Source organism: Ciconia boyciana, chromosome 4 (assembly GCF_034638445.1).
Source record: "Ciconia boyciana chromosome 4, ASM3463844v1, whole genome shotgun sequence".
NCBI classification, from domain to species: Eukaryota; Metazoa; Chordata; class Aves; order Ciconiiformes; family Ciconiidae; genus Ciconia; species Ciconia boyciana.
Genome location: NC_132937.1, coordinates 67,972,542 through 68,116,720, shown reverse-complemented (window position 1 = coordinate 68,116,720; position 144,179 = coordinate 67,972,542). Strand labels below are relative to the sequence as shown.

The 144,179-nt window shown below is 38.7% G+C and overlaps 2 protein-coding genes and 1 long non-coding RNA gene across 4 annotated transcripts; 2 read left to right on the top strand and 1 right to left on the bottom strand.

The window, feature by feature from the left end:
• The first annotated feature begins 62,630 nt into the window (after positions 1 to 62,630).
• LOC140650507 (long-chain fatty acid transport protein 6-like) lies at positions 62,631 to 80,190 on the top strand. The gene is made up of 10 exons (XM_072858881.1): positions 62,631 to 63,108; positions 64,030 to 64,242; positions 65,070 to 65,228; positions 66,911 to 67,035; positions 70,491 to 70,685; positions 72,108 to 72,198; positions 74,424 to 74,622; positions 75,003 to 75,100; positions 76,939 to 77,069; positions 80,014 to 80,190. Exons 1-10 carry the CDS (start codon positions 62,631 to 62,633, stop codon positions 80,188 to 80,190), a joined length of 1,866 nt encoding a protein of 621 aa, XP_072714982.1.
• A 4,945-nt stretch (positions 80,191 to 85,135) lies between these two features.
• Positions 85,136 to 103,497, bottom strand: LOC140650509 (uncharacterized). Of its 2 annotated transcripts, none has more exons than XR_012042023.1 (5): positions 103,144 to 103,497; positions 102,418 to 102,545; positions 91,196 to 91,358; positions 90,100 to 90,202; positions 85,136 to 85,951 (listed from the first exon to the last, which is right to left on the bottom strand). It is a non-coding gene; the product is annotated as an uncharacterized lncRNA (long non-coding RNA). The 2 variants fall into 2 exon arrangements; XR_012042024.1 differs by lacking the exon at positions 85,136 to 85,951 and adding an exon at positions 86,431 to 86,488.
• Positions 103,158 to 143,585, top strand: SLC27A6 (solute carrier family 27 member 6). Its single transcript, XM_072858882.1, has 10 exons — positions 103,158 to 104,196; positions 113,117 to 113,323; positions 115,543 to 115,701; positions 116,745 to 116,869; positions 127,868 to 128,062; positions 136,315 to 136,405; positions 138,206 to 138,404; positions 139,014 to 139,111; positions 141,146 to 141,276; positions 143,364 to 143,585. The coding sequence occupies exons 1-10, from the start codon at positions 103,683 to 103,685 to the stop codon at positions 143,538 to 143,540; spliced, it is 1,896 nt and encodes a 631-aa protein (XP_072714983.1). The 5' UTR covers positions 103,158 to 103,682; the 3' UTR covers positions 143,541 to 143,585.
• Positions 143,586 to 144,179: the final 594 nt, after the last annotated feature.

Sequence of the window (144,179 nt, the reverse complement as noted above, 5' to 3'; positions counted from 1 at the left end):
CTGATAATACATAATTCAACCTTTTTAAATGAGCCTGTGACATTTTGAAATTCTGTGGTAGTAATATTCCTGGGAATGGCAGTCGTCACTGTTATTAAAATGAATTAATGTATTTCAGATTCATTGGCAACCATACAGACAAGCATCTTTGGATGAGTAAGAGGAATGGCAGACAGCTACTTGGTTTATTGCTGTGGTGCTACAACACTTCTGTTTGAAAAGCAGGAGTTGAGAACTAGCCAATTAGCTGGTTTACATTAAATTTCCTCAGGCTGCTTAATTTATTTAAATATGATACTGGTGGCATACATTATGAGGATGACCAACAGTGATGTCAGAACTCCAAAGTAAGGAAGGCTTCTGTGGCAAAGAAGGGAATGAACTATATGCGGTTCATTTTTATGAAAAAGTTATGCAATTGACCTGTTTCATATCTTACCTTAAATCAACAGGGGCTCTTGTGGGATGAGATCATCAGCAAATTAACAATGAGTAATGACCATGACAAAACAAAACATTGAGAGCTGGGCTAAGAATACCAAGAGTCATTGAGAAAGCAGTGGGGACACTAGTGAATGGCAATTATTAACCTAACTCCAAAAGGACTGACAAAGTCTATCCTCCCCATTCCTGAGCCTAGGAAAAAAGGAAATCTAAAGACAAAGCAGGCAGAAGGAGGCTGAGGGCTGTTAGTGCCCTCCCAAAGAGGGAGATGTGAGAGTGGCATGCTTAAGAAAGACACAAAAACTACAGTAAACCTAGAAATGGGTGGAGAACTTGTGTTTGAACAAAACTGAAGTGTACTACAACAGGAAAAGCTGTAGTGCATAATGACAGAGATTTGTCTGTGCATGTTATTTAGCATGTGCTAACCGCTGGACTGCAGTGCAAAATCTATTCCTTGCTCTCACCTTATTAGCTAGTCAGGCTTGCACAGATACACTAGTTCATGGTACAGTGACACCAGAAATCCAATCTCTAATCACAACAGTGTTTACTATCTGTGCACAAATCACCCTGGAGTTGCATCCTGCAATACCAGTATGAGACGTGGCAACAGCGTGGGCAGCGTTTGGCTGACATTCTTCTTTGCCACTGTTAAATATCAAAGGTTGAAAACCATCTCTGAGGACAGCCATGGACAGACGGTTGGGACGAAAAGAAGGTTTTGAGCTTGAGCTTTTATGATATAAAGTCCATTTTGAGCCCAGCAGGAAAGAGGTTTGATGCACCTTGGGCAAAGGAAATACATTTAGTCCTTCACATGGTCATAGCCACCATAGGTGGCATCAATCAGAAATAAAATTGCTGATGTTTCCGAACAATGCAGTCCAAGACAGTCCTGTTTGAACCATTCAGAGACTTAGGGTGGGGCTATGATACTTGACTCCAAATAGACTGTGTTTCAGTCAAAAATTTGATTAAAAGGACTATATGGAATTGCTTTGGAGTGCACTGCACTATGCAGGCTAACAGAGCAGGAGAGAGGTGAAGCTTATGGTGGTCAAAGGAGCAACATAAGCTGCAAATTAAAGGAACTGGCTTAAGCGGAAATAAACAACACAGAGGGTGAGGGAAGAACTGGTGTACCCAAAATTATGCATGTATATAGTTACATACAAATAAACAGAGACTGTTTCACTGTCAAACTCAAGATTGTCAAACATGCCTAACTTTTAGATAACTAAACTGAGGTAAGAGCTATCCTTTGTGCTAAACAAAGAGAAATTCTAGCAAACAAACAAACCAAACCCCAAACAAGCCCTTAAGTACATTTTAAACAGCCCCACTGAAAGCCAAGAGCAACCCAAAGGGATGAAAATAACCACATTTATAAATCCTTAGAAAACTGCTTTTAAGGGAAAGTATGCATTATCTTCAACTAGTTAAGAAAAAATATCTTACTGCATGTGACTATAATTTTTGAAAATTATGATCTTTTCAATGTTAACGTGTTTATCTTGAACTACATTGTGACTGTACATTGGTAATTGTATGCTGCACCAAATTGTTTTCAGTCTTGGTCTAGTACTAGTATGCATGACATAATATAAGCATAAGCATCATTCAATTTGCTGCCGATAGGTCAACTTTTGAAAAAAAAGAAGAAATAATATATATTCTTCTGATATTCGAACAACCTGCCAAAAAGTTTCATGCTGTTTTGAGTTCTGCTGAAATTGCGTCACATTTACATCACACCTCAAAAACATTTGCAATGCTGGTAAGAAGATGAAAATCAACACGTAAAGGAATATAGATTTAAAATAAAGAAAAACCTTCTCTTTTATTGCTGTCAGTCTTGTAACTTCAATTGAAATGATTGCTGTAACAGAGATGCCAGAGGCTGCCAAAAGGAAATTCGTTTACTGATGGCAACAGTGGTGACTGTATGTTATTCATGTTTGTGATAGAAGGGATACTGATTTGATTTGCTTTGATTTACTTGGGTGCATATAAAATTTTAAATGATAAATTATTAGTTCTTTATCTGTGCTGTACACCAACGAGTAAATGTAGTAGTATTCCTGCTGATACTATAACTGATTGACGAAACCTGTAACAATTGATATTTTCTTTCCAGAGTATGAAGCATGGTGGGGTTTTACAATACGCAATTCAGTTGAGTTTTACTTTTACTTTACTTCTCCTTTTACTTAGACTTACTTTAACTTGAAAGCATCTAAACACTGCATAATTACTGTACAGTGTGGCCCAAGTAACCTGTGAATTTGTGATTGTGTAATATGCCACTAAACATATCTTTACATCCCTGAGTTGTGGATCAGATGGGATACATTCTCCTTAAGCATCCAGACAGTTTCTATTTAAAGGAAAAAGTAAACATTTAATTCTTTTCACAAGAAAGCAACTGTATGCTTTTAGTACTCGGCATTCACAGCATATGTTCTAGGCCAAGTCACAAGTCTTAAATCAAAATGCTATCTTTGGTATGAAGTGGTGGGGTTTAGTTTTAATTCTGCTTTTTTTGTGGGGTGGTTTGGGGTTTTCTTGGTAGTTCCCACAGAAATTTCTGTATATGAGAGAGTACTTTACACTGTAATTTTTTTCCAAACTACAGTCACACAAAGCAAAACAAGTGTTAATGAAATTCTGAAGGAGAAAAAGGTAGATATTTCTCATAAATATTTTCTATTTCTAGAATGCTAGAAATAAGACTGAACTATCATGGTTGGATCTCTTTTTCTTCCTAGAGATTTCCCACAGTTAGAAAAAGAAGGAGCCCTGCAGAATAATTCAGAATAATTTATACCTACACAATAATGGATTTTTTGTGGCTCTTTCTACTTTTGTTTGCAAATGGAATAGTGAATTTTCAGAAAAACAGATATTAACTGGTTATTCAGGCAATCAGATTATCAGGGAAAATATAGACAAAGGTAATAAATTCATAATGAAAAGCTGGACAAGGACACCAAGCCACATGTCTTTATTTTCATGGCTCATACAGAAGCAAGAAGTTTCTCTTCTTTCTTCCACTTCAAACCAGGAGGCAAAATCTGCTCCAGAATCAGTGCTAGAATCTTTTCAGTTCACAACTGTAGAATTAGAGCAAGGCAGGAAAGCCACATGCTCTTCAAAACAGTAAAGATTTGGGTAGAGAAAATGGGCTTCATTTGCTACTAGATGTCCCTGGAAAAGCTGAATGGCTGTTTTGTGTGAGCTCGGTGAGGAATTGAGCGAAAATCAAAATGTTTCTCTAATAGCTTTGGAGCATGCAGTTCAGCCTATTTCCTAATGTGTGTCCATGCAATGGACTTCATCTTATAGTATTGACCATGACATTATGATGCAGATAAAAACACAGAAAGATAGATAAAATGAATTTTGCTTATAATCTATAAGAATTACAGATACTATACAAGAATTACAAATCATAATAAGGAATGGAGATTATAATAAGTAAATCTATAGTCTACAAGGAGTGTAAGGCTTATAGATTACAGATAATAAATATGGCTTTTTGCACATAATATGTGCACCTGAGGTTATGCTGTCTTCTGGTTTTTGGATTGTTGGGGTTTTTTTTCCAAATAGCTGAACAGACAGCTGAACACAGATGGCTGGCTGAGAGAAATGAGAATTATCTTGCCTTCCCCTTTTTTATATCTACAATAGCCAGCAGCACAAAAAAAAAAAGCAAAAGAAAGATGCCAGATGTGTGTCCTAGCATGCTGATATGAGGAAACTTTGCAATGAATGTTGACATTTTGGCATTTAGGACATTGTTCTGACTGGGGTCTAAGTAAGTGGTGGAATGTCAACATTCTTAACTTCCTCCTAGTAAAATATTTGCTATAAAGTGTAAATAAAGACTATAGAGGTTTTTCTTCACATTAGCTTGCCAAAACATCTGGATTTGTGTTTATATTGGTTGGCATCACAGGCTTATCCTTCAAAGCAACCTGCTTTTATTTTCTATTTTCTAATGGAACCTCTCAAACATACGTTTTTCTAAGTAAGACAATACTGTTTGACTATGGGAATAATCTTAAATATAAAATGAAAAAATACTAGAATAAGGCCCAGCTGAATCTCTAGGATGCTGACATGAAAGCAGGTGAAATATGGAATGGTACGGCACATACAAAAACTGTTTACATTGTTGTCTATGGACAACTTTTTCAGCTGCAACTGCTGGACTCAGTAAATGAGAGTAGGTATCTACTTCCTTTATATCTACCATCCATATTAGTTCTCTAACCAAGACAGGCTGATGGGGAAAACACACACAAATGTCTCACACAATTCCCTGATGACACCATGTCTCCAGATCTCACAAGACCTTGGCAGTAGTTTTCAAACAGCAGCTCCTTTTTTACCCAATTAACAGTGCCCTGAAACAGCAATGAGAGTCCTCATGAAAAAGCACTTCATTACAGATAATCAGGACACCACAAACTATCAAGCTACCACCAGCAGATCAAAGCCTACCTCACTGTGAGGTTCAAAAAAACCCAAACCAGGTAATGTTCAATATGAGATCACTGTATCATGTATTACTGCATTCCAACCTTGCTAAATGTTTTGGTTTTGGAGCCACTATATGTACATTGGACCAGAATGGTTTAGCCTGACATGCTCTAGAAAGAACAAGCATAAACCACATTTTCCAGTGCACTGATATACACCTACTGCTTTGATAAACTATATCACATGGAATAAAATACAAAGCAACTTCACTGAGCTGCTGTAAATAATGTAATGAAAGGAAACAGCCATGTTTCCAGACTACTAATTTAGGGTGAATAAGGTATGACCAAGGCATTCAAGGTTTTAAGATACAAGGGCTTTTTAAAATCAATTTTATCTGTGTTATCTTTTAATGTGTCTTGCTACATCTAGTAAAATAGTGAATAAAAGTAATTATTCTCAAATTACGTTATACTAAAATTAAGGCCACTCAAAATGGAAACTCTAAAAAAGGGACGTGGTTGCAGAGAATCAAAACTAACTTTTAACAGAAGACTTAGTTTAGGAAATACTTGGAAAGATTGAAGTGCTTTGGAGAGAGAATGTAACACAAAAAGAAAGATGACAACTCTTTTAGCTGAAAGTAAACTTGTGTATGGTCATATGGAAGCTCTGCCCAACTAAAATAAATAATTCATTAATGTATGAGACTCTCTCTAACCTGAAAGACAGAGCAGAAATACCACAGGGGTTTGAAATGTTTCTACAAAGTAATGAAAGACCTGGAGTTTGTTTCTGTGATTTTTATCTAATGCCTTTTCTACTAGACAGTATGGTACAGTTTGGCTGTTAGAAAGACCAGTGACTTTGCTGAACAAAAGCAAGTCTTTCACTACCTTCGTTTTTAACAAATACGTTTTGAGAGCACCAATAAATTATTAAAATAATACAATGACAGAAATTAATATCTGGTCTTAAATATTATAGCATGCACTTAAATGCATGCTATAAATGAAATTCTTCTGTTATTTCATTTAGTGGTATGTCTACCTAATACTTGAATTTGAGACGTGAAGAAGCCACCTAACCTTGGTTCACACTAAATGTGTTCATAAGTGCTCAGAATTGTGTATTATATTTGAGTTTATAGTTAATCACAGCAGTAGAATTTTTACTCCTTGGGAAATTATGAAAAAGAGTAAGATTTTTTTAGTGGCTGTGTAGCTCCAGATGTTAGGACAGACAAATACTGAAGAGTAGACATATTTGCACTATCCACAGAATCATTTGGAAGCCATAATCTACTGCTTTATATAGATTTATATACCTCCATTTAAGAAAATGCTCATAATTTAGGCATAATTACAGTTTCTTATGCCCGTTTATTTTTCATTATGGAGTAAAACAAACCTCTCTGACTTTTCCTGGCAAAACTACATTTTGTCTCAGGCAGTTGCTGCATACTGTCAGGCAGTTTGACCCAGATGTATCCTCCGGACTGAACCAAACGTGGAGAAATCCCCTTACTTAAAGCAAGCCTTTGACTTTCAGCAGCTATGGTGCTCTAACTTCAGATCAACAAGGTGTTACTGAATTTGTAACTTTTTATCATATGAGGCTTACTTCATCAGGTATTGATTAATGTCAACATTAAAAAGGATACATTTTAAAAGTTCTGTTTCTTCTATTGCAGAAAGCAAACCCTAGCACTTGTTTCTTTTTTTGTTTTAATCTTCTAAGATGTGTTTTCAAGGAAGCAAGAAAGCAAAAAAGATTGTTGCAACTAGATCCGTACATTGACAATTATATTTCAGTGACTGTAAGAGCTTTCGGTCGAAATTCCATACACCTGATGTGTGTTTACATAGCAGGTAGCATGATTGAAAATTACTACCAGAAAGGGTCTTCCAAACCTTGCAATATTAAAAGTAATAATAGGAATGCAGTCAAAAATAATTTAGAAAAGCCAAAATTTTCTGTTATTTTCAGCCTCATCTCAAGGTACATCTGCCTCCAGAATTAGCTTAGTGAAAAGCTATCAATATATTTGTGCTTATTCTTCCTTTGTCTTTTTACATTCATTATAGCTAAACTGAACCAGGTATTTCTCCTTCATGGCTAGGCTTTATTGGCAAATAAGGATAAACAGCCCTGGAACTGTGGGAGAAGAAAGTGGTTACTGATTTTTTGTCAAAACTTTGAACCTCATAACAAGTCCATGCAATATTCAAACCAAAACAATAAAACCAATGCTGCAATTCCTCTTTGAAATAAAATTTATTGAAAAGAAAAATATGCTCTGTGAAAGATCTCTTTTTTGTAGACAATAACATTATTGGTTTATTCATTTACTGACTACAAATAGTCATCTGACTGCAGTCTTTTTTCTTTTCCATTCCCAAGATGCTTCTTATGGCATTTTAATGCACTTAATGTACATGTGTATACATTTTTGTATAAAAATTAGTAATATGCTGCTGGGGTCTGTTAGTCTGTCTGTTTATTTTACTTGTGTATATTTATATGAGAAATATTTTAGTTATTAAACTTCATGTCAATGAAAAATTAACTTCCCAGTACATTTTTATACAGTAGATCTTATATTATTGTTATAGTCAGAAAAGTGACTGTAAAAATGGTTCTGTTTATGAGTGTACCAGTTCCTGTGTGTCTTCAAGTCAGTGGGAAGCTATAGGAATGGCTCTGTAGTTAAGGAATATATTTTGCAGACTTTACTCTAGGGACACCAGCATCTATTTTCCAGCTTTCTAAAATGCTTTAGCTTGAAAGAATTCCAGCTTAGCATAAACCTGTATTTCGATTTATTAGCAGCCCTCTAGTCATCAATAAAAGACACTTCAGATTTTGGTCATCTTGATTCAAAGACAGTGAGATTCATTACATCTGTTAACTGTGTAGCAAGGGAATAGGCCCTAGAATTGTAAAGAGGCTAGGAGCTTTATTTCTTTTCCTATGGAGTAGTCAACATGGCATGTGGGAGATAGATAGGCAGTACAACACACACAAGGAGACTTTTCCCCTTTGCAGACCTTGATTTGAGGCAAAGCAATTGATAAAGAATTAAAAATAAATCAGACAAACCTCAGGCTTAGACAAATGGAAAAATGAGAGCTGATTGGACTCTTACCAAGTGCCAAAGGAAGAAAATTTCACTGCCACTCACAAGTGAATGATAGCTGACTGTTGGCCTGGGTCCTACCCAAGTATAAAGTTTCCAAGGAGTGGAGTTTGGAGACAATTATTTTTTCTCACATAAATATCTTTTTCTACCATAGCAGATAGCCAGTCTGGGCACCTACTTGAATTAAATTATTAGTTACTTACAATGGAGCATCTATTGTAGGTAAGGGTTACATTTCTGCAATTTATTATTGTGGTTTTTATATTGTCTTTGCTACTGTTCACTTTGGACTTCTTAGGAATGCCACGGATTATTTTTTTTTTCCTGCTTAATTCTTGTCTTGGTTTTTGCACATTGTTTTTTTTCTTTTATATAACTATCTCATTATATAACTGTTGGACTTCATAAGCAAAAACTTGAAATACAGCCTTTGTTTGAATGTGTGCTAGCCTTCATGCATGCGACAGGAGCGGCAATGTTTTGAAAATGATCACAAAGTGCAAGTGACATTTTTTAATGTACAAATATAGAGATATAGCTATACAAAGATATGTATGCAGTTCTTTTACTCATGGTACATTAAAATACTGTGTCAGAAATTACAGCTGAAGACCTTTTAACAGTTGCTAAGCATCCTGCCTTTTTTGGATTCACATACTGAAGGAGAGTTAGGGTCAATAATCTGGTCAGGTCAATGTCTCTTCTGGAGACCACAGCGTGGGCTGAAGTGAAATAACTGTCTCTGTACCTTGCTCTGCTTTTTGTAGCTCTACCTCACTGTCTGTCTGTCTCTCGTCTTGATGCTCGAGGTGGAACAATTTGCTCAGATTTGTTTGAATATCCTTCCTGTCTGTAGAGCAGAGATACAAAATAGGCTGAGATAGATACTGAAAAAAATCAACAGTGGCAAAATTAGAAGTGGGTGATGTTAGAACACTTGTGAACTAGAGAGACTACAGAACCACCAAAAAAAAAAAAAAAAAAAAAAGAAGGCCAGTGGGGAGAACTGCTCTTTTGATGAAAGGAAAATGTAATGGCTTACTGACTTGCTCCAGAGAGACAGGATTATTTGCTACTAAAAAGATATGAACCCAAGCCCAAAGAATGCTGCAGAAAAATGAGGAGACAGAGACATGGATGTGCACACAGGATTTATTTTAAATTATGTAGTTCTTATTTTTTGGTAGCAGTGAGTAACTTGTTTTACAGTTGTATACAAAAGCTGCATGCTTTACACATTCTTCACATGTGCTCCTAAATGTCCACAATATTGAGTACAATACTGTCATGCGGAAAAGTGCTGCTTACGCTAAGAAAAAGCATAGGGGTAAGCAGTGATCTTATAGATCAGAGCAAGCTGGTGCCACTTCTGTGATAAGGCAACAGACAGTCTGTATTCCAAATCCATGGGAGAAGAAAGTGCTTCAGCACATTTAGAGCAAGTCCACATGATCTCTGCAGACCAACCAAGTCTCTGTCTATGCTTAACGCAACTGGATACTAGCCAGCTCCCAATTGGAAACTGCTGTGAGTACAAAGCTATGCCCAAGTTAATAAGTCTTGCTGAGAGACTGACTTCAAGCTCAGAGCTGGATCACAACTGGCAGACAGAGCCAGTTTAATTCTGTCTGCAAAAGACTGAGCAGACATAGCTTTAGGGTAAAGGAAATCTGAGATTATATAAAGTCTATGGATCAGGATTTTGCACAACATAGCTCCCTAGTGGGAGCTCCAAGAAGGGGAACACTGCCCAGACTGCCATAAACCCTCTAAAGCCTGCTAAGAACAAGATAGATCCATAAAATAGCTGGTAGAGCTGAACTGGGACATCTCTAATTGGGTGCCTTCTACAGATCGATCAATCACAACTATTTCTTGGAATATATTTTCCCACTTAGGCTAGTTCTAAAATAGATATAAGAACGTATATTTAAGTTGAATCCCAGGGCCCTACATAGAGTCTTTATCATCTATATGTTTGTGTGTGCATATGCTGTCTTTTCTATTTATAAGGCTTGTTTACTAAACTATGAACATCTATTACAGTAGTATATTTTGATACAAACTACAATAAAATGACAAAAATACTGACAGAACCCATATTTTTTATTTAAATATGTTTTAACACTTGTAAAATCACTTATTAAAACTAAAACTTATTTGAAAACTAATTGCAATTATGGAAAGATGGCTGATGGTGACCCTGTCCTATAAAAAATTTTGTGCCTGATAATGAAGAGTCATACCTGCTTTGAATTTTCTTCTCAGTACATTATCTTATTTAAGACTGTATGTAAACAAAAAATTTTTCTCTGCATATGTCATGCTGAAATATGTAGCTGTCTTATAAAATGTGCCTTTTAATCACCAACCACGTCCCTTTTGAAGCATATTCAGCATGCTTGATAAACATATAATTTCAGAATTTACTATGCTGTCCACTTTCTTATAACCAACTACACCGATATTGAAATGGCAAATCAATATACTTTTCTTGTGAAGGAATCTAGTTGTTTACTAAAAGGTCAGTCTTTTTTTGAGGAAGCAACACAAGTGCTATTGAATGCCAGAAAGGGGACTATCAAGTGATGGGCTGGAGAAAGTTCCTTGAGGTCCAGAAAGGCTGAAGATAAATCTTTCTGAGCTCCACCATAGCACTGGCAACAAAAGCTGAAAGCCAACTTTACATGCAGACCACAGTACTGAGGCAAGACATGGGATAAAGAAGAAAGCAAAACTGTGTGGATCCTAAGTCTGTAGGAATTGTGTGGCTAAGATGTGTCGACAGGTGGGGGGTTTTTATTTATTTTTAATTTCTGCAATTTCTTACTGAAGCAGCAACAGATTTTATTTCTGAAATAATGAACAGAAGCATCTATTTTGAAGGCAGATTGTTTTAGCCAAGAATGAATAAAGCACAACCAATATGACTCATCCCAAACAGACAAGGGATGAGTCTAAAAAAAGATCAGTATAGCTAAAACTGATATCAGAATGTGAAAAAAAATGGCTATTCAAGAAAATGTTCAAAAAAGTCAAATGATACAACTCAGGAGCTTTAAGATCAGCGTTGAGCCTGTATTGATCAAAGTGGTAGTTTCTTCAACTTACTTTAATGACTCAACAACAATGTCATAATTTTAGTGACTTTTCCCAGGAGTGTTCACAAGCTCATAAGTAAGTGTTGAGGCTCTCTGGAAAGTTTGGAAGATTGTATTTTACAATTAGGCCTGTACAAGGCTAGGTTTTTTCAGCTTTATTAATGACCCAAAGACTCAATTTTATCATGAAGTAAAAACCCCTAAAGGTTTGGGTTGAACAAAGTTGAGATAGATTGAAAACTGGCTGAATGGCCAGGTGCAGAGGGTGGTGATGAGTGGCATAAGGTCTAGTTGGAGGCCAGTAACTAGTAGTGTACCCCAGGGATCAATACTGCATCCAGTCCTGTTCAAAATCTTCCTTAATGATCTGGACGGGGGGGCAGAGTGCACCTGCAGCAAGTTTGCAGATGACACAAAAATGGGAGGAGAGGCTGATACACCAGAGGGTCATGCTGCCATCCAGTGGGACCTCAACAGGCTAGAGAAATGGGCCAACAGGAACCTCATGAAGTTCAACATGGAGAAGTGCAAAGTCCTGCACCTGGGGAAGATCAGCCCTGTGCACACTATATGCTGGGGGCCACCTAGGTGGAAAGCAGCTTGGCAGAAAAAGGACCTGGGGGTGGACACCAAGTTGAACATGAACCAGTAATGTGCTCCTGTGGCAAAGGCAGCTATCCTGGACTGCATTAGGAGGAGTGTCACCAGCAGATCAAGGGAGGTGATCCTTCCCCTCTCCTCAGCACTCGTGAGGACACACATGGAGTACTGTGCCCAGTTCTGGGCTCCTCACTGCAAGAGAGACATAGACATACTGGAGAGAGTCCAGTGAAGAGGCACAAAGTTGATCAAGCAGCATCTCTCCTCTGAGGAAAGGGTGAGTGAGCTGGGACTGGAGCCTGGAGCAGCGAAGGCGCAAGGGAGATCTCAGCAATGTATATAAGAATTTTAAATTTTTGTTCCTAGTTGAAGCTTTCTGTCACTCTTGGTAGAGTTAAATGGAGACTCAGTGGAAGGAAAGCTTTAGCATGACCAACAAAAAGGCACTAGTATCAACACCCTGTGCTCTCTTCACAGTCTCTGCTGGCTCCTTACATAGAGTATTATGCTAGAGAAATTACGTGATCTTCACCCCCAGGTCTCTCTACACACTCATAAAATCCACTCCTGATCCATAGAGGCATCAAATGCACTCACAGTGGAAGAAATACTCAAGGTCTTAGAATTATACTTTTGAACAGGAGGCAGAATATGATTGTTGAGGGACTTTCTCTCCTCATTCAGCAGGCCTACTGCATCTTAAACGTAGAAGCCCCTTGCCTGTACTGGAGTAAGACAGGGACCAGACGCTACAAACATTCCTCCTGTGTTTCAGTGGTATTTAGCTCAGAACCACTGACGGACGCAACGTTAGTAGGTAAGAAGTACAGCTCTTTCCGATTACTACAGAAACTGGATAAAGAGGCTCCAAGAACTACCAAGGAAGCAACCTGCCAGAAAGAAACATAAAATTAAAAGGAAATATACAAAGGAAATGAAGATGGAAAAAGATAATAGACACAGGAAAGATAAATGGAAAAGAGGAACCATACACAAGTTAATTCATTTCACTTTATTTCAGGTGTTTACTGTGCAGAAGTCCACGCCTGAATTGTCTGTCTTCCCCGTACAGTCAAGGGAGAGGTGGTGATAATCCTGCCAGTGCAGGATTATCCTAGGCTGAGGTTGACTTGGCCAGTGTAGGAGTCCACTTTAGGATGAGGTGAATCACAGAAAAATTTCACTCCCAACACTGGCCACCTGTCCATGGTGAGAAATCATTACCTGTTCAGGAGCCAGCACAGGCACACCCATGAAGTCAGATGAATCCAGATGCTATTTGCTGATCCCAACGGTGTTTAGTTGCCAGAGAGAACTGCTGCAACATCAGGGGGATCTTGGCATTAGAGGGCATCTCCCTCAATGTTCTGAGACCACATACTCCTTCCTCTCTCACTTGATAAACACTTTCTGCAGACCTATGTGTATCCTGAATATAGAAGCCCCTAACGCTGACAGGCACCAAGAATTATTTTACAATTTCTGAAGAAAGAGTATGGGGGGATGGGAGAAATAAAGAATAAAACTTTGAACAATTGCAGGAGCAATATACCCAGTAGGGAAAGTAGCATTTCTGCTCTGCTTTTCCCTCCTTCCCTTCAAGATTCTGGGGCACTGCAACAGAAAGCAGAGAACAATGCAAAAAAGAAGAAACACATACATTCCACCCCAGTAGCTCTGGAATCTCACCCTGTCCATTTTCCCCAATAAGAAGTGTTGGCCTCCTCTTTTTCTTGCAAAAACACAACTTCTGAATATAAACATAATGAAAAGAGTTCATGAACATAAGCCACGGTGCAGAAAAAAAATGTTATGAAAACATGTTTCTTTTGCTGGTCCTGGTGTGGTGCCTTGTGATCCAAAATGTGATTTGTTGACTGCTGTCAGTACCTGGGAGTAGGAAGGGCAGCTATAAATAGCTAATCTATTTCTCAGGATCTCCCTGGTAATATTTCAAAATCCTTCTTAGAACTCCCAGGTTAACTCAAGCAATGACAAAGTGATCGCTATCGGGGTGACTGCAGACCGCATGAACAGCCTCTGGAAACTTCATGATGCACTGAAACACCAGGCGTGTAACTGAATTCATAGCCAGGTGTGACCTTTGCCCAAAGGCTACCAAGAATGCTGTTTCTCATTTTCCTGAAACTCTACTGAATTTCTAATACTGCTAAGTACCAACACTGATGGACGTTCCCAAATTAATTCATATGTTCTGCAAGAGAGCCTCAGCTCAGTCACCAAGATAGGAACCTATAAAATTTATGATTCAAGAGTGTGACAAATTATATGGATGGTGCCGGAATAAAACCAATTCTACAGCCCATGAACATCGAGATTTAAAAAAATGCATGAATGCCACTGAATGCCTGCTCACCTAGGCTCCACACTGTCTTTAGAGCTGCAAGTCTTCTCCTGGTACAGGTTTTTTTCACAGTGGTGCACTTTCCTCAAAAGCAGGGACTGCACTGAGTTGGCATGTTTTAGCAAACATGTTTTGCTAAAAAGTTCCTGGTCTGCTGTTTTAAGGAGGGCACGACTTCACGCTTGGCACTACTTAGCTATCAAGCTATTGAAACCCTGGACCACTTTCCATCAAATTGGAAAGCAGGGGAGAGGTCCAAAGAAAATCAGGGGCTTCCCCTAAGGAAGAGGATGTCATGGCATGCTACCTGCTGACTAGCTAATTGGCACATGGTTGACTCTGCCCAGTCACAGCATGTCTAGTGCAACAGTTGGGGAACAAGGTAGGGACTAAGGTCAGGTAAATGTGGGAGGGATGGGGTTAATGTGGAAGGACAGCATCACGTTCAGGGACATGACCACAGGAAAGCAGATTCCTGTGCTTTCAGGATATGCCCTGCTTTACTTCTGACTGGTACCTTTCGTAAAGAAGCCTGAGCCATTATTGCATACATAAAAATAGTCTTAACTCAGTAGAGCACTGGTGAAGACACTTTCTCCAAACGTGAGAGAACCATCTTCGAAAGCATCACTTTTGCAGTGCATCTTGCACCTCAGTCTGTGTTCAGAACTGCTAACATGTGCCTGCCTCAAAAATGAGCTGCAGTGCTTTAGGGGTGTTCGCCTAGGTCTGCCCTATAATGGGACAGTGCAGTTATTTCTATTTCCTACATATGCACCTGTCTGGGTTGTTTTGTTTTGTTTTGTTTTGTTTTTTAAAGTAAATTTAGAGAACTGTACAGTAACATAGAACAGAGGGGGCATTTGGAGGTCCAATTGCCCACACAGATCAGGGTCAACTTTGAAAAGATTGCTCAGAGTGTTGTCCAGGTGAGTCTTGAATGTCTCCAAGAGTGGATATTCTACACCTCCACACCACTTGTTCCAGCATTTGGGGCAGGGTGGGGGTGGGGGAAATCCCAATGTCTATATATCGATTTTATCATATTTGCATATGGTTTCTTGGATAAAACAGAGAAAAAATGAATTCATATTTGCAGGTAGAAGAAGTGGAATTTGCAGTAGAAAATACATATTTTCCTTTGTTCACAGTCAAATAGTGCAGCTTATTGGCACATGACATTTTTAGATGACTAACTGAAACCTTTTTAAGAAGTCAGGTGTGTATTTTAATCAGCAAGCACATTCCAAGTTATACTGGCCAATGCAGATAAAGTTTTTGAGAGGGATAAAACTTCATGATAAGTTGCTAGGCAATACCACTTAGGAGATATGATGAAATACTTGTAGGAACGAAGATGGTTTCATTTCTGCTTGTTCTTATGCCTTCAGGCCCTGCATGGAGGTATGCACTGCTGGAATACTGGACTTTCTCACCATGATGAACAAGACCATCAAAAATTTTTTTTTACACTGATTACAGGTGGAGAATTCAAAGTAGGTTCCAGTCAAGTGTTCCATAAACCATGTCTCCATACCATGACTGTCCTGGCAAAAATACAAGGAATCATGATCTTTTACTACTTTTGTTCATGCTGTGGGAGTTAAAGTCCTTAAGAGCATCAGGGACAGAGACATTTTTGTGAGTTAGTGATTTACAGAAGTTGCTGGTCCTAGAATGGGAGTTACATGCCAATATACCTAGATCTTGCAGAGAAGCTGTGCTTCAGTAAGCTGTGCTTCTTATTGCCAGAATTAGCTAATTCCGTGCTAACTTTGCTTTCTTTTTCTAACCAGAGGTATCCATCAAGAAAAGTTCTTTTCTACTTATCCTCATGACCAAGCTGGTAACTTTATGATTTAAAGTACATTAGACCTGATAATATATAATACGACATATAATAAGGGTATGTTTGAGGCACAATGAAGAGTCTGTTGTGATCAGGAAAGTCTTTTCACCAGCTCCAAGTCAACTGCCAAACTGTCAGATCAGAATCTCTGCAAAATTTTGTTTTGGTAACAACTTTCACTTGAGAAACTGAAATTAATACTTTGTGTCTGGAAGTCTCAAACCAAACACGCTGTGTTGCTCTGGCCTGGAAGTTCCTGTTTTGACTTCCTGGAGTAACTAGATTACCTAGGATATACCCAAATCCTCTGTGAGTAAGCCCTGAGAAAATACTGAGTTAACTTTGATCCTGGTGTCATGCCTCTAGTCCTCAGAAACATATTTTCATATTACTCCTATAAGCATTTAAACAAATGCACTAAACAAAGCATTTAAGTATATGCCTCTTAAGCAAGGCATATCATGTCAAAGGCACCTGAACTCATATTCAGCTCTGTTGAACAAGGATCAAGAACACAATGTTGAATTAGGGATGTACAGCCCTTCTTTGGCTGGCTCTCAGCAGTGAGACACATTTCACAGTCAGAGACAGGATGACCTTCCTGTCCTACAGTCAATGGCCTACCTTCTAAAGCTAGTGGGTGTATTGTCAAAACCCTTGACTGATCTCAGCTAACAGCTAATCTTTGCTGTAATAAATATGGTTGAAGCTGTGTCTTTCATGAAGTGCTGCTAGCCATTCCAAGAGTACCTGCTTGTGTTTTATTTGAAAGCAAACCAAATATTTGCGTAAAACTTACATGAAATTGAAATATGAGTTCAGTTCACCCATTGGCAGATTTAATTCATGCTGGGTAGGCGTGTTGGTTATTTTCCTCCCTGGGTCTTTTAAAGAACTTCAAAATGTAAAGAACAAGTGCTGGCTCCCGGAGTGAGGCAGAGTTCCTGTGTTGCTGATGGAAATATGCAGTAAGTGTTGACCTTAAAATATCTGAGAGTAAACTCAAATACTTCCAACTCTTCATTACAGAAATACTACAGTACTCCATTGCAATAACAGACCAAACAGTATGTCAAGCAAGTAACTACTTTCCAGTACATTACTACATTAGCATGCCATTTGGTGCAGCACAAAGGCTTCAGGTATGGAAACTATTACAGAAAGCTTCTTTTGTCTCTCTTACTGAAAAATAAGTGCATAGCACTTGACCTTTTCACCAGAGAGCAGCATTTTGTCATTCTGCACAGTATCACTGAACGTGGCACACGGCTGTAAGCACAGGAACCACAAGTGCAATATTATTCCCTCATAGGCTTCTTTTTCCCATGTGTCAGGACTTTTTTTGTCAGGCATTGAAATGTAAGTGGTTTCTCAGTGCCTTAAGGCATCCAGTGCACTTAAGGGAAAGACTGGATAAACTTTTCAAGTCAGGAACTTTAGGACATCCAAGTCAGGATGAAAAGGTGAAGCTTTTCTGTGACCATTACCTCTCTGATTTTTCAGAAACTCCAGGTTACTCTAGTGACAAAAAATGCCCCCAGCCTGGACAGCACTTTCAAGCCTGCTTAGAAAAAAACTGAGTATGTGAGAGTCCTTGAAGTTTTATCCTGATAGAGAATAAATCTGACACATTTACTACACCCTTAGAGGAATAGAAATCGAAACACTGTCAGAATTCTTTGTTGTACTCAAATCCAACAGGTTTACAAGTTCCACTGTCCAGCCCTTCAATATTTTCCTAGCTATATTTATTTATAAGAAGGTATTTAGAATTCCCTGTCAGATAGACACTGTGAGGAAACTACCTCTTAGAGAAGCTAACCTTTTCACCTTGTTTTCTCTTGATGGTCTTTTGACATACTGTCATGTAGGACTGTATATAAAAACTCACTTATTTCTTTGATAAAGGGATTCAGGAGAATAAATCCTACTTATCAATCCTGCATACATTTGCAGCTCCAATTCCAGAAAATAAATGTTCCCATGAATGCAAATACAGAAGCCCTTAACAGAATAACACAAGATGCAGTTTGTCGCTAGCTAGTATTTGGAGGGGATGTATTAATATACAAATCAAGACTTCTCAGAAAATTCCCTGCATTGTGAGATAGGTGAGAAAGGTACAATGATGAGACAAAAGAAAGTCAGTGTAAAACTGAGTTTCAAAGTAAGAATCTGTTGAAATCCACTGTAATATGAATCTGAAGGTGAAATATATGTATTAGAAAAGACTGAAGGAAGAAAAGTCTTACTAGTACTGCAAAGTTATGTCCAGAGCCTGCATGCTAAGATCAGGGGAAACCCTAACATTTTCCCATGGAACTGGGAAGTAACAGAAGTTGCCATCCTGCATGAGAATAACTATGTGAGCTTTCAAAGTTTCCCATTTAAAACTGAAAGCAATATTTCTCTAGTAAAAATAGTCAGGTCTGGAAAAATTACTGCCTTCTGCTTTCATATCCCAAATAAAAAAGAAGAAAATCAAAGCTCTTTCAAAATAGACCAGACTTGAGGTTTCCTTCCTATCAAAGAAAATGTCCCATCAGGGCAGGAAGGACTCAGTTTTTGGTCCTTCCTCTCTCAGAATTGGACAACTCAGCAGAATCTGGAGACAGGGGGACTGGCATTGTGTTACCAGAATTCTCAGCTTTGGATCAGCCTGAGGCTGAGAAGAAAGCCCTTCCAAAGAAAATTTCATCGATCCTGCTGTGTTCTTGTAAAATGAGTTGGTTTATGTGAATCAATATTTTTCACCAAAATGTTTCTAAAAAACCCCAGTCAGTTTTAACCTCCATTCAGCTTGAAGAGTCAGATTTGTGAACTGCAGTGTCCTGCAATAAATAGACATCAAGTGTGCAGTATTGCAGCAGAAAGCAAAGCAGAGCTGCTAAAGAAACGATGCAAAGAAAACCCCCCAGACTCTCCCAACGCTTTATAGAGACCGTTCATTTGCACAGTAGGGGTCAGTTTTCAGGGGTTCTCTGTCTGGTCATTATTTTCACAACATGTCTGTCACTCAGCTGATGGGATACTTCCATAGTGAATGTTTGTCGTGGTTTGCTTGTTGCGTAATGGTTCTTGGAACAGAAGTGTACCATATTGCTAGAGCAACATGCAGACTGAAACCTCTGCTTTAATTTCACTTCTTTAAAGTAGAGATAGACTTGTAAGAAAATAATCTAATTTATAACAAACGAATAGTAAGGAAGTGAAACCAAAATGTTGTGACTAATAGACCTGTCTTTGGGGTTGGCCCTGCTTTGATCAGGGAGCTGGACCAGGTAGATGACCTAAAGCCTAAAGTATTTTATGATTCTATCATAAAGTTCCAACTATGAATGATTACATTGCCCTGTTAGCATATAACTGCAGGTTTTCTGGTGTGCAATAGCAGCCTTAAAAGCTAAGTTTTCCTCAGTAAAATGCTTAAGCAGTTGCTAAAGTGCCAGCAAAATCAAAAGAGAAACATTTGCTGACGACAACGATAAGGGGAATTTTTATATTGCATAAATCAGAAACCTAGGGCTTGGGCCTAAAGCTATCCTGTTCCCTTTGTTAAACCTGAACCCTGGGCACAAACACCCACTGAATCCCACCCAGAAGTCTAAAACTTGAGCACAGGAATCTCATCTCAAGCCTGAACATGATGTGCAATAGTCCAAGTTAGGTCAAGCTTACACAATTTAAACCAACCTAGATTTAAACTGCTGCTGAAAAGGGTTGACCTATCTGTCTCCTTCCTTCTCTCTTCCCTGCACCAGCATTTGCACAGCTGATCCTGCTGATCTGTTAGGACCAGGTTAATAATTTCTTTTTTAGCTTTTCATTTTTTTTTCTTTTTTTAAAATGAGGTTAATTTTCTGCCTGATGATTTATATGATCTAGCTCAGCACATGGTATCATGAACATCCAACGCAAGGAAAATGGAAGAAGCAGAAAGGAGTGCCTAAGTCAAAGAGTTCAGATTCATCTGCTGCCCGTGTAGTCACAGCTCCAGGCTGGTGTCTTCCATGCACCCTCCCTCCACCCTTTTGTGCTACTCTTTCAGGAGCATCTGCAAGACAACAGTAACTCTTCTACCTCGCCTTCTTCACCTTCTCCTTCACAGGTTGCCAAAAATCTATTTAGGAATGAAGTAATAATAAAAAACCCACAACACCCCAGAGTTTTAGTTTCTGTGTTAGCAAGTAACCGAAAATCAGCAATAACAGGGCTTCTAAGTGAGAGTGAAAATTAGTAAGTGCTAACAAAACCTGGATTAAGGTTATTCCTCTTCCTCTCCTACCCAGACAAGGCTGGCTACATAACTTGCTGACCCTGTGAACTTCATGCTCCGTCTGCTTAGGTAGCAATTAGCTAAAGAGCAGGTGGATGAAAGAGTGATAAATAAATTGTCGATAAATAGTTTGGCCAACATACCTACAGTCTCCTGGAAAAGCCCTTCTTTTGCCCCGGTGCAATAAAAATCACAGGCAGAGGTAAAACATGTTCATGCTTCTTCATACAAATCAGTCTTCAAAACTGCCTAGGCTGTCTCAGCTTCTACAGCCCTCACCTTGCCCTTCCTCCTCTCCCAAAAGACTGGCAAGCATGACTCCCCCAGCCTGCACAGGAGCAGCCAGCAGCCCTCTAAGGGAAAAGAAGGGAAATCAGACACCAGTCCAGGTGCAGTGTTTAGCTGTGCCTGGGAAATGCTGGTTGGGAGACACAGAGGCTGCTGCACAGGCAGCATGCACATCTGTAGCCTCAGAGGTGTCAGGAGTTGCAGCATTTCCTCTGTGGGCTGGATGTGAAAGGCAGAGTCAGGGCAGGCAGAGCAGGGGGATAGGGACCTGTTTGTTAGTTTTCTGCATCTTTAAATCACCATTCACCACTCCCTTTCTTTATTACTTCTTCCCTGAACTTTGGTGATGGGGTAGGGGCAGGTGAGCAGCCTGTTCCCCTTGCTCTGCCCAAGAACTGGGCATTTCTTTGGTCCAGGGTTGCAGTAACTGCTCACAGGTCCCTACAAAGGCCACTGCAGGATGGGATGGCCTCACCTTTGCCTCAAACTGTCATCTTTGGCAAAAAAATAAAACCACCAAAGAGTGTTCTCCTCCAGAAGCCATGTGCAGAAGATACCCCAGTATCTACAGCAGTATGAAATAGTTAGTGATCATGCATTTTCATAATCTGCCCTATCAAAATTGTACTGCATCAGACTACACACCCACAAGTGCTGTTATTGTCACCCACGACTTTACAGTAGTGGTGATTAAACTGTCTGCTGGGTAAATGCAGACTGTTGTACATATATTACCAAGCACACGAGAAAGTAGTGCAGGAAGAGCATGCATGTACTGACTATCACACAATTTCTGAGAAGGCTATACAAAACCCTTAAAAAATAAAACTGTGCATTTCAATAGTCCATTCACAACAACTTTCCTTTCATAATGAAAATACCAGTGGATCAGGAACAATTGTAGCTAGGGCCTTGTTTATAGAGGCCTGATGACAGACCACGGAAGTCAAAGGGAATTTGACCTTGAAGTCCTTCATGCAAGAGCCTGCCTCTTTGCCTGACGGTCCTGTTCTGAGCACTTGTTTGCTGCTGAACCAGAAGATGCAGCCACATGATTAAACCACATGATGTCACTTACCTTCCTTTTGCTACTGCTAAAGTGGATTGAGGTGTTTGTCCATTTTCTTCCATCAGGCAAAAAAAAGAGTCACTGCACTGAGGCTGCAGAGTGTAGGCTTAAAAACCATCGTTCCTTTATTTGGCCATTAGGATTTGGCTGAGGCTTGGTGTTACTTTTGTATGGTATTAAGCGGATTATTTAATAGCACTATAAGCCTAAGGCATAGCATTAGAATAGTCTCAAAATGTCCAAGCCCTTTTTTTAAATGAAAACATGATTGGTTATTGAGAACATTAGGTCTTTTTATAACCAATGGCCCTATTGTTTACCCTATGTAGTTCATCAGGACAACTTTATGCTAATTTTTTCTCTTATTAGTAAGATGGCTCTTTCAATGCAAAACTAGTCAATTATTTATGATAAAGTCCTCCATTTCAATAGTGTTGAAGGAATATGAAGTTGCATTTCTCAGATTTGCACACAAAAAGCTGGAAACCAGAAATATACTTTTAAAATGATGGATTGCAGCCATTTGAATTTAAAACATTAGACCTCTATGATCAAATAAATCAGATCTAGGAGAAACAAAGATCATAACTGAGCACAAAATCTTTCCCCTCTCCCCCAAAAGTTTACATCTCTTTATCCTCCTGATAGTGACAATAAAGGTAGCAGGAAGAAAAATACTTCCAAAAAAATGAATATCATGTTTCTTTTTTTCCCCATGCATACAACACCTGAAATACTGGTTTAGTGCTCTGAAGACTGATTTGAAGTATTCTCCCTTTAAGTATGGCTAGGTGGCACCACTTTGCAGACTTCTTCACACTGAATGAAAATGTGACCCTAAATGGTGATTTAAAGGTATTATATTTATTATAATACAATTTTGTTCAGTTGTGTTCATCTATGATGGCTACATTTATACCTGTGTTTAAAATGTGTGTAACTTTAAAAACTCACTGAGAGAGTAAGAACCTTTTGAGGTTGAAATAAAGGAGGGGAGACGCTGGGTGACTAAGAGAGTGGGTCTATACCTTCGTTTTGACTTGAGGAAGCTGTGCTCTGTGGTTTAGGTAGAACAGGGACTCTAAATATATACCAATAATATGAGAGCTGAAAACCGTTTGGGTGGAAATCCTGAGAAAACCAAACCAGTTGTAGCATCTCTAAGCAAACTTAAAAGTATACAAACAGGGGAAGCACACAAAAGCAGATTTTAATGATATTTTTCATCATAGTCATGTCCAACATGACAAGGATCAATAATTTTGTTATTTGTTGCAAGGCAAAACCAAAATTTTATTCAACCTGAACAAAAATGAAAATGTTTTAGCCTTCCCGATAGAAATGCAAAATTCAGAAGTTGTATGTTGCTGATTACTGACCCGACTCATACTCTGTGTGCCAGAAGACATCTGCAGTCTATGATAAAGACAGAATGGTGTGAAAGCTTTCTGCATGATTCCAGTTGAAGCCTCCTTAAGCAGAAGAAGAATTCAAAGCTGGCTTCTCCAAAGCTGAGGCACTCGTAAAACCAGTGATTGAGTGGCAGTTCAGAGATGGGATACTCTCAGTTTCTGTTTTATTACTGTTCCATTTTGCACACTATGAATACGGATTAGCAATGAGCTCAGAACTCTGCAACCGCAGCTACGAGCCATCAGGCCTTGGGCATTCCTCTGGGAGAATGAAAGTCATGTAACGTGGACACCCTCAATGCAGAAGAGATCCAAATCTGGGGCTTCCCTCATTCTGTTTGCATGCACTGACTCCAGCTTAAAAATGGGGGGTGGGGGTGGTGGGGGTGGAGGTGTTTGGTTTTAGGAGAAGATTCTCTCTAATGAGTCAAACAGAGATTCCCTGACTATTGGCAGGGAAGAAGACCAGCCTGGCTGAATAGAGAGCTTTGGCTAGAACTCAGGAAAAAAGAGGAGAGTCTACAACCTTTGGAAGAAGGGGCAGGCAAGTCAAGAGGACTACAAAGGTGTAGCGAGGTTGTGCAGGGAGAAAATTAGAAGGGCCAAAGCCAAGCTAGAGCTCAATCTGACTGCTGCTGTAAAAGACAACAAAAAATACTTCTTCAAATACATTAGCAGCAAAAGGAGAGCTAAGGAGAATCTCCAGCCCCTAGTAGATGGGGAGGGAACACAGTGACCAAGGATGAGGAAAAGGCTGAGGTACTTAATGCCTTCTTTGCCTCAGTCTTTAATAGTAAGGCCAATTGTTCTCTGGGTACCCAGCCCCCTGCATCAGAAGATAAGGACGAGGACCAGAATGGAGCCCCCATAATCCAGGGGAAAATGGTTAGTGACCTGCTGCACCACTTAGACACTCACAAGTCTATGGGGCCTGATGAGATCCACCCGAGAGTACTGAAGGAACTGGCAGATGTGCTCACCAAGCCCCTTTCCATCATTTACCAGCAATCCTGGCTAACTGGGGAGGTCCCAGTTGACTGGAGACTAGCAAATGTGACACCCATCTACAAGAAAGGCTGGAAGGAGGACCCGGGGAACTACAGGCCTGTCAGCCTGACCTTGGTACCGCGGAAGCTGGTGGAGCAGATCATCTTGAGTGCCATCACACAGCATGTGGAGGATAACCAAGGGATCAAGCCCAGCCAGCATGGGTTCAAGAAAGGTAGGTCCTGCTTGACCAACGTGATCTCTTTCTACGACAAGGTGACCTGCATAATGGATGAGGGGAAGGCTGTGGATGTTGTCTATCTAGACTTCAGTAAAGCCTTTGACACAGTTTCCCACAGCATTCTCCTGGAGAAAGTGGCTGCTCATGTCTTGGACGGGTGTACTCTTCGCCGGGTAAAGAACTGGCTGGATGGCTGGGCCCAAAGAGTGGTGGTGAATGGAGTTTACTCCAGTTGGCGGACAGTCACAAGTGGTGTCCCCCAGGGCTCTGTGTTGGGCCCAGTCCTGTTTAATCTCTTTATCAATGATCTGGACGAAGGGATCAAGTGCACCCTCAGTAAGTTTGCAGAGGACACCAAGTTGTGTGGGAGTGTTGATCTGATTGAGGGAAGGAAGGCTCTACAGAGGGACCTGGACAGGTTGGATCAATGGGCTGGGGCCAATTGTATGAGGTTCAACAAGGCTCAGTGCTAGGTCCTGCACTTGGCCCACAACAACCCTATGCAACGGTACAGGCTTGGGGAAGAGTGGCTGGAAAGCTGCCTGGCGGAGAAGGACCTGGGAGTGCTGGTTGACAGTTGCCTGAATATGAGCCGGCAGTGTGCCCAGGTGGCCAAGAAGGCCAATGGCATCCTGGCTTGTATCAAAAATAGCATGGCCAGCAGGACTAGGGAAGTGATCGTGCCCCTGTACTCGGCACTAGTGAGGCCGCACCTCGAATACTGTGTTCAGTTTTGGGCCCCTCACTACAAGAGAGACATTGAGGTGCTCGAGCGTGTCCAAAGAAGGGCAACGAAGCTGGTGAAGGGTCTAGAGCAGAAGTCTTATGAGGAGTGGCTGAGGGACCTGGGGTTGTTTAGTCTGAAGTAAAGGAGGCTGAGGGGACACCTTATTGCTCTCTACAACTACCTGAAAGGAGGTTGTAGAGAGGTGGGGGTCGGTCTCTTCTCCCAGGTAACAAGTGATAGGACGAGAGGAAATGGCCGCAAGTTGTGCCAGGGGAGGTTTAGATTGGATATTAGGAAATTTTACTTCACTGAAAGGGTTATCAGGCGTTGGAACAGGCTGCCCAGGGAAGTGGTTGAGTCACCATCCCTGGAAGTATTTAAAAGACATTTGGGTGAGGTGCTTATGGACATGGTGTAGTGGTGGTCTTGGTAGTATTAGGTTTACGGTTGGACTTGATGATCTTAAAGGTCTTTTCCAACCTATACGATTCTGTGATTCTGTGATTGATCAGACTGTAAACTGTGCTTATTATTGGAAAAGTTATAAGGATAAACACAGTTTATCCCACCTCTCTCAATATTTTATTTACAACAAAGTTCGAACAAAGCTCAACCCCCTACCCCGCCCTCCCCAAGACCAGAAACACATCAGCCCTCAAACCATACCAGAGAACTGTGTCAATTCTACCAGTCTCTTCTCCTTTCTGTGCATCACCAACTCCCTGTCTCCTTGGGGCAGGACTATGTTCTTCAGTGTTTTGAGTTCCTGTAAGAATATCAGCAGAAGCCAGAATACTCAATATAAAATTTCCCTTCCCTAGGTCTTGTTAATCAGTATTTTAAGGACAAAGTGGAAGATCCTCATAGAGAAGAATGCTCCCAAGTGATTGATTAGTGCCAGAAAGCTTTCCTGGATACCCTTACTCATTCAAAGATGCTTATGATTCTCTTCACATTTGTGATACCACTTCTCTAGCTGCCTAGTTCACTCCTGGCAGGATATATTTTAGTACCCTTGGGATACTCTAAGGAGTGTGCCTCTGGGAGGTAAATAGTGTCCCAGTGCCCAGGTTTATCGGTTCACTGTTCTGCTGTGTGAAACATGTCTTGCTAGCCAGTTTAATGTGAAATCATTCTTAACGCAAGCCAAGTTAATGTAAAAATGCAAATAACACTATTCACAACATCCAGAATATCAAACATAGTTACAGAGACTTAAGTGAAGAAATGAAGGAAAAAGCACTTTTAATCCCTTTGCAGTTGAATTAAATCAGAAGTGGTCGCCTTCTCCTGCCAGTAGACTAACTTGTGATTTTTCCTAACACATAGTTTGTCAGGGAATCTCTGTTTGACTCATTAGGAAGGATCTTCTCCTTATGGAGCATTTTGGCTTTTACATCCTGTCTTGCCTTTTGAAGGCTTTTAGGGACTAAGGCGGGCTGAGGCAGACTAAATCCTTCTTCCTAAAGCTTGGTCACTTCTGCCCATTCATGAAATGAATTGACTATTCCTCTCAACTGAATCGGTTCCACTTTATTCTGAAAGTGAGTATCACTTTGTAATCTAAGTGTCCCTTTCTGCATTTGTTTGGTTAATGAACAACACTTTCATCTCAGCAAATGAAAATCCCTCCTTTTGGTAACTCACTCTCTATGTTCCCTTATGAAATGTCTTCTCTGCTAAGCCCTTTACAAACCACTCTGTGATAACAACAGATTTGGAGTGAACCTCCCCAACACCTTCCATTTAAACCTGCCGTATGCAACAGTAACTCCAAGGCTCTTCTATCTCTTGAGATCCACACTTTATTTTCCTTTATGGAGGGCTCATCCATACCATGGACAAAATACCAGTCATCATCATGGACAAAATACCAGTAATGAGGAACTCTAATGGTAACTTTCCAAAGGGTTCAAATTCAGACAGTCAAACATTAGGCAGTATTAAAATTAAACTCTCTTTGGCATCTTTCATTCATACCTCTTGTTGCCTCTGCACAACCACATGGGCTTCAATTGCTTGGTTCTATGTTATTTTTTTTCTCATGAAAGATCTGAGTTTCAGGTGCAATAGAAGATACTGTGTTTCTTTGGAAATTAAACAATTTTAGCTGTAAAAGGAGCAGTGCATTTATCTTGAAAAATGTAATCTTAATGCCCTATGGCTCACGGCTAATTGCTGTTCTTTCTCCCATATCCCCCCACCCCAATTTTGAACAGGAATAGACTTCACAGTGCACTGAGTAATTATGACGAAGCAGAGGGTTACTAAAGAGGTGATTTGAAATACTCCAGCATGTCCTTTATAAAGCTCTGTGGTGTGCCTGGGATCTTTATATTCTCACAGCTGCTGTTCAGCACATTGTGACCTACAAGGTGTTGTTGAGAATGTTGGTAGAGGTAATTTGAAAATGGAAACTAGAAATTATGATGAAGAATAGATATTTCCAGTCCATAAATTCTTGAGGATTTTTTGTCTAGTTATGTGCCATTTTCCCCAGACATAATGATAGAACTGTGTTCAATACAGATGCAGTAAACAGAAATTACACCAAAGCTGGACAGAATGAGAAGCAAAAGTCTAGAAATATTATTAGGCACCAGAAGCTGAAGGGGAAGAAAAAGCAAATTCCCCATAACAAGAATTAAATATGAAGCATGAGGGCATTAAAAAATGAATGTGATCTATCTTCTGCTACTAACCAACCTCGTCAATTCAGTACTGACATGCAGGCTGCTACTGTAAAAGCCCACAGTCAAGGAAGGGATACTCTGCACTAAAGGTAAACTTAAATAATAATAATAATAATAATAATAATAATAATAATAATAATAATAATAGTAATAATAATAATAATCATCATCATCATCATCTAAAGTTTCTGTTGAGGAGGTTTGAAGGAAGGAGTAGTGAGCAGACCTAGGCATTACTTGTTCAGCCATGAGAGAAAGTCAATTCCTTCAACAACGTACTTTGCCAGCGCTGACTCATCTGGAGCAGGGGTCAGTCATTTTGGAGTAATTAGGGCCAGTTCAGAAGAGCCCTCTTCCATTTTTGCAGTTGCTCATTGGAACTGTCAGGGGCTGAGTGTCTTGCAGAGAAGGGGATAAAATATGACAAGTGCAAGTGACGTGCTGTTGTCTGGTGACATATGCACATCAAAACCCAGAGAACTGATCTGGAGGAAAAAGCAGCGTATGCATACCTCTGACTGACCTGGATCAGAGAGATAGTTATTGTCAGGGAAAAGGGTGCCACCACACTTAGAGCTGGTGGGAGAACTTAGAGAAGGAGGCTTTTGTTAAGTGAAAATTATTAAGTGGAGGAAAGAATTATGGTTAAAAGTTTTGAATCTCCCAATAAAAAGATATTGGCATTTTCAGTGCAGCAGGACATTTTGAGAGGAAAAAGATTTCATAAAGAACCTGATTTCCTTTTCTTCTTTACAAACAGTTCGCAAGAAATATCTGCCTAACTACAAGTGAGGTCTAGTTTAACATACCTGGATATCTACCACTTCTTGATTTTCCCACTCAGGAAAACAATAGTAAGAAAAAAATGGAGCAGAGCAATCAAGTTTTACCAAATTAAACTCTTATCCCTCAGCACTTCCCTTCCCTACTCTCTCTGTTCCCTGATAACAGCACATATCTTTATGTTCTCACAGCTGCTGTTCAGGACATCCTGACCTGCAACGTCCTATTGGTAGTTTTGGTATAGATCATTTAAAAATAGAAATTAGAGGTTACGATGAAGAACAGGTATTCCCAGTCCATAAATTCTAGACGATTTTTTATATTGCCCTTTTAAAAATCCACTTATGTGTCATTTTTCCCAGACATAATGATAGAACTGTGTTCCATATAGATGCAGACCCTACCTCAGGGACTAGCCCATGCTCTCTTGAGCTGGGAGAGCAGGGCAGGCAGCAGGAAGATCTGAACAGAAGCTTTGTTTCCCCAGCACGATCCTTATGACGAGAAGTCACAAACACTACAACTCTGCTCTGTAGTTTTCCCAGGGAAGAGCTGTTTCGTCTTCTGGCTTTTTCAGTTTTCCTTTTTATCACATGGGACAGATAGTATGTATGAATGGCTTGTTTTCACTGAGCGCTATGTCACTCTCTGAAGAAAGGGCAAAGCAGAGTCCTCTGCAAAGACAATACATCATCTTCGTTTCTTCTCTTTGGTAGCAACAGGGCCTGTTCAGGGCAAGCACCACACTTCAAAATGTAGCAGTCACATGAGAGAGAAAGCCGCAGCTCCACAGCTCTGGAAACCTGCAGGTTTACCCCTGCAAAAAGGAACCAGGAATGTATTAGCCAGGACACACAGATGAGGGAAAAATGAACTCTCTTGGACCAGAGTCAGCTGCTCTACAGCTCCATGGCCTGACTCCAAACATGCAAGCAAGGGACTCTTCTAAAGATACAGTGGGCATGGAAGAGTGAGCTGGAAACAGCTTTTGTTTCTGTTCTGACTTACTCACTTGGAATTTTCTTTATTCGCAAAGTAAACTGTAAGTCACACCTCATCCGCATTTAAAGGGCATTTGGTCTTTTGGGTGAGCTCACTAGGGGAGAAGATCTAGACATACCCGCATCAAAGCTGTAGCCAACCTGAGGTTCCACCATAGTTATTTTATAACAACTGAATCCAGTTCCTCCAGGTACCCAGAGCAGAGAAGGAATTGATATCAAGTTCCTTACAGAACTTCATCAGCTCTGCTGTTGGCTTGACTAGGGAAATGATGATGCAAACATTGGTATAATTCTTTTGGCCTTCATTTTCTAAAACTCGTTTCCTCATCTAAATGAAAATATCGTTATTTACTACTTACACAGAATTCAAAGCACTCTAGAATGAAGAAAAAATGAGGGGGTTCCATTTCCGTTCCCTCTATAACTAAGTAAAATTATACTGCCCAGGCTTGGCTAAAGAGATTTTAAAATGCTCACCTTCAAATGCAAATTTTGGTCATTACCTTGCTAGATGAACTCATGCCCATGGATTTTCAAGTGTTCTTTGTCTTTCTAAACATAACCTTAAAGTCCAGCTCACAGCCACAAGCTAGAGCTACAGCAAATTCAGCAGTCCCAAACAATAATTATAGGGAATCAGTTGCCAATCATAGAATTACATAGAATTAACTGCCAATGGGAGAGGAGAGGAGAGGAGAGGAGAGGAGAGGAGAGGAGAGGAGAGGAGAGGAGAGGAGAGGAGAGGAGAGGAGAGGAGAGGAGAGGAGAGGATAGGGGAGGGGAGGGGAGGGGAGAGGAGAGAGGAGAGGAGAGAGGAGAGGAGAGGAGAGGAGAGGAGAGGAGAGGAGAGGGAGAGGAGAGGAGAGGAGAGGAGAGGAGAGGAGAGGGAGGGAGGGAGGGGAGGGGAGGGAGGGGAGGGAGAGGAGGGGAGGGGAGGGGAGAAAAAATGTTCTACAAAAAGGTTTTGTTGCCATTAGACCTTCTAGAATTCCTTGGTTTTACTAACTTTCAAGCATTTCTAAACTGCTTGTATCAGTAATGGGATAACATTAATTCTCCTCCAAATCTTACATTTACAACTCCAGTTTTAAGAGGTTTATCCATTGAGTTCTGAGCTTAGAGTATTCTGAACAGGCTTTACTAAAAGTTTGATTTAAAATAAAAGTATACAATATTCTCTAAGTATGCACTTTGTTCTGTTTGTTTGTTTCAATATAGGGTTTGTTTCAATGCATTGTGAACAAGACTTTTTTTCATGTTCTGCTGATCCTATTTGTCTTTCACGGAGATATCTGATTAAACTTTAAATAATTTATGGATAGTGCTTGTGTTCTATTACTTGAGTCCTTACCTTGGATACATTTCACATTTGAATTTACTTCTAGCCCAGAGAGAAAAGGAATGCGTGCGCTTCAGAGTTATTGTCTACTGTTTCCCGTACTCTAAAAATCTGTATTATCACTTTTATTTATTAACTATTTTTAAAAAGAGGAATTCGATGCTTCTCCATTGTTTATTTCCTCAGTTGCAAGAATCACTAAAACCTTCAGTTTATTGCTCTTCGGAAGTGCATCTTCCTGCTTTATGAGCTCTGTCCCAAACCATTCCTTTGGTCCAGAAGAAAAGGACAGATTATATTAATACCCAGCTGACAATGTGCAGATACTTCTCTGCTCTTTTCTTAATCCAACAAACAATCAGCATCTGAGTGCCACTACCAGCCACATGGAAACTAGCTAAGTCAGCATTTCTTAAAGGTCAAAGTGTTCCAAATAGCTCAAATCAAAGCTGAGGTTTTCAGTACTGTATACAGGGGTATCATTTTCAAACACAGGCATTCAGAGAGATAAATATCTCTGGATGAACTAGCAGGGACTGAGTCCTAGCACCCTGATCTGGGTGGGCATCCCTCCTGCCTGTCGGGGCAGCCAGAGAAGTGGTGGGGTGCATCCGCTCCTCAGGGAAGAGGCTCTTTTGCCTGTAAAGTCACTGGGGTGTTCAAACAGCACAACTGCATTTTCAGCTGCTCTGTGCACAGCAGCTCCTACTCGCGTTCCCAAGAGCCACCCCAGGGTGGGGTGCGTGGCACAGATCCCTCTCTTCACAGTAGTTGCTGTATCTGTACCAGGACAGCTGAACTGGATGGATAGTTTTGGAAAATGCTGGGGGCCTTTCTGGTCACACTGGTATCACAAGGCATTTGTCTACCATCCCCACTGGGAGAAGAGCCAAGGAACTGAAGAAGCTGAAGCTGTAGGAACTGAAGATTTTGATAGTTCAGCATACCAAGTGCAATCTTATCACTGCCATCTCTTTTTTATGTTTTTAGTTCATATTGCCTAAGAAAAAAACCCCCTTTAAACAAAGACATTTACAAATTGCCCTATGAGCTTAAATAGTTCCCCCAATAATATCTTCTTGTATATTACTTGAAGTGGAGCATTTATGCCACTGGCATCAGCTATTAATTACTCGCTTGCCCTGTGGTAGTGCATCAAGGAATCGGAGCCACCACTGACTCATTGTGTTTGGCTTCGTTCAAACCTGACTGCAACTACCGTGCCTGCCCCAATGACTGTACAGGCCAAATCATGAGGCTTTTCCCATTGACTTCAGTGATCTTTGCAACAGATCTTCAGGGTTCTTTTCTGATAAAATAGGATTTTATCAGTGCAGGGCAAGGTCCTGATTAACCAAAATGACTGGAGAGAGTAACAGGAATAAGGGTTCAATTGATCTGAACATTAGATCCCCACCATGCATGTCAAAGGGCTATTCTGCACACTTTCGATCATTGCTTTATATACAGTTACTATTGACTACTGCAGCAGTGGCAAACTGAGCCTGTCAAAACCAGGGCTAGTACCACAAGGTACTAAACATTCTGCAGACACAAAGGGCTGCCCCACACTACAGACTTGCAGTCTGAACAAGGTAGGGTCACACAGTTTGAGAAAGCTTTCCAATGAGGCAGCCAAAATGCTCAAGATTTTAATACTGATCCTGGACTGAGACCATAGTAACTAGCAAATTAGCCAGCAGAGGCTGACTTGTAATAATTCATCCTCACTGGTCAACCTACAGGGAACAGATCAAACTACTGTAGGTTGGTTTTGGGAAAAAAAAAAAAATGCCAAGATCCATTTGATTGTTTGCACACACTAAGAGTCAGTTAAAAAAACAGTCATGTGAAGGCAGCACAGATTTCAGCCGGGCTAAGGGATGGGTGCTTAGTTCACTCCATGGGGAAAAAGAATGGGAGGGTGATCAGGAACCCTCAGTCAAAAAAAGTAGAAAGTCCTTGTAATAGAGAAAAGCTGGAGGAGTTAAGTCAGAGATCAGATATGCTGAAGCCAAGAAATAAAGCTGTAGTCACAGAAATAGGTTAGAAAGGGAGCTAATCAATGCAAAGAGCAGAGACACAATTAAAAAAAAATGGTTCAAGTGTGACAGTTTTTCAAATGGAGTTTCAAGAAAACCTTAAAGAAATTAAGGCCCCAAACCCAGAACTTTGCTGAAAATAACTAGTTTTATAGAAAAATTTTAAGATAACAGAACACATCAGATGGGATAAGCCAGGTCAGGGAAAGCTTGAGAAAGGTTATCAAATTAAAAGCAAGAATCAAAAGGCAAAAAATTGAGGAGAGGATTGCGAACCAATAACCAGAGCCATGTGCTCTGGAATGACCTTCTGGAGCTGCTGTAAGAAAGCCTTGATCTCTGTGCCCCACAGGTCATATTACCGGATACACAGCTAAACCCTGAGTGCCCTTACCAAAAGCAGTACAAAGAGTCAGCAGTGTCATGGCGGGAGCTTCTCTTCTGGGCACTTGATCTGAGCCAAAAATCTTTTCTTTGTTCACATTAAGCTAGCCGTAACCTCAGATGCAACCTGGCCCATCACTAATTCACATTCAGCGCACAAGGGACTGCACAAGACCATTACTTAAGCAGTAGTGTGATCTTCTCTGGGGAGAAAATCATGCTGAGGAACAAAACTTGACCAAAAACTTGCACCCAGCCATATGCAAAGGGGAAACCAAATAAGAGAATTTGAGGCATGGAGCATGGGAGGTAAGGCAGCAATGTCATTTCAGACCATTAGTCTGCAAGGACGGAGGTCAGGCACTGAACTGTTTTCTCTTTCCAAAGGTGAAAATGCCTGAAAAGTTGATTAACTGATAAAGAGCTAAGAGAAAGAAAAGCCAGGAAATGAAAAGTGCAAAAGGTTCGTGTTGGGAGTAGCTGATTCTGGCAGTTTGACGGAGGCAAGGCTGCCATGGTTTCATGCCCCAGGTCCAACCAGTAGCGAGGCTCAACATGCATTCCCAGCAGGTGCACACATAGAAACACACCCGTATAGTACATAGGTACATGCACATACGGCCAGATGCACAGTTCAACACAGAGGGAAAACAGAGAAAACAGGCAGACTGAGGAATGGGGGCAGGCTCTCAGAGGGATTGTGTAGGAGCATCCCTTCATATATGGGGGAAAAAGCACAGCCTCAGTAAAGATGCTTTGCATGGTAGCAATTTAGGAGTCAAAACCAAGTTAGTTACAGTCCCCTCAGACACTTGCAAATCATGATCAAAGCTACAAGTAACTAATTTCTGAGTGAAACCAACGTTTCCTATGGATTTTACCTCACAAATTAAAAACCTGAATCTTTTGAGGATTTTGGGGTACAGGTTGTAAACATTTGATGGAAGGTCACTGTGTTTGTTGACGGCACTCCTGGCCAAGCTGAAGTGGTACTTGCCTATTTATAGCATGCACACACACACAGACACACACGAAGAAATCCTATCAATCTGTACAGCGCAACTTTCATCTCATTCTTCAGTCATCCTGAATATTTTTGGTTACAGAGAACAGAAACAGTTTGCAAACTAATTCACTCATTGACTTGTTTCTCCCATTCAAAATGTTGCAATCTTTTGGAAATCGTAGAGCACACAAAGCCTCAACCCTTATTTCAGAACTCAGTGCACTGCATATATTCTGGGCTGTACTTTGGTTGTGTTGGGTGGCTTTTTCTTTTTTTTTTTAAATTGCAGTCCCAGAAAATGTATGCTCATTTAGTGCAATATTTACTCATCTGTTAAATAAAACACGAGCTGATACCTTACTGGTTGCTGTAAGCACTTCATTAAACACACTGGTAGTCATATTTAATATAGGATAAAAATGTTTATTAAGGGACCACGTCAGTCAGCATCTATTTGCTCAAATTTTGCAATTCCCACACGTCGAGCTGTGCAAACAATTTTCAGTTCACTGGTCAGACATAAAAATGAAGCATAGAATTTTGAGGGCTCTAACAAAGTTTCTTATAAACACATTCTGGAAAAGTTTTAATTGAAGGAAGGAAAAATCAATTTCAAAATGCAATGCTGAAATACCAATTCAAAATGTACTTGTGAATGTTTCATTCATTGAAATGGATTAGTTATACACACAAAAAATGGCAACACTACTTTTGTTAAATTCAATAAACTAATATTTTTCCTTTTGCCCTAAGACAGTCATCCAGCTGGAGTCACACAACTCTAACAAGGATGCCTCTAGAGTCATTCTTGCTCCTTCAGGCCATAGAGTTAACTACCCAAGTGCTCTGACTCTTTGAGTAACCCAGGAAAGCATGTCAAATGTCCTTCTCTGCATTTTGAAGAAATCCTTCTGCTGCAAGCTACAGCCCTCTAACTCTGTGGGGAATTGGTGGGTATTCATAGGTGTGTCAGCACTGTAGCCAAAGCAGAGGCCTGTGTCATGTACAAATTATAAATGTGCTAATCAGGATAAAATTTATATTAGCTTGCCTTGAACCTGAACACAGGTGTTCTAAAATGTTATAGCAATAGCACGTAAGTTTTTTGTAGCACTGTCAGCCAAGCACAATTTTAAATAAGGGTGTGAGCCATGTGATCATCCAAAAGGCAAAGGTGTGTGAAGTTGCACATAGGAGGCATGCAAGTAACAAAAGTGGTGAAAGAAAGGGCAAGAGAAGCACGAGGGCATGCAAAGAGGCAGGGCATCCTCCCAAATACAGAAGAAGGATGAGTGTCAAGACAAAAGAAATCAAAAGAAGCAACACAGCAAGCAAAAGGAGCAACACATCCTCCCCCACCTCACCCCGCCCTACCATTTTTGGAAAGAGAGGGCAATAGTGTAAAAACTGGCGTGAGAAGGAGAACCTGAGAAGAAAAAAAGCACATCCAGTTTGGTTTTGATTTTTCTCACTAAGGATCTCTCCAGCCTGGTCGCCATGACCTCAGGACAAGGAACCACCAGGGACTCTGGCCATATGGACTCACTATATGGCATCAGTTCCATGGTACTGTATACCCACAGCTAATTTAGAATATGACTGTGTAAGACTAATAGATATAGAACATGATCGTATCATACAAAAGTCTGAGACTTTTGTATAAGTACCGGTATTGAGTCATGTTGTGTAAGAACTGCCCAAGTTTGTTGTTAATGGATGAACTCAATGCGGTTTAAAACTGGCCAGATTTGCCAGTCTTCTAAACACGGCCATCCAATCAATCCCTAATTCCCTGACATATATAAATGCATACAGGTGACATAGATATAGGTAGATGTAAAGGTGTAGGCATAGGTGTAGGCATAGGCGCAGGCATAAGTGTGGATGTAGGCATAGATATATACACATATAGTCTGTTGCAACAGTATGCATAGGAACAAGTATTTTAGAGCAGGTGTAGGATCTCCCAGGAAAGGAACAAAGTCCCTATTGACTTACAGAAAAATCAGATAATACTGAATTTAAGCCAGACAGAATGAAGAGGGTAACCCCTTACTATTATTAGGACATTATTAGTAATTTGTTTTGTATGGAAAACCACCGCCTAATTAAAAAATCTACTTCAAAGTCATGATGCTTTTCTGACATGTCAATTGATTTGATTTGATTATTTCATACCAGAGCTTTCAAGCTACTTCACAAAAACGAAAAACAGCTACTGATTCCAAGAGCAAGAAAAAAAGCAAAACAGCTACTCTACCATACAGGGACAGTGTTGGAAACAATAGGCTCATGGTCTTTCCCTATGTTTTTATTCCTGCTGCTGAGACCAAACTGGCATTGATATTTTCCTTACCAAAAAATTAAAGCACAAAGAGCTGTATGAAAAGGAGAGGATTACCAAGGTCTAAAGGAAAGAGAAATGCAAAAATGAGGAGAGAGTTTCTTGAAAAGCTGTGAAATGAGGAAAATGACAAGTGGAATATGAAGCAGAGTTTGTGGCAGTACTCTTAGCTGAGGTGTTTAAAGAAACTTTGCACAGGAAAAGCACAGCTGGCAAAGGGGGGTAGCAAACCTCCACCAATGGCCATACCCAGAAAAGGACACTTCCCCTCCAAGTACAGCAGTTGCCCCTGTGGCCAGGAGGCCCAGCACCATGGCAAACCCCTCTGCGCCGAGTGTAAGCACAGGGGAATTTTCTTGAAAAGTATCCAGAAGATATGCAAGCAAAAAGGTGAAGCTGTGGCATAAGCCCTAAGACATTGAACATCTCCTGTGAGTCCATAGTCCAACACAGTTTCTCCACTGTTTCCACAGTTCATGTTATTTAAAATAGCTGCTTATGGCTTCATTTTTGTTTGCTAAGTCCTCACAAACTCAATTTGAATCGTTACCTGTACTCCCAATTTACCGAGGTGTAACTTGAGTAGAATTTGTCCATATGTACCTTAGACTTCCCACAGATTTAAAACAAAGCAAACAAAAAATCCATGTGATAATGTAAGTTTAAGCAAGCACCCAGTAATCAAGAGGACATGGTTAATTTAACTAAAATAGTTGGGCTGCAGCTAAAGTCGACCTGCAGTAATGCAACTGCAGCATCCCTGCCTGTGGCTGGGAACAAAATCAATTTTAAAGTTTGTTTAAATTAAAAGCTAACATAACTCCAGCCTCATTGTCTGTACTCCTCCACCTTCATGCTATTCTTAGTTTCTAGCCTCCCATCCTCCATTCTTTTGCTTTCTGGGATTTGATACCCCCTAGCATCCTACACAAAATGCTACTTCTGCATTGGGAACCCTCTTCCAACAGCCAGCTGCCTGAGGAAACCCTAATTTTCTTCCCAGTCTCACTCTCCTCCGGCTTTTATCCAGCAATCCAGTCCCCAAGGCTCCCTTTTTCTCCAGCAAGTACCTCCGCCCCTTCTAAAGTCACACAGGGAACAAACCTCCCTTCTGCCACAAGCCTTGCCTGCTTTGGCACTGTGTCTTCTAACTGCAGGCTCCAGGCGCCAGTCCTGAATCCAAAGATTGTCAATACTGTTTTTCCATAGACACTTACAAGACAGAAGTAGAAAGCATGCAATCCAACAGCCATTTTTGTAATATCATCCTTTCAGAATTAAGACAGTTTGAAATTAAACTAACTGGAGCTCGACTTGTCATTCAAACCAGCTGTTGAGGAACTGTCTTCTTTCACTGAGATGCATCTCTGCCATGGATCAGAACAAAGGTACGTATGCTACCAAGCTAAGTCTGAAGCTCTTGAGCCTCTTAGACAAATTCACTCTCATGAGAAGAGTTTCAACACAAGCTATATACATCAGAGTCTCATTGCCATCTACAAAGTTAAATGTGTGTGTTCTGGAGCTTGCCTTCCAAAGAGACTTAAGTTTTACTTCTTTGTGTATATGTAATTAAGCATTTTTTTAAGTCAAGGCACAATATAATGGGTCAGCTTCTTCAGCTGCTAATGAACTGTTTACAAGGTCAGAAGAAACTAGACCCTGGCCCTCCTGTCTACATAAGAAAACTTCTGATACTTACCTGGCTCACAAAAGCACAAGGGAAACAGTCGCTTGAAGTGGGAAAAATATCAGTTGCCTATCACATACATATTTTAACAGAGAAGTACATTAACCATTAGAATAATTAACTGGGTGGAATGAGCATGGAGAATATTCCATCCCCCAACAGTTAAGTTAATCACCCAGATTTTTTTCTTTTTTTTTGGTAACGTATGCTCCCGTTCCAGTGTGTGTTATTGGGCTTGACACAGGAGTCACTTGGTGAATTTCTGAGGTCTCTTTCACACAGGAAGCCAGACATGCTGATCATAATGTCTCCTTCTGGCCCTAAAACCTGTGAATCTGCTAAGTCCATGGAACAATGCCAGTTTATGTCCAGCTCCTAATGTGAATTTGAAGGAGACAATCCTCTAATGGTACTGCTCCTCATTAGCCACAGCAATCATTGTAGCATATTACCATACAGTAGGTAACAAACACAAACTCAGCTGCTCAGGTCACTGCAGAGGGAGGTTAGTCAAATAATACCTTTAAAAAGGGCTGGCTCAGGAAATAGGGTATGCTATTCTAAAATGCAGAAGTGGAAACATTAAAAAGAGGATGGAGCCTGAGAGAAGGGGCAAGCACTTGGGAAATAAAACATTATGTTATTATTATCCTCAAATTTAGTGTCAGAAGTGTCAGAAGAGCACCTGACATGAAGATGTGGCAAACTCCTTGCAAAGGTCCTCCAGCACAGCACAGAATGTTGTGCGGAGGAGGTGGGGCACCGCACTTCAGGGTATTTTCTCCTCCACTCCATTACGAATAGGGCTACACTTGAGTATTAACAGACCAAGGACATCTCAGTTCTGAAGAGAGGTGAAGTTTCACAGGCTTCCTTTCTCATTTTAAGAGAGGGGATTTTAAGAAATTGTTACTGTCAGGGAATTAAAAGGGGACAAATCCTTTAATGAAAGGAAACATTTCCAAAGGGAGGCTAAATCCTGATTTGCAGAGCTTTTTTTCTTTTGCATTACTCTATAGTGTTACTGTAAGGTGATGTCCTTGTAGCAGACCTCTCCTTACCACATGGCTGAGTTCAACAGGTGCTTCGTTCTTCTTAGTTATCACTATGTTCCAGTCCTTGGCCATGGGTAGATCAAGACCTGCAGACGAGAGGTATCAAAGAGCAGTCAGAACGACAAAGTTGAAGGATGCAACTCAAACACACAGCAGTGGAAGAAAATGCATAAGAGCTACTAGTTTACAGAGCAAAGCACTCCATAATTCTCTGTCTTTATCCCCTCCAATACCTTCACCCTTGTTACAGCTTTACATCACCTGATTTTACTAGTACTGTGCCTGCGCGCTGCCGCGTTACACAGCAAAACAAATTCATTCCAGACTGGGTGTGAGCACACAGTCTAATTTCCTTTAGTCTAGCCACACAACAAAACTGAGAGCTTATGTCAGCTTTCTGCTTTCTTGCCAGCTGCAGGAGACAAGCATCAAAAGAATGCACCACAGCTTTGCAACAAGAGTCAGTGACATTTTTGGAAGGGTACTACAGGCTCCAAGGCCAGACTTGCCATATTTTCACACTTTTCTTTTGGTCTCAATAGTTCCATTATCAGGCAGTTTCACCATGGGTGTGTTACTAGCAGTAGTAAAGGATTAAAGTACCATTCAGGAGAATAAAGCAGGGAAGAGGCTGAAAGAACATAATTTGCAAGTGCTGGGATGAAGTTAGCAGTTTCACTTAAGTGAAGAGTTGGTTGATTTCAAAGGGCATTCTGCCTGAGTAACAACCGTGGACCCACGTTCAGTATATTCTACCCCAGCTGATTTATTCCAGGGGAAGGGGAAGAAAAGCACTGTGAGTTTTGATTATAAATAGCAAGATGTTTCAGGCATGAGAGGTTGATATTAACGGAGATCAATGCCTTCTTGTCTGCAGCAGTGTAATACATCTCTCTGCATGTGGCAACAGTCCCCATGTGCAGGCACAATTCCTGAACTCAGTTCGAGCTACACATGACAACAAATTTAGCACAGCAAGGAAGAGCCCCTGTTTGACACATATAGCACAGCAAGAAAGACGCCCCTATATTCTTTGACAGTGAAGCTCCCCAAACTGCAGGCTGCTGTTTTGAACAAAGCACAATGCAGAAGTGTGGTATTTGAATAAACCTTCTTTTCCCCAGATTCTACAGTATGATAATGTAACACAAATTCAGAAGCAATAAAATACCATGCAACTGCAGCGCAGTTTTTAACCTGTATTTGCTGAACACAAAGTACTACAAACAAAAATAGCATTCAGAGATGTATTGCTACAGGAGGTACTTAATTTTTGCGACGTGTCTTTAACATTACTCAAGTCCAGGCAGTGTACGTAAAAGGAACCTGCTGTAAAGGAGATTTACAGTTGGCTGACTTCAACTAGTTTTGAATGACAAATTGGAGTATCGTTAAATGCAAATAACTCTCAGAACAAGTACTCTCAAGCTGTAAAGTAAAAACTGCAAGCTTCTGGATGGCACAAAGTAATTCCGTTACAATCTGTTTTTGCTTAAACTCATTGTGACGCCTGATGTTCTCAAAATTACCTTGTGTCTCCTTTGCTCCTAGCAGGAAAAGACTTTCTTCACTCAGGGACAGCTCAAGTGAACCAGACCTGTTCTTTGCAAGCACTCTGACACAAACACATGCAATATTAAAACGTGATTTCATTCCTCCGCGTTTTGGGCTGTGTGACAGCTCTGCACATAAAACCCTGTCCTGTGCACACTGCCTATAAATAAGAGAGAGGAAACACATGCGTTGCTTCTTGTCCAAGCTGTTGGAAGCTCTTAGTGTTGTGACATCTTTGAAGGACTCAGAGCAAGCATCTTCCCAAAGTAATTTTACACATAATGATTAAATCAATCAACTGAATCGGGATAATTTCACTTATCTATTGCCAAGGTGATAAATGGGGATTTTAATGCTGTGAAGTATAATATTTGAGCTTAGGGTCACCCAAAGGTGCCCTCAATTTGTGAAGTATTTATGAAGTATCTACCATCACTTACTGGAAATGCTTTCATTTTTAGGTTGATATAAAACCCAGCTGCCTAATGAGTTTGCAATGACAACTCCTCTGTCACAGATACTATTGCTGTTGGCCTCTCTCTGCAGATCTCAGCTGTAGAGTTTCCAGTCTGTTATTTCATCTCTTCTCTTGGTGGTAAGTTAGGGCTGAATTCTGACCCTAGTCTGATACACCCTCTCCTGAATCTGAGCTGTGTCACTACAGTGCTGAGGTTAACGAGGGAAACAGCTAGTACCAATGTAATATACCAAGAAGGGACTATCTCCTGCTGCAAGGTATTCAAACATTGTCACATCCCAAACTACAGGGAAGACAGGAATGAAGGGGACTCATTTGGGCCACCGATTTCAGTTCTCCTAAATCAGTAGTGCTGCAGAAGGTCTCACAGAACATCCTCTACAAAATATGCTCTATCAATGGCTGACAGCAGAGTTAAGATTGTGGAGAGTTAACCATGGTGAAGGGCGAAGCTCTCAGCCAGGCCTTCCTCAGCAGGACAGGGGGGGCAAATTGGATGAGAAAGCTCGTGGGTCCAGGCACCGTCAGGGAGGTTGCTTACCAACCACTGTTGTGGGCAAGACAAACTCTACTTGGGAAAAATTAATCGAATTTACTGCCAAATGAAATAGATTTGGGTGGTGAGACACCAATGCGGACATTCAAGCAGCACCTTTCCTCTCTGTCCCGCCAGGCCCAGCACCCCACTCTCCCCCAGACCCCCCCAGCCCCACCGAGCGCTGCAGGGGGATGGGGGTCGGGCAGCACTTACCAGTTTCCCTCGGCTGCTCCGTCCCTCTCACACTTTCCCCTGCTCCAGCGTGGGCTCCCCACGGCCGCAGTGGAGATCTCCTGGTGCTGGGATCAGCTGGAGCACAACTGTGTGGTGGGACGCACCCCTGAAGCGGGAGTTTCACAAGTGGAGGCGCAGCTCTTGAGCAGACCTGGCTGCTGGAGCCACTGCTCCGCTAAAGGCCTCGGGGTTATTCACATTAAAACCTGCGCTGCTGTCATGACCAGTAACAAAGTGCCTGTGCTTTTACACTGACAAAAATTTTGGACATAGTGGAGTGAGTTCAGCCAAGGGCAATGAAGATGACTAAGGGATGGGAGCATCTCCTGTATGAGGACAAACTGGGAGAGCTGGGCCCCTTCAGCCTGGAGAAAGGAGAGCTCAGGGGATCTACTGATAAGTACCTGACAGGGACAGTAACAGTGACAGAGGAGACGCTTCTCAGTGGCGCCCAGTGAAAGGACAAGAGGCCATGGGCACAAAATGAAGCACAGTCCTCCGGCTAGGCCCCACTGACACCAAGCTACAGTTCTTACTGTCTCCTCTTCTGCTTTTGTTCCTTGCCAGATTTTCCTTAGGAAATAAATAACAAGCTCTACAAAAGCCCCCAGCAGCAATAGCCCACTTCAAGTGGAAGGCAGCCTAAGTGAAACTTGGAAGCAAACAATTAGATCAAAGCTTTAAACCAGAGAGCATTTGAGAAGCATGCAATATTAATTATTTATTTTTAATTTACAAAGGGAAAAATAAGGGTTTGGGGATTGCACTGGGGAGATACTATAACATAATTTTGCATCAAAGGAGAGCATATTATCCTCTTTGCATAACCTCGTGCAAAATGACATTTTAAAGTGCAAAGCACTCAGGCTTGGCAGCCCCATATCACATAAGCCCTCAGTTTCGCAGCTGCTCATTGAGTTCACAAAAATCACAAGCAGAGTTTTTAGTCATTAAGCATAGTCATTAAGAAGGCTATCTTGTCAGGTTTTGAAAGCTAAGGTATTGCCCTCAGCTATTGTCTGCCCTTCTCCTGGGCACACAGTAGCCACTGGAAACAGCTGGAGAGGCATAGATGATTGTTTGCTGCTATCAGCATATTTATATTAGTTTATTTTAAAATATACCCTGTGATTATGCAAAGGTTTTGAAAGGACAAGGCCAACTCAGGACAGCTGAGGCTATCTGTGCTAGTATAAAGGCCTATTTGTTATTAGCGGATGATTGTTTCTCTTTCGAAGAGCAATTATACAAAACAGAGAGGTGATCTGAAGCCTTGTGTAGAGGGGTGCACTGCAAACCCTGACCTCTGCGTTCATTATCTGCTTCCCCTCCTAATCAGTGGGCAGAAATAGGATTTCTTTGATACAATTCCAGTGACTTCAGACATCTGTTTTAGTATATTTTGACTTGATGCACAGAGACCCGCAGAGAGTTTAGGTCATGAAGAGACAGCAAATTGCAGTCATTAATGTTATGCAAAAATGATGATGGTTTTGAAAAAGGCTCAAAATTTTTATCATAGCTCTCAAAAAATTCAATGCCCTTCTGAAAGCTCAAGACTAAGAGGCTAATGGTCAGTACAGATGACTATCAGCTTTCACTTAAACTAATGAGTTTGGTTTTGGCCTCCCCCTCCCCCCCCCAATATACAATTATGGAAATAAGCTTGAAAATGACCATAAGACCTTTAGAGAATGGATATGCCAAATGGTATATTTGGCATGCAATGGGAGCTTAGACTCAAGCTTGAATGCTTAGGCTTGGTATTATTAAACACCCAGCACAACTGAACTTCTAGTAAAGGTGAATTTCTCGGGAAAAAAGGGTATGTGAAGCTGCTTTTCTCCCTAATCTTTGTCAGTTTCTAGGAGGTTTATGTAAGTTCTGATTCATAAGATTATTTTCATTCTCTCTTTCTCTTTCCTTCACTATGGAGATATTGATTTGTACTCAGGTACAAAAAGAGTTTTACCTACAGAAAAGTAAAACAAACAAAGGTTTTTCCTTAAAAACAAAATTGGTGATGGATGAAAAACTATTTCTCGAATTCCTTGGTTGCAATGGATGTATTTGGCAGGAGACTAAATTAAAAAATGCTTGAAAAAAAAAGGGTGTTATCTGAGCTCCCGCATACACAGATATGTTCCAGGAAATCTGTCCGTGGCAGTCTCTGCAATGACCAATATTTGTTCTGTACAGCAGAGATGGAGGGCATCCGTCCTTCTCCCTTTTCTCTGTTTGCCCTGGCCCAGACCCCTGTCCTGGCATTGGCTAGAGCTTTTTGGATGCAGCTTCCGCAGCTGGTAGTGGTTTCTTGTGAACTGACTAAACACTCGCTGAGGTTAATTGCCATACTCTGACCGCTGTGCCAGGGAACGCAGGTCGTAACCTGTGCTTTTTGGTGCAATTAAAATGACCAATGCAAAGAAATTCCTCTAGCAGAAATAGCAACTTTTAAGACGGCCTGATGGACATCTGACTGACAGTAATGTATATATCTATATGTACACATGCATGTATGCATATTTATATTCACAGTACCAATGGCAAAACTTAGTAACATATTGCCTCATACATACTACTTCATATTATCTAGTGGTGACGTGTATTACCAACAGTGCACTATGTTTTCTAGTAGGGTCTTTACACCTCCCTGTGTATAGGGAGGGATAAATGGGCCTGGGATAGCTCTGAGTCCTGCTTCGTTTTGGAGGCACCTCCCTGTAAAGGGCGTGCCCTGCACTGGGCTAGGCACGTGTGGGTTGCAGGGACTTCTCCATGGCTCTGCACCCTTCCTGGTAGAGAAGAGAGGAATGGGAGAGGAAAGTATTTTCCCCTCTCCTCCCCTCTTTGCAACTACAGTCTTGGCCTCTCCGTGTTTCCACTTTGAAACCAAATCTCAAGGAAGAAACTGGCAAAACCCTATTTTCCTGTCTGACTGTTACAGGTTGGTATGTGGCTGTTTTAAGACACAGGATACTGAAGTGAACAGTTGGCTGGGGAGGTGGCATCTTTCAGTTTCTTCTTTTTGAATAAATAACAATCTGATATGGAACATGGAAAATAATATTCTTGTCACATTATTTTTTGAAAAAAATTTTTTTTTAAATTAATTTGGTAATGCAGGCGATTATCAGAGGGAGCTTTTGATCAGTTTCCAGAAAAGCATGGACATTTTACTTTTCTTTTCCCTCAGGAATGAGTACACTGAGTATGAGATTTTTAGGTTTTCTTTCCCAGGCCAAGGAGATGCCATTCAAGCTTTACAAAGTCAAGGACGGAAAGCATAGGGAAATAACTCACTTCCTGTGTGCCTTCAGTAAGTGCATCTAACCAGCTTTCCAAGTTCACACAGGACAAACTCTGGGTGCGGCACATTGTGATGTTGTCCCTTGCCAGTCCCCCTTGCCTTCCACATAGGTACTTAACTTTCCATAAAGGTTTACACTTTTCGTTCTAAGCAGGATGCCTTCACAGTTGTTGGATTCACAGTCCTTCTGAAAAGTGGCCTCTTCCGCAGAAGTACCCATGCACTCTGGTATGAGCTCATCTGCATGGAGGAGAGGAGTGTGTTGACTTTCCTGTACAGACGTTCTGGTGTTGGTCTAACCGAGATGCAGCTGTCTCTCTGTCGTGATATTAGTGCCATGAAGGCAGCAGCTAAAACATAGGCAAGCCCTTACTTTTATGTTATTAGTACTAAATGCGTGAAAATGCAAGTTCTCATGGGAAGAATAGCACTTTCAAAGCATTCTGATGAATTTAAGCTGTTTTTATTCTTTGCTAAAACTTATTTTATTAAAATAATGATGGTACAATTAGAAGCATAATTATCAAACTAAGCTGTTTTTCTATAGGAAAAAATAACACAATTTGAAGGATTAAAGTTGGGAACAATTACACTATCATGAGGCAGCCATGCTCAAGCTTTCTTGGTCAAGCCAGCCCAGCTTTCTTGTTAAATTCAACAGAAGCAGAGGCATCAATTAAAATAGGTCTGTGCCAAAATACATGAAGAAGAACTAATAAATTTGAAACTGGAAAACTTGGAGAACACAGGCAAAGGCCTTTACACCTTTGAAGAAATATGTAATAGCACAGTGTCCACTAGTGGAATCTGCCTCCAGAGTACCTGGGAGATGGCTGCGGTGAGAGCTTGTATGGGGAAAACTATCCTGCCGGATCAGACCCATGACATACCTTTTCCAGAAACCTGTTTCTAACAGAGGCCAACGAGCTCTGCCTCAGGGGAAGGTGGAGTTCCCTCTCTCCTTCCTCCTGCCCCCAAATCTTCAACAACTGTGAAAGAAAAGTATTTTCCTTGCCCATGGTGGAAAGTGGCATAGACTACACAGCAAGAGGATATATGAGCCTACTGAAAGGCACTTGGGAGGGGGAGGTTAAGGGGATTTTTCATACCTCTGGTCATTTTATGCTCCTCATAAAATTATCTCACCCTATTTTGAAGTCTTTGCTGCAGTGAAATCTGGGGTCAGTGAGACCTACTAGCTGATAGTGGATAGTGCTAACGATTTTCCTTTTACATTTTAATTAACATTTAATTTTATTGTCACATTTTTACGTTTTCCTTTCCAGTTTGTACTCAGTTTCTTTTTCTTGCTCCCTTCCTTTTTAAGGAAAGCTTTCTGAAGGCTAATTTTACGGATAATACAGGCATACATATTGCGGAGATAAATTTCTTCTTGTGAACAGTCTATTCATGCAGTATGTGTTTGGTACTGTAATTATTCAAAGGCACTTTTGGTAAAGAAGATAACCAATGCCACAAAGTGGCCCAACAGAAAAGAAGAGCTAAATCGTGTCATTAAATGGTTTACTAGTAACAACAGAACACATTCTGGGGGAAACACATTTTCTAGCTCTGTCTGCACTGACTTGAATCTCAATGAGCTCTGAACTGAGTGAGAGCAGCTGACTTCAAGTGGAAGTCCCCAACATCTTCTCCTTAGCTGTATGACAAAATGCTGCTTGTCTTGGCTTGCCTATCCATTCAATATATGTACTCAGAAATATCAAGATCAAGAATAAATTTGCCTTTTACATTTCTGTTGTGTTTTCTTTTGTACATTTGCACTGTTCCATGAAAAACCCCCTGTCCTCAGGGAAAGATAAGGGCAACACCAGAATGCAATTCTGCTCTCAACGTGGTGTCAGATGAAATGCCAAGGGACCAAGTATTGGGTTTTAATACTGTTCCTCTCTGCTTTCGGGGAGCTGCCACAAGGCATGCCCAAGCAGCCATGATTTAAGATGGAAGCCCACACCTTGCAGAGAAATGTGTGCTTCCAAGGAAATGAAGGATGAAGAATGGGAAAGGAGCTCCTAACTCCTCTGGGAACAAACTGTAAGCCCAGTTCCAGTGACAAAACTACTTCAGGGGAGTTTTGGCGCATTAAGGAGAAAAAAAAAAAAGGAGGCTTGAGTACCTTTTCCTGTTAGCTCACAGGGCCACCAAAGCCACTGTGACCTCAAGTCTTCCCTTCTGTGCATCACCTTTTCTGATCTGCTCTTCTTTGATGCAGTCTAAGGCATTCCTTTGATTTGGCAGGAATACATTACATGGTGGGGATTTTTTGCTTAGATTACCGGGTACCGGGGAGGGAAAAGAGTGGTCATTACAATTATGTGGCACTTCTTTGGCCTCTCCTTTGTTTGCTTGCTTGTTTTTCTTGTCTTTGTTGGCTGCTTTGTGGCCATGTTTCACAGCAAGTTACAAATATGTGATCAAATTAGAGGATGGCTTTTGACAATGTAATGCATTCAGGAGTCTTTTTTTTCAACATGCTTGTTGATGACATGAGGCAACTTATATTGAAATGTCTGACAAAAATAAAGAACCTGGGGACATATAGATAATTAGAGGTCATGCTCTTCTTTCAGACTCCCTATAGCACACTGTACTCATTTATGAATGGGATGACTTTAAGCCCTGAATACCAACCTGCCCCCTCCTCCCCCCCCCCAACCCTATGTGAGCAAGGAGAAGGGCCATGTGATATGATAAGTAATCTTACTCTTTAATTGTTTAGATCACATTGCACCACTGGTCTCTGCGCAGAGTTTGTGAGGGTCTCTTGGGGTACTCTGGGCATCCCAGCCCAAAAACTCTATTGCAAACTGTATCAACAAATCTCAATAACGTTGCAAAGTTCAAAGCAAGGAGGGGAGGAAGATTTTATTTCAAAGTAAAATTGATGTCACCCATTCACATGCATGCTATCATATCCACCTCTGTGCAGGAAGCTAAATGTGTGTTTCCACCTAGTCTGGACAGAGAATTACCTGAGGTGAGACAGAGGACGAGAGACACAACCTTGGGAGGCCTCTTCACATCTCCTGGATTGTTCCAGCCTGGGTGTCCTGAGAAGCTGCTCGTAGATGTGATCTTAATGAAATGCTAGTGTGAGTGCCATCAACACCTGCCAATCTCACAGCCCTTTTCCTGTCAGTCCTGAGTCTTCCACTCTCAGATGTTTCCCTTCATGCTTGGTCATACCAATCACTGAACCACAGAACTGCTCCTACTAGAAGGGGACTGAGGAGGTCTCTTGTCCAACCACTGGCTCAGGGCAGGGTCAACAATGAATACACACCTGGATGCTCTAGGTTGTGGCCACTCAGGTCTTGAAGGCTGACCTCCAGGCTCAAGGGTCTTACCTCCTCTCTGGGCAACCCACTCCAGTGCTTCAGGATCCTCACAAGGACTTTGTTTTTGATTCCTTATCTCCAGCCTGAGCCTCCCTAGCATCAGGAGATGCCACTGTCTCTCACCCTCCCACCAGGCCATGCTGGGAAGGGCCTGTCCCCATCCCCTTGATGCCTTCCCCACAGGCACCGGGGTGGGCTGTGAGGGGCCCCGACACCTTCCCTGCTCCATGCTCAACCAGCCTCAGCCCCACAGACCCTCCTTGTCTTCTCAAGCCCCTCTGGTTTGTCAGCCTCCCTCCTGTCCAGGACCCCAAATGGGACGTAGTGCCCAGATGAGGCCTGATGGGTGCCAAGCAGAGGGCATTACTCTGACTAGGGGAGAAAGAGAGGAGAAAACCCACCCGAACAAGCCAAGTGCTGCCTGTGACCCCCTGTGGCAGGAAGCAGGGGAGCCCAGAGGGCTGGCCAGCAGGGCTGGGCTGTGGGGAGAGCCTGCGGGACTTTGTCCTGCAGCCTCCCAGGGAGGCACGAGGCGTTATCCAATGAACCCTCTGGCCGCGTGTGCCTGGAGACGTCTGCCCCAGCCGGAGCCACCTGACAGGGCCCAGGGAAGACACGGCTGAGGCCTCGGTGACTGGCGTGAAACACCCATGCCGAGCACAAAACAAGAGGTGGGGTGATGGAGTGGGCAGTGGCATTGCAGAAACCCCAGACGCCTGTGCTGGGGCTGCAGCGCTGCCGAGGCGAGTGCCATGGGCGAGGATGGCCTGTCGTGATGTCCCCGAGTGATGGGTTCTGATGTCACCAAGTGTTGTGGTTTAGTCCCAGTCAGCAATTAAGTACCACACAGCCGCTCGCTCACCCTGCCCCCTGGTGGGATGGGGGAGAGAACTGGAAGAGCAAAAGTAAGAAAACTTGTGGGTTGAGATAAGAACAGTTTAATAATTGGAACAACAACAACAACAAAAAGTAATAAGAAGGAAAACAACAAGAGAGCACGAGAGGAACAAAACCCAGGGAAAAAAAAAAACAGTGATACAACTGCTCACCACCCACCGACCGATGCTCAGCCAAGTACCAGAGCAGCGATCACTACCCCCCGGCCAACTCCCCCCCAGTTTATATAATGAGCATAACATGGTATGGAATAGCCCTTTGGTCAGTTTGGATCAACGACCCTGGCTATGCCCCCTGCCAGTTTCTTGTGCACCTGGCAGAGCATGGGGAGCTGAAAAGTCCTTGACTAGTGTAAACACCACTTAGCAACAGCCAAAACATCAGCGTGTTATCAATATTATTCTCATACTAAAATCCAAAACACAGCACTATACCAGCTACTAGGAAGAAAATTAACTCTATCCCAGCCGAAAACAGGACAGAGAGTTCCTGAACGATGGGTTCTGATGTCACCGCGTCCTCGAGTGATGGGTCTGTTGTTAGCGAGGGATGGGCTGTAGTGTCAGCTAGCAATAGACTGTGACCAGGCGCACCTCGCTGTGTGTATCTGGGTGCGGAATCCCACCCAGCTGGCTCGTGCCCGCGCTCTGGCTGAGCAGTTCGCCAGGCTGGAGTGTTGAGCGAAGCCTTGGTGCTGGTGTCCTGAGTGGGGAGTTGCTGCTTGCAGCTCTCCGTGCCTGACCCCAGAGCCATCAAAGGATTATCCCCGGCCCTGCCAGCTTCAGGCAGCCGGGGCAACCAGGAGGTGCGCTCGCAGCAGCAGAGGTGAGTTGGAAGGGGACACCTCACCCTGGGGAGCTGGGAGGGCTCCCTTCTTGAGGCACTTCTGCCACCCCTCCCCGGGCCAGCCAATGACCGTGGCCTCTCTTCCTTTTCTAGCGTGACACCCGCTGCTGCAGCGCCACAGAAAGGGAGCAGCTCATCAGCCCCAGCTCCCCCCAGCCCACCGCAGCGAGTGGAGAGCATGGACGTGGAGCTAGGCAACCGCTGTCCAGTCTGCCTGGACAGCTGGGACGATGCTGCATATGTGATGCCATGCCTCCACCAGTTCTGCTACGGGTGCATCCTGCGGTGGGCTGGCAGCAAGCCCGAGTGCCCCCTCTGCAAGAGGAGAGTGCAGTCCATCGTGCACTCGGTGCGGGCAGATGAGGACTTTGAGGAGGTCGTCATCAGACCATCTGGGCTGGCAGCAGCGTCGGTTGGCACCCGCCAGGCAGGAGGAGCGCCCAGGCACCCAGCCACCCACAGTCCCCCTCGCCCTGTAACACCCCAGCCGCGGGCGGTGGAGTCGGTGCCCAGGGCACCAGTGGGCGGCCTCCAGCCGGACACCTGGGCGTCCCTTTTCGACGACCACCCAGCTCTCCTCCAACGCTTTCTGCCCTGGCTACAACAGCAGCTGGGGCTGCTCTTTGCGGAGGAGCCTTCCACGGCGGTGGTGCTGGAGGACCTCATCCTGTCCGTCCTGGGCCTCTTTGGGCTGGACGAAGAGGTCCTGCTCCGGCTGCTGGAGGTCAGCCTCCAGAATCGCGCGGCGACATTCGTACGACAGCTTATCGATGTCGCCGTGCAACGGTGCAGCGGGGAGGCCCACCGCCTGCTGGGCCTCGAGGACGGCCACGCTGCCGAGAGGCGGGAGGGCAGCCCCGCGGCTGCCCCTCCTCCTGCTGCCTCCCGAAGGGGGTCTCCTGCCCCTGGCCCAGCCCCCTCCGGCAGCCCTGCGGGAGCCGGCGGCGGGAGCGCCCCAGCTCCTCAACCGCTGCTCTTCGTGGGGGTCCCGGCAGCCCCCCCGGCGCCCCCGTTCCCACCCGCAGGGAGCAGGAAGAGCTGCAGGAGGATCCCGGGGAGGCTGCGGCAGGTGCCTCCCCTCCCAGTCGGGGCAGGGACCGCTCCCCTGGGGGACGACGGCGACCCCCAAAGAGGAGGGCTGGCAGCTCCCACGACTCTTCCCAGCCCCCCAAGAGGCCACCCCGCCGCCAAAACTAGGAGCAGGCCCCAGGAACTGCCAAAACCAGGGCCGGGCCAGCAGCCGGGGCACGTGCCGGCCCGCAAGTCAACCAGAAGGCTCTCAGGAGTCTACATCTATCACAGAAAATAACTTGCTCAAAGGCAAGTGCTGCCCAGCTCCAGGCCTGCATCTCTGCAGCTGGTCCCGGGGCAGATGTTTCCAGCCGGGGGGTCTCCAGGGCCAGCCCGTGCCCCACCGCTCAGCACCCCAGGCCTGACCTCCTCCTCACCGCACCCTCTGCCCCCACGTCCCGGGGCTCTGCTCTCCTACCAGCCTGCACTGCCCGGCGCAGCCTCGCTACGGCAGCGCCCAAATCCCTCCTCCTGCGCGGAGTCACGGCTTGCTGCTGCTCTCTGCATCAACCTCGGGTCGCACCCTGCCAAGGCAGGAGCCCCAAGAAGTCCACCAAGGGGAAGCGCAAAGTCCTGCACCTGGGGAGGGACAACCCCAGGCACCAGCACATGCGGCGGGCTGCCCGGCTGGAAAGCAGCCTTGCAGAAAAAGCCCTGGAGGTCCTGGTGGGCACCCAGCTGATCACGAGCCAACAGTGTGCCCTTGCCACAAGGACCTCTAACAGCCTCCTGGGCTACATTAGGAGTTTTGCCAGCAGGTCGAGGAAGGTGATCCTTCGTCTCTGCTTCGCACTGCTGAGGCCACACCTGGAGCACTGCGGCCAGCTCTGGGCTCCCCAGTACAAGAGAGAGATGCGCGTCCTGGAGAGAGTCCAGCAAAGGGCTGTGAAGATGAGTAAGGCGCTGGAGCATCTCTCCTCTGAGGAAAGGCTGAGCGAGCTGGGACTGCTTAGCCTGGTGCAGAGAAGGCTCACAGGGGATCTGATCAATATAGAAAAAGGCCGGAAGGGAGGCTGCAAAGAAGGTGGAGCCAGGCTCTTTCCCAGCGGTGCCTGGGACAGAGCCTGGTGCCCAGTGACGGGAGAAGGGATATTGAAGAGCAGTCTGGACGTGACCCTGGGTAAGCGGCTCTAGCTGTCTCTGCTGCAGCGGGCGGCCCTGACAAGAGGACATCCAGAGGTCCCTTCCAAGCTCAACCTTTCTGTGATTCTGTGGAAGGATTTCAGCTGTGTAAAGAATCTATTCTAATAACTTCATTTTGGTTATACAAAGTACATAAAGAAAGGAAAGCAGTACAATTCTGCTCTGCTTACGCTTATTAGCCTTCCTCAGGACACACACCAGGATGTATGACACAGGTGCCGTTTCTGCTAGTAAGGAAATGGACTGAAATCTAGGCCTGCTAGGAAAGACCCGTAACCGCTATGCTATAGGAGAAATATTTTCTCTCTCTTCTGCTGATCTTGTAATTTTTATTTCAGCTGAGACTGTTCAGTCTTCTTGAGCTTACTTTGTGAGTACTTCCCAGTGTTGTCCTTGCCTTCAAGGATAAGAAAAACACCTTTAAAGTAAATTATTGACAAGGGAACAACAACAGCAACAACAAAATTGCACATCTCTACCTCCATCATTAGAAATAATAACATCTCATGGCCAGTTGCATGAGCTGGTAAGAATGCTTTTGGTACAGACAATGGGTTTTGTTTCTGGTATATACTATTGGCAATATACTTCTGGAAAAAAAGTTTCTCCTCTACTTCCTTCCGTCCAAAAAGAAATTATGTCCAGTGGTTCAGTTAGGGATGCAAAGGCCAGGATTCAAAATAAATGGTACAATTATGACTGCATACATCCCTGAATTCTAATCCCTTCTGTGGTTGTGCTGAGACAGTTCAATTACATCAGAGAGTGATGCCGTGCTTTTTCTGTACTCTAGGTCGACTGTGGGTCTTAGAAGACCACGGTGGTTTTTGCCAACTAGCACGGTGCTGTTGTATGTACCTGGAGTAGTCTCTCTAAGGCAATTTTGTAAACGGTGTCATTCTAGGAGGTCAGTCCACGTGGATAGGCCCCGTGGCCTATTCTGAATGTTCCAGGCTATGCCTGGCATCGATTCTTGGTGGCGTTTATTTCTCAGCGTTCGTGTATGATATATCCTAATCACCAGTGTGACTCAGTGCAAGAAGCATTTGACCTAGATTCATACTCAGCGGATCTATAGTCCAACAACATTTGTTAGCATTTTACTCTCAGTTTGTCCGAGGCAATTTGTAGTGTGACTTTCAAGAATGGTGACTACACGTTTTCATATGGGTTACTTTGGATAACTCTCTGGCGTGCATGCAATCGAACACATCTTAAGAGGTGCATGTAAATAGATGCACATGAAAATATACCATATAATACATGCATTTTTTTAGCACCAAGGTTATGCACTGCAATATTAACTGTGATGCCTCCATAACTTTGGAATGTTTACTCTTTTAACTCGCTCTCCCCAAACTCCGTAAATATTTTCACTTTAAATAGTGTGGCATTTTTCTCAACTGGAAAGATGAAAGAAAGAAATACTGAATATAGAACTTCTCTTGCTAGTCCTTTGAATAGGCTCTGTAACTTTAAAAAAGATGAAGTACCATCCAGAATCTGGAAATAGGTAGCACAGAAATTCCTTACTTCATGCACTTGAAGAAATTTCCTGCTTGATTTTTCTGTATCTGTGAGAATCAGAATGACTGTCAGGATACTCTTCCCTTCTACAGATTGGCACTATGATCAGCTGCTTTCTGCAGTCATCTTACATCTCTACACTAATATTTAAATAAGCTTTGATCCTGTGAATACAGATCCATTGTGGGTATGCATGTCCAGTTTACATCTGAAAACTACACTAACAAAGCTTAAAATGTTAGCAAAAATATCCACCCAGGCAAATACATTTCTTGTAGTGACAAGTAAATTCCAGGTATGTAGTTTGATATAAAAATAACAATGAGAATGACAAAAAGCCATGAACAAAATCCCACTTCTTCACACTAACACCCAAAGTGATGCTTTCAGAAACTGTGTCGTCTTCCCTGCAAGCGGACCTATGTATGTGACTAACTGACCCTTCGAACCAGTGTAGCTCCAAAGGGACATAGGACTGTATACATATTTTCAGAGATGTGTGCATACAACATACATTTTGGGGTCCAGGGTCAAATGACATTTTCCCACTCAGAGTCATTCTAACTGTAAGCACATTGGAAGAGACAGTTCCAGGGTATTACAATATTTTGTATCCTCCCTTGCCTAGCTTTGCTGAAGTAAAGCTCCTTTACTTGCAAAAAAACAGATCATCAGCCGTCGGGTGAGACATTTCACAGCCCTAAAAATGGAAGGTTTATGAATGAAACATATTTCTATGCAATTGCATAAAATTATGCCACTTCAGGCAACTTTAACTGCACGTAGCAAATGCTCTTGTAAAACGCCCCCAGGATCTAGTAAAAATCCTGCAGGATATTATCTTTCTGAATTTGAGGTGTAGTGGTTGAAGTTATTATTTTTAATTAGCTTAAGGAGAAATGTGTTCATTACTCGTAAAACTGCTTATTTTATGTTCTGGAAGCCAAACAGTATGGCGAGCTGAAAAGCAAACCCTCATCAGAGAATGTTTTGAGGGCCCCACAAGCTGTACTACTCACTTTTAAGAGTACTAAAAGTGGGGAAACTATTTGTCAAAATCAAGGAAATACTGCCCCCTTGTGAGTAAATTTGATATAGAGGTAGCTGCACTTGCAAGGAAATAAAACATCTGAAAAAAGAATGAACGGGCTAAAGATGTGGCTTGGCAACTTGGATGAACCTTCTAGAGCGGTTGTTCAGTGGGGAACCTCCACAGTTTCTGAGTGGCAAATGCAGTGACCCACATCAAAGCAAGAACTATGGATAAACTGAATAAAAGCAACATGCAATGGATCTGTATATTTTAGGATAATAGTGTAAGAAAAAGAAATGAAGGAACTTGTGAAGGAGCCAACCTAAGTGGCATGGTTTGGATCACTTACTGCTACACTCCTTTATTAATACGACCTACAAGGAAGAAATATTACCTTGCACTTAGCTACATTTCTTCATGAAGTGGGCACTTCAGAAGGTCTTGTATGTCCTGTTAGAATGATCAGTTGCAAAACCATGAGAAAGATGTTTGGTGGCCAAATGTTGTCAGGCTAAAAAAAACATTAATCGGTTCAGTTCTGCTTTTGTATCTTGGCGTGAGCTACTGTGCTTATAGTCTACACTGGAGTATTGAGAGGTTAAATTACGGAACATATATGTAGAACCCATGTGCTGCCTAAAATATTCCACAAAATAGTCCAGCACGAGCTGCTAGGGAAGATGGAAAGAAGAAAGTGTCAGTGTTTCCCAAGGCCGTTCCTGAAATACATGCCATGCAATTTAAGTGGATGTCTGATTCTTTAAGGACCTGTCAGCTTCCCAATTTTTCATTTTTGAACTTCAGAACTTCTGAAGTTCGGACCGCTATTGGATATTTTAAGAAACTCAGAGGCCCAAATTCACCCTCACCAGAGTTTCATGGGGCCCGGATAAGCTGCTGGCACATATGGTGCCTTGTGGCAGCTCCCCGGAAACCAGAGAGGAACAGTATTAAAAACCAATACTCAGTCTCTTGGCATTTCATCTGACGCCACGGTGCGAAGGGAATTGCACTGCCTCAGGGCAGGGTCAACAATGAATATAGACCTGGATGCTCTGGGTTGTGGCCACTCAGGTCTCGGAGGCTGACCTCCAGGCTCAGGGATCCCACTTCCTCTCTGGGCAACCCACGCCAGGGCTTCATGGTCCTCACAAGGATTCTGGGTTGGATTCCTTATCTCCAGCCTGAGCCTCCCTAGCATCAGGAGATGCCACCGTCTCTCACCCTCCCACCAGGCCGTGCTGGGAAGAGCCTGTCCCCATCCCCTTGATGCCTTCCCCACAGGCACCGGGGTGGGCTGTGAGGGGCCCCGACACCTTCCCTGCTCCATGCTCAACCAGCCCCAGCCCCACAGACCCTCCTTGTCTCCCCTGAGCCCCTCTGCTTTGTCGGCCTCCCTCCTGTCCAGGACCCCAAACGGGACGTAGTGCTCAGATGAGGCCTGATGGGTGCCGAGCAGAGGGGATCACTCTGACTAGGGGAGAAAGAGAGGAGAAAGAGGTTATGTGCCGCAGTGTTAATTGTGATCAACAACAACAACAAAATCACACATCTCTACCTGCATTATTAGAAATAATACTAAACCATTCTTCTGTGTGTACCCTCACTCCTAGCCTTTTGCTTCATGTTCTTCATGCTCTCTAACAGATCACTTATATTTTTGGACAACCTACTCCATAGTTATGTTCTCTCCTTTACAGCATCTTTAACCTTGTCCTCCAGTGAGGCCTATAGTCCAATCCTTCCCTGAAGTGCCAGTGTACCATACAACCAGCCCAGAATTATGTCCTCCAAATACAGTAAATAAAACAAAAAATTTAGTATGTGAATGGAACAAAGTCTGTAAGCCTAAATAATATATTCTAATCTAACTAAATAATGTAATCTATGAATTATTCAATAAAATAAATTGTATGAAAAAAAGTAATTGCCTACATGTTTTCTAAAAACTAAATACCATAATTATGCCTCAGAAAACATTCATACAAATATAGAAGACATTTCTTACAAAAAATAAAAAAGTACACAACTAGGAATGCAGCCAACCCATGTCTATTTATCAACCTTTTTCAGAAGTTATTCAGCTTGTAATTTTGAGTTTCAGAAATTAAAGGCTTGGTCCATATGATCTAAATTGTTAGCCAACAGTGTATATGCCTTCCTGTATTCGTGTAATCTTATCTACTTCTTCAACCAATTAGGCAGCCAGTGACATATATTATAGCGTCCTTTTTCAGCATTTACATTCTATAACAAGAATGTCCTCTGAGGTTTGTATGACTAAGCTTAAAAAATGTGTGAATCAGAAAATACTATTCAGCCTAAGGCGGCTTTTGTACCTCTTGCAGAGAATATATGACAATGTGAGATAAATGCTATAGAAATGCTTTCTGTATACTCAATGTGTTGTATTTAGGAGCATACAGAAACAACACTAAGCTGCTTCTATTACACTGAAACAGTTATTTCCACAGACTAGTCCTTTCCTTTGGTATAACTCTATGTCTTGCTGCTTATGGGCCTTTTAAGCATATAACCTAGGAGAGCATAATTGACTTCTTTCTCTTTTAACAATTAACTCTCAATAGAGTCAGCAAACACGCTGTGTTCCAAGATACAATGTCCAATTCCCTTTCACTCACGTGCTTGAAGATAGCTGCAAAGCTGAGGAACCACAGAACAGGGGACCTGGGACATCCAGGAGACAGGAAGGAGTCTTTAGCTGTACATCTAGGCAAGCAGTCAGCAGTGAAACACTACAGGTGTGGGGCTTCAAGAGAACATCTGCTTGGATAAAATGAACATATTCAGATTACCCATGCAACCTTCCTATGAGTGATCCACAGAGGCAGAAAGGATCTAACTGAACACAGGAGACTAATCAAAATATAAAATCAAAATGTTGGTAAGAAAATACTTGTTTACTTATTATTCAGATGCTGGAAAAAGCACTGGTTATAAACTTAGCTAAATTATAATTTTTGCATTTCTTTTATAGGTAATTTCTTATTTACAGAAAACAATCTCCACTGGATGTATCTGATTAGACTCATTCCTTTATTTGCTTGCATTACACTTTTCTGAAGTGTCTACTCTGTCTCTCTGTCTCAATCAGATACACATCTTAATCTATTCCAATTAATTAAACAGTACAGTGAGCTTCAAAACTGAACTTCTGCTGCCTATTGCTTAGATTGCTTTTAGCAAGTGTAGCATGTCGTTTTACTGACAAAGCTGGCAGATTACTGGGAAAACAGAATATTCACTTGAATTCTTAGTGAATGTTTGGGCTTACCGTATTTGGAAACCTTTCCTGTTTGTCATTATTCATGTGGCTGCCTAAATAATGAAAAACAGTTAATTGTGCATTTTGATACTGTTGACTACTTTCTCAGTCTTTTGTGCTGTACTTCAAGCTCAAGCACTAAACACCCAGAGATACTTAAGAATCTCAGTTTTCATTAAAAGGAAATATTTTCAATCCTTGTGATTGCAGAGGAAAAGCTGAAAAGAAACAAAGAGGAACAAAGCAGAGAAAGTAAGTAAACAAAACTCCACGCTTCCCCACCTTCTGACTCTATAGCACAAAAAAACCCTGACAAACCAAAATCAGTGAGTTTGGTGACCAATTTTCTTGAATTCAGTTGCAATTTTATATTTCCTAATTTCAAAGCAGAGCCTATGTACCAACTATTCAAAACACTAAGGCTATTAAAAGGATATTTCTGTCTTGAAAATGCATTTTTTCCACAGCAGATATTTGGGCAACTAGATGGATCAGTATTTAGTCTGTGTGAGACATACTTAGTCTTATATGCATTTCTAGGGTCATTGTAATATCAACTATAAGGGCAATTACATAAAGGCTATGTATCTCAGGTATCTCAGAGACATCTCATATACCTCAGAGTACCTCTCAGAGAACTAGGACACGAACTTGACATCGGGGCCAACACACAACAAGGCTGTTTACATTCCCCTGGAACTCGAGAACGTTTCTGGATAGTCTTACCTGCTCTTTAACTGACTGAATGCTTCCTGTGTTCTTTCTTTCTCCAGTACGTCCCCTGCCTCCCAGAGCTACTCTGCACGTGCCCATGAAGCTGTGGACGTGTAGTAGCTCTGTGTCTGATGTGGCAGCTTCATTGTTTTGTTTTCCCTTTTTCTAGGAGAATAACCCCAGACCAGAGCCAGGCAAAGAGAAAGGGAGTTCAGACTGAGAAGAGCTAGCAGTCAGTTTTCATTAGAGTAATACTTTTTGGCATAGAATGACTCTCAGCAGATAAACAAATTAAGTCTAAGGACTGGAAATACCAGATTGCCCATTAATTAAAACAAGGTTGAAGGAATTACTCAGTTATTTCAAGCTAATTGCTCAAATGCCCTTTCTAGGACTTCAGGGAAAATATCCCAGAGCATACTGACTTATTGGAATAAGTAAGTTTATTTCTGACCATGCAGAGATACAAATCTGGATACATATGCAGCAAAATTGCACTACGTGAAACTTGGTGAGAAGAACGCAAAGGAGAAATAACACAGTCATATTTCAAGCACTTATCTCTTACTTTCACAGAAGGCCTTCACAAAAAAAAAAAAACAAACCAAACTATGCCAAAACTCAACAGTAGATGATATTGTAAGAAGAATACAAAGGTTTTGCTTAGACTGCAAATTAAGCATGCATTTGATAAGATGGGGAACAACTGAGTTGTTTGCATTTACAGCTAAATTGTAAGTTATTAATCACAGCGTATGAATAATTATTTTTTCCAAAGTGCCTGCAGTTTGTCTAGATTTAAGAAAGTATCTCACTGTCCTGAGTAGTGCCTCCATTTGGAGTGTGGATTAAATTCTTGTGCATGTACCTTTTGTGAATTTTTTGGAGAATCCTAAAGTCCAGTAATCAAAAGCAAGCTAGGTGGTACTGCCAGGATACTGCAGCCAAAGCAGGTATCAGGCTTGTCATTCCAGGTGTACGGCAGGTCATGGCACTATGGCTTCTAGACTGCAGCTGACGGTATGACTGTAGTCTCACTCAGAGATGTGCATACTCTTTTCTAATAGTCACTCATTCCTAATATTCACTCCTTTTCTTCTCCATCTAGATATTCCACATTTTTTCCTTTCATTTCCTTTGTTTAACTTAGATTTAACTTTTCTGCCCCACAAACAGTACTTTGCTCAAACAATTCTAAAACAAGGGATTGGTGGGCCTCTCCATGCATATTCAAGTGTGAAAAGGGTGAACCTAAATTAATGCTGAAACAACTCTGAAGATCAAAATTGTTTCACGTAGCCTGCTTTAGTCTTTTGTCTGTTTTATTCTACTACGAGTTCTCCCTTATACATCATGGCTATATTTGGCAATAGAAGTACTATAAGAATGCTATAGCCAGCCTATTATTTATTGAGCTTACTTCTGATCTTGCCTAAAAGAAAACTAGGGCTGAGCCTATTCTTATGTCATCATCCCTTTTATTTATTTTCTCTTAAGATTAAGTCTATATGTTTATTGCTTCAGTTTATAAACTCTGCCATTTAGACTTTACCCAGAGCTAAATTTACTGTCTGGAACTATTGTGAATCTTGCACGCTTGTACACGTGGCAAAGAAAAATTAGTAAACGTTTCCAAGTCATAGTTGAGGAGAACTTAATAGCCATGAAAGTCATAAGGTCTTCTGTTAGTGCTCTTGGCCAGTAAATAACAACATTCTGAGAAAGCCAGAAAATCAATGAGGGAGCCATATGAACTGAGACACAGGTGTTTTAGGCACATCTATTGCAAGAGTAAACTTGTAGCTACTTTCATTTTTTTTACATAATACATAAAAGAAAAAAAAATTGGCCTGATATGTGACATGACATAATAAAGAATAATAATCAGCAGACTTCAGGATAACTAAGAATGTCACTTTACAAATTAGAGAGTTCAGAAAGTGATGGGTTTAAAAATGTTGTTTAGAACTTTAAAATGTCATGCATTACATACATTAACTTGGTTTATATGTTTTTATGCAATTAATGCCACAATGCTTTCATTGTTAAGCTGCTCTTTTACCCATACAACATTACATATGCTTTACGGTATATACAAGATCCTGCTTGCTGCAAAAATTCCACAAGTTAGTATATTCACTGAATATTGTTAAAAATGTAAACAAGCTTGATGAACATACCAAAAGTACAGCTTGTCATTAAAATATTTTTAAACTACGGAGTGGACACCACAACATTTAGAAAAGCCTCCAAGACTGCTGAAGTGTTCCTGAATCCTAGATTGTCACATAAGGTGTTTCAAATATTTGTAGTAATCATGGATGAAACTTTAAAAAGGACACTGGTCAATGTTATACATATCAAGTTGTAGAGATCTTGCATGATCTTCACAAGTCCTCCTCTATGACCATTTGAAAATATGGCAATTAATGGTTGCCTGAAATACATTAACAAAGTTAGTAACTGTTATGCTATAAAGGGTTTTTTCCAAATCTTAGTATGTGCTTGTGCATTACTTTGTTTGAGACTTCAGGGTACTACTGTAAATAATGAAAATAATATAAATAATGCAAAGTCATTAATCACCATTTATTGCAAATGCCAGAAAAGCATAAGTTGAAAACTGGCTATTTCAGATGATGCAGAATGTTCACAGTATATTTTCTGAAATTTGTGTATGTTCATCAGACTGTTCAAACCTGTGGAGGATTAGATGATGGTCTCAAATTCTACTGGACCAAAAACCAACGCAGGCAGCAAAGAAGAACATATTTGGTGCACCTTACAGATGCATGATACTTAACATACTTTCATAATATACATATGATACTATATGATTTAACTGTTTGTTTTCATCTTTTTTAGGATTTGCCATGGTACAATAAACAATGTAGACAAAATTTTGACTCCAAGTTAAAAAAAAAGTCAAATTGTTTCCTGAGTTTATATCTTCTCTTATTTGTTCTTTGGATACTTTTTAAATTTCTAAATTTCCATCTGGTATTTAATTGTCAGTGTCTTTTTCATTCTACTGTCACCCTGGCCACATTCTTTACTTTGAACTCCTCTGTCCTTATAAACTGTACAATCTTTTTTACTCTTTACTCCCTTTTTCTTTTTTATATTGTTCTGGGCCTTTGTATTCTAGTAAACTCCAGTATAGTATTTTTAAAAGTTCTCAAATTAATTGATGGAATTGTAATTCACTTATTAACTTCTAGTCTTTGCCTTAAAACTCATTATTAATTATATAAATGTATTGCATTTTATATCTCTGAAACAGCTAATCTGTTATTTCCCTTCCAAGCATGCTATGCACATGGCTTTCGACAATTGCTGGAGGAATAGTGGTGCTGTGTGTCTCTCTGAAGATCTTTTTCCCATATTTCTGGAAAGATCTGATCTACTTCTTGAGGCGGAAGAGGTTAAAAGCAATGGTAAAGAAATGGGCAAGCAATGGAATTCTCTCCATAATTGACCTTTTCATGCAGAGAGCGGCAAAGTTTCCCCACAAGCCGTTCCTCATCTACGAAGGGAAGGTGCACACCTATCAGGATGTGGACAGGAGGAGTAACAGGGTAGCGCAGGTCTTCCTACACTATGGGAATCTGAAAAAAGGTGACACTGTGGCCCTGCTGATGGGTAATGGACCTGACTTCATCCATGTCTGGTTTGGGCTGGCCAAGCTGGGCTACGTGGTCGCTTTTCTCAACTTCAATGTTCACTCTAGATCTCTCCTGCACTGCATTAATACATGTGCAGCAAAAGCACTGGTGATAGGAGAAGGTAAGTTCTGTATTGCATTTGACTTACTACTGACTTTCTACTGCTTTATGCTTTTTATCAAAAACAGAAAATCAGAGCCATTCAAAGCTGCAAGCACTTCATATATACATAAAATACGCTGCCTAAAAAAGAGGGGAATGAGATAGTCTTGTTTAAATTTCAAGTGTACAAGCACCAAAAATATATGGAATTAATTAGTATAATAAAAGGCTTAAATCTGAAACTCTCCAAGTACTAGACAATGTACCAGCAGAAACAATCACGCATCAGCAAGCGAACAGCCTGGGGAGATACTTTAGCATAATCTCATTTCCATTTCTATTTATTGGCTTATATAGATATAATTCCACTGACTACAGGAAGACTCAGATTCCATTTGTTAGTGGTGATTTCTTTCAGCTCAAACTTTTCACATACAAATTTGTGGTTACTTCTGAACTACTTTAAAGTAGTGGTCCCAAGGTAGCATTGCTTGGACCATGTTCAGCTGTAATTTTGGCCCTCTTACTGGCATATTATGTAATACTGGGCAATTCAGTGAACCTTTCTGCTCCTCTTTTCTCATCTTTAATACAGGTTGGCAATACTTCCATAATTCCATAGGAACCCATGAGGGCTCATTAGCTGGTATGTGTACCAAGCTTTAAAACAAATGTTATACTGATTAAATTAAATCCTATATATTTGCATCACCAAGTAAGATCAGGGAGTTTTACCTATTACAGTTAAAGCCACATGAGAGCTATAGGGAAACTAAACATCATGATTCTTTTCTCACCGTCCAATAGGTCAGTTAGTCCTGCTGCAGGCTGCAGTAGGTTCACTGTACACAGTGGTAGGGTATATAATTCCAATGCAGGTAATCAGGCCTGCAGTTGTAATTATTTTAATAATAAGCATATAATTTTTTTAACTTGGCAGATTGTTTGGGATCAATACAGAAAGAATTTATTTTTCATCTCTTGGAAAATAATGTTGCTGTCTGGCTGATGAGCACCAGTTCTCCTTTCCAGCATGTTCACACTATACCAGACAAACTAGACAAGGTGCCAGCACACCCTGTTCCATCTCACCTTAAAGTTGTCACTAACACAAGAAACACAGCTATGTATATCTTCACATCAGGAAGTACAGGTGAGGATGTGTACTAACAAAGTACAATGCAGCTCTCTGAAAATTAAGGTGGTATAAATTTAGCAACAAGACAGGCACACAAAAAGACAGAACTTGACTTTTTAAGTCAAGACAGGGAGGTAATCATTTAGTTAAAAGCATAAACCTTAAAACCATTAGCCTTTAAACCATTTTTGCCTTGGCATAACAAGAGCGTAATTCCAGTTAGTGAACTTTCACATCGATATTCCATGGCTGAACTTTATTTCTTAAATAAAAGGCCAATAAAGTCAGTCTCTAACAGCCTTTCAGATTCCATAGTGACAGAATTTCACAGGTCTATACTAAAAAGAAATATGGCCAGCACAAGTGCTTGAGCCTTGGGAGAAAATTTTTCCTCTCAGACTGGCCTGAATAATGAAGCTTCACCTTATTTCACTGGGAAGGAAAGGGGAATCCTTCCTCCAGTCAAGCCAAACAACTTCGTAAAAGTTATTCCTATTGCAAATAGCAGCTGAGTGGCACAGTGGCTCTTCAGAAGCTTTCCCATTCTCGCTTTGTGGTGAGGGAACACTGTGTGCACACTCAGTCTGCACTCACCTGTGAAGGGTATGGACTTTCTCCCCCAGACAAAGCAGACGAGAGGATTAAATAGCCTCGCAGGCAAAAAGACTGAAGAAGCTGAGAGACTAATGAATATCTCCTTGAGGTAAAGACTGAAGGACAGGACAGACAGGCTCAGAGGAAAAGACAATTCTCCCTGTACATTCCAAACATAATTCTGTTTGCAGCAAAATTATTAATGCAAGCAGTACATTTATAATTATTTGCTCTTCTCCCTTTGGCAGGTTTCCCAAAAGCTGCTATCATCACTCATCTAAGAGCTCTGTCTGCCTGCTTAACGTTTACTCAGTGTGGTGCAGTTTCTCAGGATATTATGTATCTCACTCTTCCCTTGTACCACATCAGTGCTTCTCTTCTTGGTATCAGTGGATGCATTGAACTAGGTAATATTTACCTTCTACTGAAGTTTCATTAATTTGAGAATGCTGTAACATTTTATTATTTGGTGAGTAACTCCGTTTGGTAAGTAACTCAAATATTATGTTTACCAATAGACTTTTGTCATTTTCTCATTTTTATCACCTTCTCCAGTCTGCAAGGAGTATCTAAGATATATGCATAGTTTTTGAAGCTTAGAACTTGTTGCATAGATCCAATATAACATGACTTGAGGTCTGTGTATCACTAATACCACTTCATATGTTCTGTAGGTTTAACCTGAAATCATATTTGTACTGTACACCAAAAGTTTAAAAGGTCATTCACATGGCATCTGAGAAGTCAGGCTTGATTTTTAGTGTCAGAAGGTACAAATGCATTGTGGAAGCTTTAACTAACCTTTAGAATAAGGTCAACTAAATGTGTTTTGGAGCTTTTTGAGTCACATATTTGAGTAACACCTACAGAATTAGATTCAGGATATTAAAGTGAAGGAAAGGAAGAACAATGGAGCCTCCCCTTTTGATTCTGATAATGGGAGTTATTTGTAGAGGTCTAGGAATCAGATATTTTTTCAGATATGTCCTCCTTTCTTGTCCTTAAGAGTCTTGCCCAGATGCTGGTTTTTGGTATGGTAAGTATATATCTGGACTGTTTTAAAAGCCATTTCAGTGCTTTGTTTCTTCAGGAACAGCACGGGCAGGCATGCTGGGCTACAGCAACTGATTACAAGACTGGCTGCTGCCTAATAGAAACACAAAAGGGATGGGAAAAGTAGTGTATAAAAAGGCTTGAAGCTATGATTTGTCTTGGAACAGAAAAAGTAGGGTAACAGCTTTCTTAGGTGGGCCATTCAGATGGGGACTCTGGGGGGCCTGGGATTCAAGTGACAAGGCTTTGAGGTGAGTGAGGCTGAAGACCTCTGAGAGGGCTTCACGTCTTGCATGAGATGGTACCTGGGTCAGGGAGGAACTGGCAAGCTAGGAGCAAGTGGACTAAAAGTGATTCAGAACTTGCAAGGCATTGGGAAGCTTTATGTAGGACAAAAAGGACTCAGACAAAAAGGAATTTTGGAAAGGATAGAAATAGGGAAATTTGTAAATTCTTGGCTAGTAACACTTAGAAAAAACTGAAAAAGTGATGGGGTGGCAGACATGAGAGGTCTAGGATGAGGTGGCTTTTGGAATGGAAAACTCTGAAGGAACTTCAGGGCCACAGAAACAAAAAATTGAGGATGATGAGTTGACAAGAAACAGGAAAAGGGGAGTGAGACAGAAACAATAGAGACTCTGAGCTGGTTTCCCTTCCACCACTTCTCACACAAATAGAGAAGCTGCAAGCTACTTTCTCCCCCATTCCAAGATCTCTTTTTTCAGAGTTATGCAAGTCACCATCTTGACAAAAGCAAAATGGTTAGGCTTTGACCTATTCCTAGCAACTGGAGACGACCAAAAGTTTCGCTTCTACTGCTTCTGATACTGTAAGTTTTTAGTTACTACTCAGAACAAGAAGCAAGGCTCCATTGTGCTAAACACAACAGATCTTACTAGAAATAGCTTACAATTTATTTAAATAGCTGAATGTATCATTACTTGAATTAGGAGAATGACAACTTTTTTTTAACAATAGTGGTAGAAGATAGATTTTAAAGGTTATTTTGAATTTTCTTGTCTGTTTTATCACCTAGGAGCAACTTGTGTTTTAAAGAAGAAATTTTCTGCAAGCCAGTTTTGGAATGACTGTAGAAAACACAATGTTACAGTGTTTTTGTACATAGGAGAACTCTGTCGCTACCTCTGTAACCAGCCCAGTGTAAGTTCTTGTTTGCAAACGCAGCTTTAAAATATAGGAAATCTATATTCTTGTAAGTCATCTAGATTTACCCATTTCTCAATGGTCTACTATTTTTAATGTTCGATAGGTTTTTCCCAGTGTATACAAAATCTGGGTCTTGTGTTTCTTGTAGTTCTACGATAGCAATCAAGTTTATATCAGCAAATATAGTGGTTACACAGAAACAAGCCTGACAGGATTGGACAGTTATGCCCAGACACTAACATAAACTGCTCTGTAAAGCCAAGCTTGTTAGCTTTTAATCTGAGAAACAGGCAAGCAGCAGGTCAGTAAGGAAAAGGTATAAGCAGTAAAAGCTTTATCAGACTCAATGATCAAACGAGAGCATGAACCAGATTAAATTATTAACCACCTGCACTGCACTGTTCCAAAGTAGTTACTTATTAAGAGAAGGCTACTCTATTCAGTACTTAATGGCTGACAATTAATTTTTGTATGGCTTTGAAACTGCTGAATGAGTTTTTGTTTGTTTAAATTTTTTTCTGAAGAGATGTTCCAGAGGCACATTTTGTTCCACAGTTGTGTATATCATGATAAACTTACCTGTATAAAGTCATAGTACTAACAGCGTGGTGCAAAATCTTGGTTGCCCCTGGCATAACACTCCTGAGGAACATGGGAGCTAAAGCGTGATCAGATTTAGGACAAAAGTAAGATGTCACCAAACAGAGCAGCAGCAGAAAAGCAAGTCTGAAAATACTTATTATATCGCAACACTTGTTTCTCAGTGATGGTGGAGAAGATTGGTTAATTTTCTTAATTTTATACTTGGGAGTTAGGAAGTTACTGAAGGGAGGTGACAAGAAGTATTCCTACCTACCACAGAAAACATCATGTACAAGCACAAGGTTCAAATGATCTCCAACTGCATTGGTCAGAGATTGGCGCAAGAACTAACAACAAGGAGAGAATCTGAGAGAATCCACCAGCTGGTTTGAACAGAGACTTCTTATTGTGTGGTCCGGATGTAGGAGAGGGGTCAAAGACAAAAAGGTATTAGAGGGAACAAGCCAGGAAAGCTGTTGGCCAGAACTCAAGTTGACAAACATTATGTCAGTAGTCCATGGATCAAAAAACAAAGGAATCATTAACTAGGCCAAACTAGTTGTGTAAAAGTCTCTCCTGCAGGAAAAGGCAGGAAGAACTTTGTTTACTTGGCTCCATAGCAAGAATTTCACAGAGAAGATATTTAACTGGCAACTGGTAAGAAGAGGGGAAAATAGAAAGATGGCCTAGCTGAGTTGAGGAAGCTGAGGATGTCAATACGAGTGGATCAGGGTAAACGCAGAGTCCTGCCAAGATCAGGTATCTTACCAAAGTATAATACATATAACCTCTAGTGTACCGGGGGGGAAGTGAGCAAGCGGCTGTGTGGTGCTTAGTTGCTGGCTGGGGCTAAACCACAACAACAACCCAAGTTCTTCCACAGTGAAAGAAACCTGTGCAGGCTAGTAAGACAGCCAGCTACATTTCACCTAGACTCCTTGTGCTGTGGCATGCCAGAGCACAGCAGAGCACACCAGGACTAGGGCTACCTAGACAAGGGACCTGCTGGAATATGCTCTAGGTCATATCCAGGATGTCTGTCCTTACCTCCTTTCACAGAGCATGCCTAGGTCTCACACTGAAATTGAGAAAGAACATGGATTTAGGAACTAGGAGGCACTCCTGGATTTCTTGATGTAGACAGAGACTCTAGACACTACTCTCTGACTAAGTATGTCTACAGGAAGCTTACCCAGCATCCATGTACCTATCAGAATTAAATTTTAAACATAGTACCCCATAGAAGGTAACGAACAAAATGGAATGTATGTCGAGGAATGTTTTTAAAGAGAATCATACAACTTTTAAAATAAAGATATTTTAAAAGTCAAGGTAATGCAGGGAAGTCCTGCAGATTGTTATACCAGCGATGAAACAGGGCAAGCATAACAGTTTCTCCTATGCTTATAAACTCTGAAGCTCCTGAGATTTCCTCTAAGTCCTAGAGTCTCACCAGCTATTTTGAAAAAAAATAATAAAATCCATTACTTCATCCTGAAGACCAAGTGCTGAAGAAGGGACAATATTAGGCATGAAGTAACTCTCCCAGTCAGCCTACCAACTGGTTCATAATTGGGTTTGATCACATACATGTGATCAAACCATGCAATTCCTTCAGGTTTAGCATTAAAACTGCAAAAGAAAACAAAGCTTATTAAGCAGAAGCCGGGAAGTCTCCACTCCTGTTTTTAACAAGTGGAGTTTAGTCTGCATTACAACTGAGTCTATTGTGGCAAATAATTATCTGCCATAAAATGCAGTTCTGGATCAAATGTGAACTCTGTTAATCCAGAGTTCACAAAACAATTTTATGTGAATATATTTAAAGGTGAAAAAGTTGAAACACTGATTCTGCTAAAATATTTCAAGGTAATTCTTAGGCAATGTTCCATTTTGAAATCATCTTAATATTATTTAGAAATCAGATCTATTTTTAAAATTGTAAAAGTTTTAAATAACACTGAAATGGAAAAAAAGTGCATTTATTTGGTTTGAAGAAACCGTTCCCATGGACCTGAAATAATTTTATTTTCTGCTGTCATTCAGCCATGGCAGTAACTTAATTACTCAATGCCAGCTACATCTCCAAAAAAAGTGGAGGCTTTTCCATAGGCAGAGTCTTGACTATAGTCCTATATATAAGGTGCTGAATAGTCTGTCCCAATGCAGAAAACATTTAAGTAAGTAAGCATTTGAGTAGTTTGCCACAATAATGACATAAATGACATGGAACAATGACATGTTAACAACTACATTTTGACTGCAGATTTGATGACCATCTTTTCTGAATTTGGATTTAAGATTAAAAACTGCAACTAATCATATGAGATATGGTAAGGAGCTTTAAGTCATTCTGCTACTTTTTCAGGTTCCTTAGGCAACATGGCAGATGCATAAAATTTGCTACCAACCATCATTACACGTAGAACTGACCATAGCATGTCACAAGTGTTTTCTAAGACATGATGTTATTTATGCAGAAAAATTCCTTTCTTTGGTTCAGAAAGGAATTTCCATTCTATGGGAAATGGCACTTACTTAAAAGCTATTTATTTACATTTTCAAGATAGAGTAATTCTTCTAAACTTTGTAACATACATCTCAGTTATAGAATTTACAAGTGAAAATACAAAGAAGAACTACAGAAATAAAGTTTTCACCTTACGAAAATCCTTCAACCTCAGGCCATCAAGAATTCTGATGATTTTCTGTTTGTTTTTTACAAAATGAATACCCTTCTGTGAAGTATTTTAGTCAAAGTGGCAGTTTCTAAAGGAAAATCGTTCTCTTAGAAAATTTTAGATCAACTCTAGGTATTTAGACCCACTTTTCTCAGCTGCAGAATGTTTCTTTTTGGCTGTTCACAGAAAGAAGAGGACAGAGTTCACAAAGTGCGCATTGCTCTAGGAAATGGTATCAGACCTGCTGTCTGGAAAGAATTTCTGATGAGGTTTGGCCCAATTAAAATATTTGAATTCTATGGATCCACAGAAGGAAATCTTAGTTTCTTGAACTATACTAATAAAATAGGAGCTGTGGGCCGTGCTGGCATCTTCTCAAAGGTAAATGTAATCAAATCAACCAACCAACCAATTAACCAGCCAACCAAAAAAAAGCAGATGAAAGGCAGAAATTCTACAGAGCAGGAAAGCATACAAGGAAGAACCTGCTTACTGGAGTCCAGATGAAGCAAAATTTGGTTCATGGAAACAGAAACCTTCTTCTTAGCCCCTTACTTGACTCTATTCTCTGTACATAAATTGTGAAGCTAGAATAAATATACAGAACAAGTCCACAGAAGCTGAAACTACTGCTTCATGTATCTGATTTTTCCCCATAATATAAAAAGAAAACCTGACTGTATAGAAGTGCCTATCCACAGGACTGATTAATTAAGTTTTTTGCTGAAGTTTACATATCGTCCTGAAAACCCACAGATATTAAGTGATGAGGCAGAAATTGGTTTTGATTTGACTTTTGGTATGAATCAGGAGACGATACGTTCCAGAGCAACTTACACAAACTTACTCTTTGGCTGCATCTTCACTCATTAAAACCAGAGTCACACTTTCTTGTCTGAAATAAGATAAGCAAAACAAAAAAAATCAAAATTCTCAGCAAATAAAGGAGAAAAATATAAATCTCAAGATATCTGAACTATAAATTTTATATATATAACTACTGTTGAAACTCTTATTGGTGATATACATCTTCCACCCATAAAAATGCCTTGACAGTCTCAAATGCTTTTCCTATTTGTACAGACTCTGTGAATGATGAACATTATACTACAATAAAATACTGTTCAAATTATACTAAAGATTCAGATCAGTAAACATCAAAACCAGATTAATGACTTCCAAATTATTTCTGCTTTTAATCTGAGATACCGAAAATGCCTTCCCATGGCCATAATAACAACTCTGCAATGCTTTGGATCTTTAAGAAATCTTAACTATGTGGGCAGGGGATGAAGGCAGGGAAGCCTAAATCAAACCATTGAGCTGTAAGTTTCCACTTGGACCTGGCTGGAGTAATTTTTGAGATGTCTGTAAATTTAATTTGGTTTTTTTTTGTCAGAGAATCTTCTTGATTTGCATTCCAGTAATCTTTAGCCTCTACTTAGAAATGGATGGTAGTTTTAAAGCGAAATTGACAGTTTGATCAAAAGCACTGTTTCACTTTACTTTATATAAATTATTTGCATCTGACCATACTCTAAAACAATGGATTTCTTTTTATCGATAAAGGAGATGAACACTTCATCTGTATATGTATATTTAGTGTTGCTCACCATGATATGAACACTTTCTGATGATTGCTTCTCAGGACACTGTCAGTACATTTCAGGCTATTCCAAATCTTCTGACGTCTATCCATTAATTGGTACTATCCATTAACTCAAAGTAATTTTTATCAGAACAACCGGAAAGTGACTAAGACAGTGAGATTTTAAGTATGCATATGCACTTTTTTTTATTTAGTTCCTACACTCTTTTGAGTTGTTGAAATATGATGTCTGGAAACAAGAACTTATGAAGGATGAAAATGGAAGGTGTAAGAAAGCACCGATAGGTAAGGAAAAATATTAGTTAACTATTAACTAACAGATACCTGAATTTAGATGGTGATATTTTGGGGCAGGGGTTAACTCTCTGTTCTGTGAGCAACAGGTTCTTGACATACATTTAGAACTTGAAAATGACACAGGAAAAACATATTATCAATAGATCCAAATAGGGATCTATTGCTAATATACCCAATAACATATCCAGATATTTATAATATACCCAAATTCAAAAGTACAAAAATTCAAAAGTATTCAAAAGTACAATAATATAAGAACATAATAAATATTCTGGGCTCAGAATGTTTTTATTCTTACCTGCAAAAACTTGTTCATATTCCTGAACAAATCAGATTTCTTAGTGCTGCTTTTTTTTTCCAAATAAAATGGACACAGTAACTCCTAGATATGCTGTGTTCTGAGACTAGATGTTTACAGACGCTTTTTAATTTCAACATTTAAAGTTCTGAGGAAGAACAGTACCATTTTAAAATCTGGATAATATTTTTCATATTTTTACATTTAGTGACCAAAACAGATTTAACTATTTAGTACCTAGAGTTCCACAGAATCTCCAAACTCCTACTTAGAATGGAATACTACTCAAAGAGCTGAAGCTCCCAGGCTGAAAATAGGATGGCCTCACAGCTGAGAACATCTTTGAGAAAAATCCTGAAAACTGACTCTCACGAAAGACAGAGCACTGCATTTTACTAAAGTCACATTAAATATGTATGTCTGTGTAAGCACACATTAATCCATGTGTGTCAAAGTTAACCATTCTGGGAAAAAGGTCTTTAACATCACTAGCTTTAGTATGTAGATTTAACTATCATTGAGATAAAATTCCAGAAGGCAAAAAAGAGGCTTGTACAGCTGACCGAAATAATACTTGTTATGCTAATGTCAGATCTCAATGACACATAGCAGTACTGGTCATCAAAACAGCAATTATTATTAGTTACTTCTGATAAAATATTATATTCTGGTAGTCGTACTGGAAACTAAGGTACCAATTATTCATTATTTCTGATAACACATTATTTGCTGATAATATCTAAATCGAGCAAAAGAATTAATTGTTTTTTCTTGAAAAGAGCTTGCTTCCTCACTACAGTTACATATAAACTGGACAAAAATTCTTGGTTTCTCAGTGAAATTGATAAAATGCCCAGCTTCATGACACAACTAGAAAAATTTTGCAGGTTGTTACACAAATTTTTTAGGTAAGTCTGAAGCCATGACTCAATGTAATGTGAGATAGTAATGACAGTAAATTCCCAAATTGGAACAGAGAATCATCCTGTAAAACTGACTGGGGCTTAGGACAACTCTTTTTTTAAATTCAACATTTTTGGTTTGTTTTTTCTTTTGTTATAAAGCATGCATACTATTTGCAGCAATGCTAGCTCCTCTTCTGAACAGTAATATGAGCTTTCATTCCACTTTCCACATTTAGAGTTCAAAACAATAAAGAGGATCTAATATGAGGCAGATGTACAGCTATGAAGAAAACTATTTATTTGAAAACATCTCCATACATCTGTTGAAGGAAAAACAATAAAAATCTTTAGAAGATGCAAATGTCTTTTGACCTCAGGAACAGACTGAGAAATAAGCCAGTACCCATCATAGATATAGAATAATAAAAAAGCATTTTAAAAGCGTATTCTGAGCCAATTCCAGTGAAGTTAATGGAAGTTTTGCCTTTGATATAAATGGAACTTACAGCAACAAGGACTGATGCCCAGTAGGGATATACTGCAGACTCCAGGGACTCCTTGACGTTCGGAGGCCCAGGCACATTATGGCTTACAATGTGCATTTCCACAGCAGCACAGTGCTGAGAGCAGTAGCAACCCTGCCCTCCAGAAAAACATGAAGCACAAGGCACTATGTTTTGCTCCATGCATATTGTTTGACTACCAGCACCCTTTTCAAATGACTGAATAGTCATCCTTTCATTGGGCAAATGCTTTTCAGGGTAAGTGATGTACACTGTACTCCAAAACGCTCTTCCCTAAGGTCTAGCTTTTCAGAAGAGAAGGAAGAAAAATTCTGTTCCCTCTTCCACTCACCTATTCCTGCTGTTCATCAAATAGTTATGGAAATGTAGCAATAAGATGAGTAGAACAGATGTGGCTTTCCAAAAGATTTTTAATATGATACTTTACGCTCTAAATAGCTCACTGTAAATACGGGTTTTTTTGCATTCCCTTTTCATGGCCTGCAGGTAAACCTGGTCTTCTAGTTGTCCAAGTTACTCAGGATGCCCCATTTTCTGGATATGCTGGAAATAATGAAGCCTCAGAGAAGAAACTCCTGCGTAATGTGTTTGTAAAAGGAGATGTGTATTTTAACACAGGAGACCTCCTAGTGATGGATGAGGATGGCTTCCTCTACTTCACTGACCGGGTGGGAGATACTTTCAGGTATAGTACAGAGTTAACAGTAAATCCAGTGAGTTTGGAAGAAATCATACATGTGCAGGACTGGATGACACAGGTCAGACTTAAACCTGATGAATATCAATTTTGTTTTAACAGAAACATTAAGGAGTGCAAAGTCCACCAAAGTTCACACCAACACAGTAGAATTTTTCAAATTTGAGTCAAATGGCACTTCTATTTCTTTTAAGTGTGGGGTCTCAAATGACATGGCACTAAATCAGAAAAGGATTTATCTGTCTACACTCTTCAGTTAAGAATAACAGTAGTCCACATTAAAAGTAGTGCTCCATCACATATAGCCATGTATAGAATAAAAATTTGTTAGCTAATATCTACGTTATTTTAAAAAATATTTTCAACAGGTGGAAAGGAGAAAATGTTGCCACTGTAGAAGTCGCAGAGATCATTGGTATGATGGATTTTGTCCAAGAAGTTAATGTTTACGGTGTAAGCATAAAAAGTAAGACATTCTCTATAGTTTGAGAATATAAAATGAAAATAGTAGTTTCCGACTCTATCCTTTCTGTTCTTGCAACAGAATGCATGCTTATATGTAAGGAAATAAATGGTGTCAACTCAGCAATTCAGGCTTTCCTACAGTGCTTTGAAATTTCAGTTTTAATAAAATGCTGTATTTAATAAACATGACATGCTGAAATTTTGTCACGAATGGCAGAAACATTGGGATGAATTAAAACTCATAACACAGATATGAGAAGTACAAAGTTACATACTACAGAAGACTTCTTTTAGGCTACAGGCTTTCATCTGAAAAATGGTAAAATAGGGCATATTAAAAGATGATGTGTGAAAACACCTGTCGCTATCTTCTAAGTACAGTCCTAGAAGATCTGTACTTTTTCATAATTGGAATGTTCCAAATCACATATGGTGCTTCATAAAAATATACAATACCATGCTGAAAAACTGTAGGCAACTAAATTACAAAATGAGGTGGAAAACTGCTCAGAAGATGCATCTATTGAATGAACAGGTTGAGGAAGGCAAACTTTCTTGTGGTGCTGAAGAGCTGTTCTATGTTTCCTTTGGAGGAAGGCAAACAAAGTCTAGTATTAAAAGAAACTAGTCACATGAAGAACAAGCTATCAAGAGACAAGCTACTACTTAGCACTGAGAGATGGAAGACACAATGGATTCAAAGAAAGAGCATATATGAAAATAAAATGGACAAAAGGCCATAACCTGAATGGCTGATCAGCAGGTGGATGTCGAATGCCAATATGTTCATTTGTGAAAGATGGCATCCTCAAGAGCATGCAAATAAAACTGTAAGCTAACTTGGAAAGCATATCTCATTTTCATCTACAGTTGGAGCTGACAAGAACTCCTTGAAGGGCTATTGCTATCTCAGGCAGTGAATAGCACATCAAAACAAAACTTCAGGAGCATAAGAATCACATTCATTCTTGGTTGTAGTGTTAATAAAATCTAGATAGCATAGTCTTTCATATTTCTGAATCAACTTGAGTCTGAAATATTGTCAAAACAAACTTTATAGCACATTACAAATTAAACAACTGCAAGTTCATTTTCATGAAAAGGGAACTTGTATTTTATCTTTCCAGTGTCTTGGCCACACCTCAGACCTGCTCTTTCATTCTGGACAGATTTAACCATGGTAGCTCATTTCTTCTAATTCAGATGTTTTCTCCATTTGGAATTCTTACTTGTGTTTGAATAAAGAGAAAGCAGGAACTATGTTTGTTACATCTTTTTTAAAAGGGTTTTGTTTCTGTTTTCACGTCAAGCATCATTTGCTGCTTATAATTTACTAAGAGGCACTTCCCATATTTGTCACTAATCTGTCTGTGGAATAGAGCAGAAAACATTCAGAGGTGCTTATACAATGTACAATAGCCACTAGACTTTATATAGACCAAGTACAGTCTCATACATGTCTACGTTCATCTTTTGCACTAGTTTTTGTGGAAGTAAGTTCAGCTTTTTATTGAACTAATGGTCACTCTGATTTCATTAGGCCACTATGTTACCAATGTTAAGACTGAGCAAGGTAGGAAGAAAACCTAACAGCCAGCTGCCAGCCATACAGAATTCCTAATAAAAAGGGGTCAGTGACATTTTTTTAATTGAATAAAAACACTGAAAGTAACTTTAAGTCTTCCAATATACAGTATCATGTATCTTACACTCAATGATGTCTGAGAGGATATTTCACAATATCAAAATGTTTGCTCTGACCAACACTAAATCCCTCCAAATGTAATACAAGACTCACATACACTCTCACTTGTCATAATATTTTTCAATTTTTATTAGACTATGAAGGAAGAACAGGGATGGCTGCTATTGTACTTAAACGTGGTCAACCCTTTAATGGAGAAAGACTTTATAAGCATGTTGTGGACTTCCTTCCAAGTTATGCCCAGCCACGCTTTGTGAGAATCATGGTAAGACAATCAGTTGCCTCCTACTTGTATTTATCTTCTGTCTGACCTGAAAATTGGTCTCTACAGTTATGGAATGAAGGAATTAATTTACAAACAGTTTCAAGAACTGAAACACAAAAAGTAATACTAGTCTGAATTATTGTTGCTATTATTATTATGAAGTTAAGCAAATATTTGATGAATTAAAAATTTTGCCTTAAGGATCCTTTCATACCTAAAAATCACATCACCTAGATGTGATTAATAACTTGGCAAAGTTGGATTTTGTTTCAAAGCTCTTCATCTTTAACTAGTGTGTTCTTCTAGCCCATAGAAGACTAAGCAGACGCACACGGGTAATATCACATGTAACAGCGTCCTCTTATAAAAGGATGACACAATCCATTTAAAACCTTTTCCTAATATGGTTGTTCTTGAAGTGATTATTATTCACTGTTACTGACAAAGCATCAAAGAAATATCTAGTTCTTTGCAACAGATAGTTAGATAAATACTTTACAGTGAAGCTCTCATAATCTGAGAACTAAAATCTACCCACATGCTTTAAACTATAATAGCAGAACTGGGATACAATTCTTTTTAAACATGCACCTTAGAAGTACAAGGATTACACCCCTTGTGTACTCCTCACAAGGTGACCTTCTGCAACAGGACAGGAAAGCATGAATGGCAAAAAGCTGGAAAGGGCCCCTCATTACACCTTCTGAAAGTTTGCAGCAGACAGTTTTCTGCTGTTAGGGGATGCTGAGAGGCATTCGGCAGTTTTGTCTCTCCCTAAATATTGACAAATTGTCTGAAAGGCACAAATTTGATTGCGAACAAGATGGGAATGTAACAGAGTGAGAGAGACTGGAGACGAAGAGGAGAAAAAGAATGTATATATTTAGAGAGAAGTGTAAATTTTAAGACAGTTTAAAGAATTGAGGAAAGCCATTTTTTCAGTAATAGTTTACTGTACTAAGTAAATGTATCTTCAAATGCAGTTAGCATAGGTTATACTATCTATGGTGCCTCAGGACAGCAGTGCCCTCTTCTGGGAAAAAACTTCAGAACAGACTTGTCTTTATGGTTCTATTAGATGGAGAAAATCTATACGCAGCTCTAGGATCTGTATATGTGGAACCGTTAAACCTGTTTGCATTTATGTATTCTCTGACTAAAGCTTTTTTTAGCTAATTGAAGGCAGCTTACTACCAAAGATACTATCAGTACTAATTAATGAATATTTACACGTGTGAATTCCTATTAAAGGAAATAAAACCAATCTTATAAAAAAAATCAAAATTATAAAAAACATGTTACTTTAAAAAACATCTTAGGGGAGGATAATAGGATGAATGCTGAACTCACAATTTTCTGAGTGGACAGAAAATGAAGTCCCTTCTAAAAAAAAGATGTGTGTTGAGAAAGAGTTCATCCTAATCAAGAGTGACAAACAAAAATATGAAATTCTCACGCAAAATTGGATATAAGATAAAATGAATCTTGAAAATTTTTCAGCAGTCCATATGTAGGCTCTTTCTAATATGACTTGCAACCATGGTTGACTGATTTTGTGAAAACCAAACAAACTGAGAGTTGTTCTTGTCAACCTCTCTGAATTGACTCTAGAAGAACCGCAGAGGCCCAGGGACAATGATACAAAGAAGCAGGGTACTCTGAGGATCTGTGATAGTAGTTTTTTCACTTGACTTTTGCTAACTTTATTTCTTGTTTGCAGAAAGACATTAGGAAGAGGTTTCTAAGAGCATCCAGGGAGTGATTTCAGTTTTGCATTATTTGTGCTCTGTTTTGTTTGGGGTTTTTTGGTTTTGTTTTTGTTTGGGTTTTTTTTTCAAAACTTGTATTTCTACACAGAAAAATCTGACTTTATTAAAATAACATCAGGGGATCATTTAAACAGAAAATCTCAGCAATCTGTATTCATAATACAAATTTAAAATATTTAATACCTGTCTTTATTAAACTTTTAAACTTATCATTGCAACTTTTTAAATAATTACCAAGACAAATTCATGCCAGCTATTAAATTTGAAACAATCCCGCTTGGTAATGATTGAACATTATTACCATCTGGCAGCTATTCAGTATCTGTGTGAAATGACTTGGTGGTCTAAGTGTGGTTCCTATCATAAGCGCTGCCAAGAGAATGAACTGGCAAACCTATTAGCAGTCTCAGCTCAGAAGCCAAAGACTAAATGACCTGGGAGTTACGGAAATGGAGTAGCAGTGTGAAGAGGAAATCAGGGGTGTTGCAGATCAAGAGAGAAAAACAAGTAAGAACTGAGAAGTGGCCTGTTTCAGCATGAGGACTAAAATAAAATGTTAGCTACACTGAAAGCACCGTACAAGTAATAACAATGCTTGAGAACAGTGTGTTTTAAACTTTTCCCTTAACGTGAGCCACATTATAAATGAGATTATTTTATGTAACACTTCTGCTCTCATACACTGACTATTGTGTGCAGACCAACTTGTTCATGAATTGGCATTTGAATAACTGCTGTACAGCAACTGCTTACACAGAAAAATAATACAGGAAGGCATTTAACATGTTTGTATTTAATGTCTTAAATTAAGTTTAGCAGTTGGAAATCAGAGGAGAGCCAGTACCGTAAAATCAGCCAGCTCTCTGCAGAGCATCACCGAGTGTCATATAAACTACAGATTTTGTGATCAACTGCACTAATGAAAGTTAAAGAAAATTATTATTTCAAAACAGAAACTTGCAAGCTTGCATGTGGCTTTGATAAAGAAATGAATAAGAAATAAAAGCTGCATTTAGATTTAGATTTCACTGCACCTGTGAATCAGATCATTCTGTCTAACTGAAGATATTCTATAGTAAAATTGTATGATCCATTTTATTCAGAAATTGCATTATATTTTCACTGATATAGGCTGAAATTGAATAGTGCACTGTACTTGAATTTTTTTTTTTTAGGATGTTATGCAAATTACTGCAACTTTCAAGCATCAGAAAATGCATCTGGTGAATGAAGGATTTAATCCAGAAATTATATCTGAACCTCTGTATTTCCTGCATGAACCTGCACATTCCTATATTCCTTTGACAAGAGAGATATACAAGAACGTGGTTTCCGGTGAAGTAAGTTTATAAAGCATAGAAATAAAATGACCCTACAATACAGAAATTAAATTTCAAATATACTCCTGCAATTATTTCAACAAAAGCTAGTATGCAATATTTGTTCTAAAAACATAAGATAATCAAATTAGTCTTACTGTTGCAAAATTTGTCTCTTCATAAGACAGAGCCACAATAGTTATGTGCATTGTATAAGCTGCACTACATCTGCTCCTATTACTTCCAGGGCTCGCACATGCAAATTTTTATTTTACATTTCTCACTGATTCAAATTATTTTTGTCTAAGCCACCAGTATCTTAGAATATTTTAGTCCTTTAAATCATAATACTGATTCTGCTTTTAGAATGCATAAATGATTAGATGAATACTGTCATAGGCACTAATAAAATATAAAATGGGCAGTCAGAAACATAAGCAAAATACTGCACAAGCACTGCATGTAAACTTCAGTTCAATGTTTGTTAACTATATTATGTAGTATTTAATTGCAGTATTTTATGTGATGCTCCATTTCAGATTTTTATGGAAAATAAACATTCAATGTCAAAATACAGTTGTAGTATTTAGTGGTCATTATTTTTCATAACTTACACCAGAACTAACACAGATTAAACTATTTGCAGAAATTCATCCCTGCTGGCACATGACCTCTTCCTTTACTTACCAATTGTCACATTTCTGAAATAGAGTTCTCATGAGAACAGGACAGAAATGACTATAACTGCCAGCTCTTGCTGGAAGTGAACTCGTAGAACCTGTTAAAAGGTGCTATGAAGTTTCTCAGGCAAAAGCAGACCAGAGAATATATTAGCACACCTGTTGGATGTACTTTCCTTGACTGTATGTATCTGATTACATTTAAAAACCAAACAAGTACACACTTATGTAAGGGAAAACCCTTCTACTGTATATTTCCCTGAATTCACATGATCTTTTGTCTGGATGAATAAAATAGCTATTGTATTAAGCTAATTCTTGCCTCATTTGGAGCCTATTTTACAGCCATGCATGGTTAGCTTTTTCCCAAACATGAGACTTATTTTTTCTTGGTTTTCCGTATGTGCTATTACTACCACTGCTCTGCTTAATGTTGCTACTACTGCCGTAATGCACTAAAACCTGATAACTGACCAAAACAGTATTGGTCTATTGTAGAAGCACAGAACATAAGCCAGCTGCACCCCACAAAAGCTCATTATCTAACATAAGAAACAATTTGACTAACAAACAAAGTCGGTTATGATCATACAGGCCTGTAACCCTTGATGATGCAGTGTATCTCTCAAGATCTATTATGGTGCCTCTGCCACTCCAAGTTACAGGAATTGTATGTGAGAAGACCTAACACAGCCACTGGAAATGGGCTGCTTGAGATCTAGAAGCTGGTAAATAAAACAAGTGCACAGAACTGGACAGCATATTATATCCAGCATACTACATACACCTATGGCACACTGGCATCTCTCTTGAGACACAAGGTTTCTAAGCTTGGAGTGAGATAAGCAGAGCTCCATGAAAAAAACAGTTTGCCAAGTTTTACTCTTAAGAATTGGCTATTCATGCACTAGGAAGAATACTGAGCACAATATGGGTTTGAGGAGGGCCCAAGGAATTCCAATGGTCTGAATTCAACATGTGACTGTAAATCACCCAAAAATCTCCTTTGACTGAGGCAATTAACTTCTTATAGCTTGCTAAGAGCTCTCAATTTCTGGGCATCCTAGTGTCAAGAAAAGAAGGGATCAGTTACTCATGACTCTTCAATATAGTTGTTCCTCCAACTACTTCTACTATGGGCTGCACACGAAACAATAGGGCTCACCTAGAGCTCATCTGATAAGCTGACTCCTTATTTCCAAAACGTCAACAATTTTCAGATGTTGAACAGAATTTCTCAATTACGTGGCATTGAGACAGCTCTGAACTGGCAACTGTAAACAAAATACTTGTATTTTTCCTACTGTCTAACATTTTATACAAATACACACACATGCAGCCCCTAAACACGTATACCATTAAGCTTTATGAGGACTATCCCTATATAACTGCTGATACCAATACACCTAATTAAGTTCACAACATTTAGAGACCTCCCAAAAGCTCAAGCAAAAGTCTGGTCACCTATCTGGCTTTATTTTTATTATGGAGACCTACTACAGAACACCGTCTGTCTGTTATTTCAGCCTTTTGCCCTCACCCTTTCACTCTCTACATTCAACTCCTTCCCAACATTCATTCTTCAGAAAAAGTTAAAATAATGAAGAGCACAAGACAACAATTCTATCCCTGGCTGCACAATTAAAAGTCAGTAGCTTATTCACTTGCACATATGCCAGCCAGAAAAAAATTACATAATAGAACTGACCGTAAGCATAAAATATAACTGCAAGTATTTATACAATATATCAAAGAAATATTTCACAGAGAGACACTTGAAGCCCTATAACTTATTCGTAGCCTGATTTTAAAAGAACAATAATATTTATTATTCATATAAACTTGCTAGCATTATTCATATAAACTTGCTAGCGTCATTTACTAATCTCAAGAAAAATACTTCAAGGTCTACAGGTGACAGTCATTTTTAGAAAGTAAGCATCATTTTGTGTTTATGAAGCTATAGAAAAAGCTTCTAATATCCCATAGTTTTGTAGATATAATAATGCACTTAAATGATAAATACTGCACCTAATATAGCATACTGCTTTCAATAAACGATGCTGCACATTAAATCAAGTGAAAAAAACTGCCAGCACAATAATTTTATATTAATTATAAATCATATTTAGCTGTAATATTAGAAGCTTTTGGCTTAATTTTCTATACATTGTAATCAAGAACACAAAACTATATAAATTTTTTGTAAAATATATTTTTAATGTATCTTCTCTAATGAAATAAAGACAGACAATCTCTCCAGGAACTGAGAACGATAATGTAAACAGATAAAGGCATAATACTTAGTGCTAGGGGGAGTGATACTTAAGAAATGTTAGATGTCATATGACACCAAGGCATGCTAGTGGAAGTATAAAATCAATGGGGACAAGGTCTTTACCAATCATTATGAAAGACATAAGCTGCTACTAAGTCCCACATTCATATTACCCTATAACCTTAAAAGGAGCACATCAATTGTAACCTCTCCACAGCAAAGAATCTTTTTATTCTGCTTTGAGGGTCTTTCTGAGGGTCGTAAAACCCTTCAAAACAGCCTTTTGTTTCATAAACAAATGCTTTATATGCCACTAAGCCATAGATCATTTATAATATTTTACAATAATTTGTTGCAAAGTAATTAAAAGGTATTTCATTTCAAAACCAAAACAACCTAATCTGCTCAAAGAATAGTACTAAGGAATCACAAAACTAATTTGAAAGCTTGTTTTAGCAGGCATGTAATTCCCCCACATGTAATTATATACTATGTGGGTGAAGAGCAGACTGTAAGAGTGCTATCGGTATATTTGGTCATTTCAGGCACCACAAGATGGTAGCATTTCTGAACATTACTGGTACTTGCTTTCTTCTCTAGTATTTCAACGCACAGAATTTTACAAAACAGCAGTAGTCAGATTTTTAATCACAGAATGGTTGAGGTTGGAAGGGATCTGTGGAGGTCTTTTGGTCCAACCCCTCTACGCCAGCAGAGATGCCTAGAGCCAGCTGCCCAGATGGCTTTTGACTATCTCAAAGGAAGGAGACTCCACACATCTCTGGGCAACGTGCACCAGTGCTCAGTCACTCTCACAGTAAAAAATTTTTCCTGATGTTAAAACTTTTTCCTGATGTTCAGGAGGAACCTCCTTTGTTTCAGTTTGTGCCCATTGCCTCTTGTCCTGTCACTGGACACCACTGGAAATAGCCTGGCTCCACCTTGTTTACACCCTGCCTTCGGGTATTTGTACACAATTATGAGATCCCCCTTGAGCCTTTTCTTCTCCAGGCTAAACAGTCCCAGCTCACTCAGCCTTTCCTCATATGAAAGATTCTCCAGTCCCATAATTGTTTTCATGTTGTACTGAAGTCTCTCCAGTATTCCCATGTCTCCTTGTACTGGGAAGCCCAGAACTGGACACAGCACTCTAGGTGTGGCCTCACCAGTGCTGAGGAGAAGGGAAGGATCACCTCCCTTGACCTGCTAGCAACAGTCCTCCTAATGCAGCCCAAGACACTGGTAATTTTTAAAACTGCTTTAACATAATTATTTTCTAATAATAAGCATAATATTAGAGAGCTCCCAGAAGCTCAGAGAAAAGTCTAGTCATCTATCTGGCTTTACTCTTACTACAGAAATATATTACAAACACTGTCTGCTTGTTACTTCCTCCTTTCTTCCTCACCCTTTTCCCTCTCTACATTCAATTCCTTCCCAACATTCATTCTTCAGAAAAAGTTAAAATAATGAAGAGCACAAGACAACAATTCTATCCCTGGCTGCACAATTTTAAAAGTCAGTAGCTTATTCACTTGCACATATTTACAGGCAGCAAATTCTGTCTCACCTCCCTCCATCTAAAAGTGTTTATCCTTAATGTTTTCTAAAAGCCCTAGAAAAGAAATGACATCTCTTTTGTTTCCAGTTCAGTTCAAAATTGTAATTTAATCTCTGGTTTAAGGAACAAAACATATACTAATAAATTTCTGTCCATCAATAATGGAGCTAACTACTTTTTTTAGCTACCTGTAGTTTTTAGCTACAAGTGGACTGCAAAATACTCTTGATAAACTGGGGAAGCAGTAAGATGGAAAACATGTAAAGAACTAAATGCAAGAAGGAATGATTTGTACCTACACAAAAAGGAAAAGAAATAATCAGCAACTTTTTGAAGAGAAGGGTTTATTGGTTAGAGTGATCAAATCAAAGGACATGTCTTCCAAAGTAGGTACAAACAGACCAAGGCTGTTCATTCATTCTCCAGCAGGCCATGTAAAGCAAGCTCCAACCACAAAACCATTGAGATTACTCTGGGTACAAAGCACAGGGGCCAAGATAATTTGACCGGCATGAAAGCTTCTTCCTTCTGCAAGGCTAACATGGTTACATGGCTTCCAGAACAGCTCAGAGCACAGAGAGAGGAATTCAGCTATGTTTGCGTTAATGCATGAATATACAACCAAAAATGCTAAAAGATAATTTTAATGACCTCTAGCAGTAATAGCACATATCACCCACCTAATTAAGTATGCAAGCTGCCTCTGAAAGTGCCTATCTCTTCCCACTAATAATCAAGCTTTTAAACCTGGGTGCTTTGAGCTGCACCTAAATTAGACATCCACAGAATAGTGAAGTAAATGTCCTCTTTAAAAGGACTTCATTTCCACATGAGGCTCCCTTGATTCTCCCCTGGCCCTGCAAAGCCAGAGAATGAGCACACACTTTCATGAACAGCAGAGCAGCAGCACACAAGGTATCTCTGGGTGAAGAGCTCTCAATGCCTGAACACTGAACCAAACACTACTTTCAAGGTGAGAGAACAGAACAAGGCAGCTAGGTATTATGAAACACTTTCACACACTAATAGAAACTGGTAGGCTGCTGAGGAGGCTATGGAATACACGTTCTTGAAAGCTTTTAAAAAAAATTTAGCTCAGATGTGCCCTGAGCTTCTGGCCAGGGTATTTCCAATCACTTGTTTCGGACTTATTTGAGAACATCATATTGTGTCTCAAAAAAGCAGCCATCCAGTCATGACAGGCATTCAAAGGAGATCACGTATCTTCATATGGGCACAAAGATTGGTCGTGTATGTTGTTCTCGTAAGCCGTATCTGTTGGTGAGATAAATATCAGGAATACTTTATTTACAGTTGAATTTCTTTTAAAGTGAAGATGTACTAGATGACTTCTTCGGGCCCCTCCCCGCCCTATGCTCTGTAATTTTTATTTAAAAACAGGAGTTTTATCTCAGGACTAAAAGTAATCTCCTCTGTATGCATCAATAAGGTCTAGGTGACCTGCCAAAATTCAAGATCTGTAAGGTTATTGTAGTAAGAATAGAAACAGATGGCAGAGTCAGGTATTTTTCCATACACTTTCATCTGCTTCACAGTTCAAAGCCTTTAGTCATCTCTTCCAGTGTTAACTTTTCTTTCATGTTTTTTGTTTCTCCTTAGGTACTTTCCATGATCGTATCAGACTTCAGCATCTTGTCTGTTTTGTTGCATTGTTTCTTTCTCATATCAGCAAATACCCAGTTCAAAACAGTATCAGTAACATCTCTTCATTTGTTATTTCAAATTCCTGTATGGATGACTTTGCTTTTGTCTTGGAGGAAGACATGCGTTCAATTTTGAAAATGATGTTACCTAAGAAACATACTTTCATAAAAGAATTCCACCAGGGACTGTACAACAACCTTAAACAAATGACAGCAGTTGAAACTCAGTGTTTAAACCAGAGTCAAACCACCATTATAAAAATTAATTTAAAATATTATAATAATTTTTAGTACAGAAAAGCTTTTAAATATATAATTTACGAACCTATGTCACAGATGGGTGTGAAACAACAGTGACCTATAGAATAAGAAGACCCTTAAAGAAATTGAGGAACTGAATATTTCATATGCAGACCAACATGTTTCTGGCAATAGGAAAAAAGTCTTATAAAAGACAAAAAAATCCTTAACACATTAACAGTTTCAGCAATAAATAGAGAGGGCACTAATTTCTTCATTCAAAACCTGGAATCCTTTTAGCTGCAAGGATACCAGGACTTTTATTTGCTGATAATGCTGCCTTTTTTTAAGATCTGATGAAAGCAGGTGATACTTACATACTTTTGCCATGCTAGAAGCAGAAAGAAATCACTTCTGGAAAGAAGTTCAGAAGAAAATGTGTTTATATATGAATATATGTGCTACAGCTGTATTTACACAGAACCATACATACCTACTACAAGTGATTAAGTTTGAATAGGCTTGATGCTGCCTTGTGTTAAGCTTATGTATCAGTAAAAAGGACAGAAAGAGACATCTATTATTTGTAAGTAAGCAAACTGTTTGGCAAAGACATGCCTCATCATTTTTGTCAAGAAACTTTTGAGATTTATACTTTTGAGATTTAGAGCTTGTTATTGTCACTGATCATTTTTTCCAACACTTGAGTGCTGATCAGATTCCGCATTCTGTTCCACAGAGCAGCTGAATACATTTCCTACCATCAAGGCTCCTGCCCATGTTGAGGTCCTGCACATAATAGTCCTGCAGCCTCCAGAGAATGCTTCTATCTGGGCTGATGTGCAGCACCACAGATTAATTACTCTGCTGTTTCTGTACATGATTTAACTTGCGCAAGAACCATCCCTACCTATGAATAAATCTGTTTTTTTGAGTTGAAAAGCGAGTTAAATATTCAAAATATTCCCTGGGAGACCAACTCAAGGAGAAAATACATAAGGGAAGGAAGGCATTAAAAAGGAAAACCAACCCTTCCACTGCCTCTTTTGGAAGAAATAAAAGTAGAAGTTTTTCAATATCCAGCCACAAATCTTTGGAGTCTTGGCAGCTAAGAAGCACAGGAACCTGGAAACCTCGTACATCCAGAAACCTGGGAAGTTTTCACCCTGTGCAGATATTAGGCAGGACAGGAGCTCCAAGCCTCAGGCAGGCAGAAAGCAGGCTAATGTTATTAAAAGTTCAGGAGCAACTGAAGTGTTCCATGGCATTCTAATTCACGTTCTACATGTTTATTTTAAAATATCCCAATGGTTTTACATGGTATTGCTAGTTTTATCTGGCATTGCTAGTGTTCTCTTAGGCTTAAAAGCACTTGTTTGTCTGTTTTCTTTGATAGGACTAGATTAATTATAAAATTTTTACACATGTCAAACAAGTTTGACATCTTCCAACATTTTCTACAAATAGGCGTTTTAATTAAAAGAGCACTTGCAGAAATCAAATGAGACAACTCTGTAACTGTTGGCGTATTACACAAAATACCCTGCTTTAAGTCAACAGCAACACAAATACAGATCATTTTACAAGCTTCAAAGAAAACATAAATCTCATTAGCAGAAATGTATTTATATTGAGAAGAAAAAACTAAAAGGTTCCTTTGCATCTTGTTCAAAAAAATTGTTTTGAAATATACAAATAAGGCACGTTTTACCATATGGATCATGATTAAACTTTGACAGTCAACACCAAAGGAAAGTCACAGCTGCTGAAAATATGCTAATATCCTTCACACATGGCAGAGAGGAATAGGAGTGAGCAAATTTCAGTCCAAGTATTCTGAGCTGTTGATTGAGTCCTCATGCAATAAAGCAACATGAAGACCAGAGTTTTGTACCTAAACAAACTGAAATTGGACAAAAGAGAGAAATAAAAGTTATAAGATGAGGGATCATCTTTCCTTAACTGCAGGAAAGATAGGCTAATCCTAAATGGACATAAAGAAAAATCTTTCACAGTGTATGATATTGCTTTGTTTTACTATGATTTCTATTCAAGGATCATATTTATACTATCTTCAGAGGTCCTACAGATAGACCAAAATTCTGAGAGGCCTCAAGTCAAGGAGAAGGGAAGGTGCTTACAAAAAAGACTTAAGTGTAAGTTTTAAACTGTTCCATGTTTCTTGGGATCTGGACTTAAATCTCTCTTGACACCTCTTGATACCTCTCAAAAATGAAAAAGTGTGACAATATGTTAAATAACACAGCATGTTTACTATTGGATAATGCTTGCTTTAGTGTTTGTTTTAACACGTAAGTATTTGCTTGAATTTCATCAAATTCAGTATAACTCACCAAAGATTTCTTTCAAAAGCCTTGAAGGAATGTATCTAAATTAAACAATGTTGGCATGCTGTACTGTAAATACCTACATATACAGTAGTCTTTAAACTAGATCACCCTGGAATTTGGAGCAATGAGTGAAGCAAAGTGTTTATAAAGTAATTCATAGCCTTTTAACAACATAGCTCCTATTACTTTTTACTACACAGGTATGTTGACATATGCATTTATCCTTCACATAGGAATTATAAAATTTCCCCAAAACAGTGACTTTCTGAAAGCAACATTGGTGCCAAGTTAAGAAATTCTTCCAAAATAACTAAATTAATTTCAATTTTTGTCTTGACCATTATCATAATAACAATTGCCATACAAAGTTATGGGCCCATTTAATAACAGATACTGGTACTGTCTTTTATATTGCCTGCATCTTATGGCTCATTCATTCCTGCATATGGTGGCAGTTGTAGCTCTTGAAGTAAAAGCACTGAAAAAATCTAGATTATGTTCTAAAACAATCTTCAGTGTTGGCTGCTTCTTGCTCTAAGGCACATAATATGCTACAGTCCACAACTGAACTATAAATAATAAATGCAATCGCAAGAATTAGCAGTCCAAAACTCCCTACATTTAAAGAAAATACTACTACTTACTTGTACAAAGTAGGTGATATAAAATTTTCACCTATTCTCACTCTATATGTATGCTTATTTTTTTACATACATTTTTCTTTATGTTAAATGGACATCTACACTGCCACATAAATACTAACAACACATATGTATTTTATGTGAATTACAATATAGAGAATCCTTATTCAAAATTCTCTGTACTTTTACTTCAGGACACAAAGAAAAATAAAGCCAAAGGCATAGGATTGATCTACTTACCTCAATAAGAAAATAGGAAAATAAGAAAATAATAATGAGGAAAAATGTCAATAACAATAAATTAGGAGTCTCAGCCACCTCCCCCCAAAAATGAGAAATATATGGTATTGACAAGGGCATGGTAAAAATTAACAGAGTTAGATAATCTTAACACAAGTACCACTTCCACTGTAAAAAACCCTAAACATTCTATAGTATGCCTTGAGGCCTGGGCCTTTTTTTTCAGAAAGAAGAGCAACAGCAATGTGGTGAAGGTATTAAGGACTTTCAGAGGCAGAGATACTTACACAGCCTTACAGTGGAGTTTGTGAGAGAGCTGAAAGGGATGATGATACGTGGGATATTCTGCTTCTGAACGTTAGAGACAGTAAATGAATATTTGGAGTCTGCCTGGTGAGAGGAGGAATGGAAAAAGGTATTGTGTAGCAACAGGTCATTATATTAATTATTTTCTGCCAGCCCTGTCAAACAGCTTTTCTACACATAGAGCAGTATTTAGCAATTTCAACTGACAATACTTTTAAAAAAATGCTGGTTTGTGTTGAAAAACAGTTTAAAAGTAACAGAACTCTTGATTGTGGAACCCTTAATAGAGTAGTCTATTAAAGGTTGTTCTTTTACCTAGATTATATTTAGCAATACCTCTCATATAATTTTTCTGATATGTTTTTGAAAATTCAAGAAGATGATTTGAATTTTTACTAAAAATCGACTATGGCAGCCTTTCTCAAAATACTTCACTTACCAGTAATTTCTGAATATGGCATTTGCAAAGCATGCAAATTAAGTAATTTTGTTATTAAATAAACACAAATCGTAAGTACACTCAACAGTCATTCAGAAAAGGATTTTTATCAACTTCTAGATGGAACTTTTATCACTTTCCAAGGTGAGAGTCCCAAATGAGTAATAAGGCTCTAAAAATCTTCAGAAAAATTGATAGGAATAAAGATTGTATTTCTGGAATATACAGGCATAGCAAAGATTTCTGAACTTTAACTTCAGAAAAACAAATAATTAGTACTGAAAGTCAGAGTAACTATCAGGTCTCAGGACACATAACTATAGCATGTTGCTTCTCTCCTTACCACCACTGCAATTCCTCAACCTCTGAGAGCGCAAAGAGCATATACCCAACCCTTGGAAGGTAATGTAGTGCTGAGGGGCAGGGGACAGGAAGAGGACAAAATAAGGAGTGCAGCATGTCATTGGCCTCTCTATCCTTCCCACTGCCCCTTCCCCCATGCCGGTCTTCATCCTTTCTTGCCCGCATTGTCAGAAGAAATCTAAGGCAAAAAAACCCCCAACCCTTGCTGTTTTACTGGGGTGAGAAATCTTCACTAAGCTACTTAAAGAAGAGAGCGCATGAGAGAAGTGACTTACTGCCATGCCTGAGCCTGTGTTGTCTAGGCAGACTGCTGCAGTCACTGCTATCGCAAACGTGAAACTCTTCTGCAGTCTGTGTTTTTTCCTCCTCCAGCTAGGCAATTGTCTGCTTCGCTTATTCCACCAGCTAATCAGGCACAAACTCTCCTGCCTTGGCATTCTGTAGCAATTGCAAAAGCAACTCTTAAGCTCATTTCCCCAAGCTGTTATTTTTCAGCTATCATGGTTTACAGACAGATGGAAATGTAGGAAGACATAGTAACCACAAATTATTCCAGTCAGACCATGTTGGCTGATCATCTTTGTACATCTTTGCATGGTCAGCTGACCTTCTGAAAGCTTCCAGAATTCCTTTTGCTTTCAGTTGTAAGTGGAGCTGACTACCTCATGTTAAAGAAATTTTCAGTGCTGTCGACACAGTGGCACCTGAGTGGATAGTGTGCTAGCTGAGAAAATACAAAATGGGATTACCTCAGCATGTATTAGTACTTCAGTGACCACTAACACTCATGCTAAGCGGATCGTTAACCCTGTTGAGAAAGGACTATGAAGCTGCGATTAGCCAACAGGCCACTTATTAAGTGGTTAATGGGCTAGTGTACAATATAGGTTACTAATGTTTATTACAGTAAGTCTTAAAAAAAAAAATTGGCCACTGCACACAGACATATCCTTGAAAATTACTTTTTCAACACCCTGGCATGAAAGTTACATTTTGCAACAAGATCATTCATATAGATATAAAAAGTTATTAAACTCCATCCAGCTGAAGTTTTTGGCAAGAAAATCCCTTTCAGAAACAAAAGCATAGTTACTTGCTCACATAATGCTGATTTTTTGTAAGTGTCTATACTTGCCTTGTTACCACTTTCTTTTTTCTTTTATTACCAGGCTAGCATTTGAAGATACCTACATATTTACCTCCTCATTTTTAAGACAACCACTTAATAACACAGACACACCCCAGGCAGTTAGAAACTAAGAAAATGGCCAATTTGTCTGAAACGTTCATGGCTTACAGCTTAGAAACACCATAAAATGACACATAGAAAAAATATTCTCTGTGCATGTAGTACTGACTATATCAAAAAAATGCAACGTTAATGACATTAAAATATCTGATTGAGTCACCTTATGTGCTCCTCATTAACTTCATGAGGTTTATCAGCCAAGGTGGTTGAATATGACAGATGTCATCTACATTTCATATGATAAGCTACTTGAACATAAAAGATTTTTTTTTCAGAAACACTTTTCAGAAAACTGCTAAAGACATGAGGCTCCAGCTGGAGTCAGAGGGCATTGCAGCTTCTTAGAACCTGTGAGAATCAAGTCCCAGACAGTGCCACAGTGGGCAAGTGTCACTAACTGGCCTTAATGGCCCTGACCACCAGTCACCTGGGATCTCCTCCTCTCCACCCAAAGGCACCAAGAGCACTATTTAAGCTCAGGCTTGGGCAGCCACTCCTACCTGAACTATGTTGTCCTGTTCTGTGGATGGACCTTGCTGTATCCTTGTCTCTAGTCCTACCTCTGGCCTCACCTCCTGTCTGGACTCACTGGTGGACCCTGGACCTGACACGTCCCTGTGCCTTGTCTGGAACTGCTGACAGTCCCTATGTTGAAGTACCCCAGCCGCTGGCGTGCTCAGGTGCAGCAGGACTGCCCTCTGGTCAGGGAGGGTACTACTGCCTGTGTGGTGGGCATCTGCAGCAACTGTTTTGTCCCCCAGCTTGTTGAGTAGCCCTGCTGTTGCTGCTTGGTGACACTGACTATGTGAAATGGAACCACAGTAATATGAAGTGGGAGTTTTCTCTTCAGTCATCTCTCAGAGTAAACTGCCTTGTGAAGGGGGAAAGGAGAATACCAGGAAAAAAGGGGAGCACAAAGAGCATGTCAAACATTGCTTTAAGCAAGCCTGAAATTCATGTGTGCCAGAAACTGTTATTAGCTGTAAAAAACCACACCAACTCAATACAGGAGACTTAATACAAGAACATTTTGCTTTACAATTGCGTTTACCAGGATCTAGGTAGACGATGCTTGAGGAATGAGTTTCTTGCACCACAAAACGACTGTGGTTTCAAGATTCAGAAGAAATGGCCCAAATATGTGCAGAAAAGTACAAGTACCTGTAACTCTTAAGCACCTAAAATTCTTTTCTTCCTCACCCGTTTCAAGTTGGTTCTTGGGCTTTCAAGAGAGTTGTTTCCCCTCTTCATTTCCATACAGCAGGAAAGGAGCATGTGATGAGAAAACTAAGAAAATGAGCAAAAGTTTTTGCTACTGAATTTAAAGAAATCAATATTTTAGCATATAGCCCAGTTATACCAGATGACGAAGTATTTCTGAAAGAGGTGTTCCATATAGAAGACACCATTTTTTAAAACATAGGGACAGATTCAGAAATGGGAGTACAAGTACAGGGAAGTACTGCTAGCAAGAGGCCACAGTAACGATCGATAATACTCTTCAGAGTCATCAGGTAAAATTTCTAATGCAATCAAACTACAAAATAATGAAAGCACAAATAAGGGACAGATGTTCTCTGGCATACTGTTTAACTCTGTGATGGAAACATGAAAGCTCAGAAAACAGAGGCAAGTTGAAAACTATCTTAGGCATGCCTGAAGGCACAGAAGGCAAACACCCTGTTCTAATCCTTTGAAGGATGATTCCGGCAGCCCTTTCACCTAGAAATTCAACAGGATAATAAAAAGACTGAATACTTCCAACTGGTAGCTATTCAAAACATCCTGATTAGAAAGATTTTTTTTAAATTTTCTTTTACATTAACTTCAGTCTCCCTAGCAAAGCAGAAGCAAACAGAATGGAAATGCTAGGCATCTAGCTCAGAGATTATTTCTTAGAGCCAGTTTGTCGTATTTACTCATTGTTGCAGTTTTGCTCAAGATCTTCATGCCTCAGGTGTGCTCCCCGCTGTTTTGACACAGGCCACCATGCCAGAAAATTTCCTTGGTGATCACTGGAAGACTTTCTGCTAGACTCCTATGTTACCCTATTCCAAGCCAAGATAAGATTACACAGAAGTATGTTTTTATTATTTGACTTCTCTTAAAAAATGAATTGGGATACTATGCTCTGCATTTGTAGTCCAGAACAACAATTACAAGAATAACCAAAAATTAAGGCGTAGAATGCCTATATGTTAGGTACTTTCAAATCACCCATAACTTAAGTCAAGTTAAATTAGCGGTTGTCGTGGTTTAGCCCCAGCCAGCAACTAAGCACCATGCAGCCGCTCGTTCACTCCCCCCCAGTGGGATGGGGGAGAGAATCAGAAGAGTAAAAGTAAGAAAACTCGAGGGTTGAGATAAAAACAGTTTAATAGGTAAAGCAAAAGCCACACACGCAAGCAAAGCAAAGCAAGGAATTCATTCACTACTTCCTATGGGCAGGCAGGTGTTCCAGGAAAGCAGGGCTCCATCACGTGTAACGGTTACTTGGGAAGACAAACACCATCACTCTGAATGTCCCCCCCTTCCTTCTTCTTCCCCAGCTTTATATACTGAGCATGACGTCAAGTGGTATGGAATAGCCCTTTGGTCAGTTTGGATCAACTATCCTGGCTGTGTCCCCTCCCAGCTCCGCCTGCACCTGGCAGAGCACGGGAAGCTGAAAAGTCCTTCACTAGTGCAGCAACAACTAAAACATCTCTGTATTATCAACACTGTTCTCAGCACAAATCCAAAACACAGCCCCATACCAGCCACTATAAAGAAAATTAACTCTATCTCAGCTGAAACCAGGACAGCGGTCAATAAAATACCTATTTAAAGGATGTGAAAACAATGGCACTTCATACTAAGAAGAAGTCTGTTTCCTTCTCCATTCAGTTCACATCCTGTCTGGGTCTTCCCCATGCTTTAAAGACTTAGTCTTCTCGCATACCTTACACCTGAGACTGCACTAGAATATCCTTTCTAAAGGATTTATATTCAGATGCAAATCTTCATCTGACTTATGTAAGAGGTGCTTTTGATCTTTCTCTACAAATGATTAGCTATCCCCAAGAGTCAAGTAAGGTAAGCGTCCCTTTGACAGGTCAGTGCCATTTCCTATACTTGATTAGCAAGGCAGGAGCTGTGTAAGGAGTAAAATCAAAAACATTGGCTTGAGTTTATCAGAGTAAAATGTGGAACTCTTCCATATCATTATTATATTTCATCTCAAATGTATAAACTGGTAACCAAATAAATTAAAAAAAAAAAAAGAAAAAAGTGGGGTCTGTATTTGCAGATTGCTATCAATTCTTAATTCAGATCACTTCTGGGTAACAGTGAGACTGAACCCCAATTCTATCTTTGCAGGATCCAGACAACTCACTGTTGTGAGCTTATTCCATCAGCAGTCAACAAAGTTGTACAAGGAGTGAGAAAACCTGAATATTTCAATTTGCTTCTCTGGGAGATTATGGCTAAATTTTACTGGAGTACTAATACATTGGCATAATATATAGGCAACTGGCTCCTAGTAGGAACACGGTTTCATGAATTCAGGGAAAACTACAGATTTACCCATAGAGCTTATTCAAAGCAAATAAACAGACAGCAATAAAGTATCTTTTTTTTTTTTTTTATCTTCTACTATATTAATAGTAAAGCTGTTAATAAAACTACATCTACCAGAGATTACATTTCTCTACATCCTTGAAAGGTTGACACAAGTCTGTAGCGTTGACATGCTGTAATGAATTACTTGAGACAAGACACTTCATGTAATATAAGTATTTTAAATGAATGTCCTCACAGAACTACAGAATAAAGAAGCATTCCAAAATATTATTTAAAAGATTTTTCATTTCCTATGGACTTGAGTCCTAAATGCTTTCCAATGATCAAAAACTTCCATAATATCCTGCCCCTGCCACCACAACAATTTTAGTCTTTACCTCCTCAGGTCCCTGCAATAACTCTAGTATGACTACACCACTCATTCCCCAAATCTCCATGTGACATTATTAGTCAAGAGTTAGTTTTGTGGGGCTGTTTCAGTGCTATGACTTGCTGACTGGCCACTCAGCCATCCATTCCTGGTTTGCTTATTGTCTAGTTTTAGAGTTAAGATTTTAGACTTTGCTAGACATAAGTTTCACAGATAAACTGTGGAAATCAATAGACACAATTATTTAGATATAATTATTTCACTTTAATGGGTATGTAGTTGAATAGTGAGTTGTGAAGAACTGGGAATTGCATTTTCAAGGTATGTTTATTTTTATATAGATTTTCTAGACTATATGTTTCTATTTTTTTGAAATATAGAAAAGGATTCAGCAGATACTAAGGAAGAATTCAATAGTGGGGGACAATCGGCAAGATAATCTTCAGATTGTGAAGCTTTTTTCTTCCTTTTCCATCTTATAGCATTCTCTGAAAATCTGAAAAGCTAGCTGTCTATTTTTAAGTCATAGACACTCTTTTCTTCTAGGAATTTCTATGTCATATTTTTCTGCTAGAAAATTCAAAACTTCTATTCTGGAAGAAAAGTCACTACTTTAAGATTACTCTAATAAAAAAATGAAATAAATAGCTGACACTTCAAAATTTATGCTATTATTTTTCCCTGGCAAAAAACCTTCATACATATAACATACCTTATTTAAAACAACTGGTTTTTTTTCCCCAAAAAATTGACGTATTTCATTTTGTTGACGCTTATGCTACTAAAATAGCACAAGCTAATTCCCTTAGGCATATTAGCCAGGTTCAGAGTTAATGCAAATATACATGCAGCACTGTATTGCGTTATCTGGATATTAAAAGGCATGATGTGTCAAAATGATAATATCGAAACTACATGTTTTTTACACTAGAGAAGCATTTCAGTAATTTGCATGTATTTTCTTGCTACATTGAGATGTTACAAGGAAATGTTTTAGTTTTATCTAATCACATTTTTCAAAAAGAAATTTTTCTTCCAAGTTCCACCAGAAGAAAACTAAACTCCTTTATATTTCATTACTGGGTCATACCATACTCTCAGGCATCAAAATGTTTTCTGTTGAAGGGAAATTGAGCAGAATAATTATAGCGTACTAAATAATTCACGGCTCAGTGGTTTGTCTGTGGTATGAGTTTATGAGTTCTATGTAACATCAAGAATAAAATAGATTCCAGCTCATGACATGTAACAAGACGTTGATTAATGGGTAAATTTCTTGCTATACTTTTGGGATTTTATTTACTTAAAAATAAATATCACTACATTTAAAATACAAGAATTTTTAGACCTTTTTTAGAGTTAACCTTTGGAATAGCTTTAATTAAGGTTTCTTCACAATAGGAATTTACCTCTTGCAAGTATGTGTTACGTTAGTAATTTTAATCTTATAATAACATACAATTTTTCCCAGACAACTATTGCTTTATTCAATGCACACGGCAGCTCATATTTACTTAACAACAGTTCAGTAGTTTGTGTTACACTCATTGACCCATGATGCAGAAAATCTTATCTTCACTGGTGATATTAACTAGTTAACATGAAATAAAATTATTAATTTCTTTGTGATCCTTTCAAATCCTATGCTATTTACTTTAAAAAATATTAATAAATGTGCATACATCTTCATTGGATAAAAAAATGAAACTACAGAAAGCAAAAATATTGATGGTGAATTTAGCTCTCCTAACTTCAGGGGCTAGACCAGCTACCTAAACTGAGGCATTTAAGTGCCACTTGAGATGCATAAGACTGACAACTATGACTCAAAGGCTCAGCACCTTCTGCATAGGCACCTAAAGGTCGGGCATTTATTGACAAGGAATCTAGAATAGCACTAGATCCCTAGTCATGGGCAACTGAGTCAAGCCCAAGGTATAGACAATGCCTGCATATAAGCTGCATTCTTACCCTGCTGTTACAGTTAAGTTGAGACCTTGTCAGGATAGTCAAGCAAGCAATTCCGCTCATCCCAAATTAGACATCAGCATTTGGTCAGACAAGCAACTCTAAATTCCCTTAGTCATACTCAGTCTCCTTTAGTGCAAACTCCCATTATAACCAATGCTCACATGTAGACACATATCTACTTCACACATACCTATGAGCTGAATCTGACTTAGAAAAATTAGTCAAATGTGTCTGTAATTTTTAAGGGTTCAATTTTTCACCATTCCACTTAGCACAGCATACAAAGCATGGCTCCCTATGTCTTAATATATAGTTGTTTGAGTAACCACCAAATCAAGAGTCTAAGAGGGTCTTTAAGGTTAGGCATACAGCTTGGCTAAATCACCCAGTTTGGGGAAGGCGTAAGTGATTAATCCAGTATCACACAGGAATTCTGGCATGGGCAGGGCTCAAATCCAATTCCAGTATTGCTTCACCTGAATTCTGTGACTTTCATTGTCTACTGAAATTTCTTGCCTCAGCTTATCCATTTTTATAACAAATGAGAAAATTACTGGAAAACAACTCATACACTATAGAAATTTCCTTTCTCCCTTGGGGAGGATGACAAGAAGTAAATTAATGTTAACTTTACAAAGAAACCTGGATAATGAGTACAGAGGATTGATATAATTTCTGCGCACAGTTGAGAGGAACAGGGAGAATTCAGAGATCACAAACCCAGAACTTTCCTTTGAAACTAAGTATTTCAGAGTATCAGAGTCTTTATGTTAGGATCTTGCTCATCATTTCTGTTCTTTGGGATTAGCAGCGCTGATAACATCTAAAGCACAAAATTCTTCCTCTCTGTTCTCATGACTAATGTCTTTGGTGATGTGCTAGTCATTAGTCACCTAGCAATTGCAATGTCCTGCTCACTTGCCTGTCTGATTTTCAGCTCACAGCACAGTATATTTAAAATACATCTCTCTCATCCACAGGCCATTCTGTATTTATCTTCCTTTCGTGCTCTACCAATTACCTATCACCTATGGTTTTTCCTTTCACTCTCATCAGTATACCCAGAGCTTTTCATAGATCTGACTGTTCAAGTATTTTTGTTCCCATTTCTTGTCATGTCTGCACTACATGGCAGAATGCCTCCCCTTCTGCTTTCTTTCTGCCTTCTTCAAAGTAATCCTTGCAAACAAGAGTATCTTTCAACCTCCCTCTATCTTGTTTCAAATCAACATGTAATTATACATCTTCCTTAAAGCTCACAGTCTTTCCCTTTATTCATTCTTTACGCACATCTACATAGCAGTTAACAATGCCAAACTCTAGTCAACCAAATAACTCTACAGTGTTTTTTTTACATTACTTTAAGCACAAGTTACTGTAGCATTTAATTTACTTATTATTTATTAAAAAAAAAAAAATTAAAACTGGCCCATTAAGTTACTTTCACTAAGAAAAGCAAGCTAAAATTCTATCTCCTCACAAAACATCTTTCTGGAAGAAGTGATGCTCACCTGCTGAAAACCTAAATACTTCTGTCTTCCTGTAAGTGTACACCTATATAGGATACAACATATACAGATACCTCCATTGCACCTTACAAGTAAGGAACACTACCGTATCAATAAAAAATTATCAGCCTACTGCCACCATAGCCTTTAAAGAGCCATGAAATCTATTTGTAATCTAATTTTGCACTATTTAAATTGCTTGAATTTGTTTCCAATGAATGTCTAGACAGCACTCATATAACGAAGCTGTGTCTGTATATTCTTAATCTAATCAGGCCTCAGTCTTACTGGTAAAACAGAAAATAACCGTACTAGAGCCAGCTGAGAACACAACTCAACTCTTCAAGTGTCTGTTCTCCTCCATTCCTTTGGAGCAAAGCCAAATGAGTTAGCCTAGATTAAAAACTTGATGATAAACTTTAGTCAAAACCATAGAGTTTTGAGCTAAACTGATTGCCTCTGCAGTACGAGCTGACAAACAAAGACCACTCATGGTTTAACATAGTTTGACTATGCAACGACCTAAAGGAGAGATGTCCCAGTAGTAAGGAGCATTCTTGGTATTGAAAAGCAGTGTAGGAAGCTGTTACTTGCCACTTCTCAACATGTTTGTTGCTGCCTCAGCCCACCTTTTTCCCTGATGCTCTCATTCAATTCTCAGTGCATACGGGACAACAGGAAAGACAGTTCACATAATTCCCAGGGTTTTAAGGCAAGAGCTAAAGACTTTTTTCAAATGACATGAAGAAATGAGCATGAAGCTGAGCTTTGGCTTGAGCCAAATGGCCAGAACTAAATTTCAATTATTCCTTGTGTTCCTCAGTTTCAAGGGCAGAAAAAAACAGAGTAAATTGAACTTTTCCTGTTAAGGTTAGTGGGCGATTTGTACAAAATCTACGTTCCAAAGCTCTAGTTGAATCAAGTCTATTCTCTTGGCAATGAAGTAATTCTTCGACTGCATGATGTGGAACATATGCCAAAAAGCCTGACAAATCGATGATCTATTGTTTCCATTATTAGCCTTCTGTAGTCATTTTTTCAAACATTGAGGAAGGCAGTGTGCACTGTGATTTAGAGAGACTTACAAGTTTTTGAGTTTGTAGAACAGAAATCTGTATCACATTTACTGTGGAGGGAAAAGTCTTATTGTAATAACACAATAATTTAAGGATTTTATTTGCAGCATTTGAATTACATCTCTTAAGTTCTTTATTAGTTCCTTGTTTTCCTACCACCTATTGGGTAACAGGAGAGCAATGGCATATGTGATATGCTGCAACCTTGTTGTCAACCTCCTCTGGTGAGAGGGCAGGTTTGTCCCTTAATGAGTCATTTGTGCTGTGGTTTAATCAGAGTGTGGGCCTCCTGGGCTTGCCAGAAACAATACATTCCTCAATTTGATTGCCTGGAAACTTCTTCATTATCAGTACAGATCCTTTCAGCTCTTTTACAGCTGTTGCTTCCTCACCCATAAACATTTCCATTTGCACTTCACTGATACCAATTTTCTTGCTTTTGTCACAAGCCTCTAAAAGAGGCTAAGGAGATCCTTAGACATAAAGAGAAAGACTTGGGCAAAGAGGGGAAGAAGCTGAGAGGAGTTTCTTGCTGAGGTGACCTGGGTTAGCTAAGAAACCCACCAAAGTCAGATGAAGCAAGCTTTGCAGGAAAAATGTCATGGTTCAAATTAAGTTATAAGTTTCGTAAGGAGGACTCTGGACAAATTTAGGCCATTTGCTTAATGTATGAAATGTTTAAAGTGTAACTGTCACATGTATTTCCAATATTTAAACATTTTAAATTGCCACATGCAAACTGTCTCTGCCCTAGAAAGAAAAGCTGTATAGTATAGGATGGTTTACAGCCTGAAAGAGTGACTGATATTCAGAGCAGGAGAGAAAAGAAAAGAAGGGGAAAAAAGGAAGGAAAAAAAAAAAGAGAAGACGCTGTAGACTGGTAGCAAAGGAGAATGGCTGGGGGTTTAGCAGAACAGGAGACATGGCCAATGGGCTAGATACAGGCTGGATGAATGGGATATCAGGTAAGTGTTTTAGAGAAACAAAGGTCTGTCAGGGTTGTTACGCTCTGAGCATGGAAGCACAAGCAGTGGCTGGAAGACCTGCAAAGCAGAAATTGTGGTACAATGTCTAGATGTAGTATGGCAGGATTCTAGAAAGAACTGAGTGACGAGTTGCTTTTACTGTGCAGGGTTTACTACTCTGTTCAGGGTTTCTACTAACAATTGTGCTAGACAGTTTCAAGAAGGTTAGCATATCCTTTCAGATAGGGGATTCCCTCCATGCTATTCATAAAATTCAAGATAAGTCTGGAAGAAGTATCCTCTGGTATATAAATTTCTTCTTTGTCCAGAGAAGGAAGACATCCCTCACTGACTCCAAAGTGCACAAATGATGCAGCAGGCTGGCTTGCTATCTGAAGATGACAATGGAAACATGGGCTACACTGTCAGCTTTCAGATCTCACAATTAAGACATACCATTTTGGGAAGGAAAAAGATTTGAATATCAAGTGCCAATTGGATGGATGAGAAGTACATTCTTGCAGATACTACAGTAACACTCTGGAGCACTAGCCCAGTACACGAGGCAAACAATAGGATGGGGTGTGGAACATGACAAGAGGCTAGATTATTCTGGTGTGATGTCGGCAAGAGGCAGACAGAGGAGTTCATAGTGTAAACTTGCTTAAGTTTAGTGTAAGTTAAGTGTAAAGTACTTACAGTCTTACAACTTTAGAAAATTCAGAATTATTCAAAAGTGCATTCATATCCTGTAAAAAAATGTATTTACTTTAGGAAAGTTTTAAAATACATACCTTCTTATTTTTTGTCATGATGCACTAGAGTCATGGATTTAAATTGTTTGTGGCCAACACAAGGGCAGAAAATGTGTCACTCATAAAATGACCTCAGCTTCTCTCGGTCCACGTAACTCCAGACTCAGCTGCACGAAAACACGTGAACACCATGTTACGCATCTCACCAAGGGCAACAGCAGTGGATGCCTTCGGATGGCAGGCAGCCATCAGTGTGTTGAAATGCTTGGGGTGACAGACGTCAGCAGCAGTGGGATCAGCACTGTGCTTCTTGCCAGTGGTGTCCCTTCAGCATGAAGAAGACATTCGCATGGTACGCTGACCCATGGCCCTGGCCCAGCCGTCAGTTTGCAGGTGGACTGAACTGGTTCCGAACTATTTCCCAAACCCAAGCTAGTTGCAATGCCGGTCTCCCCGGTCTAAAACTGCTCCTGAGGCCCAGGTGGGGTGTGAGTGCGGGCAGTGGGCTGTGCTGGGCCCGTGCGGTGACGGGGCCTGGATACCAAGCCCTGCTCGACACCCCAGCGCGGAGCAGAGCCCCAGGGACCAGCGGTGATAACTGCCTTCCCGGGACCGAACCGCTACAAGTAAGGAGAGAAGAGCCCGACGGGGAGCACCTGCCCGCCCCAGCGCGTCTCACCGGGGCCCCGGCCCTCGCTGTACCGCTGCCCGCCGCTGCGAGGACCACCCCGAGGCGAGGCTTCCTGCGCTCGGCCGCCGCCATACCCAGGATCCGGGCTCCCGCCGCCGGGGGTGGGGTGAGGCAGCAGATCGCGCCTTATGCAACCGGCCCAGGGAGCAGCCGCCGCCGCCGCCCCGCCAGCAGCTCGGTGCTGTCCGTGAGTCCCGGAGGCCCGGGGGGAGGGCTCTCCCCTCAGCCGTGCGTGGTGAGGGCAGAACTCCCGCCCTGCCTGCCCTCGCCTCTCCCGCCGGGGCGTGCCGTCTCGCAGGTGCGGGACACGCCGCAGCGGGGGGAGGCTGAGGCGGGCGGGCGGCTCCGGGAGACGGCCGTGCCGGGGCTGAGGCGGGCGGCGGGGCCGAGGTGCGCGGCTGGCGGTAGGCGTCGGCTGCTTGGCTCCCCCTGCTCTGCTGCTGCCTGACCGGCAGTTCGTGCGAGCTTTCCAGAGCGGCGGCACACCTCTCTGGAGGAGGAGCGGGCAGGAGAAGCCTCAGCCCTTAACGGCTTTCTCTCTTCAGACTCCGCACCCTGCCTGGTTGCTCCACGCGTCCCGACTCGGTGTGTCAAGCCGCCTGGCTGTAGGGAAATGAGTGGCTGGGACGGCCTTTACCCACTCCCAGTGCTACCCTCCTGGGTGCCGGGCGCTGCTGCCGGGATTGTCTCCTTGCACCTCATCCAGAAACTACTCTTCCCCTACTTCTGGGCTGACCTGAGATACCTGCTGAAAGTATTGATGTATGGGCTGAGAGTGGAGATGTATCGGCTGCAAGGGAGGATTGTCACCGTCCTGGACAAGTTTGTGAAGCTGGCTGAGAAGCAGCCCCACAAGCCGTTCCTCATCTACGAAGGGAAGGTGCACACCTATCAGGATGTGGACAGGAGAAGTAACAGGGTAGCACAGGTCTTCCTACAGCATGGGGCTCTGAAGAAGGGCGACACAGTGGCCTTGCTGATGGGCAACGAGCCAGACTTCATCCACGTGTGGTTTGGGCTGGCCAAGCTGGGCTGTGTGGTGGCTTTCCTCAACTTCAATGTCCGATCCAGATCTCTCCTGCACTGTGTCAGTAGCTGTGAGCCCAAGATACTGGTGGTGGGAGCAGGTAGAGTATGCGCCTGATTCGTACATCCAAAGCTTTTAATGTCACATCTCCCTGGTGTATGTCTCTCCAGCTCCTTTATTGAAAACCTGATTTTCAGATGTTCATAGAATGAAAGAAACCTAGGGCTGGAAGGGGCTTCAAGAGATCATAAAGCTTAAGCCTCTCAGGCAGAATCAACTATATCCACGCTTTGGGGACATCCATTTAACCTTTTCTTAAAAAATGTGCATTGCAGGAAAGTTTGCTGCATCTAAGTTCAGCCTGTTCCAAGCATTTAATCGCTTCAGTAGTTGCTTAATGTGTCTCAGAAAAGATTAAAATGATCTATATTGTCAATCTTTTTTAAGTCATGTACTTTCTTCTCCTCTACTATCTCCCCATCTTTCTAGTGATCACAAACACTGCAAACTAGAAGGTCTAAGCTCAGACTGTACAACGTCTGCTGTACAACTGTTTGCAGAGGTACAATAGTCTTCCAGGGACTGAAATTGAGAGGGTTTTTTAACAGGTGTAGCACATAGGAGGTTGATTTGTAATAACCAACTTAGCATCGGTGTTGGATTGTAGAAGAAATTGCTGTGTTTGAGTAGGAGATGGTAGTATGTGTTGTGTAAGTTTCCAAAGTATTACATTTTTATTAAGTGCTTCAAAAGAATTTAAAATCTTGATGTAGGCATACTGTGCATTGTATATTCAAATTTGGCTTCAGTTATAGAGATGTATAAACTGAAGACAGATCCAAAACCTAAACTTGCTTCAGCATTTATGATCAAGTGCAAGTGAACCTGCAATGCTAAAAGATCATACAGAACCTTGACATTTGGTTGGAGGAACATATTTCAAAATATTAAATAATAATGTTGTCCTGCCTCTCTAAAATTATTATTTCAAGTCTATCTGCCATATTTCTATTTCACAACTTCTTCCCTTATTGCTGTTACACAGGTTGTGGGGTTTTGCATCCATGACACCTAAATGGTGGAATTTCCTTCCATCTGTTCTCTGCTGCTGCAAATTTGTGCTTTCAAAAATGTATTTAAGATTTTTCCCTTGCATATTTTTAATCATAAATTTTGTCATTTTGATTGTATATGGTATGCTGGTTTAAGAATGCTTGGTAATTAAAACAAGCTGATGAAACAAAAGCCAATTTAAATATAATCCCAAAACACATGATAACAATGCTTCTGAACTGACAGTTTTTAATTTTGCCTTCTTACTTATGTAATAAAAAATCTCATTTAACACCCTCTCATGAATATGTGCTTTTGAGCATATGGATTGAGAAATGGAATTAATGTTCAGGAAATTCTTGCTCATTGACTGTGGTGAAGGAGAACTTTGGATCAAAACTTGTATCTAAGTAGTCTTTATTAAAATGAGAGGTTAACTAATGAATGAAAAAAGCATTTGCAAAGTAGGAATGGGGTCTGTGTGTCTCCACTCTTAATTTGTTCCCAGCAGCTGATAGTAAGACCAACAACGTTGAACTAACTCGTTCTAGGAGTCTGCCTCTGCTCACAAAAGAAGAGCTCTGTGCAGGCATATAATACAACAGAGGTACCGACAATTTAGTCTCTGACCTGGTCTTTTATGTGTTGGTCTTCTTACTTTTTAGTCTCTGCATTAAGTTTGTTAGTCCTTTGAGCCTGCAAGGCTTCACAGTATTCTTCTTCGGGACTTAGAGGCTCTTTTTTATCTGTATCTGTGAAAGAAGTTGAAGTTCTGTTGTGTCCTTGTTTATTGGCCATGTCACATGGAAAAGGAGCTCCAAAGGAGTCCAGGTTTCGCAACTGAAGGTTCATATACCGTTCAGTGACTGTGTGGACTAACTCATACCACTCTTGAAACAAAAACATATTATACATTATTATTGTACATAATAATTTCCCCCTAATGTTTAGAAAAATTGCAGAGCAATATTTGACACTGAGGTTACACAGTCAGTTAGATAATTCTCAGAGGTCTGTTAAACATCTTTTTGTCCAGTGTTAGTGTGTGTTTCAAGGGATTCTTCCTTATCAGTAGGCATGACTTGAACTTTCTTGTGTGTTTTGCTGTTGCGCTATTTCCCACAGGATTGTGCATAGCTTGAACATAGTATATATTTTTTGCAAAATATTTACACTAAAAACAGTCAACCTGTGGTCCAATATCTATCATTGTCGTAGTCAGGCATCATGATTGGCAACTAAGATTGTTTTTTTAATCAGAGATTTGTATGTAATGGTATTATTTCTGGATAGTGGAAATTCTCATTTTCAAAAATATGTAGGTTTTTCACCCTCCACAAATAAATATAGGCTTGACTTAGCAATTCTGTTTCTTGTAACAGTTACAAGGCTATCTTTTCAATATTTTGGATGACCTTCAATCTTGTTCGTATACTGCAGCACAGCAGAAATCATCCCATTAACAATTTGACTGTGCTCAGCAAGACCAAATTTGCTCTTGAAATTATTGTCTGTAATGGCACATTAAATCAGGAACCTGTATTCAAATCCATTTAATATTAAGGTTTCATTTGTGCTGAAGGGAACCTTCCACCTTCTGCTGATCTCTGGAACAGTTCCCATAGATAATTGTTTATTGCTAAATCTTCCCTGCTCAGAATGGTGGTGTAGCCTTCCTCTGCGTGAGATGATTGCATCTTGCAGCTTCTTTTGGTACATCTTGTCATTTTTCCAAAATGCTTTTATTTTTTACAAATGTGATACCTCTATCCAAATAGGCTGTGTACTATTTATGGTTGCATTTTCTTCCACACCTTGTTCAGTCTTTCATGCTGCCTCTTGCAAGATCACTCTCATTTGTGGAATTTGTACTCTTCAGTTTTGTTTTGTGCCTGCATATTTTTCAGAGGTTGTGGTTTGGTAACCCAGTCCAATTAGTATCATCTTGTCTTTTCTTCAGCACTTGCAGTCAGACTGTCTTCTGGTCTGACAATTCTCTGATATTTTGATTGCTTTTTCTGACTTCAGATGGGAGTCTTCCAATAGTACTTAAGTTTTGGGGGTTTGGTTTTGACTTACATATTCTACGAACTCTGCAATTGAATGTTTTGTTCTTAAGGCTCAGATATGTTATAAAAACTTCAAAATTTCTCCCCCTTGTCGGTTTCTCATATGAATGGATATCTCTAAAAGGTTGATTTTTTTTGTACGACAGCAATGTTATTTTAATTCATTTAGCACAATCTAATAACTTGGTTTTTTCGTTCTCATCCAACCGCAGGCTGTAAGGCAAATATAGATTCTCTGACTTGCCAATATTTAGACTTTGTGTTCCTTTCCAGTATTTCCACTTGCCTTTGTGGCAGAGGGAGAGTTTTTGCTTTAGCTACTTCCGTTCATCTGCTGTTTTCCCAGAGCATTTAGCTCTTGCTTTAATTTGTTATGTAACATTCTCACACTTCCATTCCCAGAAACACTGTCTACCACCACTCCCATTCTGGGGAATGTTTGTTGAAAGAGATTCAAAAGTTGGAGTTTAAAACTGTATTTTTAATAAAACAGCAGTTGACTAACATGTTAGTAAACAAGGAACTTGTAAAGGAGGAAAAAAGTAGCTGTATGCCCTTCTCTCTACCGGACTGATAGCATTAGCTTACTGTAACAACAATCTGACCTGTTTAAAAGGTATTCGTCATTACTGCATTTGTTACCAGATTATACCACCCTTACTCATTTAAAAACTACTGGTTAAACAGAGGAGTAAGGTACTGCTTAAAATGAAGGCACCTTTTAAGGCACTGTGTTCTTTCTAGGGAGTGTTTCTATTCATTGGAGTCTTGCTTGAATAAGGGATTACATTTTTTTCTTTTGGACAGTACCTGTGTAACAACAATACTATTAAACAACACTTACAATCTAGTGACCCACCAGAAAAGTACAAAGGGAATTTGCCAGTTTATAGTGTGTTGCTGCTCGGAAGAGTTCAACTCTTAGTAGGACACCTCAGATTGCCATCATGACTTCTGATGCAAGGATTCAGCTGTGAAAGAATTTCATTACTAAACTCCATGAGATTGGTTTACATCAGTCCTGACAGGAAAGGCTATCAAGGAGTGTACATGCCACATGGACACATGTGGGCAGCCTGTGCTACATGGGCAGGGGTGCTTGAGCAGGGGTGTTGGTCCACGGTGACCTCCAGAGGTCTCTTCCAACCACACCAATTCTGTGATTCTGCGATTCTATACAGAATTAAATCTCCCTGCTGTGCAAGTATAGCACTTTCCTGGCCAGGATTCTTTACTCTTGAGGCACCAGCAGTGCTTTCTGCTGCTGCTGAATGCATTCTGAACTTCTCACCACCTGAGCTCAGAACCAGGATTTATGCTGGCAGGAGTAAAGTTCAGACAGAAGTGTGTCTACGTTCTGGAGAAAAGAGAGTAAACAAAGTCTTTTTTGGTATTTGTGAATTAAGGTCATATGGTATATACAAGTAGCAGTATCATCTCTCATATATTAGTCACTGAGTGAAAAAATAATGGATTTTATCAGAACCATCTGTCCTTAACTATTTGGAATAAAATAGGACATTTAGGACAAGGAAATGATAGAAGACCTGCAGAAGACACTCCTATCTGCTCTGTTAGACACCGTATCTCTTTGATCACTTGCTTCTACTTAGTCTGTGGCTCTGTCACAGATGGCCTTTGAGTGGAAAACAGTGCCAACTGTGATTCCCAAGCCAGGTTCTGTTTTACTACCTTTACTGCCTTCAGTGGCGTTTCAAGATACCAACACCGATCCTGAGCCACAAATGACTTGTAATTTCTGTTATTATTACTTAGTGAGAATAACTGCTGAGTGTAACGAGTCATTTAGGGGATCAAGTACAAATAACAATTATTTTCTGAGGTCAGTCAGTATGGGGAAGAGTTTGGGCTTGCCATAGCTTACTGAGCATATCAACCAGGGTACACATCAAAGAACCATTTCATACAGTTTTCCTTCCGAGTAACTTTCTGTTCAGTACAAGTGGAGCTCATAATCTGATGTATTCCTTTCATCAGTGTAGGACTGTGTCCTTGCCAACAGGCTGCATTGTTTCTTTGCTAGAAAACAACATAAAAAACCTTTTGTGGAACTTGAAGCCTAGGACAGTAGTTCAAAACTAAAACATATTTTCCTTGCTTTCTTGAAAGATGTAACTGAGTTATGTATTCATGTGAATGTAATGTAACAGTTTCACAAGCTTTTTGGTGAATAATGAAATGCTTTAAAAGCAAGAGGGGAAAAAAAGGCAAAAAAAGTGGAGAAGCATATTCATCTTGACCAATTACAGATTTTTTTTTTTCCCCAGTAGAAGCCAAATAGTTAGCAAATGGTGAATATTCATATACAAACTATGTAAACAATGCACACAGAACTTCTGACTACGCTGCCAAACTTTAGTTAAGCAGTCATTTCTTCCAAAACAAATAAACCAAAACCTGAATATACTTTCATAGTGTAAAAAGTAAACAAGTATTTGAGAGAAACCACAAGCTTAAATAGCTGAATTGCTTTACTATAATTACTTTCCTATATGGTAAAGTACACATACCAGCTACCTCTAGAAATAATCAAACTATAGTTCCTCCAAGAGGGCTGCTTTTTCCTGACACATGGACAAGATGGTATGTAAAGATCAATGAGCCCTACACAACATCTGGCGCAGAAGTTCTTTGTTCATGGAACAAAACATTAGTTGACTATCATCAGAATTATTCTTTGGAATTATGTTAGTACAAGTGAGAGTTATCTTCAGACACCCCATGCTCCTGTGTGTTCCAGAAGTAATTTTCAGTTGCTGGCACTTTGAATATAGCTGTTTTAAATTACCTTTTCTTATTCAGGAAATCACTTACTGTTTCTGCTGTTCTCTGCTATCTAACTAGAAATTTCTTTCAAGATAACGTATAATTACAAGCTGTTCACATATTGTTCCAAGTACTCAATTCCTGAGCACATAGTTCAATAGTAGCTAAAAAACCAAGCAAGCCTCTGTGCAACAAAAAACCCCATAGGTTTTATGAGTGAGTGTTTAGAGAAACAATAAACTGTGTATGTTTAATTTGAAGACTGATCTTAATTATTTAGAGTAAATAAGTTTCAGTCTACTAAAAGGGAGCTATGCCCTCCTGTCATTCTTGAATCTTACATGATTGTGTTTATAGAGTTGAAATTAATAGCTGCCATCTTTCTTCCTTTGAAGGAAGGAAAGAAAAGAGGGAAAAAGAAAAATAAGAGGTAATTCCTCTTCTTTTTGACAGACTTGCACCTCATGTTACTCAAATACACAAAGAACTTGGTGCACATCTTATCTAGAACTTCTGAATACTAAAAAATCAGAAATATTTGTTAATTTCTTCATGTCATGCAGTCCTACACAAAAATTTTCTGTAGAGAAGTTAAGAGTTGGTAGGTAATACAGCTTCATCTTCATCACTTTCAAAAATGTAAAAAGCAAAACAATTTAAGGAAATGTATTTATCTATGGAAAATAAGGAGATGCCGCAATGATCCCTTTGGTATCTGCAGTACTTAAAAAGGGTGATACTCACTGAGGGGTTTTTTGGCAGGCCTTTTGCAGGAGGATAGTTTTCAGTTAAACAATAGGTGAAATTTCATTTACAATTACACTTTAGTTACACAGGATAATTTTGCATGATGACTTTTGTTGGACAGTTTTTCTCAATATTTGTACATCACATTTGTTATCTGGTAAGGGCACTACGCAGGATGGACAGCTGAGTCTGGTTCAAATGATTACTGGAAGCTGGAGGAGCCAAGAATTTCTTAACAATCCTTAACAATTAACAATCCTTAACATCCTTGCTGGCATTGTAGTTGGAGCCAATGCACCAATAAAGAATGACAGAGAATGCTATTCTTTTACTGGTTTTGGGAACAGAAATGGAACTCCAGCCACTTCTGATACCTGTGTTTCTTTTGCTAGGTTCTCAGCCTAACTTGTACCTACACAAACTAGCATTAGTATATTTAAGAGGCAGGTGTGTATATATACGCATAATAGGAAGACAAAAATCAGTATTAGAAGGTAATAAGTATATAGTTATTCTGTCACACTTGGTTTATTAATAGCTGTTTTTCATTAGAAATAATACTGTTGTATTTTTATATTTATTACTTGAAAAATATACACTAATTTTATAATACGACAGCAAAACAGAATTAATATGCCAATGAACCTTGACTTTCAGTACATCAGGTTTCCTGCAGTTAACATTACTGTCCTTAACATTTTTTTAATTCACATTTTTTCATTCTGTTGCTATGTATAGTGGAAGGGGACTGCACTCCAATGATTCAAACATGAGGCTATCTATCTTTTAGATTTTCATAATTATTTGTGTGATTCCTTCCTGAAATCATTATGCAGTGCAAGGAAGTTAGAACACAAAAATTTTAATGTCACACTCCATCAGATCTATTTGCTAAACATTCATAAAATATGTAGAAATTGTACTCTGTAGGCTTTAGGTTTAAGACATATGTTTAGTTGGCACCATAGGCTATATCTGTGCTATAGTAATAGAGATTAATATGTCATTCATTAAAATATATATAGCAGTCTGTCATTAGGAAAGTAGTTTTCTGAAAGATTAAAAACCTTCAGTTATTTTGCTATAAAATCTATGCAAGGGGGTTCTGTTAATGGTATCCATATGTAATATTTGCAAAATGAGCTTGGACTTGACATCAGGATTTCAAATGCTGGCTCTGTCAGTGCCTCATTATGAGGTTCTGGGTGAGTCATGTCAACTTTGTTTGTTTACTCATCTATAAAAACTGAGATAATAACATAAATTTATACCCACAGGGATATTTGCAAGATTAATTACATAGGCTGAGATCCAGCAAAGCACTTCAGTGTAAATGAGTCTTTAAGTATATGAATAGTTCTACTGAAAGCAGTATTATTCCTGGTCTTGAGAATTTTCCTGGATTAGTACTTTAATGCCTGTGCAGTGTTCTGAGAAAATGACAGATTGTAAAAATGCTTAGAAATGTAAACATAAATACCAAATGTATTACTTAAGGATTGGCCTCTATATTTTTTCTTGTTGTTTAATCTGGGAATCTCTCGCATCGTTTCTTTCCTGATAAGCCAACAAAATAGACCTTAGTTATGCTGCTTTTTTTATTTTATAAAAGTGAGTTTGTATTTATATTCAAGTAAAAGCCCATAGAAGGAATGGCTTTCAGTGAATGAACATGTGATTATAAGAAAATAAAATTGTCTGATGTACCTAAAATCAGATTCATTAAGGTATGTAAAGCACTCAAAGCACTACATAAATAGTCACATGGTTCTTTGGCAGTGTCTGAATAAGCGCTGGGCTTGTATCATATTTCTATTCTGTGAAATTCAGGTACCTATATATATGATACAGTTTTTCATTTGTGTGTTTGTTTTTAAATTAGTCACTTCTGTGCTTTTGAAAAAAATACTGCTCAATAAGAGATTGCTCTTGAGGGCATCCAGGGCAACCTGCACTGTAATTACCAGCTACGTATATATTTGCCTTGCATCTTCAGCAGATTTCTTCATGATTTATTTGAAGTTGAAGCTTAATTACACTTCATTCTGGTCTTAGCAATGACCAAGGGTTATCCAAAATGAGGTGGGAACCAGGAGCTCGTAATCAAGGCTCACCATTTTGCCTTGAGGGCTAGCTGACAATTAGACCTTGTGCGGTCAGCAGTATTTTTACCACATTATATCCTGTTTTCAGTGAATTTTCATTCTAGTTCATCATTATTTTATTGGATTTATTTATGTCCATGGAGGTGACTTTCATTCCTCTTTCTATTATAAAAAGTAAAACTTTCAGAGGAAAAATACTTTATTTGCTAGTTTTGTGAAGACATCATGTAAGTAACATTATTTTATGTTAATTTTTCAGATTTGCTTGGGACACTGGAAGAAATTCTTCCTAACCTCCAGAAAGTCGTTAGTGTTTGGATAATGACCAAAGACTCCAGTTTTCCAACTGTGCATACACTTTTAGACAAAATAGAGGCTGCATCTGAAGACCCTGTTCCAGTTAATCGACGCTCTGCCAACAACCTCAAGTCATCTGTTTTATATATATTTACTTCAGGAACAACAGGTACAGGTCTGCTAAAAAGTCTATATTTTCCTTCAGCTTTCATTTAGAAACTTGATTTTCCAAAACACTAATCTTTTGGTTCATCTTTTCATAGTAGAATATCATATTTCTTATCTAGAAGCATTATGGTAGAAAATAAGCATTTTTCTTGTCAGTGATTGTATATATTCAGTGGTTTATGGGCTTCTCTTCTTGTTTTTCCTGACATATTGTGCAAATACTATGAGAAGTTTTACCTCTTATTACTTCACAGCTAAGGTGTCTATAAAATGTTTTGCTTTTTCAGTGGGTTTACAATGATGATAAATATTATGTTGTGATCACACATCACTGCCTAGCTAATAAAGCTAACATTGCATCTAGAACTTTAAAAAACAATCTTCAAACAAGCAAATAGACATTTGGTTTTTCTTCATTAAGTCATGTTCTATGCAGGTCACTGTAGAGACAGAAAATAGGATTAAGTTACTAGCCTTTTAGTTTAGAAACAGATGGCTGAATTTATTACCAGTGCTCCCGCAGCTAAGAAGCTAAGACTTTAAAAAAACTGATCACTGACATGAAAAGCAGCATGATGTTGTTAAGATAAGCAGATTGGCATCCTCATTCAGCTGAACACAACAGTATTAGTCACAAGAAGTTTTAAAATGAAGATGTTTTTTATGGCTTTGTTCCCTCATACAAATAATTATTTAATTTATTTGCTTCGGGTTCTGGGGAAAAATTAGGAAATAAAAATGTCAGTCTAGAACAAAAAAATTAGAAGGTATAAATATTGTCAAGAGGTCAAGTATTTTTGTAATACTACTAACATAAATATGGTTGAGCTTGCTGGTTAAAAGTAAGGAGTTTTAGCTAAAAAATATAGACTTCTCCAGGTAGGTGGATTTTGTTCTTATAACTGCATTCAGAATATCTTTGTGAAGTCTCAAATTTTAATTATGTAGAATTTAAAATCTTTTTGAATGCTTGTATGTATTACATTAATTTACATTGGATTTCTTTTGTGTACCATGTAAATAAAATAATAAGGTTTGTTTAGTCTGAAGAATGTGGAATAACTAATTCTAATCTAAAGTAACTGAGCATTTTCACACTTTTTGATAAAGCAAGAGCATAGTGTTGCTCCTAAAATCAATGACTGGTAAACTTAGTTAAAAGAAAGAAGTATCTTGCACGGTCTGTAGTCAGCTGTCTGTAAAGGCAGAAGGAAAAAACTCAAGACTCTCTAGAGCACTGCTTGCTATAAGTGGTTCATTGGCAACATAGGCTTATTGCCTTTTCACTTTAGTGTGATGAGTTTTGGAATAGCTTTGAAGTGTAGCTAGAATCTCCTAGATTACACTTCCATTTAACAGCTCTAGTTAAGTCTTCAAATGAATGGTAGCTTTGCTGGAATAGGTGAGAAAACTTCCTGAACCATTAAATTTTTTGAAATTTTTAACAGTTCTCACTGCTCATCATCAGGACTCAGCCTGAAATTTGTGTGTATATCTGAGAACATATATGAAGGAAGAACACACCCCCTACTCAAAATAATGGGTACCAGAGTAGTAGCCCAAGAAGCTCTTGCATGTGAGTCTGCATGTTGCTGAACAGAAATTTTGTGCTGAACCTGAAGAAGCTCATTAAGAAGAACCTAACTGGAGTGGACTTTTTGCTGGATTTTTTTTTTTTTTTAATTCTACATAATCTTCATAGTGTTCTAAAACAAATAGGTAGACTTATATGTACACATCTTAGATAAGCACCTACGACATGATCAGCTTCATGTAGATCCCATACTTTTCTTAATTGTATTACAGTCACTATGACTCTTGCCTGAAAGAGATATAGTGTGATGCCTTTTTATGTTAAAGGAAGTCCATATGTACAGTAAATGTTTTTGGTCCTTTGTTGGCTCTGTATAATTTGATAGAGTGCTAACTATGGAGTTTCTTCATGTTTCCACCTATTTGAATTGACTTGACATCAGATTAAATAACTAACAGATGAGGTTACAAACTGGTTTATGTATCTTTATGTGTACAGAACAAACATGCAATAGTGTATTAAACAGCCAGTTGTCTATTAACGGCTGTCTAAACAGAATGCTGAAAATTTGGTTACGGAAGAAAGAATTTATTCTTTTATGATTTTAGAGGCCTTACACAGGAAAAAAAGTAAACTGAGTTCTCTTTAAGAGAGGCTTTATGCATGGTTTTGTGTTTTCATTACAGGTCTTCCAAAGGCCGCAGTCATCAGTCACATGCAGGTTCTTAAAGGAGCTGCTGGACTGTGGGCTTTTGGTGCTACTGCAGAAGACATCATTTATATTACTCTGCCTCTTTATCACAGTGCCGCATCTCTTCTTGGCATCGGTGGATGCATTGAATTGGGTAGGGCACGTTTCATTTCATTGTGTTGTTAATAGAGGATTATTACAAAAGTGTATAAAACACGTGTAAGTTCACTGCCATTAGGGAAACTAATGCTTTGCTGAAATCAAATGATTAGTCTTTTTGGAATAGCTTTATATTTCTGTATTTTGGGGATGGGGGGGTGTTGTAATAGTGAAGGATCTCTTACAAGCTATCTTTGTGGTACTGGAGAAGAATTAGTTATAGTCATTTGTGTCACAAATGTTTTTACTTTCTTTTATATTTAGGTAAAAAGAAATTTAAGGACATACGTAATATTTTGGCAGTGTGTATAGTGCATTAGTATATGTACAGACTAAGCATTGTACGGTGGAATAGAATTAAAATGTATTTTGGTGAACTTAAAAAGACTGACAAATACATTTATAGTAAACATTCAGCTTTGTCATATATCATTAGAAGACATAAAACTTTTTTTCCATCTAATTTGTGTACTGTTTTGACACGGACAATAAAATACATATTTTACTGAGACAACGTAGGTGTCCTCAATGACTCTCTTATAAAAGATTTATTTGGAACTTGACGGCAAATGTTTCCTGTTTCCTGGAGCATCAAGAACAAGTCAGAGCAAGGGAAAGGTCATTGGATTATGGATTAATTCTGCCTGAATCTGCATCAATGAATACTTTCTTTGTTGAAAAATTCGGTTTCAGTGATACCCAAATTATTTGCTAATTCAGGCTGACTTTTCCGGATATTTTCAGTTAAACTCTTTTGAATAATGTTACAACACCAACAAAGAGAAGCTGTCTTCTTGCTTTTAACCTCTTATCTATCGATTTACTGTCTCACCAAGGGTTAATCTGGGTTAATCTCCCTTCTTTGTCTACCAGGTTTGAACATGTCTTCTAATAAAACGGTTTAAATACCATATAGTTCTCTGAACGAGGCTGCTCTTAGTTCCGCTTATGTTCTGTTTTGTAGAAATAGTGAACGTAGCTAGCCAAGCTGCCATATAGAGAAAATACTTCATTTCATTTTCTACTGTTTCTGTAAAGGTGCAACCTGTGTGTTAAAAAAGAAGTTCTCAGCTAGTCAGTTTTGGAGTGACTGCAAAAAGTACAATGTGACTGTTATCCAGTACATTGGAGAACTTTGCCGTTACCTTTGCAGCCAGCCAGTGGTAAGTGGAACAAAAATGATGGCTAGTTGTCTGCAAGTGATACGTACATTTATTGTTCTTAATGTCGTTATGGTAAAAGAGAGGTGAAACTGTAGTGAACCTGTCCTTCTGCCTTTCGTTTTATGTGAGGTTCTTAAAATATTTGGTGATCTGTAGACTGTAAAAAACTCAAGTGGCTTGAATCAGGAAGATGTTAAAGTATTAAAAGAAAAGATTTCGAGGCTAAAAACTGATTCAGTATCATTTGGTCATAAAATATTATTTCACAGAGTTTCACAATGTCTTTTCAGAATTTTCAAAACTTTGTTTCTTGGCACATAAGTATATCAGAGGTCTCAAATTTTGTACGTCATGTTTTAGCACTGTTTTGGCTTGTGGAATGTGCTTATTTTGAGACCATCTAAACCATATTTTAAAATTTGGAAGGGGTTTGGTCTAGGTTAGCAGCTCAAAGGAAGAATGCTGTTTGTTCCAATTAGAAAGCTATTGCAGACAACAAAGCTAGTTTTGTTAAAGTGACGTTCCTCTCTGAAACTGTGTTAGCCCTAACTTGAAAATACTTCTTTTCCCCTGGCAGTCAGTGGTGTGATGGTCTATATACATGGTATCGAGTACGAAGTATGCTGAACCTGTTGTAATTACCAAGTATAGCTGACTCAGGTTAACTGAATTAACTGATAACAAGTAACTCTTGATCTGCCTATTTTGTGGTATGTTTCTGTATCTACCCATTGACGATAGAGAGAACCCAAGATGGTTAGTCTGAGCTAAATGCCTAAAATTCATTGGAATGAATTCAAGATGTATAGAACAATATAGATGGAATGGATATAACCTGTTGCATAGCAAACCAAACTGACTTTCCATCCTCAAATCCTTGTGCTAAATGTGTCAAAATGAATATGAAACAAACATTCATAGTCCAGTATAAACTAAAATTCATCTTGCTAATGCTGGCAACTTCCATCCATTTATGAGCTGCAGGTTGTTCTATTGTGTTTCAATAATAAATACTAAATGTTACATTATACATTATTAAGCATTTTATTAAATGACTAATGGTTTATTAAATGACTAATGGTTAAGCATTTTATTAAGTGACTTTACACAGTTACTCGTGATCATAAACAGCTTTTATTTTGAATACTAAATAAAAATAAATAACAACTTCCAAGTACCTGGATAACATTAAGCAAAAAGAACTGTATCCTCTTTTAGTTTAACAAAATGTTTAGAACACAAAGAGATTTGTGAAAATGTACATAAGTTGGATGCAATGCAACTGTTATCTCTTTGAACATTATCCCTTTGTCTCTATAATAATTTCATTTAGTGATTTCAAAAAAATAATCAGTGGTTTACTTGCTTTTCAGTGAATTTTATTGAAATGACTCATCTCTTAGGAAATGGTGCCAATAATTCAAGTTAATTAATCTGAAAATTATTTTCTAATCCCAGTCCTCATTTTATGATTTTCCAGAATAACCATCTCCTTAAGCAGTGTTCTAATAATTCAAAGAGCATGCAAATCAGTCTTGTTTTCCAGCAGAATAACAATTTGCATTCATATATCAAGTTGCTGACCAAAGAATGGAAAAGGTCAGTGTTTATAAGACATCGGATTTTTTTTTTCTCCTGAAAATTTTCAGAAGTATGTTTAAGTAATGTAGCAGTGGGTCACAGAGCCTACAGTACTATCGATGCATGCCTCAGCAAAGAGAATGTTCTTGAATTAAAGAGGGCATGGCTGATGTCCCAGTGACCACCATTGGCTGTGATATGAAACCAGAATAGTGATACCTTTCTCTCTCTGTTTCTTTTTTTTTTAGTGTTTTGGGTTTTTTGTTTGTTTTTTTAACTTTTTAATAAAATAAACAAAAAGTTACAGGATAACGAAAAATCAAGTTAAAGAGCATGAGGGAAATCAAAACCTATAAAGGGCCTAGCTTTTATAAATTGTGATTTTTCTTCATTGTAGGCTAACAAGATTTCCCCAAGGTCACATCTCTTCTCTCCAACACTTACCAACTTTTGCTGTGTTTGCAGCCTCAGATGTTAATTGTTTCCCTTTTCTGTCCTTTAACTGTACAGTTAGAGCATGGCATTTTGTTTTACCCATTTTATCCTGTTCAGTATCTTAAAGCAAGAATGATAGATTAATATACTTCATTTTCTAAAACAAACTCTTTCATTTTTAAATCCTTACCAAGCCATTGTAAAGCTAAAGGAATTTTAAATTTTGCAAATAAAGTTATTTATACCATCATTACCTATTTATATACTATATACTGTATTTATACCATCATTAACTATTCATTAACTGTGAATTAATTCTGTGAATATGAATATTCTCTTTATTAATTTATGTGCATACTTTCTAGGAACTGGCATGTCCAAACTCTTTGCTCTGTGAGGCTACAGGGGGTTTTTTGTTTTGGAGGGTTTTTTTGGTAGCTGGCCAAAGAGAAACCTAATGAACCTTATCAAGAAAAATTAAAATTCTAAAATTAATCAGTTTGACAGCTAGGTACTTGAAGAAAAATAGTAAGTATTTGCCATGTTAAAACTTGAAGAGAAACATGTTCTGGCAAGTAAGTGGAAGGATTTTAAATATGTTATGCAATCCATTATTATTTTTCAAGTAGGTGAAATAATTTGACAATCTGTTATCTCTCGTTAAGTTTCACTAACTTAGAAGTACTATATATACTGGCAGCATGAGAAAGATACGGCTAACACAAGTTTTAAAGCTCTGTGAAGATATTATGTGGGCAGTGTTCTCAAGGTTAGAGTACCATAAAGCCCTTCTAATGAACATAGATTAAAATCATAGCAATTATCTTAAGTGCTTCATTTGTTTCTTTAACACTAAACTTGAAATAAATGGTATATTTCTAATAGTTGGAGGCCACAGTGTGTCCTCTTATTTCATAGATTTTGAACAGAACTTGTGGCAAGTCTCTGTGGTAGCATATAGACTCTTGTCTTAGCTTTCCTTATTAGTTTTGTCTTGTTTGGTCTTTCTGCCTCCCACTCACATCTGCAACAGCTCTTGAAGACTCTTTTGCAGTAGAATTTTTCTGAAACCTGTTCTGTGTCCAGTTTGGTTTAGTAATCTGTTGTCTGGAAAGAGCATTTGTTAGAAAAGGAGGTTGTCTTTTTTCCTTAAGTACGAGTACAAAGAACTTGCATTATGTGACATTCATAGATTTTGCTGGGCTCCTAAATAAGTGAGTAATCTTCATACCTGCCCTCTTCCAAGCTCTTTTTATGTAGTCTTTTGATCATAGCAAAAGTACAAGAGCCAGCGTTGATGTCTAGTAGCCATCAGTAGCTACAAAATGGATCCTGCCCTAAGACATTAGCATGACAACTCCAGTGAAAGAGAATATTCAGCAAATTAGTAACTTGGTCTTGCTGGCTGACATTGCTCAAAGTCTCTATTAACAGTGATCTACAAAATTTCGGAAGTATGGCATAGCATAGCTCCCTGTTTCCTCTCTGAGCAAAGGCCTTGGAAATACTTCTCTACTAATTTGTGGATGTATTTTCCTTAGAGGGTTGTAACACATTTAAAATTTAACATTTAAAGTGTATACAAAATATTCCTAATGCACTTGCAGGTTTATTTCAAATGTGAAGTAATGAGCTATTTAAATAATACATTGCATCTTGAAGCTTTTGGAAAGATATGAATTGTAATGCAGCATCTCTTTCTTGCTTTTCTGTAAAGGATACCTGAATCCTGAAGTGGTTTACAAACAGAGGCTAGAAATCAGTTTTCTTGATCATTGTGTCCCGTCTTCTACTCTCACAAGCTGTCATACATTATGACATTAATTGTATGATTTATGATACCTTGCATGAACTTGGTAAGCTCTGTATTAAAACCAGAGTTCACTTCTACTTGTATTCAAAGTCCATTTCACAATTAATTATATCATTGCTTAGAATTTTTCTTTCAATATCTGTCCTTTTTTATGTCCATTTGCTTTTAAGCCAATGTTATCCTTTGGTATCAGTAACATTTCCTATTTCCTTGGGGTTACCTCAAGTGTATAAGACCATGTATATCAGCTTTCAGACTTTATTTGGTTAAGCTGAAGCAAGCCAATCTCTCTATTAGATCCAGTTTGGCCAAGGTTTCTTTGGATGGGATTAAGCTCTCTGAAGTGACTTTAGAAAAGATGCTTAAGGATTTATTTTATTAAAACTCTTCTGTCTTAGAACAATAGTAATTTAGAAGGAGAAAACAAGGAAGTCAATGCTGCTAGGATAAGCAAACAGAATTAACACTTATTTCCCTGCTGTTGACTCAAGTGTTGTGGGGAGGGGTGTAAGCATGGGGTTTATATATGTTGGATGGCACTGTCTCCCACCTAGAAACAGGTTTCTTTGAAGGAAGGGAATTTGGTAGTCAGGTAAGGAAGGAAAAATGAGTCAGCAGACATTTCTCTACAACGCAGGTTTTACTTGACATCACATTTTATTCTCCGTTAAAGTTTAGCTCAATTTATGTTCAGTACTGGAAATTGTTCTTTCTCTTATCATTAAAATGTGGAGTGGAAATTTGTCAAACTCTTGCAGGTTTTCAGCATAAACATTTTATTAAATCCCCCAAACCAGTAATGTGTCACAGTTACAGACAACCACATCTGTACCTTCCATTTGAAGTCTCTGAATAATCTCTATATGTCATTTCAATTTTATTTACAGGGGGGAATTTTGCAATTGATTTATTCTTCTAGTAACCTGTGTTTTTTAAAAAAAATCTGTGACCACTTGCATATGTCGTAAGCAGACATCATTCTTAATCCAAGTTACTGATTTACTACAGTATTAACAGTGCCGAAAAGGAGAATTGAACACTGTTTGTACATGCAGTTAGAGAAAATAGAATTTTTAGACTAAGAACGTATTCAGCACATCTGAAATGAAGCTTAGAAATGGACCTGGGATTTGGAAGCTTGTATTTTTTCCCTCCAGATGGTATCAGCTGATCTAATAAAAAATACACGATGTATCGCAACAAACTTTGTCTGTGTTTTAAACTGCCATGACTACAACTACAGTATTATTTTTAGAAAGGGGGTTTAAAAGCAGATTATAATCCCGTCCATTTTGGCTAGTGCCTTCTGATATTTAAATGTACTGGCATACCTGTCTTGGACCCTATCCACACAATGATTCTGTGTCTGTTTTCTCATTCTTCCCACTAATAATGGTAAAGGTTTTCAGATTTTCTTCCTGAAAAAATCTTCCGTAATGTTCGTACAGTTCCTTTGGCCTTAGGAAGCATCGGTTTTCCATACCCAAAAGAGCAATGAAGGCTAGTTGCGATGTCAGCTACTGGTTCTAGCATGGTGGCTCAAGACTTTTCTGAGTCTTTAAGAGGTCATATAACTTGACCAATTTCCTTCCTTCTAGCTTCTTTTCCTAGATACTCATCTTTTGGGTTAAGCTAGGGGAGTCATGCAGAAAATGTCCTGATAGTGAAGCCTAGAAATCACAATCATACTTTTACAAAGGGAAGCTTCATATTGCTCACAGAATATTGTGTGCAATATGGAGTGCAAGAAATAATCTGTGTGTGCTTTAATTATCTGAATTGACCTTTGGAAAGTTTTGTGTAATTTGTTTCGACTTGTGGGCTCCTGGGGCAATCATCATAAATACAACAGTCTACTTCATATTACTAGGTGGAACACAGACAAAAGTGACTTTTTTTGTTGTTAGATACTTTCTGAGGAAATACAAGTACAGCTAAAGAAAACATTTCCTATTAGAAGAGCTAAAGGAAGAAAACTCCTGGTAGAATCTAATCCTATTAGATTATCAGGAGACTGATTAATGAAAGCATGGTGAGAGTGAGCTATACTATATACTAAATAGCTGACTACCAGTTCCTGAACTGGAAGGATGTGTCCTGTTCCTAGAATTCCTTTTCCTTTCTTATGGTGCATCTCTTCAGTATCCTTCCTGTTTTCTTTTACTTGTTTTTTTAAATTTGGGTATGTATTTTGCTCAAAAAATCTAGTTGCAATTTATAATTAGGCATTACTGAAAAGTGAATGTAAGCAAGCATGCATCTTGAAGAATTTATTACATCTGTCATCATAATGGCAGTAGGATATTTCTCATCTTATAGTCTCTCTACTAACTACCTGATTCCCCTTTTTTCAGGGCTAATGTGTCAATAGAGAAGTGGTGAATGTGTTGTTACACTCATTCCTTGTAAATACATGAATGTAAATCCTGTGCGGTCTGTCCACCATATTTTATATTTAACAGATGTTTACAATTCTCAGGCCCTGAGATTGCTTTTAGTTTCATCTAGGCCATAATACAGGAAACATTTCCTGCCTCCTTTGCTTGAAGTTGCCTTTGCTTCTCTCCATTTGGCTTTCCCTGCTACAGAAATGGTAAAAGTAGGACAATGAATCTGTTTTCTTGTATTCCTTTAAAGCAACTGCTAAGTACATTTTTATATAGCTGCAGTCATGAATCCTTCCCACACCAATTAATATACTGTCGATGGCACTTTAAAAGGCATTTCTTTTATCAACAACTTAATCATGTAGATAGTCCACATAGTTTACAAAGAACACTTAAGGAGGGAAGACTGGCAGATGAAAAATCCCTGGTATGTGGTATTTAATGTAATAAGGCAGATCTTGACTTGTCAATTAATTACTATACAAATGAAACAAGCACTCAAAATGGAGAAATAGCATGTCAGAAACTGATCTATGATATATGCAGATATTTGGTTTATGGTTCAAAGATCTTAGCAGAATGAACCGAAGAGAAGTCCAGGTGTAAGGTAAGAACAGTTCTTGCTTATTAATGCTTCAAAAAGGCAGTGAAGAAAATGTTTCACCTTTACTGTTAGAAATAAGTGGATATAGACTGAATCCTCATTTTATTTCTGAATCACTCTGTAAGAAAAGAAAATCACAGTGCAGGAAAATAAATAAACAGACATTTTTAAAAACCTTGGAAAGATGTTATAACATTCTGTTACTCTAAAATCTATCTTCCTAATTATCTGTAGAGAACTATTAATCACATTCAGAAACACAAAGCATGAGCATATTATCACAGGGCACACATTATTTGAACTTACTTGTGATAGTTGACGAGGGCAAGGCACTGAGTCCTTTGCAAATGAGATATTGTGAAGAAATATAGCTTTTAGTGAAGGAATTGTTAACTAGGTACTATGCTGTTGCAGCAGGCTAAGAATACACATGCATACAATTGCTGCATACCAACTGTTGCACAGTAACTGACTGACGTGCCGCAGCTTGTTCAGGTGTCAAGAATGGCACAGGGCTAGCAGAGCTTATATCCCAGAATATATGTGTACTAGGTGACTCCTTGGAATTCCTCTATCTGCTGTTCTGAAAGGAAGCTAGTTGATGAAATGCCGACTGAATATGGAAGAAATTCAAAGCATGATTGTTTGGTGCCATAGTCTGTTTAAAGCATACGTTACTGCATATTTAATTTATTTCAATTTTCATACATTAGGACACCCTAAGTGTGCATCACTCAACCATGTTTCTAGAATTTGTTGGAATTATTGTCCCTTTTCCTTCCCTTCTCTTATTTATTGCATAAGTTTTTGGCCACAGTGCCCATGGATACCAACATGCCTGCCCTAGAGTTGGACTCTGGCAGTGATCTGGACAATGATACAAATTATGAATATATAGATTGAGTCATGAAAAAGATGTTGAAATGGCTAATTCCATTTTATTTACTGTGGTTCACTTTCCACTGAAAGTTAGTTACATGTAAAGCTAACATGAATTATTGTCATATATTAGTTAGAGAAAAGTTCAGGTAAAATATGTAAAAAATGTCTATATGAATTTACTTACATGTAAAACTAATGTGGATTATCACTGTTTAAAGTTTCCCTCATTATAATCATTCTCTTCATACTTTTTAAACCTGCTGGGAGATTAAATTGCATATAGTTTCCATTCTTACAGTTGAAAGACTGCTGAATGCATGACAGTCTTTATGCTTTTTCCCCAGAAAGCCCTGCAGTACTTTTCAGGAAGTCTTGTATCAACAGATGGGTACAACTGTGATGGAGCTGACTAAATCACAAATACGGCAGTTGCAGCAATCCAGTCTAACAGAAAATTTACCTTAGTTGTGAAGAAGTGAATTATTGCCCTCTCTTTTAAGAAAATTTGCTTTCTGCAATCAGTTCTTCATGAGATCATACACCTTCTTTGTGTTTTTGCAAAAGGGCTGAATGCCTTAAGAGCATACTTCCTAAAGTGAGATAGTCATACATTGTATTGTTGATAGGTGTTAACGTTGCAAGCACACTAGAATGCTGACCTGTCAGGTTTACTCTGCGTCTTTTCCACTAGAGGAACAACTTTGTGCTGTAGTAATATCAACCAGCCAAAATAACATGAGGAATTGAAGGTATTGAAGTAACTGCACTTATAAATGATGCTGTATTTGTCCTTTTGGAAAAAACCCATAATCTATGTAGGCCATTGTTTTCCAGTTCATCCTAGTTTGTGTCTTTTCAGCAAACAGCCATCAATGCTTTTATTTTCCTTAAAGTATAAATAATAGAAGCAAACTCACCTGCTTATTAACTTGATCTCTAGAGATTTTGAATATTCCTTACCTGACGAATGACCCACTTAATTACTGTGTGTATACATACGCACATATTTGTCTCTTCTCTTCATTGTGGAACAAAGGATTTCTGTGAAAGGATCTCTTTTACTGTTTTTCATATCTTAGCAGAGGCAGTACATTTGAATAATTCAGTGGCATTAGCAAGGGGTAACTGCAGTTCAGTTACTGACACATTAATTTCAGTTTAGCAATGAAACTGTAAGGAAAATAACCCACTTTGAAAGGTTTTAAGTTGAACTGACTGGAATATTCTAAAGATGGTGGACAATTTTCTGGGGGAAAAAAGAGTTAAAAGCTTTCCTGCCAAGGTTCAAAGTAACACTGAAACACTTTATCTTAAAAAAAGGAATACTTTTGTTGTTCATTGACAGTATAATTATTTTGAATGTGTAATATAACAGACCTTATTATTTCAGATATATGAAAATCTACACTGTTGCATTGTGGTATTGCATCTGAAGCTGAAAAAACAAACCACTCCAAAAAATTACGGGCAGTTTTTAGACACTTTGTTCCAGGCTATGTCCATGGTCAGTTTCATTGTACTATGTAATGCAATGCTTGCTAATAATGATTTAGCATGAAGTCAGTGAAGTATGTGCTTGTGTGTTTAGAAATTACTTCCGCATCTAAAGTAAGGTGGGAGAGGAGAAGGGGAAAGGGAAGAATTGGATTGCTGTAAAAACAGAATGGTTAGTGACCAAGGGAGGCTGGTGAGTGATGTAATTTTGAGGTAAATAACAGGATAATGCCTCAGATTGTAATCTGCCAAGAGCTATGTGCATCTAGTGAAACAGGTGAGTTCCTTACTGAATCATTCCAGAAAGAGGACTTAACTTCCAGAAGAAAGACTCTGAAGCTCAATAAAGGATTTTTTTATATTTCTATGGATTACTGGTTTTGAAGAGGGAAGAAAAATACTTGGTCGGTCTTTGTGATTCAAAATTTCACTGTGCTTACACTTTTTGTTACAGAAGTGAGAATTCACGATCCTCATGAAAAATTGAATTTGGTCAAGACATAAGCCTCTGAGGAACGCTCCTGTCTATGTACTCAGAAGTTTCACTGTTTTTAACATCCAAAATATTTACAGATTCCTGTTTCAGTCAGCTGACCAGACCTCTTCGCAGAAATAATTTGCTGTGCTTTTATGCCAGATTAAAGGTGCTAAAATGGATTTTCACTATAAAGACATACCTAATTCATACTGGATTAGAGTTGGGAGGGGAAAAGGAAACTAGCGTAGAAGAACAGAAAATAGGGACTATCTGCTTTCTTTAGTATATGTATGTGGACATATGTATATATATAAACACACACATATATATAAACAGTGTGAATATGTGCATATGTATATAAAGAGGTGTTTGTATACATTTGTATAAGCATACATATATAGAGGTATATACAAACATTGTTGTAGTACCAGAGCACTATGCAGTTCTAAAGGTATGTGGTAATAAATTGTACCTATATTTATTTTGTGCCATCTCACTTCTAGGGCATTCTGTATTGCCACTTGCAATGACTAAAAAGGGAGTCTTATTTTAAAATAGGTGAAATTAAAAAAAACCACAACAAAACAGCATTTTAGATCTTTTGCTTTGTACTTCAACTTAAATCTGATTGTATTTTTAAAAGTGCTCCATACAATCACAAGGTTTGGGAATATATTCATAAAATTAGAGAGTCTCACTGAACTGGATGAACACATACTATTGCGTTTCTTGTAATAAAACATGGGAGTTAACAACAGTAAAGACTCGAGATCACCAAGAAATAATGTATTCCAAGTAACATTGAACAAAACCTTGCAAGTCTTAACATTGAAAGAAATACAGAAGATGACTCATACGTAATGTGTGGAAGGAACAGATACTACAAGTGTGTGAAATCTGATTGTTTCTTATAATCAGTCTGAAGACACAAGAAAGTAACTATTAATGTCTGCTGACTTTAATCCCTTGACAGAAATAATTCCTGCCTTTCTCTGTTCTTCCCAGTTTTCTAATTCCTCTTGAGTGGAAACAGACTGAGACGATAGAACTTTTAAAATATGGAAGCATTTATATAAATTAATGTAGCCATTATTCAGGAAATAATTTGCTTGTTCAACAAGATAATAGGTTTTTGATTGCAGTTTGCTACATTGTAGCTGTAGGCAAGCTATGCCTGCTTTCTTTAACTTCTTAATTGTTTTTTGTTGTTGTTATTTATACTTAATGTATTTAAAGAATGTACATTTTCCCTACAATATATGCAACAATCAAATGCAGTTATCAGTATATTATATTTTAAATTATTTTTTTCTTTTCTTAACAGAAGGAAGGAGAAAAAAATCACAAAGTCCGACTAGCAGTTGGAAATGGAGTAAGAAATGATGTATGGAGAGAATTTTTAGACAGATTTGGTGCTGTTAAGATCTGTGAGTTTTATGGTGCTACTGAAGGAAACATTTGTTTCATGAACCACACAGGAAAAATTGGATCTGTTGGACGCACCAATTTCTTTTATAAGGTGACTTATTTATTTACATTGTACTTTGTAAAAGGGAGTGCTGAAGGTAAATGTGTTTCTCAGTTTGACCACAGGACATGGGGCTGCAGGCATAAGTCCAAGGTAAATTTTCTAACTTAGTCATTGCACATTCAATTGACCCCCTGTAAAATCTTGCCTGCCAAAGTATTGCAGATAGTGCTTAGCACCCAATCCAGTTATACTTTCAGCAGTAACACTTAGATTTTTCTTAAAGTTCACAAAAGTCAAAAAGGCCTTGCCTGTCTTCTGACAGTTTTGAGTAGGTTCCGAGTATCATTTCAAATCCATACGATATTAAAGGACAAAAGAGGAAGTTGGATTTGTTTTAATACCTAAGAACTCATCATCTGTGAAATAAAGTGAAATACAAGTGTCCTGTTCTGACTCAGTGTTGTACAGATTATATTTAGAGCTCTTTTCAAAGAGTATATTTCTATTGCATATTACTATGTAAATATTTGGCATAAATAGGAATTAATAGTCATCAAAATAAAGTAACGTATAGGCAGATTTAACTTTAAGAGATATTTTATACCTAGGTGCAATTAAATATAAGTAACTCGATTAAACTACTCTACATCTAGTCTGTATCATTATTCAGACATTTCAAAGATAACACAATATAAATATAATCACTGTTGAGTAATTGTGACAGACAATACTTGCCAAGGGTATTAATTTAAAAATTCTATGCCCCTTTATCTACCAAGTCTGCTATATTTATTTGGTTTCTTCTAGGTTATTAGAACTAGAAAAAACATACTTTGTTTTCACTGCTTATTTGATAGTCTCTGTTTTGTATTTCATCAGCGTTGACAATGGAAGTTATATGTCTTGGGGAAGAGGAATACATATTATTTGTATCACACATGATGGCTTTTCCTTCATCCTTCTGAGCAAATGAAGAAAAATTTATTTCAGCTTGCAATTCACAGATAGATTTTTCCCTTTGGGTCCTATTAATACCAACTCTTAAATGGTTTGAGAAGTCAGTAAGTAACATGTGTCCCAAGCTTTAGCTAATAAAATAAAAGATTACTTAGCAAAGCTTTCTACCAAGGAGACTAGATATTTAACATTATGTTGTTATTTATGCCAATTTTTACTCTTCTTGAAATAAATAGGACTACACACATTGCCTAGAATTTGCAAATTAACTGAGATACCTATCTATTCTGAGATACCTATCTGTACATACAAGTCCTGCTGACCTAAGTGGCATTTGTGCTCCTGAGGGGAACTGGTAGTAAAATGTCCTGACAAAATTTTTTTTCAGAAAACGATGTAAAAATATTGTTTGGAAATACATCAGAGGTATCTTCTGATGATGTGCAAATAGGCTTCTAGGCAGTGTATGTTCCAGGGTCCACAACTTCAATACAGCATTACCACATTACAATCACCGCAGACTACTTTACAACTCAGGGCCAGAGGAATTCTTCACTTCTGGGATAGGAACCCAGACTGGAGGAAACAATCAGAAAAACACCACAAGAGCTAGTGTGTTTTTCAGAAATTGTTGAGAGCTCAGGAATTTAAGCAGACCGACTGTGCTGATTCTCTGTTCTACATGACTGGTGCTCTGTAGTATGCATGGGGGACATCTAGTGCTGATGGATGTCTCTAGAAGGGTACAGATCCACTACAGGAAATCAGGAATCTGGAATTTAGGGAGTAGTAGGTGAACCAGGAACCTTAGAGCTCATGTTAATTTTTGTTTCAGACTTTTCTAAGCCACATGCTTTAATTATTTTAAACCTTTTTTTTAATCTTATGAAATTTTACGTTTGTTCCAAACCTGAGTAGACTTGTTTTCAGTATTTCCAAACTTTTGACAAAGTTTTGTCATAAGTAATTAACCTTTTGGAAATACCATGTAAAGGTTTCAGCAGATTAAGGATTAGATTTGAAATTACCTATTTATTCATTTAATTATCTGTATTTTTAATCAAGTAGTGTGGGGGTTTTACATGTATTACTAGTGGCACTTCATATGTCAATAACATATACTGTTTGTGTTTCCAAAAGGAAGATTAGTATTTTGGGGTTTTTAGCACATGAAACATGCTACTTTTTCCTCTTTAATGATTGGACTTATGATTTGAGTTAGTCACTGCAGATTAGGAGAAAAAATAGTTCATGCAAACTGCAATTAAAAAATAAATGCAGTTGTAACTGAATACTTGATCTCCCTAGACATCTATTCTATAATTTATATACTATTCCAAGTTGGAACTGTTATAGTCTATGGAAACATCAGTATAGTCTGCTAAGATAATTATAGATTCTCCCCTTGCTTACTCAGTATGAATATGGAAAGACCATAAGATATTTTATGAACCGGAAAAAGCCATTCATTCCATTTGGCTTGGCTTTAAATCAATTTTATTCTGTCTTTTTCAATACTCTCTTTTCCCTAGAAATAAATCTACAATAAGTCTTCAGTTATTTCCATAGTTCCTGTCATAAGGAAGGTAGCTAAAGCACATTATTTGTGAGCAGGCTCAATATTTAGCTACTACCATTCTCCAAGGGGCCTGAGGTGTATTGGCTCCCAACCCTTCCCCCAGTGTATTTACATTTGGCATTCTATGACTGTAGAGTTTGAGGGAAGAATGAAGGTTGTCACTGAAAACCAGATTCAGTGCAGAGACAAGCTACCTTGCCTTGGTTACATGGGCCTGGTATGTCTAGAGAGATCAGTGGGTGGATTATATGACCCATTTTATGTGGAAATAGAACTGCCCCAAATCTCTTCCAAATCAAGGAGGTTTCAGAGACTACTCCAAAGCTCCATGAGGAGCTTTTTCATAGGTACTATGTTTTGATGCAGAGCATTTATGGTTGTGTGACATACACAATCTCTCTCTCTGAAATAATTTGTGTCAGTGGAACATGGCATATTAATAATATTACAATAGTTACCAGTCTCTAATAGTTCTGCAGTCTGATAACTACTGGCGCTCTGCTTCTGTCACCAGTGTGGTTCCTCTGGATGACAGTTCCTTCAGTCTGCTTCATGACACTTGTTTGCAGGAGCAGCTAGCTCCCTCATATGCTGCAGCAGAGTAGTGTTGACATGAACAAGGGCTTAGGTATAGTGTAGTTTCAGAGAAGTCTAGAAGAGGTTAAGAGAGAGAAGGAATGTTGAAAATATAATGAAACATACTTTTTAGTGATTTTTTTTTTTAAAATAAAAGTAGATATTAAAACAAATACTTAAGTTGAGGACCTTTTATATGTGTTTTTGATTACTCCGCAATCTGTGAGTATTGTGACACAAACTAACTATATTTTAATGCCATAGATAAGTTCATTTTGACTTATTTCAGGAATTTGTTGTGGGTTTTTTAAAATACATTTTACAGGTTACAGATTATTAAACAATGCATTCTGAAGTGTACCTGTTATGTTTGTTTTACTTCAGTCTGAATGGCATCCACTGGACATCTAGCAATATGTAAAGGAGAGCAGCTTTATTTCTGATTTGCTGACCCATGAATGATATGAAGTTGGAAAGGGAGACTGTCTCCTGCTGGAAAGCAGAGAATGGCACAGACAAAGCCCATCCATCCAATTCCTAATTTTTTTTGTTTCTTCAAAGAAATGCTACAACAACTTTTGAAACATTATTCTCTTGGCACATTGGACAATATGAGGAGATACCCTTAGACATACTCTCTAGGGATTTCCTAAACATCTGTTTCTTAAACTGGGAACAGAAAGAAAGAGAGCTGAGAAAGGGGAAAAGAGGCTTGTATGTTCATATATGTGATACAGTAGATGCGAAGGAAGAAACTTACTCTCTTTCTACTCGCATAATTGCACAGTCGGAATGAAGTAAATGCAGTATAAAACCCCGTACATACAGATATTGAGAGTATAGTGGGCATAATAGCAGGTAGGTTCAAAGTGTAATATTTTTAGCAGGGAAAAAGGAAAAGAAATAGGAAAGCATTTCTGTTGTAGGTAATGGCAATGGCACAGTTTCTAAAGGTGAAATGCAGACTAAAGTTACAGCTTTAAAAGACGAATTGAGCTCTCAGAATGAGCAAAGTAACTGTTCTGTCAGTAACTGCCAAAGGTTGGGGACAAATACTTGTGATAAATATTAAGTTTCTACGTAACACATTTATTTTCATAAATAATTTGGAAGAGACAAGTTAATATGAAGAAACAGATTAATGTTATAGCAGCTGCCAGACATCCAAGAAGCCACTGTCTAAAATGTTAACTCAAAGCAGTGCTCTTGTTTGCACTTGTTTATTTTCACACTATACCCTTTATATAAGAGGGATTGGTTCATGTGCTTGAAAGCATCACTGTGGTATATGAATAAATGCTTCAGTAAGGATATTCATATAGAGTCAATGCACAGAAAAGTAGAAGTCTCTGAATAGCTTCTTAGCTGGTAAAAAAAATGTTTTACAAAGAAGATAGTGTCTAGATTAACATAGTAATATAATAAATTACTGTTTAATATTTACATCTGGCATACATATCTATGGAGTTAATATTAACAATTTTATTACATATGACATACATTATGTGTGTACTTATATAAATGTGATATGGGAAAAATCTGTAAGACTCTCAGTCATGTCTATCAAATATATATATATAACTCTCTTTCTTACACTGAAATAAATTCTGAGTGATGGCAGAGAACATGCAATGGGAGAGTGGGCCTAATGAGATCCAAGGAAGCTTGTAAGAAGGGCTTAAGATAGCCCATGGCAAGTACATCTGGAAAAAAAATGTAAAAAAATATTTCAAACTTTATTTATAAATGTATTTTTTCCTTATTTTAAGCATAAGTATTCCAACTATTACAGGAATCTAAACCCTTCTTACTCAAAATTGTATGGATCAAAATCAGCTTTGAGCTGAGAAACATTTAAATCTTATAACACATCATAAATCATTTCAACATAGAAAATATTTTGTCTTTCACACAGCAATGCAGAATTAGTATTATGCACTTTTTTCATACAGTCATAGAACTAAAGTGGCAGAAGAGATAGTTTAAACAAAGTTAGGTTTAAGCAAATCTTAAGACCCTGGAAAACTGGATTCTCAGGAAGAACATTGGCATGTGTTAATCCAAGCAATGGAAGCTCTTAAGTTCATCAGCCAATGAAAATTAGTGTTGTTTCTGCTCTTTTGACTAGTTTTGAGCTAAAATAATCTAAGGTACTTCAAGTGCATTCCAAGGTATTTTATTATAATATGTGGTGATTCAGTTAACATCAAGCATAGCTTTAAAAGTTTTTTTTTCTTGGTTTTGTTTGCTTTGGCTAGCAAAACTATGCAGAGGACCTCTACATCTATGCTTTACAGCATAAATAAGGCATTACAAGTATATTTTTAAAACATTTATAAGATACGATGATACTATGCTCCAGAATTTTTTTTTTCTTAGCTTTCACTTTTTTAAGATGCTTGGAACTAAATCTAGTAAATGTAATGCTTTGTTTTTTAAACAGATATTCTCCTAGAGAATTCACTAATATCTCTAAAACAAGTAACTAAATAAAAAGCAATAGCCTGTGATCTTTTTTCTCTGATGAAGGTTCTATGAGCATTCACTGTAAGTTGAAACTTAGGGATTTCAAAACTATTTTCAAAACAATATTTAAATTCACATATTTCCAGTCAATTAAAAAAAAAAAGGGGTGGGGTTGGGTGGGATGCTGTTATTAGATAACATTCAGGCAGCATAGTAACAGACAGTAATGTTGCAGTTTAATTCATTTTAAGTTTCAGCTAGATAAATGATGCTTTTTGTTTGGTACATTTATGTGGTGCTTTAGGGACTAAAACGTACATTAAAATGATGAATGCTGCATGCAGTACTCTGTGAAAATAATATGGTAATGCTTCAACAGCTCAGGCCCTCTTTTCCAATAAATTTTAAATAATGAGATAAAACAAATGTAGGCCTGTACCCAGACTAAATGCTTTGCTCTGGAGCTTTCATTTTCTAGTACTTAATATGAAAAGAAAGCTGTTTGCACAGAGACAGCTGTTTGCACAGAATGTATATTGGCATAGTTTCATTATGCATGTCTAGTGCAATATGTGGTGTTTTCTCCTTGTAATTCGGTATTTGCATGACTTATTTCAAAAAGGTAACTGGACTAGGCATAGTTAATACTCTAAAGTTGCAGGCACTAAAAGACGTATGCAGCAAAATAAATAGTTAAAGTCTCAACAGTTTTTAGATTATCTCAGATACTAAATTAAAGTTTCTGAGTATTTATAACAACTTAAACTAATGCATCATACAGACTAATATGTTGACAAGATACAGCTCTTGAGCTCTGAAGGAATGAACAGATAAAAATGGAACTGAACATGGCACACTGCTGTTCTAATCAAGCACAAAAATATCAATAACATTTCATTTTATACCATTTCATACTTATTATTTATATTATTCGTTGCATTTGGTCTGTCATATGAAACCTATTAAAGTGGTAAATATCAGTGTAAAAAAGAAAGTGAAAAAGAATGGCAATTAAATGTAGACAGCCCAAAGAAAAGACTCTTAGAAAAAATTACTTGTGTTTATCATGAATACCTCCCATTCTGTTCATCAAGAATAAGACAGTTATTTTCTAATTAATTAAACTTTTTGGCTGTCTCAAAGTCAAATTCTTGACTTTGGTAAATGCTATAGTCTGTAGTTATTAAAAAAAAATACCCTTCACTGTATTCAAAAAGTGTCCAGTTCTTGGATCATGACTTGATTTTGCACGGTATGACCTTGTTCCTTTGATCAACTGTTTAAAATATCATTTTGTTTCAGACTTAGGGTAGAAGGAAAACACAATGGTGAACATTGAAAAGACTCAGTGAAACAAGTTTGTCCATATGAGGCTGAAATAGTTTGCTTGATGTTTGATTCAAGTTGCTATTTATTCAGACTTCCTTGAAAACAAAATGATGTGATACAGCTACAGCAATGTTTCAAGTTAGGATAAAATAATTATACAACTCTTTATCCAAGTTAGTTGCAGAAAAGCAAAGGGGTTTATGTTTTAGTATCGTACCCTTTACTTCAGTCACTTTCATAACAACACCCTTATATTATATTGCATTTCTTTATTGTGAAGAGTGCAGATGTATATTCATATGTTTTTAAAATGGTTTTCTCTCCTTGCCAAGATTTCTCCAGGAGAAGATAATTGTGTATCCTTGGTTTGACTAGTTGTTAAAGAGATTGCTGATATACTTCTTTATGAAAACAGAAATCAGAATCCCAAGCTGGGCAAACTGAAGCCTTAGGATAATAACTGCAAACACAGTGGTCCATATAGTATCAGGCATATAGTATCTGTCAATGTCTCTCAAAGTTTTATTGATATTAATGTGATATTAATGTGATATTATTGTGATATTAATTTGGATTAATATCACAGTAGGAAAATGAAGCGAAGTAAGAGTCAGACCCTGTATATTGGAGAAAAAAAGTATTGCCATTTCTAGTGTTGATAAGAGTATCTTGCCCTCTCCTTCAGCTTACTCAGAGCCACATTCTCTGTGATCCTTATACAAGACGAGGGTTAGTTATAAAACATAACTAGGAGGTCAGTTAGCTCAGCAGTGGCAGGACTCAAGGGTTCACAGTATTTCAGAAAAATGCAGAACCACCCCTGACATAACTGTGGAACACGCATAGCTACATAACCATGTCAAACAACATGGGACGACGTATCCTTCTGCTGGTCCTTGTGATAAAACTTGGTGATAAACTGAGGCTAGTTAAGGAAGAGTAAAACCCAAGAGGAGGCAGGTTTCCCTTTGTAAGGAGATTTAGGCCTTTGCTTTGCCAGTTGGTTTAGGTGCCAGAAGACCCCAAGAACACTTTTCATATCAGCCACCACCATTAAATGTCAGTTACATTCCAGATATGCTTCTGTTATACTGACTCATGTAGGCTCTTCTACTGATATGTGGATCCCATAACTTATTTGTAAGAAAACTAACAAAATTACGATTCCTTTTCTTCACCAAGTATTTTTGAAAGGTACGAGATTATAAAAATATTTTGATGTTGCTTACCTCCAGGAAATGGTGTAAGTTTACATACAGAGTATTTTCAGTTTTAAATGAAACTACATTCTACTTTTGGAGGAGCAAGACTAGAGTAGTTTCCTTGTTTATATTGCTGCCACCAGATGTCACTGTGTAGATGAGTAACTGATGACCCTTCTTCCCTTTTTTAGCTTTTTTTCCCATTTGATTTAATCAAGTATGATTTCCAAAAAGATGAACCAGTTAGAAATAAGCATGGTTGGTGTGAAAAAGTTAAGAAAGGTAAGTATGTATTTTAATAGGATATAATGGCGTTTTGATTTGTAATACAAATACTCCAGAGAATTTTAAGGAGCCTTGCTATTGTGTTACTGTATTATGCCAACATCTACTATTACTCTTTGCTCTGACAAAAGCAGTATGATTTTTGATCTAAGACAGAACATTATGAAACATACCAGTGCTGACATCAGAAGACCTCAGGAGGCCCTTGGATATATTCACAGAAGAGAAATGTTCAAAAGTGATGTGATACTATCTCTGAATATGTAGATAATGACATCTGTGTTTTTTAAAGGAGGTTAACATAGTGAGATGGTTGCCTAAGAGATCTAAAAGAAAATAGATCTCTGGACTGGTGGATTAGAGCAGATGCTTTTTGGTGAGAGGTTAAGTGTTCCTGACTAAGTGAGTTGATTAAGTTTACCAAATTTTTTTTTTTTTTAAGAGGTTTCTTGATTATAGCTGTCTTCAAAATACTTATCAAATATCTGGTATCTCTTGATTATACCTATTTTCAGAGTGTTTATCAGATACTGAAGCATCTGTGTTGTAGTGTAGGAAGGTAACAGCTGTAATTAATGCCTGGAAGATGAAGCGAGAAAAACTCATATTAAAGGTCCAGCAGACAGCTTTAACAGGGAGCTGAAGCAGATTTTTCAAAGGTGTTAAGAGATTCTCTGACAGGCCTTAATCAAAGATGGACACTTTCAGGAAAATATGGTCCCTAAAATGTGAAATTTTATGGGAAATTATCTGTAGGGATGTCAGACTGACCTGTGAAGGAACACATGCTCTAATTAGACACTGGAGTAATTTTTTTCCAATTATACCAATCAGTGTAATAAGTATTATCTCTTTCTATAGACTTTGTCTTACCCATGCCCTGTATCTTCAGAGCATCATGGCTGCAGTGATACTACCAGTGAACTAAATGCTTTCACCTTAAACACTACCAATTTATGGGGAAAAGGCACAGCTCTTTTATGAGGAGGCAGTCTTAAATTAAAAATTGTGCATAGCTTTGGACACATTTTTATTTTTATATATTTTCATATTTATAATTCTTGTCTCTGATACAAACTAATGTACCTCTTAAGCTTTATTGTTCAGAATGTGCTTCCAAAAAGGTTAGGAGTTCATACAACTATTCCACTTTCAGCAAACACCCTGATACTCATAAAAGGATAATCCTATCCCCATCTCTCCCATTTTTTGAGAAAAAAAAATTAAATTAAAACTTTTATATTTTACTCCAAAAAGAAAGCAATATCACATTAATGAAAATTCTTAAGAAGTGTTCTCAGAACTTCTGAAAGGAGACTAAATAAGGATTTAATGCCTGGGTTGAACACGTGCTTTTTATTAACACTAGTTTTTCAGTAGGAAGCTGATGAAGTTGAGACTTGTCACTGGAAATTCAGTAAGGTATGAGGAGTGGGACATAATATTCAGATGAAGTGTGCACTTTGAGAGGATAGTAAATCTACTAGTGAACTCTCAGTTGATAGATGACTTCTGGCAGAAAACTGATCAGTCATCAGAAAGAAATACAAAAGACTGGGAATTTGAGTGGACAGTAGTGTACTCTGTCCTTATGGTCACTTTGCGTGTAGAGGTGACCACAGGAATTGTAAAGCAGTAGAAACGGGTAAGTTTTTATTATTGGGTTTCATATACTGAACTCTGCCAAACTTGGTTCCTGGTCTTGTAAAATCATGTGTACCAAATTAATATTAATGTAAAGTCCAGGAAATGTGCAATGATACCTTAGGTTTACATTCTTTCAACTTCTCTGTATAGGTGAGGCTGGTCTTCTCATTTCCAAAGTCAATGCGAAGAACCCCTTCTTTGGTTACGCTGGCAATAAGAGACACACAGAAAAGAAATTACTCTGTGAGGTATTTAAGAAGGGAGATCTTTATTTTAATACTGGAGATCTAATGGTTCAAGACCATGAGAATTTTCTTTATTTTTGGGACAGGATTGGAGATACCTTCAGGTATAATAATTGTTTCTTTTCACATTTCTTCATTAAAAAAACAGGGACATGCAGAATAGAATAATACTATTCTGTTTATTTTGAACCAGAAGTGTTCAGTTTATTACTATTGTGATGTAGTTTATAATGATCTTGAAGTGGATGATAGGGGCTTAATTTTGTAAAAAGTGTTCGCGTGGAGCTGGATAACTCATTTCCAGCATGTTTTGTAGGAATTACAGCTCTTTGAACAGTCCTTCCAATAAGCATAGTAACTAGTGATGGTTTTGCTGCGAGCAAGGAAGTTGGATACTGAAGTGGAGAAAAATGTATCAAATAGTAAAGACTGGTCTCATCTGATCCATTTAGATACATGTCAAACTTTTGAAAACCATTATATCAGATTATGATAAGCTTTCATTGTGCTTTATAGTGATAGCTAATATCCAGTACCATTTGAATTGCAAGCGTTGTCTTCTGGTTATCAGATCATATTGATATACCAACGTGACAAGTAGGAACAAATTTGTTAGTCTGAAATGAATGGAGTTCCTACTACAGTTAATGGTTTTTAAAGAGGAGGTGTCCATATGTTTTCATGGAATTAAATTATTTTTTCACATGTTTTAGATGGAAAGGGGAGAATGTTGCAACTACAGAAGTTTCCGATGTCATTGTAATGTTGGACTTCATACAAGAAGCAAATGTGTATGGTGTATCTGTGCCAGGTAAAAGAAACTTTAGCTGTATGTTTTTCTTCCTCTAGGTTAGTTGTTAACCCTTATAACTCTTTTATTTTATGTTTTAAACCTATGAATCACTTCTGATTGAGTCATCTGTTTAATACCTAGCTAAAATGTAGATGTAGATATTGAAAATACTACCAGATTGTGAATGAGCCAGTGAATCATGCATTTTTATGTGTATGCAGTGGTGCGTATTTTTGAAAAGTCGTATTTAATGAATTTGTGATAGCTACATAATCTAAATTTAAGATTTATTACATTCACATCCATGGAAAGTTCACACATCCATGTGTCAAAATAAAATGTCGACAAGGTAAGAATTACAATAACTCTAAAGGAAAGTGTATGAAGACATTCTTCTGTCTTATTTCACTTTTCACTTAGCCTCATAACCATCTGTAAACAGATATATTACAAAAACAAGGACAAGGTGAAAAAGAAAATGAAGAGAAAAATAAAGACATTATTAAGAAAGAAATGACATTAATTTCTTTTTAATAATTTTGGTTTTGTTAATTTTCATGAGATCATCTGGGCTTGATTCCCATTCATGCTAAATCTTTTTTTAAAATGTGTACTAGGTCTGGCTGGGATAGAGATAGGTTTCTTTATAGGAGTCTGTATGGTGCTGTGCTTTGCAGTGGTGGCTAAAACAGTTTTGATAACTTACCAACGCTTGGCTATCGCTGAACAAAGCTTGTAGTATATCAAGGCTTTCTCCCTGCAGCAAGTATGCTGGGGACAGGCAAGAAGTTGGGAGCAGACGTAGATGGGACAGCGGGCCCAAACTGATGAAAGAGATATTCCGTATCGTATGATGCCATGCTCAGTAATAAAAGCTTGGGGAAGGGAAGAGGGCGAGACATTTGTGGTTATGGCGTTTGTCTTTCCAAGCAACCGCTGCGTGTGCTGCGTGAGGCCCTGCCCTGCAGGAAGTAGCTGGACATCTGCCTGATGATGGGAAATAGTGAATGAAGTCCTGGTTTTGCTTTGCTTGTGCATGCAGCTTTTGCTTTCCCTATTAAACTGCCATTACCTTGTTATGTGAGTCTTCTTGCTTTCCTTCTATTCCCTTCCCATCCCATGGGATAAGGCAGTGAGTGAGAAGCTGGCTGGATGTTTGGTTGTTGGCCAGGGTGAACCCAACACAAAATGAACACAAAATGATAAAAGAGTTTAAAATGTGAAAAAGGTGTCACTTACCTCTAGTTTAAAGCCACACAACAAGAAAGATCATAAAAAAGAAGACTGACTGAAAATCAGACTCAAAAATATGAGAGCTTCTCACTTCCTATACAACATTTACCTGCAGATTCCTACCCAGTTTATGTGACTGTCTTGATAATTGCACTTAAACATAAACAAATCAAGTTCCTCACAGATTCTGTAGCATTAGCACAAAAAATATAGAAAGGAGACAAAAGATAAGCTTGGCAAAATGTCTCTACTGTTATTACTAGCTGATGGGTAAAGTGCAATTATTTTTGATTGCTGAAGTTCGTTGCTTTTATATCTTACCCATTTGGGGCTTTCCCGTAGACCCACAGTGCTCTCTCTTTCCAGACAAACCAGTAAGAACTTTTCATCTCTCTCTCTCTCTCTGTTAACAACATTCAGATCCACAGTTTTGAGAGAAGATACTGGCAAGAGGGAGGGGCTAAAACTGAAGAGAAGACATAATTGGCTAATCCAGGAAAGAGGCTCAGCTCTTGTTTTTGAGAGAGGAATGGTGTTGAAGTTTATCCACATTTATTAATATTGAGCGTCGGACTCCATTTACTCTTACCTGCCAAACTCATTTACAGCATTATTGCTTAATTGATCACTTGAGTGATCTCCAAATATATGTAATACCATATAAAATATGAATGTAATCTTCCAACTTTACTGAAACTCAGAAGATTATGTATGACTGTAAGTTTATTAATGCACTACAGTTCTTTTTTGTAAGGTTCATCGCTAAAATGTCAACTTTATTCATGTTTCAAAATTCTCATCTCACTTCCTTTTCCCCAGATCATGAAGGAAAAGCAGGAATGGCCTCTCTTATTTTAAAGCAGAACACATCATTAGACTTGGAGCAAATGTATAAGCAAGTAGTGACCTATCTACCAAGTTATGCTTGTCCTCTTTTTTTAAGAGTCCAGGTAAGCTGCGTTATTGCACAGTGCATACAAACATCTACATCATTTGAACACAGAGATGGCTAAATTAATAACAGAAAGTGCTTGATCATATATCACTTGATTAGTTTTAGAACCGGTCCTATTTGCTCTCTTCATTAATGGGTCCTGGGAAAGGAATTACACAAAAAGTCAATAAAATTTTCAGATTATGTTAAAACAGGAGGAATTGTACAGATAAGTAGGGATAGAGATCATACAAAAGGATTTAGGGAGATTAGAAGCATGAACATGAGAAAAAGAAAGATTCCGATTAGTAAAATGTGAACAATTGCATCTGGAGAAAATAATTTAAAATCCATTTTGTTCAGTGGAAATGAGAGAAGAGAGAAGTAGAGGTAAAGCAGGAGACACTGATTGTGCACAATAAATTAAATGTTATTTGTTGTGTAATATAATGACAAAAGTTAGAGCATTTGAAAAGGTAGTAGGTAAATTGAAAAGGTGAATTAAAAAGGTACATTATTATTGTCACTACCATAATCCTCAGTCATCCCTATTTGTGTACTAGTACTTTGCTGTAGTAACTGTCCAATTTGGGGAAAAAAAATAGTCCCTCCTCCAAAGAGTTAAAAATGTAAATGTAATACAATGGACTACATGTGGCTAGAAAAAAATGGGAGAGTACAGAAAACATTCAACACTGGTCATCACAGTAAGTGAATTCTGATGAGCATCTTCATTTCTGGTAAGTGTTTTGAAAACATCATGACAAAGGCAAACAGAGAAATGTTTTTGAAGATGTTTATGAAGGAAGTCTCCTAAGTCTGAGGAGAAGGTGAAAAAAAAATCATTGTCTGAAACAAGAAGATAGGTTATGGAAGTTGGTTCCCTGGGCTAATCAGAGATTGAATACCGATTCAGAATAAAGGGGGGAAAAGGAAAAGGCTATGAAGGACCTTGAAATAGAAATGTATGTATATGTATATATATATCTATCTCATAAGTCCAGGAAGATACCTTTTGCAGCAGCATTCTGATATGAGCAAGCAAGATTACACTTGAGAATGTTGCAGTAGTCAGTTTACAAAATGATAAGAACCTAGTCTAGATTTATTGCTATACAGATGTACAAAAAAGCCTTTATGCTGGGCAGAAGGAATCTGAATCCTGGACGTAGCCTGGATATCAAGTATCTGGAACTTCAATTAGAATTTAAATGCCTATATTACAGATGAATTGCTGTTGGTACTGCTGTCGTTATCCAAGAAAGAAGGTAGTGGGTGGAACTTCAAGGGAAAAAATTAAAAACCTATTGTGCTTGATCTGACATGTAATCATACTTTAGAAGATGTCACAATGTTTCTTAGGCCAACCAAAGCAAGTAGATACAATCTGGAGGTAGATCTGGAATAGATAAAATAGCTCTCTGAGTTGTTGAAGATAATAATTTTTCATTTTCGAAGATTGTTTGCATATATATAAAAATGTAAAGACAGAAGAGAAGATAATGGAGAGAGATCATAAAGTGGGGCTGAGAAGAGGTAGGGAGGATAGAGAAAAGAGTCTCACTAGAGATGCCTCCTGCTACTTTTTCAAGGGACGCAGTGACCCTGAAAGAAGCTTGAAAACATTATAAAACGTATGGTAAAGATCTGCCTTTAGTGGGACCTGGCTAAGTATGAGTATGGCTGATTTAGTATGTGATTCTTTCAGCCCTTTATTTAAAGTGACAATAATCATAGAGAAATTCCTGAGTTTTATCAGTTAGTTCTTGATAATGACAGTTTTTACTCTCAGATTCTTTACAATGTGTAGTTTTATAATGCGCACAAATGAAGAAGCCAGATTGTCTCAGACAGGCTGGGCTACGCCACGTGAGACTCTGTGATGAGACACTGCACAGCGATGCAGAAAGGAATGGGCTGTAACTTTTTTCCACCATGTCTCCGGGTGTTTGTCCATGGCAGCACAAAAGTTCTAGTTTTCCAGTGTAATGAGAATAAACAGTATTAACCTTATATCAAGTAAGATTTTCAAAAACAAACGTGAATGTGAGAAAAAGAAAAGAAACTCTTCTACTGAATACTAAATCTGTCTCTCTTCTATAGGAAAAAATGGAAATGACTGGAACATTCAAACAACAAAAATTTCGACTGGTGGATGAAGGTTTTAATCCATCTACAATTACTGATCCTCTTTATTTTTTAAATAATTCTAAGAAAGCATATGTCTTGTTAACCAAAGAAGTACATGAGATGATCTTATCTGGGAAAATGAAACTTTAATTAACCTACTAAAAGGCTATTAAGGGACAGTCTATACAAGCTACTGTATGAGAAAACAGTAACATTAATTACCAGTATTTATACGTAGTTATCTAGAATAATATTTTATATACCTGATATTTACGTTCAGATATGTCTTGTATCTTTCCTCACTTGATCATTATTGTTCACTAATAATTTTTAACCTCTTGACACCAATTTCTAAATAAATGACCTGTAAAACGTGATTGAAATCTATTTTATCTTAATTTTGGAATATAAATGCTGAGTCTGATAGTTTTTCTTAGTACTAAATGAACATGAATGGTATGTGGTACGAAACATTGTAAAAAAAGATTCAGCATGTAAAGATATTGTGACACAAGTTGTTTCTAGAGAGAGGAAATATGCCAGTAACATCTTTTTTTTTAATGTAGTTTACATTTCATATATACTTCTGAATATATGTTTTAAGAAATAAAGACTTGACAGTGGTTGGAAGAAAAAACAACTCTTCTGCAGAGGACTTTTCTGATGGAACATAAGAAAGAGAGTGAAGCAGAAGAAAGCCCTCCAAACAAACCCAAAACTGAGAGGTTTATACTAACATCACTGCTGAGATTTTTTGTCATAATCCATGCTCTTTCATTTGTTAAACTG

Bases quoted from the DNA above. Each gene is read 5' to 3' on its own strand.
- LOC140650507 (XM_072858881.1), top strand. From the start codon at position 62,631: ATGCTATGCACATGGCTTTCGACAATTGCTGGAGGAATAGTGGTGCTG. The intron at 63,109-64,029 runs GTAAGTTCTGTA...TTAACTTGGCAG, and splicing joins AGCACTGGTGATAGGAGAAG to ATTGTTTGGGATCAATACAG. The intron at 67,036-70,490 runs GTAAGTTCTTGT...GGCTGTTCACAG, and splicing joins ACCTCTGTAACCAGCCCAGT to AAAGAAGAGGACAGAGTTCA.
- SLC27A6 (XM_072858882.1), top strand. From the start codon at position 103,683: ATGAGTGGCTGGGACGGCCTTTACCCACTCCCAGTGCTACCCTCCTGG. The intron at 116,870-127,867 runs GTAAGTGGAACA...TTTTCTTAACAG, and splicing joins ACCTTTGCAGCCAGCCAGTG to AAGGAAGGAGAAAAAAATCA. The intron at 141,277-143,363 runs GTAAGCTGCGTT...TCTCTTCTATAG, and splicing joins CTCTTTTTTTAAGAGTCCAG to GAAAAAATGGAAATGACTGG.